This window comes from Harpegnathos saltator, unplaced genomic scaffold, assembly GCF_003227715.2.
Source record: "Harpegnathos saltator strain DR-91 unplaced genomic scaffold, Hsal_v8.6 scaffold74, whole genome shotgun sequence".
Classification (NCBI taxonomy): domain Eukaryota; kingdom Metazoa; phylum Arthropoda; class Insecta; order Hymenoptera; family Formicidae; genus Harpegnathos; species Harpegnathos saltator.
In genome coordinates, this window is record NW_020230582.1 from 446907 (window position 1) to 591085 (window position 144179).

The window sequence follows — 144179 nt, forward strand, 5'->3', positions numbered from 1 at the left end:
GGGCGATCATCGAACCGTCGGCACTACGTCCTACATCCAACCTTCCGATATCTATTTCCCCGAGGGGAATATTTTCCATCGCCCTCCTCAGGGCCTCCGCATAAGAGGATCCCTGTGCCAGGCGGAAGGTGACTGCCGCCGTCCTTGGCAGTCTTGGCCACTTCCCTTTGTCCCTGGGTGGGGGAGGGCCAGGAGGGGCCACCGGACCCTACGTTCTCTGACCTCCCACCCCCTTTACTCCTCCTTTTCCATCCCTAGATCCCATGGGTCGGTTGGAGTGGAGGGCCTCGCCCACCCCCACCCCCTCCCATCCGGATCTCCTTCTCTTTACCCTTCCCTCATTAGCGTCGGTAGGTGGATTGGAGGAGGCCTCGGCTGATCTCCCCTCCTCTCCCCTGCGCTTCCCCCCCTTTGAGCGAGGCAGATGTTGAGGCAGCGGGGCCCAACTGACGCCCGCTTCAATCGCCTCTCCTGCCTTCTTCTTTTTTGCCTTCCTATGATCCACAGTGACCCACCTCTCAGTTTCCCGGGAGGGGGCCACTGTGGTCATCCTTTCTTCTCTCTCAGACGGAGAGATAAACCTCTCCGTCTGTATCCCCATCTCCTTTGTCCTCCCTCCCATCCCGAAGAATTCCCCCTCGGTTTGGGACCTCGAGGAGGGAGACCTCTTACTCTCCGTCGTCTGCATGAACGCAGTCCTCACGGAGGGTCTCTTCTCCTCCTTTTTCTTGCTCTCATCCAATTGGATGAGAGCAAGTCGTAACTTCTCCCTAATCCCTTTTAAGGTAGCCTGCCTTATCTCCTTATCCTTCCGGAGCTTGGCAATCTCCAGGGTATTCTCATCCACCTTTTTAGCCAATCCTTTGCTCCATTCCTGGCTGACCTTTAGCTATCTTTGGATCAGCCGTAGTTCCTCCCTGGAGGCTTTATTTGAAGCCACCGCCTCTTCCTTCTCCTTTATGCACTTATTCCGATTCTCTCGGAGTGCTTTCATCTCCTCTCTAAGCTTAACGTCGTCGTCCTGGCACATATTGCCCTTTCTAAGTAGCGACCATACTTCCTGGTGTACTTCTTATAGCTTCTCCACCCTTCTGCGATATCACGCCAGTGCTCGCCGTATTCCGGCGGTAACTTCTCCACCTTGTCCTTGAGGTCATCGAGTTGTTCGATCAATGCCTCCCAGTCCCTTTCCCATAGGAGCCCCTTCTCCTCCGAGAAGGTTGAGGCTGACATCAGCTCCTTCTCTTCCTCCTCTGCGACTGCTGAGGACGTTGACTCGTCTGCGTCCAAATTGGACGCAGCCGACGACGACGGTCCCTCTACGGGTCCTTCCTTCCCCTTCCTCCTCTTCTTGCCTTTATTTTTATCTGCCATTTTGGTTTGTTCCCCACCACTCCTGGCGGCTCGACCGGCCGGGCATGTCCGCACTGCGGAGAAACTCCGTGGTGTCCTCGAGTTCCCCCGGGGAACCGGTCTATTTCACTGGCCCGGGGAGAGGCATCCCGGGTACTGGACTCCAGCCCCCTACTCCCGCCCCACCCCCTATTACTGGTAGGTGAGCCGGTTTCGGGGGTTCTCCTCGTCTCTGACTCCGAGGGAACCGCCAGGAGCGCCGCCACGAGGGGGGCGGCGCTCCGTGGAAGGAGTAAGGTCACCGACGTCGCGACCCGACGGGACCCCGCCCCCACGGCAGCCAGCAATAGTCCTCCGCACGAGGGATGGGTTTAGGGATGACGCGATCCCCATCCCCGGGCTTTCCCCGGGGAGCCCCGGGCCCGATCTCGGAATACGTCCGAGCGGCCCGGAGCCTCCCCGCCACCCCGGGTACCGTGAGGGTCCCAAACCTCACGGTGTGCAGACCCGAGTGTGGCACGTCTCTGAGAGGTGCCGGAGCACCGCCGTGCAATGCCCTGAGAGACCTCCCACTGGGTGGAGTCCTGACCCTCCGACTGCCGGAGCACCGGCGTGCAATGTCGGAGGGTCGGTGTCCCCACCCATCTTCTCCTAAAAATGGTCGAGTGTGGTCAACTGACCACCCCGCCATATCTACCCTGGGTGCTCTTAGTCCAGTCCCTCAGTGCAGACCACTCCGGCATGGTAGAACCTGCCAGGGGCCGAAACCCCCGCCGCTTTTTTTTTGATAACGCAGGGGAAACCCGTCATGAGTACCCTCCACCTCCTGGGAGGGGCGGAGGGTTATGTGAGACTCTTACTCACTAAAACCCCTATGGGGTGTCTACCAGTCGGACCGTGATGGGAGGAGTCAGGGGAACTACGCCAGTATTCCCTCCCCGACACCCCGGCTCCAGGGCTCGTTGTCGAGCCCCACGCCCAGATGCCGCGCCCTGCTTCCCCTTGAGGGGAAGGTTCGAAGCGCGGCTCCCCAGTCGGCAGAGCCGACCGGGTTGGCCTTGCGGTGATCATTCGGGAAGGGGGGACACCCCCACCTCCCCGCCCCACCCCCCTTGAGTTCTCACTCTGGAGGGGAAGCGGGGGAGCGAGGCCCTTTCCCAGAAGGCCTCGCTCCCCCTGTCCTTACTTAACCGACGCGCGGGGGAGTGCGGGAGGAGATCATTCACCTACCTCTCCGCGTCCCTCCCCCGCGCGTCCGAAGTCGACCCCGAGACGGCCGGAACACCGGCGTGCAATGCCTTGGAGAGAGAGGTCCCCTTCCTGGAGTGAATACTGAGGAGGACATCCCTGTCGGCTGCTGGAACCGGCGTGCAGTGCCTTCATGGATGGTGGTCTCCTCCCACCAACTCTGTGACTGGTCTAGACCAGGATGGTCACTCAGCCCAGTCGGGTGCTCTTGGTCCAGTCCCTCAGTACAGACCACTCCGGCATGGTAGAACCTGTCAGGGGCCGAAACCTCCGCCGGCACAGCTCTGTACATCACTGAGACCTTCAAGCCTCCCCACCACGTCAAGGTGGCACCCACGGGGAGGGTGCGGTGGGATACCCTGGGGCATTTTTTTTTTTACGAGGAGGAAATCCATCATGGATACCCTGACCCTCGGGGAAGGGCCAGGGTTATGCCGGACTCCTACCGGCTAAAACCTCCCCGGGTGGCGCTGCGAAGGGACTTGGATCGGGGCCCCGGTGCCGCGTAACTGCTAATCGAGGCCACGAGTCCAGGCTTATGCCTTCTGTCCCTGAGGAGCAGATGGGGGAGGGGGTAAGCCGACCCTAGGGTCCGCTTCGACCGCCGCTCCCCCAGGGGGGGAGGGAAAAGCCAGCCCGAAGGCTCGCTTCAACCACCGCTCCCCTTTCCTGCCTCTCACGCCTCGTCTCGGTCAGAAAGGGGGAAGCTGGCCGAAGCCCGCTTCGACCACCATTCCTGACCAGACGAGGCGCCGCCAATGCACGTTGCGTGGCCGACTGACCCACCGTATCAGCCAGGCACCCTACGTTGGGAGGGCTGGTTGGGGCATCGGGAGTCCCCGCCCTCCCGCCCGGCGGTTACGGGGAGATATACTCCCCTAGCCGCCGGGCTCTCCCCACCTCCGCAGAGGAATGGGGTGGGGAGTCCTAATGACCCCCCTTCCGCATATCCGACTAAAATGTCGGATCTACGGTTAGGGGGGAGAGGTGTTTTGTTTTGTTCGATGATAAATCATCATCGACACCCTCTCCCCCCCTTATTCCTAACCGACTCCCTTTTTTGGGAGAGTCGGTGGTTTATGGGTGTAGGGCCTCGGCCTGAGCCGCGCTTCCCACCCGCCTCCATCTCCTGTTGCTGCTGCCGTAGGAAGGGCATCAGGGAGTGGCGGTGGCGGCGTCACCGCTATCGCTACCGCGGAGAAGGCGGTCAGCAGCGCCGCCGCCACTATCATGGGAGTCAGCCGCTGTAACACCACCACCGGCACCCCCTATTTCTACCCATCCTTTGTCCTCCTTGAACTCTATTGGGGGCATTGTGACCCCCATGAGTCCTCCTTGTTAATAGGGAGTAGGAGGGGGAGGGGGAGGTGGAGGTGGTGGCGGACCCACCATCCTTCTTAACCCATCCTCCTCGGAGGAATCTGCGTCCCCCTTCCTACTCCTGCTCCTCCCTCCTCTCCATTGGCGATGCCTCTCTCTTCGCCTCCGTTTCCTTCCCCGACCCTCAGCCTTTCTACGCATCTCTTCTGCCTCCTCCTTCTGCTTCATTACTGATTCGCAGAAGGAGGAGAATGCATCCCACTTCTTTCCGTTCCCTAGGATCGCCCCAACTATCCCAGGGAGCGAAAGGTCCTGACCCAGAGCCCTGACCATGACTCCGCGCTCAGCACTCCAGGCGGGGCATTCCTGAAGTGTATGCTGCGCGGAGTCATGGTCATGTCCGCAATGGTGACACGACGTCGTGTGCTCCTTACCTATACGGCACAGGGACTCACCGAAGCATCCATGCGAGCACCTGTGCCATCCTGGAGGTCAGGTTCCCATGGGCCCTTCCTACCCATTCTGGCAGGAAGGGCCAGACGGCCTCGACAGTCCTCCTTCCATACCTGGCATTAGCCAGGAATTCCTGCCATCTCTGAAGGAGGACCTGTCGAGTCTGGTGCTTCATACTTCTTATTGCCCTGGCGAGCGGTTCTTCCGCCTCGCCTGTACGCAGGAGCTCCCGCTTCCTGTCGTACATTCTCTTGTACGACAGGGCCATGAGCTTCAAGGGGGGCATGCTCGCCAGGACCGCCGCCGCCACGTGGGACACAGTACGGTAGCAGCGGGCTACCCTGACCGCCAGCGCCCTTTGCACCCTGCGCAGGGTTGCAGTCTGGTCTTGACCAGACTGGTCAGAGTTTTTTTTTTTTTGTTATAACGCAGGGGAAACCCGTCATGGGTACCTTCCACCCCCTGGGAGGGGCCTGTGATACCCGGAGGAGCGTGAAAGCCAGTCCTTCACGCCTCCTCCGGGCGATCCTCTTCGGCACCCCTCAGAGAGACTTCGGGTGGCGGTGACGCCGTCCGTGTCTCCTCCGAGGGGTCCTTGGCCATGGTGGTGTCTTCTTCTTCGGGTGTCTCAGTGATGTCACCCACTTCCTCCATTAGTGCATCGGAGGTCCCTTCCTGGGGGTTCCTGCCTCCACCTCCCCCGCCTCTCGGGAGTATGAGGGGGCGGAGGCTGTCAGGGAGAGTCGGGGATGGCGCGTCCTCCGACTCTCCATCTAAAGTTGTTGGGGGTGGAGTCTTGACGACCTCCACCCTCTTCACCTTATCGGTCCTCTCCGGTGACGCAGTCCTCTCATACCCCTTCTCTGGTTCCTGCTCCACCAGTGACGCCGCCGGGGGGACCGCCTCCATGGCGGTCCTCCTCCTCTTCCCCCTCTCCGGTTGCGGCTCCTCCTCCATCGAGGTGGTGGGGTCCAGGGTGCGGCTGGAAGCCGCCTCCACCATCATATCCTCCCGCGTAGGGGAGGAAGCCGATCTAGCCGCCTCCTTATCCTCGCCCCCAGTTCCGTCCGGAGTGGGGGGGGGGTGTTCTTGGGTCCGGGCTGCCGCTTCCTTTGAGCCTCCCTCTTCCTTTTTTGTTTGCCGGTCAGCGGCTTACACGCCGGACTGCCGGCCTTGTGGCCGGCAGGTTTCCCTACTTCTGCGCACACTGGGCAGTGTGCCGCGGTCGCCCTACAATATTTGGCGCGGTGGCCGGGGGTACCGCAGCGATAACACTTATCGCTGCGGTCGACAGCGCTTTTGCACTGCTCGCGCATATGGCCCTGTTCCATACATCTGAAACAGAGCGTCACGCGAGCAGGCAGCGCCGTTACCCCAACTCGGGTCCATCCCACCAGGACCCGTCCCGTGGCGGCGACCTTGGAGGCCGCCGCCAACGGGCACCGCACCACAGCCGAGGCTGTTCCTCGCTGGGTGAACTGCAACTCACCCCTGGACACGTCTGTGCGTGGGCAGCCCCCAGCGAGAGCCACAGCGGCTGTCACGTCCTCGGCCCCGACCGTTGCGTCCAGGCCGGTGAGCCGCAGTGCTGCGGTCTTCACCGGCCTTTGTACGCTGCAGCTGGGGCCCTTCTCCGCCGCCAGCATGCCGAGTTCCTCAGCAAGCCGGTCGGCGGAGGGCCCTGCATTGAGACCAGGCACCTCAATAAGTAAGGCCCTAGTACGGGCCGTTGTAATTTTCAGGGCACCCGGTATGCCAACTTCTTTAGGCTTTATCCGGCGCCTGGCCTGAACCATGAATTCTTTATACGAATCCTTAGGGCAGGTGACTGTGACAAAAGGTGTGTGGGGATCCCAATGGGACCCCTCACATCCCCCTCACGGTGAGGAACCGAGAGGGAACCTACAGCACCCGCCCCCCGGGGGCGGTTCTTCCCCCCCAGGGCTCCCTCCTCCTCCGTACCAAAACCGGATTCGGGGGTCTCACCCTGGGGGGAGGCTATCGCTTCTAGCGCGGTCAGGGGTGTTCCCTCAAGGGGTCGGCCCACCCCCGACCGCTCCTACCTGGCCCATGGGTCCCGGTGCGGGGGCCTCTAACACCTCGAGGCCACTACCGCACCGGCAAATCCCATGGGCCTGGGGTGAGGGAGTGTATGGGGAGAGCTACTCCTGCTCATTAACCTCCACTCCTCCCACCCCGCCTCCGCTAGGAGGGGGACTGAGGCCTCAACCTCCATTGATAATACCGCCTCGGAGATCCCCTCTGGCCTAACCGCCGGAGGAGGGTCCGGCGCATGCGGAACAGCCACTGCTCCCGCTGATTCCGGCCCTGCTTGATCTGTGGGAGGAGGAGGCTGGAACATTCCAGCCTCCACCTCCCCCTTCTCTACCTCTATGGGCCTTATTGGGGCCGCCACAGGGACCGTTGTCCCGGGTTTAACTTTGACGGCGGCACTATGAGAGGGCCGAGGATGCGCGGACTCAACGCCCTTACTCGCAACCCCCGCCCCCCCCTATGCGCCGCCTTCTTCCTCTTTCGCCTACGTCGGCTAGGAGGAGCACCCCCTCTGAAGGTAGTCCGTGGGACCGTCTTGCATGACCGACTCCCCATTCGGTGTCCCTCTCCTCTTTGTGGGGACAGGGGACAGTGCACCGCTGCAGTACACTTCTGCGCCACGTGTCCGGCCTCTCCGCACCTGAAGCAGCGACCAGCCAGACAATTATTGGGGGGAAGATACGCCCCCTCCCGCCGTGCCTCGGCTCCGAGTACCGGGGCATTTGTCTCCTTATGCGCCATATCTCCATAGAAGCCGGGGTTTTACATGCCCGCGCTACACGGGTGCAATTTCGGGGTTTTCCTTCCCCTAGACCGGTTGCCTGCCAAGGCTAACGAGCCCGCTCTGCCCGCGCTGTAGGGTCCTTTGGACCCCACGAATGAGACCCTCCAGACCCTGGTTAAAACCTGGAGGCAGCTGCCCATCCAGGAGTATTATGGACGTTCTTAGTCTGGCCCCTTTGTACAGACCACTCCGGCATGGTTGTACGTGCCAGGGGCCGAAGCCCTCGCCGGTACAGCCCTGTACATCATTGGGACACGCAAGCTCCCCCACTACGACAAGGTGGCGTCCACGGGGGGTGGTCATAGAGTGGGTGGGAGGAGAATATCATCCCTGAAGGCATTGCACGCCGGTGCTTCGGCAGCCAAAGGGAACGGACCCCTTCCTATCCACCTCGATTTTTTTGTTCACGCAGGGGAAATCTATCATGGATACCCCCGCCCCATTGGGGAGGGGCGGGGGTTATGTCGGACTCTTACCGACTAGAACCCTGCGGGATGTCTACCTGTCGGATCGTGAGGAGGGGAGTTAGGGGAACTGCTCCCGCATTCCCTCCCCAACCTCCCGGCCCCAGGGCTCTAATCCAAGAGCCCCTCGCCTTCTTGTACCGCGCCCCCTTCCCCTCTCGGGGAATTAGTGGGAGAAGTGCGATCCCCGGCAGGTATCCCCGCCGGATGGCCTTCTGGTGTCACCTTGGAGGAAGGGGACATCCACCCTTCCTCCTTATCCCCCCTTACTTAAGGGAGACGGAGGGATTTTGGGGAGGTGGGTCCGACCCCAATCAGGTTCCCACCTCCCCCTTTCCCCCCTTATCCACCTCGATCTGACCGTTATGGTTAGATCGGGGTGGAGGGACGCACCCGCACCCAGGGCTCCACGCCATGGGAATCCTCCCCTCATGGTGCCTGGGAAGCGGAAGGGTGCTCCGGTCCGCTCGGACGTATTCCGAGGTCGGGGTCGGGGCACCCTATCACGTCCTAAGATGACCCCACTCTCGGAGGTATTACACGCCGGGCAGCCAAAGAGAGTGGACCTCTTCCCTCATTCGTTCCGGCCATGACCGGACGGATGGAGGACCCCATACCTGGGTCTGCACATCATGGGGGATTACCCCATGATACCCGGGGGGTGGAGGGGTGTCTCGGGTCGCTTGGACTTGTTCCGAGGTCGGGGTCGAGGCACCCTAGGGCGAAGAGGGGAAAGTACCCCACCTTCGGAGGCATTGCACGCTGGTACTCCGGCAGCCATGAAGTGGACCCCCCCGCTTTCCCTCACCCGCTCGGCCGCGGCCGGGCGGAAGGAGGAACCCACACCCGGGTCTGCACACATGGGGGCTAGCCCCCATGGTACCCGGGGGGTGGAAGGGTGTCTTGGGCCGCTCGGTCGTACTCCGAGACGGGCTCGGGACACCCTCAAGCGCCAAATAGAAGATCCACTCTTGGAGGCATTGCATGCCGGTGCTCCGGCAGCCGAAAGTAGTGGACCTCTCCCTCATCCGTTCCGGCCAAGGCTGGGCGGAGGGAGGAACCCACACCCGGGTCTGCACACCATGAGGGCTTGGAACCCCTCATGGTACCCGGGAGGTGGAGGGGTGTTCCGGGGCGCTCGGACATATTCCGAGGCGGGTCTCGGAATACGTCCGAGCGGGGCCGGAATACGTCCGAGCGGGGCCGGAATCCCTGTGTGCTGTGCCCGAGGGAATGCGAGCGCATCGCCCTAAAGCGGATCCTCGGGCGGCATGTGCACGCTGGCTGCCATAGGGGAGGCGTTGCCGGTGAGGTGCGACACCGGTGAACTACCTCCTTCCATGGGGCCCCCCGCGTGGCGGCGCTCCGTACGGTGCCCGTATTGTCGGAGGTACGGGACCCACGAAAGCGGCCTGGTCGCCGGAAATGGTGGCTAGGGCGCGTGTAGGGGGCGGGAGGCCAGTGTCGGCGATGGTTATTCCGCCGACCCGAGCCATATGTTGTTCCTCTGGGGGAACCCGGCTGCTCCCCCTTCCCGGGGGGATGCGGGCACGCCCGGGCAGCGGAGCCGTACGGAGTTGAGGGTTACAAACCAGAATGAGCAACTCCTTTAATAACAAACCCAACACGGACCTGGAACAGATTATAACGACCACGGCAACGTCCAAGGATATGACTGAGCTGCACGCTCCCTGCAGCTTTAAGAATGGGAAGGCAGAGACTGCTTCAAGCATCCTGAAGCAGCAGGAACATGGCAAGGAGACGAGGTCTCCGCAACACTAGCACCAGGAGCAGTGCAAGTGCAAAGAGCGCCCCCAGATCCAGGTCGAGGTCGCCTATTACGGTAGCAGGGACCTCATCCGAATCAGCCTCGTCTGATGGAAGGGAGAAGGCGGTAGCCCCTAAGGAGCGGAAGTACGACATCCCTAGAAAATCAAATGGAGAAACGGACGAGGAGAGATTCGAGGAGAAGGCCACTCGACCAAGGGAAAGACAACGGGCGAGTATAGGAAAAAACTGGCCTTTTTGGTCAAGAAGTTGAGACTCATGGTCAGGAAAAAAGGGAACTTGATATGAGGGTTGGAGAGTCCGATCGAGGCATTCCAGGATTGCTCGGAAAATCGCAAATACAAAGCGGAGTTGAGGAGGCTGACCGACGAATTGGAAGAAGCTCCGTTCAGGGACCTGGCTGCTTCGGTCTTGAAAGCGGCCATGAAGATTCTGGGCTTCTCGGTCAAATCCAAAAAATTAAAATGGACGTACGTAAAAGTACTGAGGGATGTCTCGGCGGCAATCGCGGCTGAAACAACGCTCATGGTCAAAAGGATGGACACGAGCAAAAGTGGGGAGAGCATAGAGGTCGCGGAAGAGCTGCGCGAGGAGAATCAAAGACTCCGAGCGGAGCAGGAGGCGATGGGGAAGGAAATGGATGATCTAAGGCAGACAGTGCGGGCCATAAAAGAGGCGTCGCCACTACCGACGTCGTTTGCACCAATGAATCCCTTTCATCCGAAATATGTGAATGAGGAAGAGATGAGGATGCAGACCCGAGGGAGAGCGATCATGTCCCCAGACGCAGACACAGAAGGAAAATCCGATGGTTGTTCGATTGCCGACTGCAAGATACGCGATAGGGGGATGTACTGCGGGGTTCCACAAGGGTCCGCGCTGGGCCCACTCCTGTGAAACCTCGGATATGATAAGCTCTTCCGGACTGCCCTCCCTCCCGGCAGTAGCATGATTTGCTACGCGGACGACACACTAATACTGGCCGGGGGGAATGACTGGGGGGAAGCCGTGGGAGCGGCAAACTTCGCAGTGGCCTGCGCTGTGCGTACCATCCGCAGTCTGGGCCTGGTGGTGGCTGAAAGAAAAACAAGCAATATTCTTTCACGGCCGAGGAATGAAGCCACCCCAGGCACAACAGCTGCGGATAGAGAAGGTCAGGGTCCCCATAGAGGCCCAGATGAAGTATCTGGGCCTCACCTTAGACGGCACCTGGTGCTTTAAAGAGCATATAAGCCGCCTGGTCCCTCGATTGAGAATAGTGTTCACCAACCTGTCAAGGTTGATGCTGAACATCGGGGGACCAGACAGGAAGGCGCGTCGCCTCCACGCTGGGATACTTAATTCGATAGCCCTCTATGGGGCGCCAGTGTGGGCAGAGGCCCTGGCTGTCAGCCGTCCACTTCAAACGCTCTTGCGCAGAGCGCACAGGACGGTGGCAGTCAGGGTCATCCGTGCCTATAGAACGGTGTCCCACGTGGCGGCGACGGCCCTGGCGGGCATGTCCCCCTTGAGCTCCTTGCCCTGATGCACAGTACGGTGTATAGAAAAAGGGAGAGCTCAGAAGAAGGGGGCGGCAGGTAAGAAGCTCGCCGGGGGTATGTGATGAATAAGGCACCAGGAACGGCAGAACCTCCTCCAAAGATGGCAGAGGAATCTGGCACATGCCAAATATGGGAGGAAGTCTGTCGAGGCCGTCCAGCCCTGTCTCCCAGAATGGGTAGACAGGGCATCGGGGGCCCTGACATTTAGAATGACGCAGGTACTCACCGGACATGGCTGTTTCGGTGAGTACGACCACGACTCCGCGCAACACGCGCTGCAGGACTGCCCAGCGTGGGCAGCAGAGCGCGGAGTTGTGGTCGGGGAAATGGGCCAAGATCTCTCACTCCCCAGAGTGGTCACCACTATTCTGGGAAGTGAGAAAAAATGGGATGTGTTCGCCCCCTTTTGCGAAAGCGTAATGGCGCAGAAGGAGGCAGCGGAAGAGATCCGTCGTCAGGCGGAGGGAAGGGGGCGGGCCCAAAGGAGGCGACAGCGCCGTCGAGCCGAGCGCCGCTCCCCCAGCCGGGAGGGAGATGCGGATTCTTCGGAAGAAGAGGCGATTAGGGGCTTGATGAGACTTCCCCCACCACCTCCTCCCCTATCACCCCTTCCCCCCATCCCTACCTCCACCCCAACATCCCGTTCCTCCTCACCTCCTATTGCATCTCCCCTCCTTACCCTGTCCCCCCATCATTATCTTAGGGAGGCCCCTCCCCACCCGAGTGATGCCCCCGCGCAGGGCAAAACTCGGGAGGGGAGGGACCCAACCAGGAAGGGTGACGGCGGCCAGTGCTTTGGCACAAACCACCGCCACCGTCACGGTAACGGTAGGAAGTCAAAGGCCGGGGGGGGAAGGTGGACAGTCACCTCCCAGTCGGCCAACGGTCCCCAAGATCGGGGATCGGGGGATCGGATGGCGACGAGGGGGGAAGGTAAGACAACACAGTTGTCTATCCACCCTCCTCCTCGCCTCAATTGGCCCGCACTCATGGGAATGTGGGTAGGAGGGGAGGGATTAAACCCTTCCCCTGCCTATATAAATGGGCACACATATGCCCGGTGGCTAGGGGACAAGATCATTCCCTCTGTAACCGCCGGGCAGGAGGGTGGGGCACTGGGCGGTGACTCCCAGTGACCCAACCAGCCCTCCAAACGCAGGGTAACTAGCTGAGATGGTGGATCGATCGGCTAGTCACACACCAGTATCTTGGCGGCGCCCTGTCTGGTTGGGAATGGCGGTCGAAGCGCAGGCCCTTTGGCCGGCTTCCCCCTTCCCAGCCACAGAGACAGGGCGTGAGGGATGAAAGGGGAGCGGTGGTTGAAGAGGAGCTTCGGCTCGCTTCCTCCCTCCCCTTCACCCTTCGAGGGAATGACGATGGTCGTACGTCCGGACTCGGAGCCCCGATAGCAGTTACGTAGGTTCCGGGGCCCTGAGGCAAGTCCCTTCGCAGCGCCACCTGGGGAGGTTTTAGCCGGTAGGAGTCCGGCATAACCCTGGCCCTTCCCCGAGGGTCAGGGTATCCATGATGGATTTCCTCCTCGTAAAAGAAATATGAAGGTCAACTTCCCCCCGTGGGCGCCACCTTGTCGTGGTGGGGAGGCTTGAAGGTCCCATTGATGTACAGAGCTGTACCGGGTTTCGGCCCCTGGCAGGTTCTACCACGCCGGAGTGATCTGTACGGAGGGACTGGACCAAGACGCCGACCAGGCTGGCTGATCAGCCTGGTCTTGACCAGACTGGTCGCAGAGCGAGTGGGAGGAGAACATCACCCCTGGGCATTGCACGCCGGTGCTCCGGCAGCCAAAGAGAACGGACCTCTTCCTCACCCGTCCCGATCTGACCGTTATGGTGCCTGGGATGTGGAAGGGTGCTCCGGGCCGCTCGGACGTATTCCGAGGTCAGGGTTGGAGCACCCTCGAACGTCCTATAAGTGGACCCCACTCTCAGAGGTATTGCACGCCGGTACTTCAGCATCCAAAAGAGTGGACCTCTTTCCCTCATCCGTCCCGGTCACAGCCGGGCGGAGGGAGAATCCCACATCCGAGTCTGCACACCATGGGGGCTAACCTCCCCATGGTACCCGGGAGGTGGAGGTGTGTCTTAGGCCGCTCGGATTTATTCCGAAGCCGGGGTCGAGACACCCTTGGGCGAACAGGGGAAAGGGCTCCACCTTCGGAGGCATTGCACGCCGGTGCTCCGGCAGCAGAAGAAAGTGGATCTCCCCGCTTTCTCACATCCGTTCGGCTCGGCCGGACGGAAGGAGAAACCCACACCCGGTTCTGCACACCATGGGGGTTAACCCCCTCATAGTACCTGAAGGGTGGAGGGGTGTTTCGTGCCGCTCGGACGTATTCCGAGATCGGGGTCGGAACACCTTCTAGCGCCATCATAGAAGGTTCCATCCCTGGAGGCATTGCACGCTGGTGCTCCGGCAGTCAAAAGGGGTGGACCTCTCCATCATCGGTTCCGTCTACGGCCGGGTGACGGGAGAAACACACCCGGGTCTGCACACCATGAAGGTTTGGAACTCCTCATGATACCCGGGGGTGGAGGGGTGTTCCGGGCCGCTCGGATATATTCCGAGGTCGGGACCGGAAGCCCTGTGCTGTGCCCGATGAACGGCGATTGTATTGTCCTAAAGCCGGGTTCTCGGGCGGCGCGAGCGCGCTGGCTGCCATGGGGGAGGCGTTTTCAGTGGAGTACGACACCGATGAATTACCTCCTTCCATGGGGCCCCCCGCGTAGCGGCGCCTCGTACGGTGCCCACATGGTCGGACGTGTGGAACTTCCGAAAACAGTCTGGCAATAGAGATGGTGGTCAGGGCGCATGTAGGGGGCTGTAGGCCAGTGCCGATGATAATCCATTCCATCCGCCAGCGCCATATGTTGCTTCCCTGGGGAAACTCAGGGACCCCCCCCTTATGGGGAGATGCGGGCATGCCTGAGCGACGGAGCTGTACGAGGTTGTGGGTTACAAACCAAATATGACTTCTATTAATTCACATACGGATCTGGACAATGGTATGACGAACCTGGCTAATCAAATGGATAAGAGCGAGCTGGAGGTCTTCCTCAGCTCTTACACGGAGGAAGCGGCAAGATCAAATGCTGCTGTGAGCCAACCCGGCACCAGTCGGAGGGCTCATAGAGATGGGCTTCGCACTTCATCTCTTGAAACACCAAAAGAAAGGAGGAACACGCAGAACATCAGACAACGCGTTGCTGAGGGAACTGATAATACTCCCCCTAGATCCAGATCGAGGACGCCCAATAAGATAGTAGAGTTCCCCTCCACGCCAACATCATCTGAAAAGCTGATGCATTTTGAAAAGCCCTCGAAATGAGACATCTTCTTGAATACCGACGGCGAAACTGACGAGGAGAGATTCGCCGAGATGGCCCTTCGCAAAAGGGGAGAGCCGAAGACTACGGGTGAATACGAAAAATAGAAGGTATTCATGGCGAAAAGGGAAACTGTTCTCATAAAGAAAAAGGAGGAGAACTTACTCCAGGCAATGGAGAAACCGTCCATATCACTTGCGGACTTATGCAGTAATCGAAAGTATGTGGCGGAACTCAGAAAGCAGACGGAGCACATGGAGGTAGCCCCGTCTAATGACTTGGCCGCATCGGTACTAGATACGGCCAAACAAATGCTGGGCATCGCAATTCGATTTGGGAATCTCAAGGGGACATATGAAAGTTCTCAAAGATGCTGCAGCCGTCATTATAGCAGGTGCTACCTTAATGGGAAAAGAATCTCTGAAGGAGAAGGAGGAGAGAACGCAGAGATCTTGGAGGAGGTGCAGGAATAGAATAAGAGGCTCCGCACCTCATACGAAGAAGTCAGGAAGGAGGTAGAAGGGTTGGACTCCCTCTGCCGTCTGAAGGAGTCCACCACCACCACCAGTGCCTACGAACCCTCTCCCACCTCCTCCTCCAACTCCAATTTACGTGAGAGAGGAGGAAATGAGGATGCCTCCACCTGAGAGGAGTATAATGCCCCCCATCCATGACACCGAAACAGTAGAGGTGCAGAATGTAGGGGTAATAGAAATACAACGGGGACTCATTAAAGCGAGCTCGAAGAAAATCCACCCTAAAAAGAAAAACGAAGAAGTCGTTCAGGCCGGGGAAAATAGCAAGCGGACCGAAGATAAGGGAGAATATCTCAATCAACAAGAGAATAAGGATCGAAAGACGGAAAAGGCCAGGTGAGTCGGAAGCAGAGGCTTTAGAAAGAAAGTTGACGTCCATTGCATTTTACGTGATGAACCAATGGGCGTCATAGAACAATGGCGGTCAAAAGGGATCTTCAACCATCCCCAAAGAAAAGCATCTGCCGCAGAGAGTAAGGAGGGAAAGGGGGAAGAAGGGGGCGAAGTTGGATGCTGCAAAACCACCTAAAAAAAAACAAGCGCCTCCCCTTCTCCTCAGATCGCAAAAGGAATTCCCACCTCTTGCCACACAAGCACCAAGAAGCACGGACACCACCACCCCCAAAGTGGGCACCCCATCACTGTACCCCAAAATGGGTACAGTGATGGGGCGCAAGGAGAAAAGGAAGGTAAAGAGGGAGATTGAGAGGAAAGCCCAAACCCAAACCTTGAAGCCCAATAATATAACGGGTAAAAAGGCAGAAACGGGAACGAAGAAGGAAAAGCAGAAATGGAAAGTCCCGGTGGTTGTTCCTATAACAACCGATAAAGAAAGATATAGAGAGCTGTTAGTAGAGGCGAAAGCCAAAATTAACATCGACAACCTAGGGATTTCCAATCTTAGGACAAGGATGGGAGTCATTGGAGCTTTGATTCTGGAGATCCCTGGGGAAAACGGCCGGGCACAAGCGGACTTCCTGGCAGGTAAAAGGTCTGCGAGAGGTCCTAGCAGATAGGGCGAAAATCAGCCGCCCTTAAAAAATAGGTGAACTGAGGTCGAGAGGCCACGAATTAGCTACCACAGAGGAAGAGGTAATGGAGCGGGTGGTTAAGGTAGGAGGGTGTGAGGTCAAAGAGATGAAAACCGGAAGAATAAGATCCACACCTGCTGGGTCCAGATCCCTGTGGGTCCAGTGTCCCCTGATTACCGCGAAAAAGACGGCAGAAAGAGGGACAGGCCATAGGGTGGACCCAGGTAAAGGTGGAGCTATTGGAGGCGAGGCCCTTCCAAGGTTTTCGTTGTTTGGAGAGGGGCCAGTTTCCTCCCTCAACCCAGTTGGGTAAGGGGAGAGGATTTGTCGTGGCCAAGTAGGGGGCCCTAGTAGTGGTCGGGGTCTACCTCCCCCCGAGTAGGAGCCTGGATCTCTCAGGTTATAGGTCCAGGCTCCAAAATATCGGGAGAGCTGTTAGACAGTACCTCCCGGGACCTGTCATCATCGCTGGGGGTTTCAACGCTAAATCGTTGTTATGGAACTCCCAGCATGGTGACAGGCGGGGGGAGGAGGTAGAGGAATAGGCCGCAGAGCTGGGCCTGCACCTGTTGAACGAGAGTAACAAATCCATCTTTATAGCGTCGCAGGGGGAGTCGATCATCGACCTCACTTGGGCAACCCCTGCGGCCCATGGAAGGGTGCGAGCTTGGAGGGTGGCGGAGGAGCTGGAGACCCTGTCGGACCACCTGCTTATAGAAATGGAGCTCTCCGTCACCCCCAACGGTCTGCGGCCCAGGCAAAAAGAAAGTCCCCGACCAGCTCATTGAGCCCTAAGCCAGTTGAACAGGGAGATGTTGGACGTCTCCCTGGAGGCTGCTACCTGGTCACAGTTGATGGAGGAGTAGGACCTAAACTCTGCGGTGGCAGAGCTTATGGATCTGATCGCATACGCATGCGATCAGGCCATGCCCAAAGTTAGGTCCTGCCCCAGAAGATCCGCCTGGTGGTGGACCGAGGAAATCGCGGAGTTAAGGCAAAAATCGATCCACCTCAGGCGGATCTTCAGAGAGCCCGCAACAATCGGAACTCGGACCCCGAAGCAATCCTGGCCGCCCGTGCAGAGTTTTGCATAGCAGCGCAGGCTCTGCGCAGGGCCATAGGGGCGGCCAAGGTAAAGGGGTGGGACAACTTCCTCCTAACGTTGGATGCGGATCCATGGGAATGTCCATACAAGTTGGCCATGCAGAAACTATGGCCATGGGCGCCCCCGCTAACGGAGACGCTTGACCCCCGGTTCCTAAAGCGGGTCATGGGGACCCTCTTCCCAGTCAGGAAGGGGAACTCCATAGGCCCGAATAGAATTTCCCCCCCTCGAACATTAAAGGGAGGTACCATGGGTCACAGAGGAGGAGGTGGCCGGGGCCATAAAACGGGTCAAAAGCCAAAAGGCTCCAGGACCTGACAGCATCCGCGGCCGAGTGCCCACCCTAACATCGCGGGAAGAATGGCCGATATATTTACATCGGCCTTTAAGGAAAGAAGGTTCCCCCAGTCTGGAGGACTGGGACCTCCTCCAACCAGAACTAAAGTGGTCCTCCTCCAAAAAGAGGATAAACTGGAGGACTCCCCCTCCGCGTACCGGCCCCTGTCTTTTTTTTTAACGCAGGGAAAATCCTCATAGCATACCCCCGACCCTTAAGGGGGATCAGGGGTTATGTCAGACTTTTATTGACTAAACCCCTGCGAGATGACTACCAATCGGACCGGTGTGCGGGGAGTCAGGGGAACTATTCCCTACTTGACACCCCGGCCCAAGGACTCAAACGGAGAACCCCTCGCCTTGAGTACCGCGGCCTGTCCCACAAAAGGAGTCCAGGGCGCGGTTCTCCGGTCGGTTGCCCGACCGGGTTGACCTTCTGGTTTCACTCCTGGAGGGAAGGGACATCCACCCTTCCTCCACGCCCTCCTTATTCAACAAGGGGACGGGGGAGTGGAGCTCAGCCCCAACCGGGCTTCCACTCCCCCTTTACCAGCCCATACCGACGCTCGGGGGAAGGCGGCTGAGTACTGCACACTCGTCACCCCCTCCCCCCGCGTGTCCGAACGCGGGCCCGAAGCGGCCGAGGAGGTGGCCTCCGACAAGCCGGTAGCCTATCCTCCTCCTCGGCCAGCACCCCCTCGTGCCCGCTGCCCATACCGGGGGAGCGCCGCCTCCTGCGCCGCTCTCTGCGACGGTTTCCGGGGCGACGCTGCCAGTCGGTGGCCTCTTTCCGCGACATCACATCGCGGCAGAAAGAGACCGCCGCTTCCCATACCCCTCGCTCCCGCACATGGCTTGCACCATGCGCGGGAGCGAGAATATCCGGCCCATATGTCTCCTCGATGAGGCGGGCAAAGTGTTCGAGCGCGTTATAGCTATCCGCCTCACGGAGCATATGTCCCAGGAAGATCCAGGCCTCGATGATGTCCAATATGGCTTCCGGGAAGGAAGATCTACGGTGGACGCGATTTCGTGCCTAAGATCCCTTTCGAGGGCTATAGTGCAGGAGGGCAGGGTAGCAGTGGCTGTATCAATCGATATAGCAAATGCAATCAACATCCTGCCCTAGAGTAGGGTGGTGGAGGCGATCACTTTCGCTTCCCAACCTACCTCACGACCATCATAGAGGACTACTTCCGGGGTCGGCGTCTCAGCTGGACGGACGCCGACGGCAAGGTACGCGAAAGGGGGATGAGCTGCGGGGTTTCGCAGAGGTCAGTATTGGGCCCACTGCTGCGGAACCACGCCTACGAATTAATTCTCCGGGTAGCCCTCTCCCCTGGCTGCAGTATCATCTGCGTAGCCAGACCCCCCGGCTACCATCATCCTCGTCGCCTCCAACTTCACCACAACTATTACCCCCTAGGAGAGCCCCTCCCAACCGCAACATGCCTCGCAGGGCAAAACGTTGGAGAGGGGCACCGCGAAGGACGGGAACAGCAACCACCCCGTTGCAAGTTGCACCAGCATCGGGAGACCAAGGACGGGGGGTCGTCCATCCGCCCTCCGGACACCTGCCGACCCTTAGAAAGGGGGTCGGGTGAAGGTAAGGAGGGAAGTGAGGTGACAATGTCATCAGTAAAACACCTCCCCCTTACCCCTACCCACACTAAGGTGGGTATGAAAAGGAGGTGTCGTTTAACCCTCCTCGCCTTTTCATAGGCAAACGTGCCCGGCAGCTAGGGGATGTGATTTTTTCCCCCGTAACTGCCGGGCAGGAGGGTGGGGTTCCGGGCGGGGAATCCTGGAACCCCAGCCAGCCCTCTGAACGAAGGAGTGACTAGCAGTGACCTACCTAGTCGCATAACACCAAGGCGGCGCCTTGTCTGGTTGGGAACGGCGGTTGAAGTAAGCCCTTTGGCCGGCTCTCCCCTTTCCAATCATACAGACAGGGCGTGAGGGGTAGAGAGGGAGCAGTGGTTGAAGAGAAGCTTCGACTCGCTTCCCCACTCCCTCCATCTCTCGGGGAAAAACGACGGTTCAACCGTCAGGACTCGGGGCCCCGATCGCAGTTACACGGCTCCGAGACCCCGAGATTAGTCCCTTCGCAGTGCCACCCGGGGAAGTTTTAGCTGGTAGGAGTCCGGCATAACCCCAGACCCTTCCCCGAAGGTTTGGGGTATCTATGATGGATTTCCTCCTCGTAAAAAAAAAAATATGAAGGTCAACTTTGTTTTTTTAAATGGAACCTCTTATTATTATTGGATATTCTTGTAGGTTATTTCGAGAGCTTTCCAAAACACTATAATGAAGTCATTTTATATTAAGTTCTTTCCGAGTTATGACGCTTGAAAGTTACGGTACCGCCGGCATTGGCATTACTCAAAGTGTACCGCGCGGAGGTGCGATCAAAGATGCTTCTCGGTCCACATATTCTAAAAACGATTTACGCTCGTTCTTTGTCTCTTTTGTTTCTTTTTCCGATTATAATATCACATTTTTCTCTGAAAAATGTTGACCGAAAGAGAAAGAATATTGCTACTTATTTATCGAGGATTTGGTAACTGTATTATATCATATCAAGAAGTAGCTGATCTATTCAATGTTACACATCCTGATCTCGATCCTATTTCTAAATCCACCGTTTGCTGGACAGTGACTCGTTTTTTTGAAACGGGAACAGTTAAGGACCGATCTCGTAGCGAAAGGCCAAAATCCGCAACTAATGATGATAAGACTTTGGATGCTCTCCAATCATTTCAGGAAAATCCTCATTTGTCCGTATCAGAAACAGCACAAGCGCATGATATCAATGAAAACAGCGTTTCTAACATTTTAAAAAAGCATAAATATTATCCGTATAAAATTGTTATCGCTCAAGAACTTATAGAAGATGATTTTGATAGAAAAATTCAGTTTTGTGAAGAACTGATGCATCGGTGTGATGATAATGTTAACTTTTTGAATTTTATTATTTTTTCTGATGAAGCCACATTTCAAATAAATAGTGCTGTTAATCGCCACAATTGTAGATATTAAAGTAACGAAAATCCACGTTGGATGAGTGATCTTCGCATACAATATCCACAAAAATTGAATGTTTGGACAGGGATCTATAATCGCGGTATTAAAGGCCCATTTTTCATACATGATGATTTAAATGCCGAAAAATATGAAAATTTATTGCGAGGTCATATCATTCCTGAAATTGAAAACTTATTTGACGTAAACCTGCAAAACGTTTGGTTCTGCCAAGATGGAGCAGGACCTCATTTTGCGGTACGAGTTCGAGAATTTTTAAACCGTTCTTTTCCTAATCGATAGATAGGTAAAAAAGGTGCCATTGAATGGCCTGCTAGATCACCTGATCTACCTCCTCTTGACTTCTTTTTTTGGGGACACATCAAAAATAAGGTTTCTGCGACGAAACAATATAATTTGAAAGACCTAAGGAATCGAATAATGCAGGAAGCATCTTGGATTACTTTAAAACAAATAAGCCATGTTAAAAGTTTATATGAACGTTTAGCTCATTGCCAAAGAGTAAAAGGAAAGTATTTTGAACAATTGACTAATTGAAAAAGTAACAAACAATAGCTTGAAAAATGTTACGTACATGTACGCACGCTCGCACGCACGCACGCACGCGCGCACGCACGCATGCACGCGCGCACGCATGCATGCACACACGCACGCACGCACGCTCGCGCGAGATGTAAATCCGACCTTGTAACCTCCGCACGGTACACTTTGGGTAATGCTAATGCCAGCGGTAATATAACTTTCAAGCGTCATAACTCGGAAAGAACTTAACAAAAAATGACTTCATTATAGTGTTTTGGAAAGCTTTCGAGATAAGATACAAGTATTTCCAATAAAAAATAGGGTGTTCCATTAAAAAAAAACAAAATTGAACTTCATATGACCTTAGCAACGCCACCTATGTCAAATTGATGTGATTACTAAATAGATCTTTTTAAGCCTTACAACTTTTGTATCAAATATTTTTAATACATTTCTTATTTTTCGAAATATTTTAGCGTTCCTGTACTTTTTGAGGATTCTGTATATCGAAATTTATGTAAAGCTTTTAGACAAAATGTGATTACCATCGGGTTATGTCAATTTCGGTTTGAAAAATTTTGAAATGATGATTTTAACCAGGAGAACGAGCCCAAGTTCGGAAAGCCATCGACAAAGGATGCTTGCGAAGCAAAATCAAAGAAACTCCAGATGTTATTACTCGGGAGCTTGAGGCAAAATTCAGGTTAGTTCACGGAACTAACGTCAATAGCCTCAACTTAGTTTTATATCAAAATTAAATAAGTGCCGTATGCATTGAGCGAGAGGAACAAGCTTGATTGCATCTTCAAGTGCTCAACTGTCATTACGCTGCTCAACCGACATTGCAACGAACCTTTCCTTAATTGATTGATTACGTGCAACGAAAAATGGATATTTCATGATAATGTAGTACGAAAACGAAGTTGGCGTGAGCCTAGAAGTTCAAACCAGAGAACTCCAAAGTAGAGCATCCATGGGCAGAAAATCATGCGTGGTGGAATCATGCTTGGTGGAATTTACGTGAATTGTTCACTATGAACTCTTACTAAGAAACCAAACGATCAATACGAACCTCTAGTATCGGTAGTTGGAAAGAATTCGGACAAAATTCAAGGAGCCTCAACTGTAAAGATATCTTTTTCCACTAAAACAACACATTCATATTAGCGCACTCACGTTGAGAAAAATCAGAGAGTTTAATTATAAAAGCAAACGAACTCACCGAGTGAAGTTCGCTTGGAATTATGCTTGTGGTCTCGTCCGGATGGATATGTAGTAGTGTCTTCTGTATACGCACTTCCCAACAATTCACATCCCTGTCAAGAAGGAATAAGGGGGCGCGCGCGTCACCGTTTTCCCGCGCACTCGCGCGCGCCACCGTTCTCCAGCGCGCTCGTGCAGGATCTCATTTTTCAGAACGAAAACAGCAAATCGCTCAATGTGGAAACCGCGGCACAATGGGCCAGAAGTCCACTGTGGTTGGCCAAAATGCAATTTTTTGAACTTACATGAAATGAAGCATTTGTGATATTATTTATTTATATACACTTTCCTACAGTAAATGTTGAAATATTGTTGCTTTATGTTAATTGGTATTGCTTGTGGAAAGATTTGAATGTAAGAAACTGTGTTTGCAGATCTAAACGTTCTATGACTTTCGTACACCTTTTGGTATGAATCTTTTCTTATCAGATATTATATCAGTACATTCCTATTATTAAATTGAACAAATAAAGTTATTTTTATCAATATATGAAGTTCTTCATGGTACATTGACTTTGTTTCGTCTGATAAAACTAATAATTTCAAATCTTATAGTACACTTGTTCAATTTCAAATGAAACTTTCTCTGAGCTTCCACTCTAAAATCAATCATATGATACGTCAAATTGCTCGTAAGGATATGCACTACAACTTGAATAGGCGCCTTTTTGTCGATTTTTGATTACAACGCCAGAGAAAAATCATATTTGATACCGTAAGTCGCACTTACTTGAATACATGGTAAGCTAGAAGATCCTAAGAACTATCGAGAATTCGAGATTTTGTCAAATTTGCTTCCAAACTGATAAGAATAGTGTTTCAAAGTTGCCGATTTTGAATTCATTCATCGCGATGCGATGTTACGTCTCCAGATATCTTAACTCCTTCGCTGTGGACACCTAAATTGCACAAGTGGGCCCAAATTGCTCAGCATTAAGTAATAAGTCAAATGTGACAAATAAATACGTACAAACGGTTTTCGAGATCGCTGAATAAGAATCTGTTGTTAAAATTTCAAAATTCAAAATGGCTGATCCAATATGGCGGCCAAAAAAATTAAAATCTATCTGATTGCTATGAAACTCGGTATCTAGGCATTTTTCGGATCGCTGAATACGAATCTATGGTCAAAATTTCAAAATTCAAAATGGCGATTCCAATATGGTAGCCAAAATTGAAGATCTATGTGATTGTTATGAAACTCGGTATCTAGGGGTTTCTCGTGTCGATGAGTATGAATTCAGTGTCAAACTTTCAAAATACAAAGTAACGGATCCAATATGGCGGCCTAAAAAATTAAATCTATCTGATTGTTATGAAACTCAGTATCTAGGCATTTTTCGGATCGCTGAATACGAATCTGTGGTCAAAATTTCAAAATTCAAAATGGCGGTTCCAATACGGCGGCCAAAATAATAATAATAATAATAATAAATCTTCAATGTTGAATTAAAAATTTTTTACTTCAGCAAAGTCGAAGTAATCGTCCGCCATATTGAATCCACCATTTTGAATTTATGATTTTTGAATACGGATTTGAAATTAGCGACCCTGAAAACCTATTAATACTAAGTTTCAGCACATTCGGCACATACTAAGTTTCAGCACATTTTTAGTATTTTCATCCGCCATATTGGATCCGCCATTTTGAATTTCGAAATTTGGACATCAGAAATGGAATCAGCAATGCCGAGAACCTTATATAATCATGTAATTGCTAGATATTTACATGTGTTTAACAAGATATGAATTTTGGCCAGTGTCACCGGTCTCCTGGTCCACTCTGCGCAGGTGGGAGAAAATGCGGATGCTGTGGGAGAGAAAGTCCATTCGGACGAGACCACAAGCATAATTCCAAGCGAACTTCACTCGGTGAGTTCGTTTGCTTTTATAATTATGCTCTGTGGTCTCGTCCGAATGGATATTGTAGATGTTCAGAAAGCGATTTGCAGAAGAGGGAGGTGAAAAGAAAATAAAATTAGCGTAACTGGCCTAAAGGGGTGTATTAAACTGCAAGGAGGCAGTCGCAGAATAACAACAATAGAAAAAAAACAACATGAGCCTTAAGCGCGAAGAACGAAGTTTGTAAAAATCTCCGAGTGGAGGATAGGACGATAAAAACGTGCGAAAACTTGGGAGGAGCCTGACCAACCGGCCGTACATTTGATTATATCTAAAGCTACTCCCTTCTGCGCTGCCAACGAGGTGGATGCATGATGGGTACTATGCGGTGTAAACAGTATCAGTTTGGACGCCGCATTCGCTAAGGCCCGCTCGCAGCCAGCGACTGATCGTTTGGGTGTCAACGGCACGATGCGGGCGTACATAAGAAATAAAGAAGGAATCGCCCGAGGAAACATGCAGGTCCTGAGTAATTTGTAAATAATACTTGACTAAGGAGTAAATACACAAACTCGCGTTATCCGGGAACGGAGAAAAAGAAAAGAAGGGCTGAGAACGTCCAGGCGCAGAAGTGTTTAGACGATCCGGGACTTTTATAATAAGCTTTTCTGACAGGATTATCTGCGAAAGGCGAAATGAGGCGAGCGTTTGCGCACGCTCACCTGTGCCAAGCGCTAGGAGCAAGGCCAACTTCCTAGTAGCGAGGTGAGCAATGACCGGTGCTGGATCCCAGATAAAACCATAGCGGGAGGCGGGGAGGCTTAAGCACCCCTGCTCCTTTACAAAAAACAACAAGAGAGTTTAACAAGAGCACGGTTACCAATTTCGCTATGTGTGATAAGAGAGATGACACTACGGGCCATATTGAGTGTCGAATACGAACGGAAACGCGTGAACTCGCAAGCGAGGAAGTTTAGAAATTGCTCCGAAGTTGGTGAGAACAGAGCGACACCTGAGGAGTGACAATAAAGCCACCAGTCAAGAAGGGGGCGAGAATACTGACGAATCGTAGAGTCCGTTAACGAAGCGACAGTAGTCTCCACTGCACTGAGTGGTACCCGGCGGTCAAGAAAAGCTAGCCGGATAAGCGCCCGATCACCAGGGAACGCGTCTGCCAGGCCGGATGACGATCCCTGAAAGGAGGAGACAGCAAATTAGGAGCTGTAAGGATGAGCTGTAAGGATGAGCGGCGTTCCGACGAGAAGACGATTGAATAGAGAGGACCACGCTTGAGATGGCCACGAAGGAACGACTATGATCCCTTCTGCGCGGACATTAATAATTTTACGAAGGACGCACGGTAAAAGAATGAATGGGGCAAAAGCGAAGAATTTTATATCTGCTCAGGAGAGTGTAAATGCGTCTACCGCCACAGAGCCTGGGTTGAGAAACCAAGAGACGTAGGAGGAACATTTTATATTAATAACGAAAGCAAACAGGTCCACCTCAAAAGGTCCAAATGCAGTCAAGATCTTCGAAAAGGCGGCGGGCGACAATGACCATTCCGTGTCCACGCTGACGGCTCTTGATTCGCTATCAGCGATGGTATTATGAATAGAAGCAATGTAAGAGGCAAAAATGAAGATGTTACAGTCTTCGCACCAGGCCCAGATTTGCCGCGCCAACAATGTAAGGTGCGGATATTGCACTGAACCGAAGCGATTGATATAGGCAATGGCCGTAGTATTGTCGACGCGAAGAAGAATGTCGCAGTTTCGAAGATCTGCTGCAAAGCACTGCAAAGCATAAAACAGCTTTGAGTTCAAGAAAATTTATATGACAGGACCGTTCAGACGCCGACCACCAACCACGGGTATAACGTAATCCACACGATGCACCCCAGCCCGAGAGAGAGGCACCCGAAAAGATTTCATGGGTAGCGACTCCGGAACGTATAGTCTTAGCCTGATGGGGGTTAGAAAAAATGGAAAACCACCATCGGAAGTCACGTTCAAGATGAGAAGGAAGACGTATTGCAGCTGCATAACTGCCACCAGAACATGTTAATGTGAGAAACTTTTCACGCTCAAAATCCTTGATGTGTAAGAGGCCATATTTTACCGCGGGACAGACGGATACGAAGGAGCCGATCATGCTTGCGAAGTCTTGTATGCAACAGTGGGACCTCGTAGAAAATCGAGAGATCATATGAAGTAGCGCATCTCGGCGTGTCGGAGGGATCGCGATAGATTGCGATACTGAGTCGAAAATAAAACCGAGATAGTGGCAATGTTGTGCAGGTACAAGCTGGGATTTTTCATAATTAAAGAGAAAACTGAGCGACGTAAGCAAAGACAGAGATGTAGTCAGGTTACGAAAGCAGTCGACTCTCGAGGAGCCCAAAAAGAGGAAATCATTCAGATGAACAACCGAACAAAACCCTTGGTCACGTAAATGGGCTATGATGACGGGTCGTAAGAGCTTGGTGAAAATATATGGCGCCGGAGAAAGTCCAAAAAGTAATGCGGTAAATTCGTAAGTAACTGAACGCCATTGGAAGCGTAGAAAACGGCGACAGTGAGTCGCAATGGACACTAAGAGATATGCATCTTCTAAATCGAGGGTCGACAGCCACGAGTCCTGAGTCATCAACTGCACAACTGTACGCCAGTCTTCTAACTGAAAATGCGGCGGCGACAGGTAAGTATTCAATTGTTTGAGGTTTAGTATAAAGCGCATACCTCCCGACGCTTTTTTGACGAGGAAAAAACTCGACAAGAATTGGTCGGGGGAAGAAAAGGTAATAACTACAGCTCCTTTGGAGAGCAGACGCAAAATTTCGGCATCGCAAGCCGCCGCAACTGTCTGAGAGAAAACGGGTTCTGATAATGATACCCGAGGTGGCGGTCGGGACACGAACGGGATATTCCACTCACGGCATCCAGGACTTCCAGGTGGCTGGTCAGCTTTTTCCACATAGACCGAAAAACTGTCAATCGGCCCCCCCCCCCAGTTCTTACTTCTGTCAACGTTGAGTCCGGGAGCGGGAGCGAGGGCGATAACCCCGGAGGCGGTTCAGCTTCGACACGGCCCCTGACCTGCGAACCGCAGTCATTACCCGTGGTTGACGGCGCCTTGTCCGGTCAGGAACGGTGGTTGAAGCGGGCTTTGGCCGGCTTCCTCCTTCCTGACCAAAGAGACGAGGCGTGAGAGGTGGGAAAGGGGAGCGGTGGTCGAAACGAGCCTTCGGGCTGGCTTCCCCCTTCCCCTGGGGGAGCGGTGGTTGAAGCGAGCCCTCGGGCTGGCTTCCCCCCTCCCCCACCCCACCCCTCAGGGACAGAAGGTGTCACACCTGGACTCGGGGCCTCGACAAGCAATTACGCGGCTCCGGAGCCCCGATGCCAGTCCATTCGCAGCGCCACCCGGGGAGGTTTTAGCCGGTAGGAGTCCGGCATAACCCTGGCCCTTCCCCGAGGGTCAGGGTATCCATGATGGATTTCCTCCTCGTCAAAAAAAAGTCATTACCCGTGGAGCAGGGGCCCGCAAGTTTCCCCGACGCACTGGAGGCGGCTGAGGATGATGGTGAGCTACCGTCGTCGAGGGGGTCATCTGCGATTTCGAGAGGTCTCGTCCTGCCTTCTCACAGGCTTGCGCAGATCTGAGATGTTCGGCGAGTGACGAGCCAAATAGCCATTCGTCAATAACCGAGTGGTCCACGGCTTATTTACTGACAAAAGTGAGGCACGGCTTGATGAAAACTTGTCTGACTAATGAGAGATGGAATTGGTGGTCCGCCAACAGATAAATCGCCTCCGCCATTTTTGCGAGGGCATCCTTCACAGGGGCATCTAGCGATAGACCGTGAAAATGGCGTAAAGGATCCGAAAACCCTGAGCCAATTGCGTTAAGGCAAGCGCCAACTTGCTGTTGATCCCGCGCCTAATGCTCATCTCGTTTTAGAACGCTTAAGCGTTTTCCGAGTGCTGAAACAAGCTCTTGGTTAAGTTTGGGAGGTCCTAGCTGCAGGAGATCTCCCTGAAGCTGGTACTTGGACAGCAGAGCCGCGCGAGTGTCCTCCTTCAGGCCGGAGTGAACCTCACTGCAAGTAGAGGCGAGGATAAGTGGATCCCATGAAGGTTCAGACGCAGCAGGAGGGGGGCCGAAGAGTTCATTCGCCAACGACGACGTATTCTTCTTCTCGGAGTCGAGAGCTCCAAAGGGAGCTCCAAAGGGAGAAAACCCGGCGAAGGAGACAGTGGCTGGCGGAGGCTGGCCCGCTGAGAAAGAAGCATGGTCAGATAGAGCAATCGGATACGTGCCTTCGGATAGCGAAGACAACGCACCTGGTACGCGCCCCGGTTCTCAAGAACCGGATGCTCATCTGCCTGCGAGTCCTTTGGAACGTCGATGAGAATATCGTCTAGCTCCAGAGGGAGTGGAGAAAACTCGGCGAAGGTGACAGTGATTGACTGAGGCTGGCCCGCTGAGAAAGAAGCATAGTCAGATAGAGCAATCGGATACGTGCCTTCGGATAGCGAAGGCAACGCACCTGGTACGCCGCCCCGGTTCTCGGGAACCGGATGCTCATCTGCCTGCGACTCCTCTGGAACGGCAATGAGAGCATCGTCCGCCAGGGTTGGGCTAGCCACCTGCACCGCGGCGACGGGAACAGACCGGACGTCGTCGGCAGGCAGAAATGCGGAAGTCCGTTGGGTCTTCCTGAAGGTCAAAATATCGTGCAAGTTAGTGGCGAGATCCACCCCCGACGAGAGGGAAGCATCGCGTGAGGAAGCTCGCGGCCTAACCTCCAAATCGCGTTCGCGCGAGCAACTTCCGAGGTCTTGTTCGCACGATCTATCGCGAGAATTACGCCGACGCTTCCGATGACTCTTATGTTTAGGCATCTTGGAGCCCCACCAGGAACAAAGCAGACGAAGAATAAACACAGCACGCACCGCACACAAAAACAACGAACTGTAGGTTGCGCGCAACAGAAACACAATGAGATGATCCTGCGCGAGCGCGCGGGAGAACGGTGACGCGCGCGAGTGCGCGGGAAAGCGGTGACGCGCGCGCCCCCTTTTTCTTTCTTGACAGGGATGTGAACTGTTGGGAAGTGCGTATACAGAAGACACTACTACAATATCCATCCGGACGAGACCACAGAGCATAATTGAGAACACCTCCAGCACCTACCGCATATTCTCCTAACCTCATGTCATCCGACTATCATCTTTTCAGACCCCTGTTTTTCTAACGGAAAATTTTCTAACGGAAGAAAATTCAATTCGACAGACGAAGTCCGAAGAGAGTTGAATATTTCTATGACAGGGTAATTCCAGGACTAGTGCTTTTTTTCAAGGATGGAATTTTCAAGCTTGTAGATGGATGGGAGGAGGTCATTAGACGAATTATTACCGGAGACCATATTGATGATTAAAATAAAAATACTTTTTGTGAAAAACAATTTTTTTCCGTTTTACATAAAATATGGAAGGACTTTCTACCAACCAACTTGATATATCTCACACATGTTAAATTCGTATTAAAAATTAATTTATGGATAAAGAAAGATCTCTTTGAGTTGCAAGACGTAAGATATGTTATACTTTAGAAATTATTATATCGTTATCTTATTTGTATGGCTTTTTTCTTTGCTTTAATTAGGCGTCTATTAAGCGTCTTTATGACCACTGCAACGTCGTACTTGATTTCTTTTAACGAGCACAATCTTGAATATCTGTTATATTCGTAATATATAAGGTAACGTGTAATATATAAGGTAAATTGTAATATATAAGGTAACGTGTAATATATAACGTGCAATATATAAGGTAAATTGTTTTTTTTGAGTCACTATATGCGACAAGCAAGTGACAATTTACTACGCGACCTCGTGCGTCTACTCTCGGGAGAGTACATTTCCTACTTTCTCCGCGATTCGTTCGTTGCAGATTGTGTGAGTATTTACTAGTCTACTTACAAGTGCCCCGCGTAGCACGCGTGCAGATCTCTCACTCTCTCTCTCTCTTTCTCTCTCTCTCTCTCCCTCTCCCCCTCCCCTCCCTCCCTCTCTCTCTCTCTCTCTCTCTCTCTCTTTCTATGGTATACATAACACCCGCTTACGGGATAAATCGAAGAGGATTTATTTGCGGGAACGTTGATTTGTTTATGTAATCGAGATGCTGCCTTGGTGCAGCTTGATGTTGTCGCAGCATGCATCATGCAATTTTCGAAGAACATTATAGTTCATGGCAAATATTCCCAGAGAATATAATATTTCTTTTCATTTTTACTTTATAATTAATATATCTCTCAGTTCAGTATTCTATAAAAAGAAAAAATCCATAGTATTTGGTCTGAAATTCTTTAAATATGCAAGCGCGCAATTTTTTAGTAGCCCCGTGTAGATAGTTATTATTGTTAATACAATTTTTATCTTTATAGATAATTTGTTTTTTTTTTCGTATTAAAGTATTATTTTTCACAAAAAGAGGAAAAGGAAACGCAGGTATGTTCGTTTTTTACAAAACATTTGTTTGCACAGTATTAGATTAGATGGCATTAGATTGAATTATCAGCAAACGAAGAAGTTTTAGAGCTTTCTCGGTGTCATTTCTCTTGCCAGCTCCCCGCTCGCCGCTCGCGCAGTGATAGACATGGTTTATCATATTCCGCCATCGGCAACCGTTGTAACATGAACTTCCTCACCTTCTCTAGTCGCCGTACTTCCTGCACACCGACCGGTAATGTTGCTTTTACAGCTCCTCGTGATCATTATCTTGCAACGGCGACGAAAAAACGTTCACCGCGAGATTTTTCGTGTATGTTGTAGATCGTAACATTTATGTTATTACTAGCATATGAAACAATGTATTAGAGGTACCGGAAAGTCTTTTCATGTTACCATGTTCTTCATTTGGTTCAAACGCTGCCATTTTCCAAGAATAAGTTCGGTCTTAATGAAAGTTGATATACACAATAAAGAAATGTTGTTAACTAACTCGGAATTTGAATTAATTCCGGATTTTTTCCCGATTAATTCCGGAAATTAAGAATTCATACTATAACCACGGAAATTGAAGACTTTAAAGTACGAAAAGATTTTCTGGTAGCCCTAATAATTAGTATCTTTGAATATTCGTAATTCGTACCAATTTTTCTTTCATAAAATTGATTACATTTTATAATATATAAATACCTTGGCCTATGAAATGTGTTAACGATACTAAAAATCGATATAGAGCAAATTTCTGTTAATGTAATTAAATTTTCCATTGATTGAGAAGAAAGGATCAAGTAGAAAATAGAAACACAAAGATTTCTATAGAAGATTAATTAATTGTTTTTAAGTTACCTTATAATCGAGTTTTAATTATGGATTTATATATTATATATACACTGTAAGAAATGATGTGTTAAATTTAATATATTTCATGTGTCTCAAATCATCCACTTTCGTTTATGTATTAATTAAACATACAACAAATATGTTGAAATGTAACACGCATAATATATAAGAACTTAACACAAAAATTCAACATTTGAATGCCATTAAGAATCACAGTTTGTGTTAAATTGACATAAGATAAATGTTATTTCAATATTTGGGAAATATAATAATCTATGATTTGATGAAATGAAAATGTTAGATTGACATAATCTATGTGTTAAAAATCCAATCTTTATATAATATAACACTTTATATATATATATATATATATGGTAACTGTCATAATGAAGAAAGTAACACATTTTAGGTATTGACTTTAACATGTCATAAAATATGTCAGAGCAAGAATTCATGCATTTACATATAAATTGTGTTATTTTAACAGTTGAAAATGTTATTTTAACACTTGAAAATAGTTAATTTTAATTTAATACAAGAAAGTCTGAGTAACACAACAACGATATGTTAACCCATTAACGCTCAAAAGTCCTAAAATATTAGCCTTACTTTGCAACTGTATTTTATGTAAAAAATATATTATATAAGATTGGAATAGCATTTCCTTATGTTTTCGGGGTCGTTCTACATTCCGGCATCAAAATTCATTTAGATTCACAATAAAATCCAATATGGCGGAATTTTGGAAAACAGTTGTGAAAAGTCGACAATTTTATTTTTTATTAGCTTGATTTCGTAATCAAAAACGTTACTTTGATACAGATACAAGTGTCACATCTTGTCTAAAAAATGTTGAACTTTCAAGGCATGCATTAGTGAAAATGTGAATTCAAGATGGTTGCCTCAAAATGGCGGTTTGAGCGAAAAAGACTTAAAAAATAATGTATTTTTAGAATAACTTCGCAAAATCCTAATATTTAGCATCAATTTAGTATCCAGGATACTGATTTTAGGATATTTGCTGACAATTAATTCATATTAGAGAATTTCAAAATGGCGGATCCAAGATGGCGACTAAAAGGCACGAATAATCGAGAAAATTTCCAGATTTTCATGAATTTCCTTCTATTATTTTCATATTCATGAATTATTTTCGAGACGTACACACGCACATATATAGGGTGGGTGATTATAAACTTACAAACTTTATAAAAAACAAAAAACATCGAGATAAGTACAATGGACGGGAAAAAATTGGAATCGACTACGTAAAGTTTTGAGAAAAATTGCTAAATAAACGAGCGAATAAACGCTCAGTGGGCATGCGTTCTGGGCATCGTAAGCATGCTACTCTCCATGGGCTGGGCCGGATTGGCAGGCAATAACAGTGGACCTGGACCGGCGCGCGCCGTTGTTACCTGTCAATCCGCTCCAAGCTATGTAGAGTAGCAGGCCTGCGATGTCCGACCATTGCGCATTTATTCGTTCATTTATTTAATAATTTTTTTCAAAACTTTACGTAGTCGATTCCAATTTTTTTCCTGTCCGTTGTACTTATCTCAATGTTCTTTTTGTTTTTTTATAAAGTTTGTAAGTTTATAATCACCCACCCTATATATGTGCGTGTGTACGTCTCGAAAATAATTCATGAATATGAAAATAATAGAAGAAAATTCATGAAAATCTGGAAATTTTCACGATTATTCGTGCCTTTTAATCGCCATCTTGGATCCGCTATTTTGAAATTTTCTAATATGAATTAATTGTCAGCAAATTTCTTAAAATCAGTACCATGGATACTAAATTGATGCTAAATACTAGGATTTTGCAAAGTTATTCTAAAAATACATTATTTTTTAAATCTTTTCGCTCAAACCGCCATTTTGAGGCAGCCATCTTAAATTTACATTTTCACCAATGCATACCTTGAAAGTTCAACATTTTTGAGACAAAATGTGACACTTGTATCTGTATCAAAGTAACGTTTTTGATACGAAATCAAGCTAATAAAAAATAAAATTGTCGATTTTTCACGACTGTTTTCCAAAAATTCCGCCATATTTGATTTTACTGTGAATCTAAACGAATTCTGATGCCGGAATCTTATAGAATGACTCCAAAAACATAAGGAAATGCTATTCCAACCTTATATAATATATTTCTCTATATAAAATGCAGTTGTAAAGTAAAGCTAATATATTAGGACTTTTGGGCATTAATGGGTTAAATTAACACACGACTGTGTAACAAATTTAATACAAAACTTTCCACATACACAAAATTCTAACAAAAGTATGTAACGTTTTTAACTGTTTTAACTGTGAGGCTGCAAAGACTATATCTGAAGAAGATGTTTGTGCCATAAGTATCCGATCTTAGTCTTTACATATTTATTTACACGTTATCGTTTCTACACATAATGACAACAAAAACGTGACATTCCGAAATCGCGAAAGCTCTCTGTGGCGCCTTTTTCTGCCACTCGATGAGCCGTTTGTTCGCGATTTTCCTGAACTCCGAGAGAGAGTGGGGCAGAAGAAAAGGAAAAAAATGGCGAAAAAATTACTGTCGATCACGGGCTGCCCACATGCAGCCGAGCGCTCAGCCGCGATACATGTGCGCGCTGGTGTGCGACGGTATGTCGGTGAGTCCACGCGCGTACGCGTGGGAACACCCAGGTACACAGAAACGAACCTCTCACATTCACTCACACGTGCCCCCGCTCACGTTCACGCGTGATGTTTAGAAAGTCAACGGCAGCGAGAACACCGTCACCATCGTCATCATCGTCATCGTTATCATCATCGTTGTCATCGGAGGAGGTACACCTTGGTACCAGAAGGTGGTAAGCAACCAAGGAAGGTATACGCCGGGCTTAGGTGGGGGCATCTCTAAGCTAGCGGTGCCAGCGCTTCTTTGACGCTCATTACGCGCCGACCCGTCGAGCTATCGACACCGGGTGTACCGGAGCAGCGAGAGGGTTTTGAGATCGTCCATTGGGAGCCGACTCAGGAAGAGAAGCAGGATCAGGAGAGAAAGGTGGGAGAAAGAAACGAGACAACGACGTTTCCAAGCACGACCAGTCACTTTTGTGCTACGTGGATCTGGTTGGAAGTACCGTACACGTAGAAGACGAAGAAAAGATGGAGAAGGAACAGCCGGACTCCCTGGCGACGGTCGCCGTCGTTTCGGAAAAGATACCTCAGGCTCACAGCCACTATGCGCCCAGTGAGGTCTATTCCACCACCGAGCCGCCACCGGTAAGTCATTTTTAAAAGATGTACATTAGGGAAGATATATATAGAATATATACCCTTTACGAATTTTATGACTTATTCTTCGTCCATATCATGTAAAGAAAGATCCACAATGACTTTCATCAAATTCTGATTAAACCATTCAACGATTAATTCTGCTACCAGAGTTGCCAACATGGAAATTAAGAGAAAGTCTTTTTTTATTAAAACAAGTATAAAGTTTTCGTATTCTTTTTAATTTTTTTTATGTTTTTCTATAACTTGTATCAAAATTTAGTCAAATTTAGACAAATTAGTTAAGTATCAACTGCTTTATTCTGCTAACATATATAGAATAATTAATTTTTTTAAATTATTGTCTCAGGTGACAAATTAAATAGTTAAAAATTGCTGCTGGCAATTCTGTCAGTTAATCATTAATTAGACTAATCAGAATTTGAGAGAAAGTTACTTAACGAGCCAAAGAAGCTACACAAGTAGTGCGATTAAAGTCAACACGTTTCCACATAAAACAGCACCGCCTTAAAAAAAAATAAAATGAATATCCCCGTCAATGATCAAATAACTTTATTGTTAAAATAAATTAATGATATACATCTTAATATTAAATATATATATACGTTTTAAATGTATGCGTGTGTGTATAGTATGTTAAGTACATAAAATTAATTTCATTGGAAATCTTGAACATTTGGAATTTAGTTGTGTTACATTTTTTTCTAGTTTATGGAAAGATTTTAATTTATTTGAAACATTTTATCGGAAATAACTAAAGTATCATTTTGTGACATGATAATTTAGGTTTTTTTTTTATTGACAGTTTAGATTTGAAGAAGTTAAAGAGTAGCTGCATAGATCCAATAAATTTGACATTTGATATTAACTGTTAAATCCTCTACGAAGTCGATGAGATTTATTTGAATTATTCGAACTATCGTCATGACTAATACGCTCGTAATTATGATGTTCCAGCATTTGCTGCAGATTTTAATTTTACCCGAAACTTGTTATAATCGGTAATATATAAAATTTAAAGGGAAAACACACACAATACACATGTTTTGAATAAATATGGGTCCACATATTAGCTGATTTATTTAAAAAAAGAATGGCAAAATATAATTATCATCAATTAGGTCATTATCAATAATTGAAATATTCACTTTAAAGGTGAGCATGAAAATGTACATGGACATGAACGATGGAAACTTTATCGTTTCGGGTTGCACGTTGTTGTTTTTTTAAGATTCCCTGCGACAAATGAATCACGGAAAATCTGCGCGCGCGATTCAGAAATGTAATTCTTCCGCTTGAATATGATAGATGACAGGTGAAATTTCTCTTTAAGGGACATCTTCTATCTCTATCGGAATTCCGTATATGTGTCGCTGTAATTAAGAGAAAATAACTTCCTTATAGCTGGTATATATAAGTGTAAGATCACACATACAATACAAGCGAAATACGACGTCGGCCTTGGTGAAATTGTGTCGCGGTAACCGAATCATCGGATAATTTCGAACACGTGCGGTTAATTTAGCATGGAAAGACGGTATAATAACGGGTGATGTGGAAATAATTACAATTGCAATTCGTCAATTGACGTCCTATCATGATTGAACTTCGTTCAATAAAGTCACAACAAGGAAGTCACTAGTGAATTTCTCAAGGCGCTCTTTATTTGGTCGGAATGATCCATATAAACTCTGTCTCGTGCTTATGTAACAGCATCTTCGCCACTACTGACGCTAATGTCAATTGATTAGTTTTTCGATTAACTGTCGCTGTATATATGCTCTCATATACGTTAATTCGTGCGATTAGCTTCTTAGCATTTGAACGGACGATCTTGAGAAAGTCGAGATAGAGTTGACGGTTTAGTATAAAACGAAAGTAGGTCGTAGTGAACAACAATGAAGTATCCGTGGAAGTATACATTCGTCTGCGAAATAGTGTGAACACTTCTGTTTCGATCAAGTTAGAAGCTTATCGGATGATCATGATCGCGAGCCACACGAAGAGAAAAATCGCTGTTTGTATAATTGAATGAGGACGAAAACTTGCGGATGGAAAATGGTATATTTGTCACTGCAATCAGAAATATTTATCTGAATGTTCAGTTATATTATAACTCGGTTGTAATAAGTGGAGAGCAAGTGACTGAGTAGAAGCCTCCTATAGGAATCTTTCTGTTCCTATAATAAAATTTTCGTCTAGTCTCTGAACAATAGAAAATTATTATGAACAATAGAAAATTATATTAACAAGGTAGTCTGTTATATCGAGAGCGATAACATATGAGATATTTGACGTTAAAACTGCAACGGAATATTCAAGGATAACACAAACATCTTTATCTTTATCTGTCAGATAATATCAAATACTTGCAAAAGTTTGTCGGATTGCAAATAAATAGAAGTTACTGCAAGTTGACAGTTTTGTTCTTTTACAGAGCTTCATAAATAAAAAAAGTGCTTATTCACGACCTTAAAATTTATCTATGGCATTTTAAGTAATAATGCAACCTCATTTTTATTATAGGTAGAAATGGAAGGAATAAAGTACATCTACCCAACATTATTATATTTAACTAAATATTGTTAATTGGAAAAAAATTGCTGTGGAAACAAATACTTATTTGCCAGACATTTGCTACGTTCAGCGGAGAAAGCTGCTTTACAACTGTTGTAAAATTCGTGAATCTGATTGGTGCATGCTCTTAGATTTAAGTAAATATAAGAGCATCGCCAATTAAAATTACGAAGTTTACAACAGTTGTAAAGCAGCTTTTCCTGCTGAACGCAGCCATTGCCCCATCTGATTTTCACTTATTCAAGTCGATGCAATTCGATTTGTCCGGTACGATTTGCTAATGCCGAAGAAATCCAAAAATGAATCGATAATTTCATTGTCTCAGCAAATGCATTGTTTTTTTAGAAAGGGATTGGACAATTATCTGGCAGTGACAGCAAATATTTTGATTAAAATAAATATATATGGTTTTTTACCGTTAATTAAATAAATATATTTAAAAATCCGACGAACTTTTGCAAGCATCTAACAGAATAATAAGGAACACTTTATCGTTTATTATTACTCTGGTTTCTATCATAACCGATTACCACGCAAGCCTATAAACAATAGTTCGCAAATGCGATTATTTGATTCATGAGAGAAAAAAATATAAACCATTTCGCAAACGAGTGCACATTTTTCACCGTCGGAATTTGTATGTAAATTCGTCACATTGGCGCCGTGTTAAAACGCATCGTGTCGCGTTTGTGAAGAGCCTGGAACGAGCATACACGTACAAATATACTCGAACCTAACATCTCAAGTAAATATTTATGGTGGGGTATTCATTATTATCCTGATCGCGAATATTGTTCTTTTGAAAGTGAACGCGCACGAGCGCAAATACGCGTGAACCTCGCGTCATTAATACGAAATACCACAGCCACATAAGATAATATTACATGATATGCATAATCTTGTGATTGTTATTTCGTGATTCGAATCAACCGTGAATTATATATAAGTTGCAATTAGAATGTACCGCGTTTTATCGATTGATATTACCGGTATATATAGTATATATGTATATGTTATTACTTTTTTGTGAAGTCTTTTTATTCGTGCGAGAAACCGACAAGTAAATAATTTTTTATTTGATAAATATAGAATCAGTATCGAATAATATGATTAAAGATGTATCATTGCAAGAAGATGCAGCTTGTGAACGGTTTATTGCGTCTTATATAGATCTGTAAAGATAAAGTATGCAGAATACGATTGAATGGTGGATTACTCGAGAAGTAAAGGATCTTCGAAGAAGTGCGAGAAATTGATTGAGCGGCGAAAGAACATTCAGGATGCAGTAATGCCATTTTCTTAGAAAACGCGCTAACGATCCATGGAATCTGTCGAGATAGAAGATATAGTTTAATACAGCGTAAAACGCCGTAAACAGCTCGTAACTTTAGAAATCGTCATTATTGTCGTCGGCAACACGACGATGTTTGCGACGGTAACGATGTATAGAGAAATTATTTGTCGCTATCCTTCTCTTGGAAAGTTTATCTGATACGGCACAGTTTAATGCGCTTTAGTGATCTTAGATTTGCTCAAAGAGAAACATTAAATTCTTTAATTACAAAATTACCTTCATAAAAAGCGCGCAGAGATGAACCGTACACTTCTGTGAAAGTTCTTTTACAACATAATTGCGCAAACTCGCAATCACGTTTGATCGGCGATTTTCTACTCGCGCTCGCGATTGTCTACTTATTATCGATTATTTCTTAGGAAGCAAATCCAGATTACTCGCTGACATTTAATAACGGAATGGAACCAATGGACGATAATCCAAAAAATTAAGCATACATTGCAGTTAGCAACTATCGAATAAATGCGATCATTGGTAGCAGCAATTTTTATTTACTGGCAACGAAGAAAAGTTTCTTGCGTCGCACACACGGGCTTGTTTACCTTCAGAGGTGCATTTTTCTCAAGCAAAATGCAGAAAATTGCAGATAACACGCTATACAATGTAGAGAAGAAGGGGGAGAGAGAGGGGAAGATGACACGTGAAATTCGTGGGTGTTCGGTTACACTGGAAAAACACAGAGAATTTAATTACGGAGATTAAACTTCTTAATTCGTATTTATGATGAAAAGGATAGCCCGAGATGTATGCACTTCCGTCGTGGAAATCACGAGACTTGTCGCCATTAAAGATGAACATTTAATTGGATAACGAGACAGTTTGGGAAGAAACGTCGTCGAAATAAAAAGAGAAGAAAAACCAGAGGGACACTGCTATATAAACGCGGTATATACATCCTTTCTGAGAACATTCGACTTCCTGTCTATCGTACCGTCTTGAACGTGCGCGATGTTTCTGTGTATCAATAAGCGAGTGAGTATTCACATTAGGGTCGGACGGATATTGCGAGTTTTTGAAGAACCAATTTTAGCAGCTTTGAGTTGAGACTGTTATGCAATTTAAATATGGAGAAGTAAAGCCTGATTCTTATTAATTTTAACACTATACTATATCACGATATTTTACGATTATGGGAAGGAATCTCGTAATATCAAAATTTAATATCTTTCAATATAAGACATTTTTTGTAAAACTGATTTCTTCACTCCTCCGTCAATCTTCTGTCAATTTTTTTTATTTTTTGTTTTTTATTGGAACGTCGAGATGTGGCAGTTATGAATACTGAGGTTATTTCAATACGAAAGCAACGATGGTTGTTTCGACGGAACATCGATAGACTTCTGTCTGCTATCGTCTAAACGGATAGTGCAAAAGCCGAAATATCTTACGTTGTAAAATATTAATTTTTGCGTTAAGATTACGGGGCAAAATAATCTACGAGGAGATCAAGGCTGAATAACCTTCGTGTCTTTTATTAACTTCTTCATCGGATAGGCAGGATCGCCGTTTCCGTTCGAATTCGCTACATTCGTAGCAATAAAAAAACAAGAAGCACTAATTTATCGCGTGAAACACCGTTTGAATATATAAAGAGAGGAAAGATCGAGTCTATGAGCCGAGGAAGTGAGCGAAACGAAGCTTTCGAAACTTGTTCCGTCTTTGCGATGACACACGTACCATTCACGCCACGTTTATAAACTCGCGATGGCCTTGAACGTCGCAGTTGACATCGTTGACCATACCGTTCCACCCTTTTTCAGTTTTTCCCCGGCATATGTTTGATTCTCCGTCACAGCGGAGAAGTTAACAAATGTAGGATTTTATAAACGTAAAGCACAATCGACTGGAAGAAAAAGACATTTTAGGTTTTAGTTACTGATAGAGTACCAATAACGTAATTTCACTACAAAAAGATTTCTCGCGATGTTTTCTGAGAATCAACACACACAACAATTAGCTTGCTATTTAACGGTAAGTAAGGGAGAACGAAACGTTCATTCTTCGATCGAGTCACACGTCGCGCATTGAACTCTCCAGAGACTTCAACGCGCATATCGGTTTACCTGTGTAGAATACTTCCTGGGATTTAATTGGAATTTTTAGTTCGATTTTCTGAGTTTTATATGTTGTGTCTAAGTATGTTGCTTGAACTGCAGCTCCTTTAATATAGCATTTTTCTTGCCGTTTTAATCACGTTATTTAAAATATGATAACTTAGTATAGATAACGTCATTTTTAACACACATACACGTACACACGTTTAAAAATATCAAATTATAATTTACTCATCTAAGCGTGTTAAATGGCTTGACTTAAAATGTCAAGGAACATCAAAACGTACTTCAGCGAATTACATGCTTATGCGTATAAAAATAACATACTTAAAGATTTGCAGATCCAAAAATAAGCAGATTTAAATCAGAAGTGTTACGCGATTCTAAATGAGAAACTCAAAGTTTTTTAAATATTTCTTTTTAATATTTATTTTATATTAGCATCTTCATTTTATTTTATTCTATCTAATACAATAGTTTGTATAAAATCAAATAATTTTCTATCATAAAAACTTACGTTATCGACTGAAAAAAGAAAGGGCGAGTTCTTATAGAAAATTTCTGTTTCGCTTCTAAACACAGAAACTGTGTATGAAATAAGAATAAAATACTAATTGATATCATAGTTGGACAACTAATTCTATGATAAGTTTGGGCATTCTCTAATTAGAATCTATGCTGTACCTGGGAAAATTTTTAGAAATTTCTACACGATATATTAACACACACACGGACAGCACATAATATATTAACGCAGGTAATTCGATTCAGCATCACCCGTGTCGTTGGACACATATTGCGAGAAGATTTTTTATTCCATTCTATTTTTGTATGAGTTCGACCCCTTCTCCGCAAACCGAAAAGCCACTTCCGCCCGCGTGGTCGCAACAATGATTGCTGTGTCATGCATGTCGCCGGATTGGATTACGTTTTCATTAAATAATATTATTCATCGGAATGACCCAACCGTCGCCGTCGGGCGACGAGGTCATTGATTTTTCCCTTGTTTTTTCATAGCACAGTATATTTAAACGCTTCAGCCATATGATTTCACATCTTTGAATCGCACATATTAGTTCGTACGAACATGACGCAATATTAGATTATACAATATTTACAACGCGGTGCACAAAGTTTAACAAAATGCGCAACAATTTCTCAACGAAGTTATTGCCTCACATACGCAAAGCCATAAATTTGCACGCGTTTGCGAATGCAGTAAAAGAAAAACGGGATATAACTGAATCAATCGATAAACTCTCATTCATGTAAGAAAATAATTTTTATTTTGTGAACAGCATGATATATATTTACAAAAGTCGGAATTAAATTTATACTATGTATCAATAAGGTCAAGTAAGTGAAAACAATTTATATAAATTTAGGTTCGAAAATGCTTTATTAAGAGGTTATAAACATTCAAAGATTTATTAAGAGAGAAAGATTTAAGAATAGAATTGTTTTCTATAATTTGCTATACGGAATAGTTAACTCAGAACAGTTCATACGTTTTGATCTGTATACGGATTTTACTAATTGTTACAATAGTTACAATAAATATTCGAAAATTTTATTGGGTTAATAACGCTGTCGAACTCTTTCGAACGTTCCTACTATATTAGAAATAACAATAAATGCATTTTGAATATACTTTAAAAACTGGTCTTCTGTTTCTACCAAATTCTCATGAATCAACTGTTTTATGTAACCCCATAAATAGTAGTTGAAAAGTGTTAAATCTGGTAAAGAACAATTTTACTTATCCTTGAATGTTTATAACTTCTTAACGAAATATTTTTGAACGTAAGGTTGTATGATCTTTTTTATTTACTTGACCTTATTAACATATTATTATATTAAAATTTGGTTGAGATAACTGAAAGTGATTATCGGATTAGAAACCTTTCATAGGAATCTTTCTATTCCTGTAACTAAGTTTATCATTTGGTCCTTATTCTTCCCAGGCAGTGGAAAGTGCAATTGCACTGACAGATTGTTTTTTCGTCTACTAGTGAAGATTTTCCAAGTCCTAAGCTTAACTTATAAAAACTTGTAAAAACTTATAAAAAGACTTACAAAAAGAGCTTGGAGGAGCTCCCGAAGGTGATTGACCAAACATAATACCGATTATCTTTAATTATCCGATGTAAATATTTAGATTTTTACAACAAAATAAATATCAGTTTTATGACTTACGATTTTCTCGATGATTTATCAATATCTATACGTAGACGTACAGAAAATATATTGAATATTTTTATGAAACTGCATTTTTGCAGTTATCACCTATGACGATTTAATACAAAATTTATCGATAGCAAGTATTAAATAGTGAAATTTTTTATATACACCAAATCCCATAAGACTAAGGATATTCTTATTTTGTCGACGTTTGCTTGCGTGTCATGCGTAGACCATCTCATGACACTTTCCATATATTTGAAACGCCTTCTCTAGTTACCGGCGCAGAGTTTCGTACTACGCTCACTTTCGTCCATTTGACTTGCAAAATAAAACGTTCCGTGCGACGGACCATTCGTCGTTGTGACACCTTCGAGTTTTCGCTTATCCTCGCGCATTATTAGCATTTATTTGTTCGCGTACGCGAATATACATATGACAAGCGCGACGTAGTTCGCGCTTACATACATCAAAACAAACGCTGACATTGGTCGAACAAATTCGAGATTCTGAGCGCGGAATATATTTTTTTCGTATTCAAGTTTAATTATATTTTCTGATAAAAGTTCATCTTCACATATACGCTCATGGTAACCGTCATAATTGTATTTTTTTTTAATCGAAAAATGCAAGACGCGTACGAGACACCGTATTTTTTACATAATTATTGCACTTACATAATTGTTGCATTTATACTATGTAGTTCTCTTTTAAAGATGATAAGGGTAATTTTACTTGAGAAATTATTGCACATATTCTATGAATAAATAGAAAAGATATCGAGATTGGAAGAAAAGTTTAACTTTATCTTAAAGAAAGACAGACATTAAAATATAATCAAATGATCAAAATCAAATCAAAATATCAAAATGTATATAATGGCTGAATAATACATGAAAATATTATGGAAATATTTAAGTATCAATAAATAGGCCGTAATGTATAAGTTTCGTTATACTGATGTGTTGTTTGAATAAATGTAACGTGAAACAAAAGAAAACTTTTGCAAACATTTAATGGTATAAGGAGGTTAATAATAACTTGGAACATTGCTTTCGTTCGTTAATTTTAAATGTGCAGCCTCCAAGCCGTGCATCGGCATATATATTAGAGAGAAAGTGCAAAATGTTATCGACGTCTCAGATCACATGTCGACCACATGGCGTGGGAATTACAGTCCTTGGAAATAATTGTCACCTTCGAGCGTGTATTCTGATTGTCGAGAGCACTGAGAGTTAATTATTAAAAAAGGCGAACAATAATACTTAATAAGCTTTTTATAAAGAAATCATCAGTTATAACTCATTGATTTTTATGAGCTTTGGATATGCTGTAAAACATCAAAAATTACGAAACATATATCTTTTCTTATGTACTTTTAGGAATATTTAGGAGTTAAAATAATCCTTCGAAGAATATTCAATATATTATACTTATATATTTTTATGATTGTCAGCAAATATCTTTGAAACCGTGATGCAGGAAAAAAATGCTTTAAATTTATCAAAGTTGTATGATATTAAAAATTTTTTATAAAATGCATCGTATTTTTCAATATATCTTCTACTTTTAATCTTATTTTCGCAAATCTTAAAATTTTTATAAGAAATATTATAAAATTATAGAAAATGTTCCACTACTATCTTATTGTATATAATAAATTTGATTTTAAAAATTGTATTTTTGAAGACCGAGATAATAATTGTAATGCACAATATATATCGCGCCATAAGGATTTATAAAGTTTAGAATCCATTATTATCTTATTTATCAGAACGGACCTATACGCTTCTAATGATATGTGTTATAATTTCTTGCAAGAATCATCACAACTTATGCATGTCTATATAACGTTGTAGATTTTTACAATTTTCTGTTTTAACCCATAGCTGTTTTATTGAAACACGATGTAACTTTACAAATCAAACGATTACTTTCCTCACATTTCCATTGACAAATATTTATCCGAGTCCCATTTCCTTTTGGCCAATAAGATAATATTCTCGATCATATGTTCCTATGAAACAGAAATCGATCCGTGAAGCTTCAATTCAGTTTGCTAATTCGGTCTGCCATTTCAGTTTGTTACTTCAATATTTCACTTCTCTTATTTCAATTATATCATAGACACAAAGGCATCAGTCTGAATTCTATTTATACTAGTAGTGATAGAAAGTTCTTAGCATTTTTTGGCAAAATTTAATTTTTATTTTAAAATAAACAGGAAACAGGTCAATCTTCAAAATATTCGTCGTTATTATTGATAATCTTCTGTTGTCTTTCTGGCAGCTTGCGAATTCCTAAGTAATGAAAGCTCACCGACTTTGAAATGATAAAGTCATCGAAACTTTTTCGGACTTATTCTTTTATTTTGAAATGTATATCAACCAAGTGATATTGCATCGCTCGAAATAAGTGGTCGGAATGAGCCACGTGTCTAGTAAATATACCGCATGTGAGAGAAATTCCTAAATCAAACGTGAAAATAATCTGTTGCGGCCGTGTGTTGTAGGATGATTTTGCGGTTTCCCTTTCAGTAAGCAGGCTCTTTTCCTCCAATGCACCGTTCAAATTGATGAGTTGCGGTTTGTAGCCGTGATTGTTTTATCAGGTTTCAGCAGCTCATAATAGAGCATATCTTTTCAGTCCCACCAAATGGTAGAACAAAACTGTCTTAGCGTGAATATTGGGTTTTGCAATGGATATCATCGATTGGTCAAGATCTACCCATGATTTTTTGCGATTGGATATATCATATAGGATCTATTTTTTATTACCCATGATAATATGGTGCAAAAGTCTTTCTGTTTGAACCAACTTAGCAATTTATTTTCCTCATTTCGACATTCATTTTCCTTCTTTTCAAATCTCTTTCATTTGATGCAAACGATCGGAAACGGCTCTTTAGCTGACTCTTAGCTATTCTGCAAATCCTTTTACGCTGTATTTTAATTTAATTAATGCTTGTAGTTTGATTCAAATTTAATAATTCGTTGATGACTTGATCGATTTTCGATCAAAATCTTTGTCACGAAATTTTTTATACCAATTTTATATGTTGCGTGATTTCCAGCATTATCATTATACGTAGCATTATCATATATCATAATATCATAATATATGATACATCATTTGGACAGCTTCAGTAGCGTTTTTCTTGAATTGAAATACTAGATGAATAGAACATTGAAAGTGCTCATTGGTTACGATCATCATGAACAATATTAACTTTTAAGATAATTTTTGCTTGTTTCGTCATATCATAGTGTTTTATAATTATTTCTAATTTCGAAGTAAAAACCAAGATATTTGATGTATGTAATCCTTATTTTCTTTTTCATTTTAGAATTCTAATATTTCTTCCTTCTCTACAATGTAATAAGCGTCTGAAGAAGTCCAGAGATTTTTTTTCCTCATTTCATATAATTCTTCATTATGAATTTCTTGTAATATACTTTCTGTTTGACGTGTCGTTCTTAGTTGAGTTGAAGTAATTAGATTTTAGAGAATGTTTAAAGTAGTGAATATAACATATAGCGATATATTATTATGTAATATTATTACAATATTATTACATTATTGTTATTATCTAAAAAAATATTGATATTAGATCGTTTTTTCTAAACTTTTATTATAGAAAAAAAAATTAATACATATTTCGTAACCAATCAGATTGATATTTTGAAACAATTCTCAATTGAATTAGCAAATCTCGATTTTTTTATTAATCCTGATATTAGTAACAGTAGAAAGTTTTTAGTTTTAAATTTTGTACCGACCTGAACAACATTACAAATTGAAGTTCTTTCCGTACTTCTGCGATTTTGATTTGATGTAAAATTCTCTATAATTTTAGATTTTATTAGAATTTCAAGTTTGCAAAAATCACATCAAAAGTTAAATATTGCAGAAGGATATATTTTTTAAAAACAAATATATAGTCACAGCGTTCGTTTAATATTATGAAACTTTGATTTAAAATATTTTTTTGTACATTTTATAGTTTCAGAAATATTTGTTGACGATCACACATATCGAATTTTCTTTAAAGGATTATTTCAAGCCCTAAAAATTCAAGAAAGCGTATAAGATACAACTTCGACTTTTTCCTTGTTAAATCTCTTTTCCAATCGTTACTTAAATCGTTGTCTCAAGTCTCAAGTGAAATATATAATTTTGAATTTTCTGTTAGATGGAACTTATTTTTTTAGTAGTGTCGCTATTATAGGTATTAATTAAGCGCAACAGTTCTGATGAATTTTGTCAATATTAATTCTTAATTTTACTTCCAGACAACTAAATTGATCCAAATCAAACCAATATTCCTGTTTATAATAACAACTTAGCAAAAAATATAACTTTTCCAATGGTATATTATATGTCTACATATTTGTAAGTGTTGCCATGAAGCCTGATTGGTTATAATTTTGAGAAACCCACCAGAACTTTTGCACACACTTCATACAATGTCATATGCATTACATAACTTAACTGAGAGAGAGAAAGAGAAAGAGATTTGTCTAAATTCTCTAAATTCAGGTCTAAATGTATTGTGTGAGACAAGTTTCAAATAACGATCATTAACGCAAACCTTATTGCAGGCCTTTACGTGTTGATTTCAGAAATTATCAAATTGAAATTATAATTGTGAATCAAAATTTTAAAACTAGATTATATTGAAACTACAAACTTTAACTCAATTAAACTTTTATTAAAAGTTTAATCTTTTATTTTTAGTTGAAGATAACAAAATTTAATAAAGTTTAAACTTTTGAGTTCAATTTTATGAAGTTTGAAATGTTATGGTACATTCAATAAAGTTTAAATTTGTATAAATTAAGTTTAATACAATTTAAACTTTATATTAAACTTATTAATTTAAACTTTTAATTTCTCATCGACTATTATGGATACTGAGAAGAAAAGTTTCTATCTGTCATTGATGTGGAAACTACTTAGCAATTTCGATAGCTAGAGCAAAATAAACTTTTTGGGTGACAGTCGTTTTCTCTTTGAGGTTCTTCAATCAGTTCGTGATCAGTCATTGTTCCGGAACGTTCTCTATGGACCGTTGTGAGTGTCAATGACTTATAAAGCGGAGGGCAGTCTGAGAAATTCGTGGTGTCGTGAGATAAATAATAATTTTCTCGTCTTGAGCACCTGGCAACAGAGCCTGTTTACTTTTGTCAGGCAGATCGGCAGAGCGGCACAAAGCCAGCCTCGAATGGCCTACTATCTCTTGGAAGCCTCTCACCCGAGTCGTCCATCCACATCGAGGTCATTACGAATTGTATGTACAAGTACAGTCTGTGTTGCAAGTCTCATCTCTCACAACAGAGGGAAATTTATATTCTCTGAAGAGTATATCCGAAAATATACCGAAATATAACCTGACTTCGACGGAGGACTAAATAACTTTTTTAGCTAACAAACAAATCTTACGTATTAACGTATCGATAACTAATGATAACGATGAGAAGGAAACACGAAAATCATCGAACATCCCGAATAATAAATCTGAAGTCGAAATAATAACTTGTTTTATTTGCCTCATTTATACGAAATTTTTAAAAGGTTCTACAATTTCTTTTCAACGAAAAGATCAATCTGTCTAAAGATATTTTTGGGGCTATTTGTTGGAGCGTCTAACTTAGAGATGCGTTTCCTCTAACGAGATCAATATACAGCGTTCGTTCATCTCGAGATGTCTTGTTATTCGAATGCATGATAGTGCAATTAGACGATACCGGAAACCCGGTGATGACTTGCGCGCGGCAGAAATAACGATAAGCGTCTATGGTCTACAAAGACTTCGGGCGTCGGAACAGGTTCGAACAGCGCTATAATAATGTCAAGGTACAGTTAGTATGCGTCATATGTATTTTATCATGCTTATTTCCGAAGCTCTCAAAAGAGTTCAATGCGGCTCGCGTTATATGAATATAAGGCATTTCTCACTCAATACGGTAAATTTGTTTATTTTTAACTCATGCGTTAACTCATGCGATTGCGACAGTTTTGTCATTCTGGTATCAACATAACGATCACCGTCGCCGTCGCAGCCGTAACTACACGTTACTCGAATAACATATCGTTACTGCTTGTACGAGTATTATGATTTTATTCTCGAAATTGTTTCGAGCGATTCGTTTACTCACTGATACTCACTTGATCGGAACATCGCAAAAAACAATTGTTTCACATTATTCTTATGGGGCGACAATTATTCATTATGCACACAGCAGACCGGCAATTTGTAACAATAAAGAAAACGTGAAGAGAGACTGCGAATGAAATACGGAAGTCATCGGGCTCTTACGTACTTATTGATCATTCGCTTCGCGTCATAGGCTTCTCGCTTTTAATATTAACTAGTTTTAAAAGTGACGAGGTGAACGCCAAAGGAGAACGTACGAGAACGTACGTAGAACGACAAAAGGCCTCGACTTGGTTGGTTAACCAGCGTGAAGTCCTGCGTATCATTGTATATGTATTATATGTATGTATATATTGGGAAGAGAGTACCAGTACCATTCTATAAAAAATACAGAGCACATATGTATTGCACATATACAGGATCTGCTAAAAGTTCCGGAACGGTTAATTATTTCAAAAAATAATTATTGTTTAAAACAATATTTGAAACAAAAGTTGTAGGGCTTAAAAAAAGCTATCAGATATTAATAATTGTTTAACCTTGGAATGACCTTGAGAAATATTATCAAGGTCGACATAAAAATTTTAAATGGAAACTCGAATTTTTTATTACATTGTCTTTTTCCACCAATTAATTTGAACAACTTTTGTCTGAAATATTTTTTTATTTGTCTAATATTTTTTGAGATATTTAAGAATAACTTGGTAATTTTTTCAATATTTAACTTACGATATCTCGCTAACTGTTTGTCAGGATAAAAAAATGGTACTAGACTTTTCTATTCTATTTGATTTCAAGAATATATTGGTACAATCAATTGGTCATTCCAAGGTCAAACAATTATCAATACTTGATAGCTTTTTTTAAACCCTATAACTTTCGTTTCAAACATTGTTTTAAACAATCATTATTTTTTGAAATAATTAGCCGTTCCGGAACTTTTGGCAGACCCTGTATATATATACATATATGTATGTTTACATTTATATATATATATAGTGTTTATATACATCGAACATCGTTTATAGATTTCAAAAACGAAGCATTTTAGAGAAAAATGTATGAGACAAAAATTGTATGGTTTCAAGGGGGACATAAAACAAAACTGTATCAGTTCGTTTACAGATGGCGCCACTTTGGAAATATTCATTAATTATTACTTTTCTAAATGTAATCCCAATTTTTTATTATATTATCTTTTTTTACTAATTAATTTGAATGACTTTTAATATTTTTTTATTTGCTTAATATTTTTTGAGATATTTAAAGAAAACTTGATAACGTTTTCAATATTCAACTTACGATATCGAAACGATACGAAAATATTCGGCAAATAAAAAAATGTTTCAGACAAAAATTATTCAAATTAATTGATAGAAAAAGATGATATAATAAAAAATTGTGATTTTTGTTTAAGAAAAACAATGATCAGTGAATATCTCGAAAGTGACGTCACTTGTAAGCAAACTGATAGTTGTTTTATGTCTTTCTTGAAACCATACAAATTTTGTCTGAAACATTTGTTTCTACAATCAGAAATTAAAAAGTTATCGGGATGAGTAACTTGACATGACTCACCCTGTATATCCATGAACGTGCGTTTATATGTGCGAATAAATAGCGCTTTACCATGACAATTACACTGATAAGAAATACAGAGAACAGAGTGTGGAAGAGGGAGGTACGGATTATATAAAATCACAAGTGTGCTAAATACACTCCGTCGACTCAGAGGAATTTTTACTGGATATTGTGAAAATAAAATTTGCGGTTTTCCTTGACGATTACAATAAATTAATATTTGCCAGATGTAAAACGAATTTCATATCAAAAATACGCTGTGTATGTTAAGATAAAACTGTAGAACCTAGTGGATTATGGATTCTTCCTCTTCATCGTGCAAATTCTTGATTTTTCTTACAACGATCTGTACATTGGATTTCGAAACAGTTTTTTAAACTTTATTCGAATATATAATAGATGTCCTATGAGAAAACTTAAATTCTAAGAATTTTTCAGAAACAGATTTTCTTATTGGATTACCTACTGTGCATTCTGAACTGTATTCAAAAAAGTATCAAATCTTTTTAAACCTTCTTTAAAACTCAATCTAAATCTTTAAAATTTAATATATGTATAAAACTTAATGTATGAATGAACTTTTCGTTACTTGTTGATATATAAAGGTTGTGTTGTTCATATATTTGTATTTAATATATAGAAAATTTATTAAATAGAAATAAAAATACGCGAAAGAATTAGTAGAATTTACTTGAAACAATATGTTACGAGGGTCGTTCAATAAGTCCTTAGAAAAAGATAGAAAAACAAATTATTTTGGGTAGATTTTTTTTTATTTTTCAACATAATCTCCTTTTAGCTCTATACACTTTTCCAAGCGTTTTTCCAACTTTTTTAAGCCGTCCAAAAAATAAGATTTCGGAAGGTCCTCAAAATAGGCATCTGTTTGGGCGATGACCTCCTCGTTCGACGTAAACCGTTGTCCGCCGAGCCATTTTTTCAAGTTTGAAAATAAAAAAAGTCACTGGGGGCCAAATCCGGTGAATACGGTGGATGTTGTAATAATTCGAACTTTAATTCCATAATTTTGGCCATCGAAACTGCGCAGATGTGCACCCGTGCATTGTCTTGATGGGAGAGGATCTTTTTCTTTTTCAAATGAGGACGTTTTTTCTTGATTTCTTCGCTCAACCGGTGCAATAACGACGCATAATACTCTCCAGTTATTGTTTGTCCTTTTTCCAAGTAATCGGTGTGGATGATTCGGCGTGCATCCCAAAAAACCGTGGCCATCACCTTGCCGGCTGATTTCATCGTCTTCGCCTTCTTCGGAGCCCGTTCGTCTTCAAAAACCCACTGTTTTGACTGTTCCTTTGTCTCTGGAGTGTAATGGTGTATCCATGTTTCGTCCACAGTTATGTATCGACGCAGAAACTCGTCAGGATTGCGACGGAAAAACGCCAAAACAGCTTCAGAGTCGACCACACAATTGCGTTTATTCTCCACTGAGAGCAAACACGGCACCCATCTTGCCGAGATTTTTTTCACACCCAATTTTTCGTGCAAAATTGAAAACACTGTACCTTGCGATATGCCTGTAGCCTCAACTATTTCGCGCACTTTGATTCGTCGATCACTTAAAACCATATCGTGGATTTTGTCAATCATTTCGGGGGTAGTCACTTCCACTAGACGTCCCGAACGATGTTCATCTTTTGTGGATATACACCCACGGTAATCGATTCTGTCCCTTAGAAATTTTCACAAACTGAGTAGTGACTACGTTTCTACACTACTCACAGTCCATGCACGATTAATAAAATAACTAAAACTTACACTCGCTTATGGAAGATTGAGGCCTGGTCTATAATAGATGTTATAAGCTATAAGCCGTAAGAACTGGCTAATTATAGCCGATTATTTTTATAGTAATTGACTGTGATTCGCCAATTCTTATGGCTTACAACTTACGACACGTATTGTAGATCAGGCCTCAATCCTCCATAAGCGAGCGTAAGTTTTAGTTATTTTATTAATCGTGCATGGACTGTGAGTAGTGTAGAAACGTAGTCACTACTCAGTTTGTGAAAATTTCCAAGGGACAGAATCGATTACCGTGGGTGTACGGCTACGTTTAAACTCATTTACCCAATTGTAAACAGTTGCAAACACAGGAGCAGATGTGCCATGAACTTCATCTAACTCAGCTTTAATCTCTTTCGGTGTTAAGCCTTTTAAATATAAGTGTTTAATCACCACTCGAAACTCACTTTTTTCCATTTTTCTAATAAAGAGAAGTTTGTTGCTTCAATCGACAATAAAAATTAAACCATGTGATGGATATAACTGAAACTTTAACAGCTGTCTAGTGAGTAATGATGCTTACTAAAAACAAACCATTTTCGATACTACGAGCGCCATCTCTTGGATTTTCTAAGGACTTATTGAACGACTCTCGTACATAAAATGTAATACAAAAATCTGAGAGTATCTTTTTTTGTCCATCATCGATCGTCTCATATCATGAGAATTATGAGAATTATGACATTTACCTATGTAGGAGGAAAAAAGTGAGAGCTCCTGCAATGTTGATTTCATTTAATTTATTACATGTGGTTTCATCTCCGTAACTTAAATTTATACTGTTCTTTCTTTCCAGTGAAATGATGAATTATTATGTGTTAATTTTTCTATGTTAGTCGAATGTGTTAATCGAATTATTATGTGTTAATTTTCCTCTTCAGGCGTACATGAGGCCTCCGATAAAAAGCACGGCGGTTCAAATTGCGAGGATCGCCGCTATTACTCTGATCACGATGTCCGTAGTCCTCGGCAGCTTCATCTTGGCGGCGTCCTGGGTCCAGGCTAGAGCTTCCTGCACACCGGAATCGATCGCGGCAATGCAACGTGAACTGAAACTGCAACAACAGCAACAACAACAAATTCCTGGGACTTACCAGTCGCAGGGTGAATTCCTGAAGCATCTGCAGCCCGAAGCGCTTGTGCAGGTAAGAATATCTAGAGTGCATCCAAGCAAAGCAGATGTCATTTCGAAACAGCTGCCGACCGTGAGAGAGCAAATGAGTCAAAATTGAAGAGTGAATTTTCTATTCGAGATATTCGAAGTTTCTCGTCGCGGTAAATATATGAAAATGAGCGGATCTCGTTATCATGGTGGACATATATGATTTTGAAAAATTAACATTTTGAAATTTAAAAAGTGGATCTATTTCTCGAAAAGTTATAATAATGAGATTAGAACAATAATATATCAGAAATAATATATCAGAAAATACAACTATTCTAGAATATAATAATTTAACAATAATATAATAATAATGTTATGAAAATATAATAATAATATTATGAAGATACGGTAATAGTATAATAACAATTGTTATTATATTATTATTGTATTTTCATAATATTATTATCATATATTACATTATATTATGTATTATATTATTATGTATATAATAATATAACGAAAAATTTATACGTTATTTTTTTTCTATATTGATTTTGGTATCACAACTTTTCAAGACAATGCATGCTCATCGTCTTGAATTATCGTCAGATTATCATCGGGATCGTAACATATAGTTACAATAGTGTTCGTGGTAAGCAGATGACTAAAGCAGGAGAAAAAAAATTAGCAGCATCAAAATTCACCGTAACGCACTCTTAGCAATATCGTTAAATAAATACTGCCTTCTAAAAACACGACTACGAATTATCCAGATAACAATCGCTTTGTGTGCACTCTGTACACTAGTTACAGAGAAATCGCAGGCGGCGCGACGGTCCTACACGTTTTCATGGCAGGGAAAGTGACTGCGTCCGCATATTATGTTCAACCGTAGATTTCTCGTTTAATTGTTAAGAGGATCAAACACTATCGCTCGGTGCAAAAACGGTAGCGCAGCGGCTTTCAGCTCGTTTACGTTCACGTCGACGACTGCGCGAGGGATTTCTAAATTTTCACGTTCGTACTTTGGCCACTTGCCGTCAGCGAGTGGCCGTCGTAAAAGGAAAAATCGATCGAACAGCAAGTCGCCGCTGCGTTACGAAGAGTTTTATTTGCGAGCGAGGAGAGGATCCCCGCTCTCAGGCATATAGCAAGCCCGCCTTCAATTTTTACGATTGAAAGTGAGAAAGGGGGACGTTAGTACGATATCGGTAATAAAATTAACGCCCGGTCTTCGCGCTCGGCAAAAATGCAAATTTGCTTTCGCGTTGCTCGTGTAGCTTGGAATCCGCGCATGTGCGAGTGATGTACAGTCTGTAAAGTAAGAGCGTGTACGGGTTAATGTGTAGAAAAATTTATTTTTAATGATTTTTAAGTACATGGATTTGTTGTACTCTATGAGAAGAAAAATGCTATACCATTAATAATGAGTCCAGTCACCACCGGCATTGATAATTTCCTGGCATCTCCGAGGCATACTTTCCACTAAGTTGACTGCGTATTCGTTCGGTAAAGACCTCCAAATGAGACGAATTTGTCGTGTCAGCTGCTTCAAAGTGCACACTCTTTTTCCTCGAAGCTTGTGCTTGAGATATGCCCACACATTTTCAATGGGATTTGCATCTGACGACTGCGATGGCCAATCAAGTGTGACGATGCCAGACTGCTCTTTCCACTCGGTGCAAAGCTTGCTCCGGTGTTTTGGGTCGTTGTCTTCTTGTAAGATCCAGTCCTCGTTTTTTTGAAGCATCGTTCAGCAGTCAGCAACAAACACTTCTCATAAATTTTAAGCATTTTCGGAGCATTTAAATTATATGTAAACAGATGTAATGCTCCAAAACCCTGTTTCGAAAAGCAGCCCCAAAGATGAACTTTTGCAGGATGTTTAACAGTCCGTTGTATTAATCTATTGGTCAAGCTTGACCAGGAACGTCGGATGGCAGTATATCCCCAAACAGAAGCTTCATCCGTAAAGATCACGTTGCTCCAATCTCGGTCTAAATTCTCCTTTGCCCAAGCGAGTCTTTTCGTTACATGTTTTTCGCCTAACAGTAGTTTCTTTATTGTGCTTCGATATTTGAGGTTATGCGCAAGGAGATGGGTTCGAATAGTTGTATGTGATACTTCTATACCCTTCTGTTTTAATTTTGCTGCTGCTTGTCGCAATGTTAAGGTCGGGTTCCGCTTAAACAAATTCACAATTTTTTTTTCCATATTCGGCGTCACTTTGCCTATCGAGCCACGTTCTGGCAAGTCATCGACATTTTTGATCTTATATTGCTGAACCCACTTAGCGACGAACGATTTTGACTTTCCCATGTATTTAGCAGCCGCTGCATATGATATTTTTGGTCCTCTGGGGGGGGGGGGACAAAGGAACACAGCCTCGTAGCGCGATGCGTATGCGGCACTCATGGCGGTTAACGTGTTTCTCAAGTTCGACGCCAACTGAATCTTTTGCGACAAAGCATTCACGACAAAGATTTCATCTATCGGCTCACAAAAAAACTAGGACGATATTTGAAGCCAACTGCCATTTATGCTGTACACGCTCTCACTTTACAAACTGTATATGTGACTAATACCAGAAAGGTCTATAATACAGTGGAATGAGCCTTCAAAGAGACAGATAAATATTGGATGGATTATCTATCCTTGTTAGTAATATTCTCAGCGCTCGAAATGAGTATATAGGAAATAATGTATAGGATAGCCCGCGTAAGATTCAACAATTAGATTATCAGAGAATTCTGTTACAAGTTTTGCTTAACATATATGATAATATGTTTTACACAGGCGAATTTTATGAATTATGAAGTAAGTATATGTGCGTTCTTATTCCAAAAGTGACATGAAAAAAGTTAGATAGCGGTGTTTTATATTTATTAAAATTTATCTCTTTGAAATTTTTAAATTCCCCCTGCACTATTCTTTAAGAAAGATGAATAAATGCAAATCTTAACACAGATGTAAAGGTCCCTGAGATCGATGAAACTTGTGACCGAAATGATTAAAGTTGATCATACTTCTTGAGGTCTATGTTATTAAGTTTTGGGTCACCTTATCAGGTGTTAAATCAGGTGTTAAACTGAGAAAAGGAGAAGTGCGTGTAAAAGAGAAGTGTAATTAAAACAAATAAACTTAATATTTTGCTATAGTCTGATATTTCTAAGTTCACTGCAGTATATTGCAAAGCTCATTGCACGATATGACGATAAAAAGAAAGAAATCACGACATGATGTTCGGCGTTTGGTACGAACGTCGTGAATTCGTGCAGTACCGAGGTACGGAGAGCGGAATCGTGTCTCACGACATTCGTTGGGAAGAAGGGTTGTGTCGGATTTATATGGTCACGCCCATCTTCATGGTGTACTGTCTTGATATTACTACAGAAGTAACGACTATCGGGCTTCACCGCGATTTGTCGATGATATTTACAGCCGTGTTCAGACCGCGAATGCGATTTACAGTTTTATAAGCGTTTATTGTTGATTGTAACGCCCACGGATCGATTATTGCAATAAGAATCTTCAGTATAATTTTATCAGTTAATAAAAAAATAACATTAATCTTGCCGATGGAAATGGCGTTTAAGTCAAAAGTTAATAAAACGAATCGATAATTATTGTACCATAATGAGTAATAATAAAAAAAATTTAATAAAATTAACAAATTCAACATTTAACAAATGACCGCACATAACGAACTGTTTATCGGGGAATTATTACAAAGCTATATGTCGCTTCATAATCGCAAATCTAGGTCAAACGAAAGAATAATAATCGTTTTTTCAGTATAATGTATTTATCGATGTAATCGTCAGATTTTGCAATACTGTGTAATTAAACAATAATCCTGTATTAAATAGAGTCTTGTATTTTAATTTATTAAATTAACATCACAGTTCCTTTCTCCCCTATCAAGTATTTTCCGAAGTCAATTGAACTAAATTTATAATTTAGTCAATTGAACTAAATTTATAATTTAGTCAATTGAACTAAATTTATAATTATTATTTTTAGTTGCATTATAAAAAATTCTACATCAACTAATATTGAAATCGAACTTCTAATAGGAGAATTTGATCTTAAGTACGTTAAGTAAGTAAAACGATCTTAAGTAAGTAAATTTGGTTATGAAAAGATAGATTGCATATAATGAAATAAAGTATACCAAGTTTTCACGATTAAGGGTCACGTTGTTTGTACAGTAATTAGTTATGACAGGAGTTGAAATAATACATAGTATAAATATCAACCTTTTGTTATATTCTTATTTTTTATAGATAGGAGTATAATAAAAAACAAAAATATGTTTTTCTAGAAATTGTATTTGTGACGTTTTATATACTATTACTTTTTGGTTCTTATCGCAATCGATTATTGCGTACATTTAGCTTTGTCAATAGTAGCTTTCAGTTGTGATAGCTTGATGAGTATCTTATTTCATTGTATCTAAACAGTTTTGTAATCACGTAGTTGAGGAGAAAAAATTACATATAATTGTATATGAATCTCGTCTTTATGTAATCGTATATAATTATTTATATGTACATATTTATACGAACAAAAAGATGTTATACAATAATATTATAATAAAATGTGCAAATACAGTCAAAGCAATATGCTTATATTTGCACCAGTCCGTGATGTCGATGTTTAATTGATGTTTAATTGAATAGAAGCATTTTCTTTCCATCTATCAATAGCATTTTTTCTATATGGATATATGATTACATATGATTATACAAGGTGTCTAATTTTAATCTATCATCCCTCATAATTTTGCAGAGAGCGGTCGTAGAGGAAAATATTTCAGACAAAAGTTATTAAAGTTATTAATTGGTAGAAAAAGATAATAAAAAATTGAAGTTTCCATTTAAGAAAAGTAATAATCAATGAATATCTCGAAAGTGGCGCCGTCTGTGATCAAAATGATATATTTGTTACATATCCCTTTTGAGACCATACAACTTTTATCTGAAATATTTTTCTCTACGACCACTCTGTGCAAAGTTACAAGAAATGATAGGTATAAAATACGCAACATGTACACTTCAATGTACGAAGTTAATTTTCTAGCAGAAGAGCCGCGTTTCTCTTTTTTTCTCTTCTCCTCTCTTTTTCCCTTTCCCTCTTTCTCTTTCTCTCTCTCTTTCTCTCTCTCTCTCTCTTTCCTCTTTTTCTTTCTCCTCCGACAGTTGCATAACCGCAAAATATATTTCTTAGAAAATTACCCGATATATGGTTCTTTTTCATGACATCATATCGTGCATTTCTCAATATGCTGCGCGGTGATTTCTCCTGATTAATCCTTCGTATGCTTATGTGTAGCACCAGGAAGCAAAAAGAAAATGGAACAAAGGAAAAGAGGGGAAAAATGTATCGCGAACCTTAATTCCATATGTTCATTAATCGACGCATGCAACGTAGTAAGTTCTCGCTATTATTATTCGCGCCTTACCCAGTGGAAATTACAATGCCGATTGCTAATGAGTGAATAAGCATAAAATGTCAGAAATTTAGAAAGCGTGGAGCTATTTATTCACATTTTTACGGAGCTCGTCGAAAGGAAAAAGAAAGAAAGAGAGAGGGAGAGAAAAATATGCGCGCTTGAATTGGCACAGGAATTGCAATCACTGACGGATCGCTGGCCATAAAGATAATGTTTTCAGCGTGAAATTTGTGGGAAAGTATCGAGGCTGCGTCGCGTGGTGTACCACGAATGCATTTTTCAATAGCCGTTAGACGATAATATCATGAACGTTGGGTGTTTCTATCGTGGTAGAAATAGTCGGTTTCGATCGAAAACACTATCCGCCCATTGCATTATTATCGTCGGGCTTTTATTATATCGCGTGATTTTTATTGTACCGCACGCATGACAACAATAAGAAATTGAAACTTCGAACGAGAGTCTTATGTACGAAGGTTACAAGTTTGCACATTTGAGGTCGCAAAATAAAAAACTAAACTTCTGTTGATAGAAAATAAAAAAAAGAAATACAACATTTTTAAAGAAACGCAAGTGATTTACCTATTTCCTCGGTACTTGTACACTAAGCTTCAATAAAGCATTAATATTTACTAGGCTAAAACTCGTTATAATCGTTTCTTTAATTATTTTCATCGCGTGTCTGAATATAATATGATATATGTCAAGTTGTTGAAATAGTGGGTTTCGATGATTAAAATGACCAATTAACAGTTACAATATATAAATCCAGACATGATGCGAACGCTTAAAAGTATTAATGAGTTTTAGCTTAGTAAATGTTAATCAACTCTCTGGTTATTATGCGTCACTATAGCGGCTCCCGATTAAATGATTTTTTAGGACAAAATACCACTCTAGTTTTATTTCTAGTTAGTTTAGGCTTTCTAAAATTTGCATTGAGACTTGGCAGATAGTTTGTTTCTGCTAAGTAGTAATTTGCTCATTCTTTTTTAACACTATGTGTATAAATTTCATTTATTTATTAGATATTACTACATAATAAATAGTTATGTAACACAAATTTTTATTAAAACAGATATAATAATTACATGGTATGATTCAATGAATACCGATTACATTATTATCTATTATACGTTCAGTGTCAGAGTTGTGCGTACAACATGAATTCCACATTCAATTTCAATATTAATCAAATTCCACGTTAATTTCAATCCATTAGACGTAATTAACAGGTTAAAATTAATTAATTAATCACTTAGATACTTTAGATCTAATTTGGAGGAATTTTATATTTTGATTTAATTTACTTTATTAGTAGGCATGCATAAATATTTATTCTAGTATTCATTCTTCGGTCAAATATTTTATTTTTGGAACATTTTCATTTCTCAAATAAAATCATCCTTCTGATAATGATTTATTAAAAAGTTTCATCGTTGCTTAACAAATGTTTTATATATTTAAGAGCTTTTGGAATTATGTCACTATCATTGTCAGTTTTAATTTCATTTTCTTAATTTTTCCTTAAAAGATTAATATCCAATTCTTGATTCAATTGTGTAAATTTATTTTTATCAAGATTCACTCTTATCAAAGTTTCTGTTACCAGTTTAAAATATTTCCTGCTATTTTCATTATTATAGCACTGTTTAACAAACAACATATAGCAAAATATTGTCATCATTTACTGTGTGTCGAAGCTAATATTAACCATATCTTTAAATATTTTAGAATAATCAAATTTGTTTCAAACAAACAAATTTGTTCAAGTTTAAATTTGCTAAATAATATACAAGCCAGGTTTATTATTATATATTTTGACATAAAAAACGTATGGTGAGTTTGATTCATGAAAAATATCCAACTAGCTAAATGTAAATATAAATGTCAATATTAACGCTTTGACGGCCGTTGTTACATATATAAAACTTTATTCTACTAGCGGTTATCTCTTTATAAAGAAATATTTATCCATACCAATAATCCATAATTGTTATGTTGCGGACGATATATAAATCTAAAATTACAGATTTATGCACAAGTTGTTCGTCCCATTAGATGTGACCTAAGCAAGTTTACAGGATTTACCGATAATAAACAAAACATTTTCCACGTTAGAACGAAATCATCAGATTGGTGATTAAAGCAAATCATATAAAATAGCTTTACTGAAGTTTGGTATTGTACACATTTTGAATTGTATTTGTTACACGAAAAAATGTTGATTGAATTAACACGATAATAAACGAATCAAAAGTTTTGGTTTTCATTGAAAGAAATAAGCTTCTTGGTTCTCTTATGAATAAAATTGTTTATAAGAACCAAGAATCTAGTTTTCTTCAACCAAAACCAAAGTTTAACTCGTTTTTTATGTGATTAATTTAGTCAATCTTTTTTCTCCTACAACTGTGAACAGGAAGGTTATTCACTATATTTTGTATGAATTTCGGAACGTCGCATATATCTCGCCCAATAGAAAAATTATTCCATTGCAAAATTCTGCCACTGGACAAGACAAACGTGTCCTAAAGTTCATATTAAAAATAGCCAATAACTTTTCTGTCCGCAATCCTATGTCCTTCTCAAAATCTTTCTGTATTTTCCGGTTTTTTGGTACTTTTGCTTGTAAATTTATCGCGATAATAACTAGCCTGCGATCGTTATAAATGTTTTCGAAATCAAGTTATCCAGATCAGTGATATCCAACGTTCGTTAGCTCACCCGCCCATTTGCCCGTTCAGCTGACTGACGAGAAACGCGCATGACGCGCGTAAAAAGCGGATATTTTCATGCATCATAAATCTTCGTGCCATGACGCGATATCGTGCCGCACTATGGCGCGAGCAAAAAAGAAAAAAATAACGTAATAAGAATGTGCCAGCGTGGTGGACAACGGCGATTAATTCCGGGCTTTGAAGTAAAACTCGCATCAGGAGGCATGGACTTTCGAAGAAGCGCGTGCCGCGCTGCCTGTCTCCGTGCCTGCGAGAGTGTAATTACCTTTACCTTTCTGTGCAACGCAGAAAACGAAACGCAAGGAAACCGGCGCGAAGCGGTACCAGGAGCTATGTGTTCAAGGAGAACCGCAACGGAGAATTACGTAATTTGGATTGCGTTCTTTGTGTATGAACGTTGTATGCGCATGCGCGCGAGCGCAGAGTGAGTACTATGCCGGTAAATTTGTAAAGCGATTACCACGACTGTTGAACGTTAATTACGATTGATGAGATGTCAATAATTTCCTTATGACAATTAGTTGAAGGAAAGGAATGTTAATAATTAGTAAGTTATTTCGTAGAACATTCGCGCTGATATTTTATCTACGTATCTGTACAATTTAATTTTCTCGTTACGTCGTGTGCTTCCTATTTTAATTATGAATTCTTTACGCTTGTGTGTGTGTTATTCGGTGTTATTCGCGTCGCTTGATTCGCTAATGCGCTTCGCCTAACATTTGATTTCCGTTAGATGCACGCAAGCCTCGAGTACTACTCACCGAATAATCGCGCCACATCGCGGAAGCGCCGCGCTCGATCACGCAACGTGTTTTCTCTTCTGTCAGTAATAAATTTCTCTTGTTCATGAGAGAGGCTGGCTCTCTCGGGGTTGTATTGTTTTCGCGAGTTTCGCGGTATCTTAACCAATTGACGTTTTCGCGGTAACGTCACGTCTAGCTTACTTACGGAAACACGATTTTCCATAATAAACAATTGCTGAGGTATCATTTTATTTAAGATAGTTGGTTTGCGCGGGACTATTTTCTTAGAAACTTTTCCAAGTTTTAACAGCATTTTAATGGAAACTTGATCTAGACAGATGTACAATTAAAAAAAAGATTTATCCCATTAAAGCTGAGATGATTAATTGTAATAATCAAACTAATTTAACTACTCTTATATTTTTAGTTAAAAGAAGCAAACGATTAAAGAGACTTGTAGAAATATTCAAATAAAATTATAAAATTGCTAACCGTCTGGTTCTCGAGAACTTGATATATAAAGTACACAATTTCTGCAGTTGAAGTATATGATGCAATATACAGTTATTTTCCTTCGTGACTCTCTGTTAGATATCTTTTCTAAATATAGAATATTTAGGTGACCTTAAGGATTTATAATCAATATGTAAAAATATAAAATATTCAGAAAAATGTGGAAAAATCTAATGTCATAATAATTTCTCGTGCGTCAGTCGTGCATGCATCGTCCAGTTTTATCGTCCACATTTATCGGTACTTGTGATATATTTATAAATATTTACAAGCACTTGAAACAATTATTTCTTTATAAATTTTTAAACATTAAATAAATTTGATTGACGCTTTTTATGATATAACCTCACATAGCAGAAATATTACTGATATATTATGTTTATATATAATGTTGAAATATTACAGTAATAATACTAATATATTACGTTTATATATAACATTAAAATATTACAGCAATATTCTATTGTAATATATCTCATCTCAATTAGCAAGACGACGTAAAATGACGTTTTTATTATGTCTTATAGACGTTAGAAATGTCATTTAATGTCACTTGCTACTTTAAATATTATACATCATATTAGACTATGAATAAAATATTTCGAGGATAATATATTATTTTGTAATAAGACAAATATATTTTTCATTAATATATAAATACTTTGCACTACACTATGATATACGTTTGAGTATTATTAATGAAAAATATATTTGTAACATCACAAAATCATATATAAATACATACACATATAATTAACTTTCACGGAGTAAAATATGATCAAAGTAAATTTGTTATGCATATAGTTCTTGAATAAATACAATTGTATGCAATATTGACAAGATAATAAATTTATCGTGGTATGGAATTTTATAACCTTTTGCACTAATGTTTTGACAAAGCAATGATTCTATAGATCTGTTTTACTTTGCTATAACTATTCCAAAATATTGTGATTCATACGGGGTGTTTCTTGTAAAATAATATTAACAATAAAGATAATATTTCAACGATAACATTTCAAATTTAATATTAGACTTAACTAATATTAGATTTAACTAATATTAGATTTAACTAATATTAGACTTAAACTAATATTAGATTTAACTAATATTAGACTTAACTAATATTAGACTTAAACTAATATTAGACTTAACTAATATTAGAGTTAATTAAAATTAACTCTTATAGTAAAAACATTTTTATGGAACTCTTATGTACTCAAATATTGCGTATTTATACTCAATTGTTCGAATTTACTCTCAAATACGTGGTATATACACAAATTTGAGTATATATACCCACATTTGAAAGTAAATTCGGACGATTGAGTGTAAACGTTCAATATTTGAGTGTTTTTTTCCGTAAAAATATTCTACAACTTTACAATATTATAATAATATTGTTGTGACATATCACAATATTACTGTGATATATCATGGCTTTATCAAAACATTAAAGCAAAAGTTTATAAAATTCCATACCACGATAAAGGGCCTAGCGGAATAAGCATGTAAAATTTGCCCCCGCAGATATCGGGTTCAAATTCATGCCATAAATTCACGTCAATGTGATATAAAATTTCCCTAAATAATAACTTGATATCTCCATTTTTTTAGAATATATGGAAGGGAAAAGAAAAATAAGAAAAGTCAATTTTCTTGAAAATAGTTCGACCGATTTCGATTAAAGAAATATATGTTATGAATATCAATGAGACAATTTTCTAAAAAAAATTAAGAAATTTTTTAAATAAAAATAAGGATAAAGAAATTTTTCTAATTTTCAAAAATTTTTTTGAAGTTATGTTTTTTAGTTACACCAACCATATTGAACATAAATATTCCCTAGAATATCTTCTATAACATATATTTTTGTTCAATTTTTTCAAGTGGTGCAACGTAATGAAAAGAAATGAAAATCTCTGGTGACGCTTTGGTAACGCTCTGGTGACGCTGCGCAATGGTGCACTACTTTGGTCGGTTGATGCTTTCAGACAATATTCTATCACATTTTTTCAGTGTCAGAAAAGTTTTTGATAGAATTAATATTGCATCTTTTATAAGTGATGTATTTCAGTAAATTATAAGCTCTATATTATTCTAAGATGTCTGCAGTTAGCCTACAAAACTTATAGTTTCCAAAGCTTACTACGAGGACTTTAGAATATGATTTTAAACACCTTATTTTAACGTGAGTCGTTCTTCCTCTCATGAATCAGGGTGCTTTATTATCGTGAGTCCCCTTGCCTCTCATGAATCGGAGTGCTTTATTACCGTGAGTCCCCTCGCCTCTCATGAATCGGGGTGCTTTATTACCGTTGGGCCCCTCGCCTCTCACGAATCGGTGTGCTTTATTATCGTGAATCCTCTCGCCTCTCACGAATCGTGCAGTGTGCAGTACGAATGAGAATCACTATCAAAAAACAAGTGAAAACCACAGGAGATTATGACGAAACAATATTTTGATCAGACCCTCAAAACTATTTTTACAGCAAAGTAAAACAACGTATAAATGAAAATTAGAAATAAAAACGAATGAAGGGTGCAAGGTGAAGTTATGTTCGAAAGCATCCGCCGACCAAAGTAGTGCACCATGGCGCAGCGTCACCAGAGCGATTTTCATTTTTTTCACTATGTCGCACCATTTGAAAAAATTGAGCAAAAATATATGTTATAGAGGATATTCTAGGGAATATTTATGTTCAATATGGTTGGTGTAAATAAAAAACATAACCTCAAAAAAGTTTTTGAAAATAAAAAAAAATTTTTTTATCCTTATTTTTATTAAAAAAATTTCTTAATTTTTTTAGAAAATTGTCTCATTGATATTCATAACATATTTTTTTAAAGCAAAATCGGTCGAGCCGTTTTCAAGAAAATTAACTTTTTTTATTTTTCTTTCCCCTTCCATCTTCTAAAAAAATGGAGATATCAAGTTATTATTTAGGGAAATTTTATATTACATTGACATGAATTTATGGCATGAATTTGAACCCGATATCTGCGGAGGCAGATTTTATGTGCTTATTCCGCTAGGCCTTTTATTACAATATTATCACAATATTACTGTAGTATATCACTATAATATTATTATGAAGTATTTCGACAGACATTTTAATATTACTGTAATATCACTGTAATAGTGTAGTAATATTTTTACTATATTACGTTATATTCTATTATATACGTAATATTGCAATGGGGAAGTAATATTATTGTGATATTGCTGTAATGTTATATATGAGATATTAAAGTAGTATGTCATAAATTACTTTATTTCACCTTCTCCCTCCTTCCCATACATAGATTTATCAGATTTATTCGTGTTACTAATCATGACCTTTCCGACATTATTGTCACTGATTAATTACTTTATATAAATATTTTACATTAATTACCACCGTGTCGATCACAATTCCATTGTGATCTTCAATTTCCAAACATACCATACATATTCTTCTGTTGCTTTGTTACTTTTGCTGTCAACGGTGCGATTGTGAAATCGCTCACAGGAGGAAATTGCCTCGAACAGGAAAAAATTGCCAAGGCAGAACGTACTTTTTCCTCACAACAGTGAAACCCGGTAAATCGATTATTTAGCGACTGCGAGTCAACGCGGACATCGTCGCATTTGATCGCTTCACGAATATAACGCGACCATAGCGGCTGTTTCCGGTCCGCTTATGGCGAACGATAGAAAGTAAGATCGGCTGGATACGCTACGAGAATACTAAACTAAAAGTGCGCGGTTCATGTAACGGTCGTGTAAAGGTGAAAATCGGTCATTGTGGGGTCAATGAAATCCTATACGAGATTGAGCCACGGACTCGATATTTATTGTCAAATCCCTATTAACATGCGAAAGCGAGGGACATGTGTGTACACGACAGAAAAAATTGATTGATTGGAATGAAATGGATTGGTTGATTCAGCAAATTTATTTATTTCTACACAAAAATTGAATTATGTACATTAGGAGAAAAAATATCTAAAATAATAAAAACTTACGCGGGTACTAATAACATATTTGTTTAAACCTAAATTTCTTTCATTTTCATTAAGCAGAAATTCGAAGATAAACCATTGCTTAAGAATAGATATATCTTATTATTTGAAAAATGTTTCTTCTCAGTGTAAAAATGTGTATATTAATTTAAATCAATTTGTTCTTAATATCCATTGATAATAAATATTCTTTAATTTTTTAAATATTTTTTCTCCCAGTCTAATTAAGCGGATTTGTCTTTGCGCATCAAAAAAATTATATATAGAAACGGTTGTCAATACATTCATAAAATAAATTCGTTTCTTTATAGGTATTATCTCAGTCATTACATAGATGATTTCGTTCCTTGAGTTAATTTAGATTTGTGGCGTAAACTTATTAAATTTGAAATAAAACCTATATCCTAAACCTATGCTATATCAGCTCAATAAACGATAAAATATTTTTATTTGATTTTATGAGGAAAGTAATTTAGTTTAATTGTATTTATATTAATATACTTATATCAGTCAAGTTTGACACATAAGACAAATTTATATTATTAGGTTGGTGCAAAAATAATTGCGGTTTTTATTATTTTAAGTTTGGCGCTGATTTTCTAGTTACCGTCATCTTTTCCAGAATTCTATCTTGTAGAAATAAACAAACTTGTTTCCCGTTGGGAGATATGTGTGCAGGCTAGTGGTCTTTATTTTGATTAATAAATATAATTTTTAAGTGACATGCATCTTTATACTCGATACGTAAGAAACACAAACATTATTTTTGTACCAATCTAATATTCTGGGCATGTTAATTTAATTAACTCTTATTGTTATAAAACAAAACAGTTTATGCTTTGTTGAATATCAATCGACAAAGACGATCAATAAATCTACCGTGTTCTGATGCGATGATTTATAAATTACAATTGCTAATCATATAATTCTGCAAAAGTTAGTTACTGTAACATAAAAAACTGTTCATGCATAATAGGCAGCTAGTTTATAAATATTGTCTATTACCGTTCGTATATTCCTTAAGTTGGAAGGTTTCTAGTTACAGCAACAGAACTTTGCTTCCGCGTCATAATTATAGATTTCCCTTGTTTGCTCATTATACTACGTATGAACAAGATGAAGGATACATTGGATCTCAAGCACGCGTAATTTACGCACGTGTTAATGTCCGTTGAGTATTTTTTTCTTTTTCGACTCTCAGTCCCAAGGAAAACGTTCTCTTATCGTGAGCATGATCGTCTACCGTCTCGTTGGCGTGTATTTAAAGAACACAATCGTTCTCCCTTCCGCGGTTTTAATTGCTTTGACATTAATCGCCAACGATTTCGTAACGTAGTGGCGAAAAAGACTCACTCGGTGCTTCATGATTTCGAATGGACGGTTCGCTCGTTCACTTGCTTGCTTGCTTGCCTGCTTGCTTGCTTGCTTTTCGAATTCGCGTCATTTCAAGGATCATCCGTATCATTTACGTGCGGCTGGATAATTGCATGCGCATCTTTCTCCGCGCGTATTATTCCTTGATGTCGTAATCGCGCTTCAGCCTTTCGTTAATTCGCTACGAAGCGGATCGAAGTAATTTCGGGTCTTCTTGAAGTGCGATATACGATATACGTGATCCTTGTTAGCTTCTTTGCTAAATTCTTGAAAGAAATTAAATCTCACGAGCGTCTAGTTATGAAGTAACGAATTTATATCGACATTGCTCTTATCGACAGTGCTCTTAGCTAATAATGTAACACGCTCATTTCTCTTAATAGCTAGATAAATAAGTTAGCTGATTAATTAAGTTAAACAAAATAACAATTGTAAAATAACAATTGTAAAAATAATTACAATTGAAAAATGAAGAATTATAATTAATTAGCCACAGTAATGTAACGTTCGTTCCAATTTTTTAAAACATTTTAACGAGAAAACGTAACCTCCATTTTTATTCACTGCCTAATTTAAAAGTTGCTACTAGTGGGTAGCTATAGCAATACAATAGCAGTAGCAGGTAATATAGTGACTATATTTAGAATAAGCAGCGCCATCTACTCTTCTATATTTGATATGTAATGGCTGGCAATGGCCAGATCATTGAATCGATTCTAACTTGCAATGAATAATCAATAACAAGACAGTAACGAGCTGCAAAATTTAATCCAGTTGGTCTCTACTTTTCCATTCAGATTGGTTAGTTACATTTTTATATTAGATGTTGCAGTTTTCGCTCTAGAGTAACGAAGCGCGCTTGGAACACATAGCATACAATGAAAGTGGGTTGCCGGCTGTGCGCGCTCGGCAACGCGAGAGGTGAACGTTCTCTAAAAAGATTTTCTCTCGGCAGGCTAACTGTATTGTTGTACACCTTCTCGTTCGACCAACACGAACTGTCGACTTAAAATACACACATACACGCAAAATCACGTACACATATTCGTGTACATATACGTTGCACGTTCACACGTTCTGTCATCGTCGCTTGTAGAAAATAGTTCTGACTCACTCGTCCATATGTAATTGTTGTAGCCGAGTCTACCTTTTTTGTATGTGAGAACTGCGTTGATCGCCGACGTTAATGAATGTATTCAGACGAGGTTCTCCTCTCTGTCGATTAAATCTCCGTTCCGCGCGCGTGAGATGGAGCGCGACATACATACGATTATGATTCAAAATGGAAATAACGTACGCTCTGCCCACTCCGTGTATATTTAGCTTGCGCATAAAGTGCGTTATTCACGCGAGATGTCTCGCGTCCTCCTTGATACAGGTAGCGGAGGACAAACTGCGAGAAGTGACGGCTGTCTCAGTGTCGAAGAGTTAAGATGATTGTAGAGCTACGTAACTTCCATGAACTCCAAGCTTTCATAGCGGATGATTTCCAAACTGCAAATAGACGATAGAAGTGGACTTTTCGATTCGATCTCAGTTTCAATATGTTGATTACGTTAGTAATTACTAGTGACCGGTGCTATAATATTGCTACTCTCACTAATTTATGTATAAAACATGATCAACTGGATAAAGTAAATTGGTGACTATCTGTGATGACTATGGTGGTAAATATCTTAATTTGTACAATTATACTCGTCTTCCTTGATAAATCAAATAACGAGTCTATATTTATCCTAAACATGTGTCTTCTAAATTTTATGTATTATTGATTGTAATACATTTTAAATAAAATTAACAGCCATAGTAAATACTGGGACATTATAATTATAATTATAATTACACATTATATTTTTTTGTTATTCGGAAAATAATTTCGGTTTGTTGTATGAAAATGAAAGACAATATTTTTAATAGAAAGAAAAGTTTTATTCTGTTAAGCGTTAAGCATTTTGTTCAAACATCTTTTGCCATCTTTGAAATAATAACATGATTCCACGTTCGTAGAACTTCTGGTCGTTATTGGCAAAAAACTGAATTAAGTAGTTTTTGACACCTTCATTTAAATCGAAATTTTTACCACTCAAAGAATTTTGCAGTGACCGAAACAAGTGGTAATTGAATGATGCCAGATCAGGTGAATATAGTGGATGCGGTAGCAAATCCCATTCAAGTGCTAATAGCTTCTGGCGAGTCATTAAACTTGTGTGAGGTCTGGCGCTGTCATGAGACATACCACCTTTTCTGTTCGCCAATTCTGATCTCTTCTGCTTGATGGAATCATTCAATTTGTCCAATTAATGACAGTACACATTCGAATCAATCGTTCAGTAGTAGCTCAAAAGAAACTATTTCTTTCCAATCCCACCAAACAGAGAACATCATCTTCTTTTGATGGATATCAGCTTTCGATGTGCTTTGGGCTGGATCATCACGTCTGCTCCATGACTTTTTGCATTTAATATTGTGGTACACAATCCGTTTTTCATCTCCAGTTATGAGTCGTTTCAGAAATGGATCGTTTTCCTCACGTTTCAACAACAAATCGTAGATGGTAATGCGACGACTCAAATTTCTTTCTTTGGGAATGTGTAGAACCCAAATATCGAGTTTTGAAACAAAACCAAGTTGATTTAAATGCTCATGCACGATTGAATTCGATAAATTCAATTTCTTAGCAATTTCTCGTGTTATTAAATGACGATTTGACTAATGCTTTTATTTGGTCTTCATCAGCCTCAACTGGCCTTCCAGAACGTGGTGCATCTTTGAGGCCGAAATTTCCAGAATGAAAATTCGAAAATCAGTTCTGACACTTGCGTTCAGTCAACATATCCTCTCCATAAACGGCACACAATTTTTTTCTTACTTGCGCTGCATTTTTGCCTTTACGGTAATAAAAAAGCAAAATGTGACGAAAATGCTCATATTGGTTTTCCATTTTTGATACGACGTTAAACAAAAACAACTTGACAGATTCCAAAACAACTTTTTTTTCAAATGAAGCTTGAAATGTGCATTGTAATATAAAATGATTTTTTAGTTTAGAATGAGAGTAATTGCTTAAAAAAGCAATTAACACCATCTATTTGAAAAAAAACCGAAATTACTTTCCGAACAACCCAATATATTATAGTTACACAAAGCGAATTGTAACGTTGACGATCACAATTCTTACTCGTCGACACTTTAGAAGCTGATTAAATCTGTGTAGTTATTCCTTAATTTCTTCGAAACTAAACTCTTTCTCTCTCTCTCTCTCTCTCTTTCGGTCTTAGTTCTAGGTGTCGAGTGAAACGAATTCCTCAATATATTGTTCGACGAATATAATTATAAATAGATTTTAGTCGAGTATCATTGTCCGGTTCATCGATTAACCGACCGACGATTTTCGCGTTTGATTTACGCGCTTCTTTGTAACGTCGTAAATTGGACGGAATTGAAATTGCGATGAACCGTGTTGCGCAGTTCTGCGACCGATGCTGCTATACGACTCAGAAATAATAGTCACAACCGCAATGGCCGTAATATTTCGCTAATTGATAGGCTGAAGGGGGTTGCCACGTTTTCTAAAGAAAGCCATCCGTCGTGGTCGGCGGAGTCGTCGCTGCGGCAAATTGCAATGGCGATTTCTTCTCCATCGCACGCTCAGTGAATCTCCCTCGTTCTCTCTCCTTCCATAGGTAGGTGGATAAAAACGTTGTTTCTGATTTTATTTTTCCTTTCCCCTTTCCCTCTCTCTCTCTCTCTCTCTCTCTCTCTCTCTCTCTCCTTCTCTGCGGTTATATTTCGCGCCGCTATAAATGCACATTGCGAATCTCATGAATTACGCGAATAATTTGTAAATAATTGGTCTCTATAATATGGTGATCCAACGAAGAATAACGTGCATGCGATATATCGTGTAATGCGTTGCATCTTACATATACGTGTATATACATCTGTGCGTATCACCATGGAAGGGGAAAAAGATATGAAGAAATTCAGCGTGTTCTATAGCAGTTCTACCGAATAATAATCGTGATTGCACGTTTAATTGGCTATTCGCTGATACATTATCGCTCATATTGTAGATATTCACTGAAGCGAGAAGCACAACAAGCAATGAAGATACGTTATCGTACTTCGCTCGTGGTGAAAGTTCACGATCAGAATTTCTTTAAAATGACCACGCAATGTCTCGGATCGAATGTGAAATTTTACTATAAATAAATTTATTATATTATCTTGAACGCTGTCTCGATTGCCCGCCATTTCGTTTTCTCAGGTACGACGATGATAGAATATCATAATGAAATTCACGATCACGACTGTCCAGTTAGGTCCAGTTATGAAATCTTCTTACGTCATAAAATAATATATTAGTATGCTCCTTGCGGTCGGTCTCAACTTGGCAACCCTACAATACGAGCCAGAAAGTAATAGGACGAATGTGGCTGAAATGCTTCGCGTATTCTCTTTATTTGTGTTTTCTTGCGATTTCTATTTTTACAAGCAAGATATTGATGTTCGGAATAAAATTTGAGCGTGTGATATAAAGAATCTAAGAAACATTTCGTTCTCAGAAAATTACAAATTTCTCAAATGCTTCGGAGACGTCTTTTCAATTTTCAGGTTATATTGAGTCAACATATAGTCCGCCATATAGTCTACCGTGTCATGGAAGATCTTTTAGAAAACGTTCTATTTTCAGGAAATTTTACAAATTTCGTGAGTGTGAAAGGAGACATCCTTTCGATTTTTATGTTATATTTAATGGAGCGGGAGAATTGCTCTCCGGGAAAACATAATGCACGCTTGCAGACGATATATTTTCTAACATCTGTGTGTGTTTCATTTAAAATTTAATTATCAAGATATTTAATATTAATTTATTTAACGTAAAGAATGAAAGATTCGAGCACGCGAAGACCGCGATATTATGAAAGATCTTTTAGAAAGCGCGTCCTATTTTCAGGAAATTATAAATTTCTTAGATATCTCGAAGATGTTCTTTCGATTTTCACGTTTCACGTTATATTGAATCGAGCGGTAAGGACGTTCATTAGAACATTGACTCGCCATGGATGATACGTTTTCTAATAACGCCACGATGAGCGGTTTGTCACGCTAGTCTCATTTGCCGTTCTCCGTAAATGTACGTGAACGCATTGCAATTTATTTTACAGGACATGCACATACACGCACGAACACTGCCCCCTCCTGTAGACGTATCCACTTTTGTACCGCGTTCCCGCGGTTTACCATGTTTCGTCGTATCGCTCCGTTCCGTTTTAGCTTGGCGATCATGCAGGCTGTCTGTCGCGCTCGTCCGGCCTGTAGTGAAATCCTTTCTACATCCTGAGTAATTTCCCTGAGTGGAAAGTGCAACTCAGGCAGCGCGGCGTTCCTGTTCGCATTTCCTCGTGCCTTGCCGAGGCTGCCACGATCCTCGACTCCGTTCGACTTCCGAGTTAATTCTAAATGCGTTGCCGCGCACTTTCGTAACATTTATAAATATTAATAACCCAATGCAGAGTAGATACACAAGGTATCCCATTTTAAATGCCCCAGGCAAATGTTTCAGATAAAAGTTATACCGTTTCAAAGAGAACATATAACAACTATATCATTTTGTTTACAAATGGCATCGCTTTCGAGATATCACTGATTGTTATTTTTCTTAAATGGAAACCCCAATTTTTTATTATATCATCTTTTTCTACCAATTAATTTAAACAACTTTTGTCTGAAATATTTTTTTATTTGCTTAATATTTTTAAGATATTTAAGGGAAATTTAAGGAAGGAATTTTTTCAATATTCAACTTACTATCTTACTATATCTCGATGTTTGTCAGAAGAAAAAGTGGTACTAGACTTTTTTACTCTACTTGATTTCAAGAATATATTATTACAATATATTATTACAATAATATCCTGATTTTTGTTAATTTGATGATTTTGAAATTTCCAAAAGTCGATAAGTTAACAAAAGTTAGGGCACTATTGTAATAATATATTCTTGAGATCAAATAGAGTAAAAAAGTCTAGTATTATTTTTTTTCCGACAAAGAGAGATATCGTAAATTAAATATTGAAAAAGTTACCAAGTTTTCCTTAAATATAAAAAATATTAGGTAAATAAAAATATTAGGTAAATAAAAAAATGTTTCAGACAAAAATTGTTCAAATTAATTGATAGAAAACGATGGTGTAATAAGAAATTGAAGTTTCCATTTAAGAAAAGTAATGATCAGTGAATATCTCGAAAATAGTGCCATCTATAAACAAACTGATATAATTGTTTTATGTTTCCCTTGAAACCATACAACTTTTGTCTAAAACATTTTTCCGTATCTTCCATATTTTTTGAAATATCTGCCTGGGGCATTTAAAATGGGACATCCCATATATAGGCAATATACATCCTAATCTTCATACCACATATAAAAGTTGATACACGTGTGAGAGAATATTCTTCAAAAACATCTTTCACATAGCGCATATTCTACTTTCTATAAATTTTCCCGTCGAGCTTCTATGTTTTCTATAAATAGAATGTTATATCGCGACGACTGGGGGAAGAGGACAGTTGTGACAATACGCGATACATTGTGTTTATTGTAGAATGTTGTCACCGCGCGCGCAGTACAGCTGCGTGCGCAATACATTAATAATTGTCATCCGCGATGCTCTTGTGACGCGTGTTTCTCTAATATAACTGCCATCGTTCGTCGCTGATCAACGATATGTTAGAAAAAATGGGAAAGAAAAAAGAACCCAGCCAACCGCATCGATATTCGTTGAGGGACAGAAAGTTTCGACATGTCCGCGCCGCGTTTGTGGTAATCTCTAATTTAATGGCTACTGCAGACATGGCAGGATATGGGAAGTATGAGACGGACGGTGCGGTGCGCTCAAATCGGAGAAGGCTCTTGCACAAAAGAGTAATTACGTGAGACCGAGAAACGCAACCGACGAGAAGAATGCGCCTTCTCCAGGCTCGAGCTTTCGAAGTTGCTTTCTGCGTCGCTTTCTTGTATTGAGTTGGACGACGTACAGCAAAACGAAGGCTATCGACATTTTACCGAACGGTATTGTGTGTTATTAATTGATCGTACCTGGTTTTGCTATAATGGACTTTATTAAGTCGCAATTATAAAGCGGTTGTTAAAAAATAATTAATAAAAATTATTCGCTGCGCGAATAAAGCACGCGTGTGGCAAATTAGGACTATTTTATTGGACAAAAACGACAATAATAACAATAACACCGATAATTGAAACTTTTTATGGCTTTTTTGACGTCTAATTGCTTCAAATTAATTATTTGCCTAATAAAAAGCCAAGTGCAAGGATGTTGAATAATTTAAAAAATGAAACAAATATTTTCTTGTGGAGGAATATCTCGTCTAATAGAAAATTCTTCTATTGCAAAATTAATTATCCCAATGAACAAGAAGAATGCATTCCAGAACTCATATAAAAAATAGCAGACAAACTTCCTGTCCACGATTGTACATTTAAACTGAAATATGCATCTCGATGTGCACGATATATCGTCAATATTACTATCCTCCTGCAAGAAATTATTTGTTACCAATATTCTTGTGTGGCATTTGTCAATTAAGAAATTATTTAATTGTTGATGATAATATTAATAATTTATTGCGGTTGCTTAGATCACAAATGACGTGCAAAATATGAGTAACATAAGATCAATTCAGTTGAAAAGCTAAAAAGCATTTTAATAAGTTTATAATCGATATGTTATTGTTATTTCTGGAATATTATAAATTGATAATATTATGTCTTATTTAATTTAATATTGATTTATTTAAATTGTGCGCGGGCAGGCAGAATTATGCTAATCGAACCGCTCAAGCACCATCTTATTCGCGTACGATTTCTACCGTACTAGGAGGTTATAGTGCGATAATGTAAAGCGAGTTCACTTTCACTTGTGACCCGATGTCGCGACCAGGAAGACGAGTTGCATCAACGAACGATGATTGCCGCGGCGATATTTGTCCAGCTTTCGAAGCCTCGAGGGGACTACTTATCTTCTTTTTCGCCGACATTTCCCAAGTTTCTCTCGCAGATCAGTCTATTACGACTACTAATTTACTTTACTAGTTCCAATAATAATATATTTGGGACATTCCACGTCAAGTGGGATAAGTGTCTGGGCAAAATTCATGGAATCAAAATAAGACTCTTGAAGGCTTAAACTTTTCGTTTTTATGTGTAGTTCAAGAAAAAACGTGGCCTTTTGAAAAATTAAAAACGGCCGCACCAATATGACGACTTGAGTAGATGAAAAACTTATTGAAAATATTTAATTCATTGATCAAGTGGTTCACAATTCATTCAACTTCCATGAAAATCAATATCTGGGGGCTTTTCGGATCACTCATGAACATTCCGTAGTCAGGTGTCTGAAATTGAAAATGCGGATCCAATATGACGATTGTAGTGGATGAAGAATTGACTGTAACGCTTAGATTCTTAATCGTGTGATCCGAAATTAATTTCTTTTTCCATGGAAATAAGTATGTGGGGGTTTTCCAGGGTGCATTTTTCGGCAAGATTCTGAAATAAATGTACGAACAATTGGAAAATACATTCTTTCCGAGATCATGAATTGTTACGAATCTTTATTCCAAAAAATATGAGTTTTCGTAAAAATAATGATAGAAGAACAGTCTGTTATTGTCTGATATTGTTGAAAAATCATCTTGCACCCAACTTTTCGACTTTAACATTTTGCGAATTAATATTCTCCTTATTCTTGACTCTTTGTTCTTATAATATCGTTTAACGTTATCTTTTACATTCCGTTTGAATATTACATGCAGTACAATTTAATCCACTTCTCGTTTGTTGAGGTAGAAAGCTTTCTGCGTTTTGAAGGGTTGAGACTGTCTTCGAGATTAGCTTATGATTTTTCAACAATATCAGACAATAACAGATGTTCTTCTATCATTATTTTTTGCCGAAAATTCATATTTTTCGGAATAAAGATTCGTGAAAATTTATGATCTCGGAAAGAATGTATTTTCCAATTGCTCGTACATTTTTTTCAGAATTTTGACGAAAAATGCATCCTGGAAAACTCCCACATACCTATTTTCATGGGAAAAGAAATTAATTTCGGATCACACGATTAAGAATCTAAGCGTTGCAGTCAATTCTTCATCCACTACAACCGCCATATTGGATCCGCCATTTTCAATTTCGGACATCTGACTACGGAATGTTCATGAGTAACCCGAAAACCCCCCAGATACCGATTTTCAAATCGAATGAATTTTGAACCACCTGATCAATGAATTAAATATTTTCAATAAGTTTTTCATCTACTCAAGCCGCCATATTGATGCGGCCGTTTTTAATTTTTCAAAAGGCCACGTTTTTTCTTAAACTATACATAAAAACGAAAAGTTTAAGCCCTCAAGCGTCTTATTTTGGCTTCATGAATTTTGCCCAAACACTTGTCCCACTTGACGTGGAATGTCCTATTTCTATATTGCTCCAAAATTATCTTTTCTATCGTCAATCAGGATAGTACTCGTTACTTTGTTAGTAAAAAAACAATTGATAAAAATTATACCACATCTAAAAATCAACTGCTTATGAAGGCTTCAGGATGTAAAAGAAATTTTCCTTTCGCTCGTAGGAATCTGTCGAATCGAAGGATTCCCTGCAGAACCTCGCTGCGCCGACGAAGAAGGAGGTCAATCCAAATATGGATATTAAGGATATGAAAGTTCAAGGAGAAGGAGAGAACAGCTCGAAACCTGACAGCGAGAGCGGCGACCGCGACGATGACGATGACGATTATGATGACGATGAGTTCCCTCCTGTGCACATTAAGCTTCCTCTTCAATTAGACCTCGACGACATCGCAGGTGTAAGTATATCCTATTTTATGAGATCCTATATTCTTCGTGAAACAATATGTTCTCGATAATAATTATTCGGCGCTAAGAAGGATCGAGTACGTGAATTTCGTTTTTTGCATTTCACTACAATTCCGTTCGTCCACTTACGCAATAATCGCTCCTCAGACGCTGATTCAGCAGGCTCGTAGCAGAGTTTCCTGCGTGGTTGAACGACGACGGGCCGACGAAGTGATGGACGGAACCGCTGACAACGGTCTGGATAACAGTACTGATCCGCAACGTTTCCAGAGATTGAGCGGCGAGCGAGTTGCTATTCTTTGTGAGTCGGGCAATCCAAGCCAGGAGTAAGTTTACTGCTACAAAAAAGCCTGCAAATTAGCGTCATATTAATGTCAAGTGAAATCATCTGTGAGCTGAATTACTTTTGTTTTGTCTAATGCTATCGTCCCGGTCTCTGACAGGCAACAGGAGCAGGAAATACTCACCCCGATCATCGTGCCTCTCGGCACTGTTCAAATTCCCCTGCAGTCCCAGGAACCCAACCCAGGCTACCATCAGTATCAGATACACACTCAATATCAGGTTCCCGATATGCAGCAACTGCCGCTTAGCGACCCACGAGGATTGAATCATATTCCTCCGGGTTTACTTCCACCTGAGCTCCGTAACTTGCCTCAGTTAACTATGGAGATGAGGCCACCTCGAATGGGGCCGCAAGCACCTATGATGAGTCCTCAGAATAACCCGATGGGATCTCAAGTAAGGACTTGATTTATTAACACCGCTAACAGTATCATACATGTGTGATAATTTTTCTTTTTATACTCACTTATAATTAAATTAAGGCTCTTTTATATAATTATGTGACAAAAATACAAGGTAGAACGTAAAACAATCTATCCGAGTAAACAGTAGTAATAAAGGCATTGAACGATAGAACAAACTGTGTACGTTGTCATGAACAGTTTTTGTTTTACGTAACGGACTATCACTCGACAATCTTCTTTATTAAGGTCGAGATGCGCCAGATCCCCATCGAGCTGCGTCATTTCCCGATAGATCCTATGAGAGGCATGCGGCCGATAGCTCAGGAGCCTCGCCAGGAGCCGCAGTCGCATGTCTCAATAGTGTACCAACAAGGCGAGCAAGTTCCTAACACCTACAACCAGGAGCAACAAGGTCCTGCCATGCTGCTACCACCACCTCCTCCTCCTCCTTCGCAAGCTGAGGCACAGATCCAAGATCAGAGAATGCATCAACCGGTGATGATTCCGCAGGCCGAACAGAGACCATCGGTCGCACCTCAAGTCACGCAAGAGAAAGCGCGCTCTCCTTTCCAAGGCATTCCAATTGAAATCAGAAGAATCATTCAGCAAGTACCGCTGGAGATCAAAAACATTATTCAGCACATCACTGGCGAAGCCAGACCGTTCCCGGTACAGGTACCGGAGGGAGCACGTCGTGAAGTAAGTGTTTCAAGCCGTAAAGTAGTTTTCAGAGTGGGAGGGGCAGATTTTTATGAAATTATAGAATGAACAATCACATTATGAATAATACGAACTCTCGTAGTTGTAACCGTATGCCGTTAAAAACAGGAATTCAAGCCGTTCCCAGAAGGCGCGCGACCAATACCGTTAGGGCCATTCCCACTTCCGGTGGAAGTGAGGAATTTGATTGAACATGGAAATATCGAAGGCCGTCAACGTCCGGATGGCAGCGACGAACAGCAGGAAGCAAAACCTTTCCCAAATCCGGAAGATGAAAGCGATGAAGTTGAGAGAAACTTTCCAGTGCCGATGGAAATTCGTGATATAATTCATCAGGTAAAATGACGAAAAAGAAACGAGAGATATTGCGCGAGCTCTACGTTACTGAAGTTTTGAGCGTTTTCGTAGTAAAAATTTCAGATTCGAAATTTAAATGAACTTTCTCTACTTCTTAATTTTTAGACAATGTATCATGTAATGCCAGATTTCTTCATACTGTTCCATTTGATACTGTTCTTTGAACCCAGTCAATTTGAACCCAGTCAATATCTTATTTGCCACGCTGCTTTTCATCGACTATACAAAAATTTACCGAAAAGAACCGATGATTGAATTATTAACAATACGACACAAAAATGTAATTTGAAATATGTATCTTTAACTCAACTTTATTGGCTTTGAATATGAAGAGTATATTATGTAAGGTAAACATATTGAATTACGCCGCGTTAAGCAAAGATTAATTTTTGAGGGTCTATTTTTAAAAAAGTAAAATGGTGTTAGATAAAACTATGAATCTTATTAAAAGTTATTATTGTAAATTAGCAAAAACATACATCGAAATTACATACAATCGAAGTAAACAAGATTATTTATTTATATAAAAGAATTAAGTATGAATTGCAAATGTCCCGAATTATGCCCATTGAAATTATAGGTTCCAATTTACGCCACTGATTATGAAGCCACTCTATATATTACATTATATTATATTATATAAAAACCATATAACTTTATATCTTCTATTATATAACTTTATTATACCTTTCTATTATTTTTTATTATATCTTAATTGTACAAAGCTAAAACACTTTATATTATTACCCAAAAATATCTCACTTTTCATATTATAAAGTACAATGTTACTTCATAAGTTAGTAGTCATTTAGAAGCAAATTCAGTCGAAAATAGTCGAAAGTGACAAATCTTTGATATAAGCTTTTGAAATTGGTTTTCACAGAAAATCACATTATGTTTTTGTATATTTATTTTAGCGGAGCCATTTGACACACTATGACTTCTTTCTGGTAATTTTTAGACATTTTTACTCAGCTATGTTTTATTACATGCATAGAACAAACTAAGGTGACGTAATTCGAGTCAGTGGCGTAATTCGAGACAGTGGCAGAATTCAGTACATTTACTTAGCTTGTGTTAGTATAAATTCTTTTCAATTTTATCTTGCTTTTTAATATATAATATATAATTTATTGAAATAAACTATCACACATACACACACACGCACACATACACACACACACACACGCGCGCGCACGCTCGCACGCACACGCACACGCACACACACACGCACACGCACACACATAGTAGAGTTATTTTTTATTTTATTTTATTTCATTTTATTTTATTTATTATATTCTAAGAAATATAATAAGCTTTGCCAAGAAACTTAAATATTAAACTTCTAAATAATAAATTTTAGTTACTTAAGATATAAATGGTACATATGAAATTAAAGGTTAATAAATGAATGTATGTCGATATACAGGGTGCATCTAAAAGTATGTTACAAATTTTAAGGGCGTATTCTCAAGGAGTCAAAATAAGAAAAGAAGTGTTCCTATAAATATGAGTCTAAAAATACTTTCCTTCCGAAAAATGAATGAAACCATTTGATTTAGGAGAAAAAAACGTTCAAAAAGCTATTCCTAAAATTTTTCGAAAAATAAAAGAATATGGCCATTTGAAAATTAGCACCTCCCTCCATATCTCCTTTCAAAATAGGACTAAATTGTCAAAATCACAAATAAAGGTCACAAATAAAAATAAAGGTCAGTATCGAGATCACTATTAATTATTACGCTGTGCAAAATTTCGGCGATCTTTTTCCCCCCAACTTTAGGGGGCTATAACTCGGAGGGAAAACATTTTTGGACTTATGTTTATAGGAACTTCTTTTCTTATTTTGACCTTTAGAATACGCCCTTACAATTTGTAACATACTTTTAGATACATCCTGTATATTTCGGTTATAAACTTTTATAGTAATCTCTCTCTTTACTAATAAATTTACACATTATGGCTAATATCTATTTTCATATATTAATCTCACAATAAATTTTTATGGATTAATTATATTTTATATATTATTTTAACTTATAACAAGATATATTAATAGCCTAATATCGGTCATCGGTGGTTACCATAGTATTTAATGTGTTAATTATATAATAATACAATTAATATATAATATTATATTAATAACAATACCGACATTTGTCTTAATAATTGAATTCACTAGGTATCACAGTGCCCAGGGAATAATATATGGTAGCGTGGCCGAGCGGTCTAAGGCGCTGGTTTAAGGCACCAGTCTCTTCGGAGGCGTGGGTTCGAATCCCATCGCTGCCAATTTTTTTGAAACCGACTCTTATTTTTGGAAACTGCATATAAAATTTTTTTAATTATTAATAATATATTTTTTTATTACAATTATATCATTATAAATATAGTTGCATTAATTAAATATTTAAATATTGAAATAAATATAAATATGCAATATTGCTGTAAAGTAAATAAATTCTTACAGATTGGTTGAGAGAAAAATTTAAAACTATTGGTTCGTAAAAAATCAACCTTAATCAAATGTTCTCACGTAATATCTTTCGGTAAATATTTTTATAATACGACAAAACAATAGGGGCGGCAATACGGAAAAGTATAAATACCATAGAGTAAGATAAATTAAATTTAACTGATAAAAGTTGTTTTTGAAATTTTAGGTCGTGGAAGGTCGCGCTTTCCCAGTTCCGAGATTTGCTCTAAGACCGGTCGAATCTTTGGAAGTACCAGTAGAAGCTCGTGCTGAAGTGACTGACGGTCAGTCTACAGAGCAACAAGCTGAGCCACGACAGCAGGTCGATCAACATCAGGCAGCGCACATGATGATTCAGCAACAGCAGCAGCAACAACAGCAGCAACAACAACCTGTGCATGAAACACGCCCACACTGTAAATAAAACTTTATTTCTTTCGTTTTTCCAAGATTTTACTTTATATAGAATAACTAAAGATTAAAATATACGAAGTGTTTTGTACTAGGTGCGCAACTAAGTTTCCGGGTTTTTTTGATCAATGAAAAATGGAAAATTTCAAGAAAAATATAAAAAATGGTTTACTCAAAATATCGTCCCTCGCTAGTTACACATTTTTGCCATCTCTCTGGCAATACATGAATACCGCGACGATAAAACGACGCGTCTTTGGACCGAAACCATTCATCCAACCAATTTTGCACTTCTTCGAAATTGACCAAGTGTTGCCCAGCCAAGCCATGCGCCATCGATCGGAACAAGTGATAATCGGAAGGGGCTAGGTCTGGCGAATACGGCGGGTGCGGTAGCAGATCCCATTTCAGCGTTTTGATGGTGTCCTGGACGATGGAAGTGCGACGGCATGGAGCGTTGTCGTGCTGCAATATCATTCGTTCGTGTCTCCTGTCCCATTCTGGCCGTTTTTCCAGCAATGCATGGTTCAAATTGATCAGTTGTTGTCGGCAGCGATGCCCATTGACAGTTTCGCCCAGTTTCAGCAGCTCATAGTACACGATTCCTTTTTGGTCCCACCAAACGCAAAGCATTGTCTTCTTTCCGAAGCGATTTGGCCATGCCGTCAATGTTGATGCTTCGCCAGGTGAAAACCACGATTTTTTGCGTTTGGGATTCTCGAAATATATCCACTTCTCATCGCCAGTAACAATTCGATGTAGGAAACTCTTTCTTTCATGCCGCAAAAGCAAAATTTCGGAAATGGCTCTTCGATTTTCCATCTGTCTCTCAATCAACTCATGCGGCATCCATTTTCCTTCCTTTTGAATTTTTTCCATGGCATGTAAACGTTTGGAAATACCTTGGCGAGTCATGTTTAATGTCTCCGCAAATTGATCTTGTGTTTGCGTATTATCTTCATCCAATAACGCTTGCAGATCGGCGTCCTCAATTGTTTTTGGTCTTCCGGAGTGCTCCTTGTCCTCAGTGTCGAAATCGCCACTTCTGAAGCGTTTAAACCAATCTTCACAGATAGTTTTCGATGGTGCATGTTCGTCGTAGGCCTCCTCAAGCAAACGACGTGCTTCAGCTGCACTTTTTTTCAAGTTAAAGCAGAAAAGCAAAGCTTCCCGCAAATGCTGTTTATTTGGCACAAAACTCGACATCTTTGTTATTAGACAAAATATTTTTGCGTTGCAATATGTGTTGGTATTACGACTGGTTATTGTTAACAGATCCAAGCTATAAAAACAACTTCAGACATGTATATCGACTACATGTGTCGTTAGTGTTATCCATATATGAAATCCGGAAACTTAGTTGCGCACCTAGTAATTCTCGTTCGCTTACACAGCACTGTACATGACAATTTTTGACAGCTTTTTTTTTAATGAAAACGTCAGGGAAGGTTATTATTTATAGTGACTTCCTAATTCTTAATATATTATATTATAACTTACTTTTGAAACAAATATTTTAATGAAAATTCTGTTGAAATAAAGTCCTCTTGAAATTATTCGATGAAAATCATTTAGTACTCGAAGTTTAGTTCATGAGAAGATTCGCTCTTTTATACATTATCAATGCTTTGACATGTTTGCTAAAAAAAGAATAAATTTTCTTTAAAAAATGGCGCTATGGACATTGAATATAAATTATGAAGCACACTGTACACGACATATATAGTTATTAAGTTGTGAGTAAATAATAATAATTAAATATTTGATTATTCTTTTTTTTCATAGTTGTACAACCACGTTCTGTGCGCTCTGTACCCGACGACGTCTTCCTTCATCACCGTGAGAAACGCGTACGTCGTTGTGCTTGCGACTGCGCATGTTAAATAACGCAGCTAACAACCGCACTGGAAGACCAGATCATCGAGTCCGTGCGGGATTTTACAATTAAGAAGGAGTGAGCCTGGAAAGTTTATCACTAACGTACACTACGATCAGACCTTTGGGATTGTCGCGGTTTTGGCGAAAAAAATTGTTGCGTATATTTCTTGTCGATGTTGCAACCATTGCGATCGCACCTAATTTTCACGAACCGAAATAGATTATTATAACAGGCTACGACGTCGAGTAATTTTCCTTCAAGTTCTTCTAGATTCTGAAGCTCTTGATAAAAATTAAAAAATTCTTAATTTCTACTCGTCAATAAAAAAAAAATGCGATAAGAAGAAAAAAGAGAAATGATAAAGCGTTATACAAAATTAATAATATATTTATGTTCTATGCGGCAGGTGAGTGTGCCTGCTAATTGAAGCGTATAGTTGACGATTACAATTGAATCTCGTCGCAAAATAATTTTTACCAATGATTGGTTCCAGAAAAATTTGTTTTAGAATATTTTTAACCTTTAACACGTCAATGGGGATTAAAAGAATTATTTAGTAAACTGTGTAAAATGTTGTACACATTTTACGTACATTTTATTCTCATAAGCTACAGATCGTCAATGAGATTAGATACAAGTGATATTTTTCAAACTAATTCGTCGATTGTACTTCTTCGTATGGAAAAAATGGAAAGCTTAGTTTAGAAATCTGTGATTCTTTTCTATACCGGAAAAGTGCTTTTGGAAATGCAGCAAACGAACATGGTTTCATTTTAAAAGGTAATTAATTATTATGTACTATTAGGCGTTTCTGTACAATAATCGTCTCTTTATATCCCGTTAATAATTATGCATTTTTGTTTATTTACTTCTTATAAGCTCCTGTTCCCCTCATAACGATAGAGAGGATCGACCTATGTAAAAACTGATCCAAGCTTCTTTAAAATACAATGTATTTTTACTTTAGTTTGATTGATTATTTACTTGATTCACTTCTGTACATTGTTTATATTTATTGGAAAAATTAGTTTAAGCTTTGATTATTTTATTGACTTATATGTTCCCTATATATCCTACATGTTTCTCTTTTTTCATGACAAATAATAAAGTGATACAATATTGGTCAGATTCAAATCTGCCATATCTGCTAATCAATCTAGATACATGTAATTCTTCGTCTCTTTAAGTCAATAGGTCCGAAGACATAAAACACAAGGAGCTACAGGAAGAAAAGTTTATCACAAGCGAAAAATAGTAATTGATTAATTTATGTTTGCTCATTTCTATTTCTCAAGGTCTGCCTCTCGAAGTTTATTCACATCTATACATGTCATCGATTTATTGCTATCTTTCGATTATTTATAGATATTTAATTTAATAAATTATATACAAAATCTTTTAAAACAAAAAATAAAATTTTGAATAATATTCTTTAAATTACACATATATCAAATTTCTTTTAAATTTTAAAAGTTTTCCTTTATATAAATATTCATTATTGTATTAGATTGATCCATAAGTTTGTGCGGATTTTAAACAAGATTGAAATGATTTTTATTCTTATTAAAAATAACATAGATCTACAAGGTTTTGTTGTTGGGCAGCTGGGGGTCGTTTCCTAAGTAATTTTCTGTGTAGAATCCGAATCCGAGGTCAGAATTGGCCCATCACGTCAGGATTTTGAGATATTTGAGGTTATATACTCGAAAAATGGCTTTTTGGGCTACTTTTGAGGTTATGTATAGGACGCACAAAATTTATTAGCTCTTTTCTTCTAATTGCATCATTTAGTACTAGTCTTTCCCTTCAAAATGAGCTGTCAAATGGTCATCTACGATTTTTCCTTGCAAAGTTACGGCCATTTTAAGATAACATGATGAATTCCAAACCCTGCGCCGTTATAGCCCAACAACCTCATGAGCATTCATATTAAACCTGTAAACTTTTAACTATAAACCCGAAAACCTGGACTGAAAACTGTATATATGGGTTTTTGGGGTCGCTGATTACGAATCTGATCTCGGATCAACCCCAAACCTATTATAATATGTTTCCCTATTATAATAGGTTTGGGGTCGATCTGAGTAGATGACCATTCGACAGCTCATTTTGAAGGGAAAGAGTAGTACTAAATGATGTAATTAGAAGAAAAGAGCTAAAAAATTTTGTGCGTCCTATACATAACCTCAAAAGTAGCCCAAAAAGCCATTTCTCGAGTATATATCTTCAAATATTTCAAAATCCTGACGTGATGGGTCAATTCTGACCTCGGATTCGGATTCTACGCAGAAAATTACTTGGGAAACGACCCCCAGCTGCCCAACAACAATCATGATCCCATTTTTTGTAGATCTGTGTAATTTTATTCAATGATATATGTGTCATTTTATTCGATAATTTTTTGTTATTTTTTTATGTAATTTCATAATTCTTTCAAAAAACATTTTTCTAACAAAGAGATATTGCGAGTAATTTTTCACTTCTTCTGAAGAAGCGAAGTTTATACCTTCAAGGACATAATAAGATTAATAATTCTATAATGAGCGAAAAAGGTAATTATCGAAAAAGGCAATGTCGGATGAATATGATGGGTGAGACAAAATATTCCACCCAAATTCTAACAATTTTTTTTGGGTCTGTAATGACAGTTTTTGGCAATTTCTGTATTCAGCATATTCAGTTGAACGCAATACTTGTCCAATGATTTAGTTGTTGGACAGCAGCTCATAAGACAATTCTCTTTTAATTCCATCAGGTAAAAGACAATTTTTTTTTATGTAAACCAGCTTTAAAAGCAGATAACAGAAGTTTGCTTCATTTATTCCACGATCGCTTTTGTTATTGTTCAAAGAATTCATTTCTTAAATTTCTTGTTTTTTGTCACCATTTGTATTCAAAACAATCCATTCAGTTTCATTGCGCCTGTAAAGCGAATCGCAGATGAATATGCGATTCATTAAACTATCCTCTGTGGTCTCGTCCGGATGGATATTAGAGTAGTGTCTTCTGTACATGCACTCTCCAACAGTTCATATTCCAGCCAGAGCGAAAAGCGAGCGCGCGCGCCACCTCTCTCCCGCGCGCTCGCGCAGGACTATCTCGTTGGCTGCATTCAACAGACTCAACAGTTGGACAATATTACTAGATTTTCCACTGAATCTCGCTCCTGATTGGTAAATACTTCTAGGTCTATGAAGAATCTAAAAGAATGCTCCAATCACAGACAATAATCACTAAGCGCTCTCTGATCACTTTGTTCTACTGAACGCGGCCATTATGTTTCTGTTGCGCGCAACTCACAGTTCGTCGTTTTATGTGTGCTGTGTTTTTTCATTATCCTGTAAGAAACTTTATTGTCATGCGGTAGAGGCATAACAAAAACAATATCGTAATCATGACACACGGTTGACCTAATCGGCGGATGTAGAAAACAAGTAAACAAAGAGGGAAAAGAAAGAACAGACAACAAAGGATTGAACGGAGAAGAATCGCGAATAAAAGAGGCAAAGACAAAAGGATCGGGGCTTTTTGGCCGTTAGCTTCCGACACCATTGCGAGACGTGGGCTAGATTAGATTGAGGAGCAAGTAACAAACAATTCGTCAGTGCGTTTGAGTCGCTACGTTTTGTTCCGCAGGCATACTTCCTTTTGTTATAGATATTTCAATGTATTTTGTATTTCGCAATTTGCGTCGGTCGTTTATTTCCTTTAGTTTGTACATGCGGTTACTTCACACAACTGTAGCGTAATTGAAGTATTAGATGATAATTGAGTATCAGTTGAAGTTTGTAGTGAGTATCCTGACAAACCGATCTCATCATATTTCCTATCGTTTTTCGGAACATCACACGAAGGGGTGGTAGGTTAAATTTCCGAATAGATTTTAATAAATATATTACATAATTAAGTCAGAAGTGGGATAGAAGAATCACGCGGTGAGGGATTAGAAGCTCGCGTTAGGCGATTAGAATCTCGGGTTGAACCGAATTTACGTGCGACCTAAAGAGAGCGACAGCTAGAAACTCACGAGCGGAAGCACGGATGTATGTGATAACGAGGAGTCGCAGACTCAACTCCGAGGAGATTGGTGAGATGGACCGTATTAGATTAGAGGTGATGACAATGAAGCAGTTAAGAGCGGAGGCAGCGAAGCTGCACCTACAAGGGACCAACGATAGAGAGGATCTCATGGACGCAATCCTTTCGCATTGGGAAAGGAGTGCAATGATCGACGCAATGGAGCGATCGTCAACGATGGGACCGCTAGCGACAACGTCATCCGGGGTACACCCGCTCGCAGATGGACCAGATTAGGCCGTGACAGCGGACGTACTGACACAGGTGATGAACACGGTTCAAGCGTGCATGCAACAACAGCAGCAGTTGGCGCAGCAAATGCTGTTGTTAGCCAACCGCAACGCACCACCAGTCGTGGAGCAGGCCCGTTCGAATGAGGCGGCGGGCGGCTCTAGGCCGTTGTCAGAGGAAGCGTCCGGGTCGAGGATGATTTCGGAAAATATAGCGAGCGAAGAGAATCTTGTTCCAGGTCTAAGGTCAGTTTTTCCTGCCAACGCGATAGCGACAATGAGCACGCAAATACCGAGGTTCGGAGCGACGGAAGATGAATGCGTGCGTATATGGGTGCAACGAGTCGAGCAAGTCGCGAGAATACATCGCGCGACAGACGAGATAATTTTGTTAGCGTCATCTAGTAAGTTGATCAAGGAGGCTAGAAATTGGTACAACGTGCAGACCAGACGAGCGTTAGAGACGTGAACGGGATCGAAAGAAGAGATTACCGCAATGTTCGACCGAGCAATTCCTTTCTTCGCGGCTATGAAGAAAAGAGAAGCGCGCAGCTGGAATACAACCAAAGAAACGTTCAACCAGCGGCAGATAAACTGCGCCTAATGCATCGGCTTAATTTGCCCGATGCAGATAAGATTAATTTGATAATCGGCGGAATACTATAAAGTCCGATCCGAGCAGCAGCATTGTCGTTACCGTCTATGCCGTTAGATCAATTTTTCGATCGGATGACGCAGATTTCCGAAGGAATATTGCAACTAGAGAGGCGACCGCTAACTCAGGTTCGTCCGTGGACGGAGATAGAAAAATGCCGTAACTGCGGCAGAAAGGGACATACGCATTGAAACTGCAAGGATACAAGGATCATTTGTTTTTACTGCAAGAAGCCTGGTCGTCGACGTCCAGAGTGTCCGCAACTAAAGGACAGAGAGAACCCAAAATATCCGAGGGCTACAACAGTGGAGTTTACAACACAGAGGCCGAGGTCTCAGGTAGCGCCGATCAGAATGTCGGGATCAGAGGAAACAAGGTTAGAAATAACAGAACCATTTATTTCAATTTGTAAAGTTAACAACAGTTATACAAAGTTAATGGCGTTACTCGATACAGGCAGTCCTGTGTCCTTTGTTAAAACTAACATATTACAAAGGCTTCGCAAACAATGCGTTATAACGAGACCCGACTCGCAAAAAAGTTATCAAACATTAAACAATCACACAGTAGAAATATTAGGACAAAGCAAGGTAAAACTCCAAATAGAAAAAATACCGGGAAAATCGTATAAAAGTATCAATGTTAATATAATAGCGGAAAAAGCGTTTGAAGGTGACGTGATTTTAGGCCGAGATTTCTTGCTTGATAACAATGTGACGCTGATCTGTCGAGCGAATAAAGCACAAGCATCACCAAGGTTAGAGAGGTTCGCAAGCATGTTGTTACAGATCGATACGTACGAAGATCGATCGATCGTGGGGAAAATGTTAGAAGTGATCGAGGAGAGTCAAGTAGATTACGGAAACAAAGCCAAGCAAGAGTTAAAAGAATTGATTATAGATATTAATGAGAGAAAGGTGCAATTGGTCGAAGATAATTATACGGTTTCTATTCATTTGAAGGATGAAACGCCTATGCGCCGCGTCGCTTAGCGCTCGCGGAACGTAAACAGATACGGGATTTAACCGACTTGTTAAAGCGAGACATAATCCAGCCGAGCGTTTCTTCATTCTGCGCTCGTATTGTAGCTGTAAGAAAGAGAACTGGTGAAATGAGACTCTGCGTAGATCTCCGGCCGTTAAACGCGAAAGTCAATAAACAAAAATATCCGTTTTCGCGCATAGAAGATTGCCTAATACAATTAAGTAATAAATCAGTATTTACTTTGCTCGATTTGAAGGATGGCCACCAAATTAAAGTCCATCCAGATCATACGAAATTTTTTGCGTTTTCGACACCAGATGGTCAGTTTGAGTTCAAACGACTTCCATTTGGTTTCTCAGAATCGCCCGCTGAATTCCAAAGGAGAATAGCACAAATTTTGCAGCCGTTGATTAGAACTGAGAAGATCATTGTATATATAGGCGACATTCTGATACCTTCAGAATTGGTCGACGATAATTTGTAAACTCTAAGCGAGGTTTTGATTACTCTAAGATACGGGTTTGAAGTAAATTATAAAAAATGCCAGTTCTTTAAAAGCAGTATCGAATACTTAGGATACGTGATTAATAGAACGAGAATTACCTTGAGTCAGCGACATGTCGAAGCAGTTGAAAAGTTTCCCCAGCCCAAAACCGTACACGAGGTTCAACAATTTTTGGGGCTAGCGAGTTACTTTCGCCGGTTCATCCAAAATTTTGCGCTGAAAGCAAGACTACTATATAATTTGTTGAAAAAAAACAGTGGAATTTGGATTTGATCAAAATTGTCTTAGCGCATTTTAGGGATTAAAAAAGAACTTACTGCATATCCAGTCCTTCGGTTGTACAATCCAAAAGCGGAAACACAATTGCACACTGATGCCAGCGCCCAGGGCTTGGGAGCCATTCTGCTCCAGAAGCAGTCATCCGGGGCATGGCTACCGATCGCGTACTTTAGTAATGCGACGAACCAAGCACAGTCCAATTATTGTAGTTTTGAGCTCGAGATGTTGGTGATAGTCAAAGCCATCGAAAGATTTCACATATATGTGTACGGGATGGAATTCACTATTGTCACTGATTGTAATGTACTTGTTCATGAGGTAAACAAGGCAAACTTAAATCCACGTATTGCACGATGGATCTTGTTATTACAAAATTATAAATTCAACATTGTACATAGAGCAAGCAGGAACATAGGACATGTGGATGCCTTGAGTCGTAGAATTTTATATGTAAACTCTCTTCCTCTTGAAAGAACTCTTGAGTTCAGACAATTGCAGGATGCGCGATTTAAAGATATTGCCAGGGAGTTGGAATACAAAGATAATGATAAATTCATGTTGATCGACGGATTGGTGTACCGCAAGGGGACAGAACGGTCAAGGTTCGTGATACCAGAAGCGATGGTGACCAACATTATTAGAGTATATCACGACGAAATGGCTCACTGCGGAGCCGAAAAAACTATACGGGGTATTACCTATTGGTTCCCCTCGTTGCGTAAACGCGTTTTCTCCTACATTTCGAACTGTTTGACATGCTTGACGGCGAACTCATCTACAAATGTAAAGGAAGGAGCAATGCAGGTCGGGCCCAGTGCTAAACGACCGTTAGATCAATTTTGTGTAGATCACTTTGGGCCTCTTCAAAAGACTGAAGACAATTTTTAATATGTAGCCGTGGTCGTGGACGTCTTTACGAAATACACATGGCTTTTCCCATCCCAATCCACAGGCACGAAAGAAATCGAAGATCAACTGAGTATGTTGTTTACCGTGCTTGGCAAGCCCAAAGAATTAATTTCCGATAAGGGAGTTGCGTTTACGTCGAAAGAATTCGCTTTCTTTCTTGAACAAAATAAAATAACACACCGGAAAATCGCCGTCGCGTCACCGTGGGCGAACGGCATGGTAGAGCGCGTAAATAGATTTCTAAAGAGCTCTCTAACCAAAGCGGCAGGTGATGCGGGTAAATGGAAGGAAGTACTTCCATTAGTACACTATGTTATTAATAACACTGTACAATCCACGGTCGAGTCAACACCCAGTAAATTATTGTTAGGACTAGATCAACGAGAATCTTGATGAACGCCTACGAGATTTTGTAAAAGCGTGGATAGGTTTCGAAAACGATTTTGATGCAGATCGAGCATTTGCACGAGACTTAGCAGTCCAAGCGGCGGAAAAAGTTAAAAATTATAATAAAAATTATTACAACAGCCGACACAAGAAGCCGATTAAGTATAATAAAGGTGCCTATGTATTGATACGCAATTTGCAGATAAAGCCAGGAGTGAACCGAAAATTGAAGCCGGGTTACCGGGGCCCATACATGGTGGCGAAGGTTTTAGACCGCAATCGATACGTCATACAGGACATTCCCGGTTTTAACATCAAGCCCAGACCACTCAATACAATAATGTCACCCGACAAATTGAAGTTTTGGATCAAGCCCATCACGCCGGACTAAAGCGTTTCCTTGTTGCGCAGCGGCGAATAGAGGATAGTCTCTTACTTTTATTATTTTTGTATATAACTAGCGCTATTGTATCATTTATTGAAAGCAATCAAAGGTATGAGTTCCTTTTAGTATAGTTTAGATTAAGTCGTGCGAGGAGCGTATTTTTGTATCGGGTTGAGATTAATTTGGGCGGCGAAAATGATTTTTATTTTTATTGTTGTGGAAATATTGTCCGAATACGGATGTAAGGAAATTCGGGGACGAATTGAGTTGCAGGCTTTTTTTTTTTTGACGAGGAAGAAATCCATCATGGATGCCCTGACTCTCGGGGAAGGGGCAGGGTTATGCCGAACTCCTATCGGCTAAAACCTCCCCGGGTGGCGCTGCGAAAGGACTTGGATCGGGGCCCCGGTGCCTACGTAACTGCAATCGGGGCCTCGAATCCAGATGCACGATTTTCGTCATTTCCCCGAGGGGTGCTGGGACATGGGGGAGCGAGCCGAGGCTCATCCTCAACCACCGCTCCCCCTGCACCCCTCACGTCCCGCCTCTGTGGCTGGGAAGGGGGAAGCCGGCCAAATAGCCTGCGCTTCAAACCGCCGTTCCCAGCCAGACGGGACGCCGCCAATACATTGATGTGCGACCGGTCGATCCACCTTCTCGACCAGTCGCCCTATGTCTGGAGGAGTTAATTGGGGTACTGGGAATCCCCGCCCAGTACCCAACCCTCCTGCCCGGCGGTTACGGGGAATAATTTGGTCCTCTGGCCGTCGGGCACTCCCATTTCCCTGTAAGGGAGAAATAGGGAGGAGTTTTTTGTAAACCGCTCCCTATATGCCCATATGTATAATGGGTCTTGACTAGGAGGAAAGGTGCTTTTGATGGTAGTAACGCCACCATCACACTCTCTCCCTCCTTACTATCATCCTACTCCGGCACGAGGGGTCGGTGGACGTCGGAGAGAAGGAGGAGAAGGAGAACACTTCCTGTTCTCCCTCCTCTCCATGTTCCTTCTACCGCCGTGGGTGAGGCAGTTGGCGGTGATGTTGCCACCATTGCTGGCGTCACCACTCCTCTCCTGGACAACCTTCTTGCTCCGGTATCCCTTGATGCCCTATGGTGGACAACTCGGGGCGTCCCTGGAGCCCTTCCTCGTGGTGATGGTGGCACCCTTGGAGGGGGAGGAGCAGGTTGAGGGGGTGGGGATGGTGGATTTACCATTCTTCTTAAAGGCTCCTCGGAGGAGGAGTCCATGTCCCCCTCCCTGCTCCTACTCCTCCCCGTCCTCTAGCGGCTGTGACGCTTCCTCCTCCTCTGCCGTCAGCCGCGCCCCTCCGCCTGTCGGCGGATTTCCTCCGCAGCCTCCTTCTGTGAGACAACCGCTTCACAGAAGGAGGCGAATGCATCCCATTTCTTCTCTCTCCCCACTATGTTCCTCAGAACTGCGGGGAGCGAGAGATCGTACTCCACTTCCCTGACCACGACTCCGTGCTCTGCCACCCAGGCTGGGCAGTCCTGTAGGGTGTGTTACGCGGAGTCGTGGTCGTTCTCGCAGTGGTGACAGTGCGTTGTATGCTCCTTTCCAATCCTGCACAGGTACTCAACGAAACACCCATGTCCGGTGAGCACCTGTGCCATTCTAAAGATCAGGGTCCCGTGTGCCCTGCCTACTCACTCTTGCAGGCAGGGCTGGACGGCCTCGACAGTCCTCCCATACCTGGCGTTTGCCATAAACTCCTGCCATCTCTGGAGGAGGAGCTGTAGAGCCTGGTGCTTCATTCTTCGTAACGCCCCGGCGAGCGCTACGTCAACCCCCCTATCCTTACAAGCTCCCGCTTTCTGTAGTACATATTGCGGTATATCAGGGCTAAGAATTCGAGAGGGGGCATGCTCGCTAGGGCTGTCGCCGCCACGTGGGATACCGTCCGGTAACAATGGGCGACCCTGACCGCCAATGCCCTGTTCGCCTTTCGCAAAAGCACTTGTAACGGACGGCCAGATCCTCGGCCCAGATCGGTGCTTCATACAGAGCCACCGAGTTTAGTACCCCAGCGTGGAGGCGACGGGCCTTCCAGTCCGGTCCCCCGACGTGGGGCATTATCCTGCCCAAGTTGACTGAGATTACTCCCAGCCGGGGGACCAGACGACTCACATGTTTCTTAAAGCACCGTGCCGTCCAAGATGAGGCCCAGATACTTCATCTGGGCCTCTGTCGGGACCCTGACTCTTCCCACGCGGATCTGGGCCTGGGGCGGCTTTCTTCCCTTTTTTGAGTTGCAGGCTTTTTTCTTTTACGAGGAAATCCATCATGGATACCCTGACCCTCGGGGAAGGGCCAGGGTTATGCTGGACTCCTACCGGCTAAAACCTCCCCGGGTGGCACTGCGAAGGGACTAACCACAGGGCCCCGGTGCCTACGTGACTGCTATCGGGGCCCCGAGTCCAGGCATGCTGCCATCTTTCCCTGAGGAGTGGAGGGAGGGGGGAAGTGGAGCCTAAGCTCCTCTTCGACCGCTGCTACCCCTCCACCCCTCACGCCCCGTCCGTATGGCTGGGAAGGGGGAAGCTGGCCCTTAGACCCGCTTCTACCTCCGTTTCCGGCCGGACAGGGCGCCGCCATATTGTCGTTGTGCAACTGATTGACCCACCGTACCTACCAGCCGCCCTACGTTTGGAGGGTTTGGCTGGGACACTGGGAACCCCCGCCCAGTGCCCCACCCTTCTGCCCGGCGGTTATGAGGGGAATTATCTTATCCTCTAGCCGCCAGGCCCATCTGCCTATGTGAGGCGAGGGGAATCTACTACCCCCTCCTCTTCCAACCCACCTATAGTGGGTTTTAAAAACTAGGGGGGAGAGAGAGATGTCTCAGAGGTGATTCATCACCCTCTTCTCTGCCCCCTTATTATCATCCGACCCCCATTCTTGGGACTGGCGGATATCTGGGGGCTGAGAAACAGCCCTCCTTCCTTTTCCTCTCCTCGCCGGAGCGCGGGGCATCATTACCGGTGCCCCTCTTCCTGCCAGTCGTGGTGCCCCCCCTGCATTGTTGTTTTCCGGTGGGGGGGCATCCCGACGTTATACGGGTATCCTTCTCCGAGGTAACGGAGGTGGGGCGGGTGGTGCAATCATCCTCCTAACTGTATCTTCTTCTGAGGAGTCAGCGTCCTCCTCCCTGCTCCTACTCCTCGAGCCGCGTCTCAGCCGGCGTTGCGCTCTTCCTCTCTGTCGCTGGCCCCGACCCTCCGCCTGTCTGCAGATTTCCTCCGTAGCCTCCTTCTGCGAGATGACTACCTCACAAAAGGAGGCGAATATTCCCCATTTCCTTTCACACCCTACTATAGCGTTAACTATCGCAGGGAGTGAGAGGTTATTCCCTATTTCCCGGGTCAAGACTCCGCGCTCCTCCGCCCATGCCGGACAATCCTGGAGGGTGTGCTGCGTGGAGACGTGACCATGATCGCAATGGTGGCAGTGCGCTGTGCGTTACTTACCGATCCTGCACAGGTTTTCACCGAAACATCCGTGTCCGGTGAGTACCTGCGTCATCCTGAATGTCAAAATCCCATGTGCCCTGTCCACCCAATCGGGTAGACAGAGGTGGACGGCCTGGACAATCCTCCTCCCGTATCTGGCATTCGCCAGAAATCTCTGCCATCTTTGGAGAAGAACCTGCCGAGCCTGGTGCTTCATGCGTCGCATGGCTTCGGCGAGCGCCTCGCCTGCATCCTCTGTTCGTAGGAGCTCCCCCCTCCTCACGTACATAGAACAGTACATGAGGGCGAGGAGCTCCAGGGGAGGCATGCCTGTCAGAGCCGTCTCCGCCACGTGGGATACTGTTCAATACCCTGACCAGGATGATCCTGACCGCCACCGTCCTGTGCGCCTTGCGCAATAGCGCTTGCACTGGACGGCTGACGGCCAAGACCTCCACCCATATCGGAGCTCCATAAAGAGCCACCGAATTTAGTATCCCAGCGTGGAGGCGACGAGCCTTCCATTCTGGTCCCCCGATATTGGGCATTAATCTGCCCAAATTGGCAGAAACCACTTTTAATCGGGGGACCAGACGGCCAAAATGCTCCTTGAAGCACCAGGTGCCGTCCAAGGTGAGGCCCAGATACTTTATCTGGGCCTCTATTGGGGCCCTGATCTTTCCCACCCGTAGCTGGGCCTGGGGTGGCTTCATCCCTTTTCTGTGAAAGAAAATTGCCTCAGTTTTTCTTTCAGCCACCGTCAAGCCCAGTCTACGGATGGCACGTACAGCGCCTGCCACCGCGATATTCGCCATCCTTATGTCGTTCCCGCAGTCATCCCCCCCGGCCAGTATCAGCGTGTCGTCCGCCTAACATATCATGCTGCAACCGGGAGGAGGACAGTTCGGAGGACTGAGTTGTACCCGAGGTTCCAGAGTAGGGGGTCCAAAACAGACCCCTGAGGAACCCCGCAACTCATCCCCCTCTCACGTACTTTGCCGTCGGCGTCCTTTCAACTTAGACGCCGACCCCGGAAGTAATCCTCGATAACGGCCATGAGGTAGAGTGGGAAGCGGAAAAAGATCCTCATCGCCTCCACCACCTTACCCCAGGGCAGGGTGTTGAATGCATTGGCTATATCTAATGAGACAGCCACTGCCACCTCGCCCTCCTGCACGATGGCCTCCGAGAGGGTCCGTAAGCGCAGAATTGTGTCCACAATGGACCTTCCCTCCCAGAAGCCATATTGGCCGCTATCGAGGTCTGGAACTTCCCGGGATATATGCTCCATGAGGCGGGCAGCTATGACACGCTTAAAAGCTTGCCCGCCTCATCGAGGAGACATATGAGCCGGTACACAGAGGGGGAGTCCTCTGGTTTGCCCTCTTTTCGGAGGAGGACCACATTGGCCCTCCCCCAGACTGGGGGGAACCTACCTTCCCTAAGGGCTTCGGAGAAAAACCTCAAGCCTACCATTTATATACCCCGAGGCCAGGGTAAGGACTCTGCTGGGGATATCGTCTGGTCCAGGGGTCTTACGGCTTTTGACCCTTTTCATAACCCCGGCCACCTCCTCCTCAGTGACCCCGGAATCTCCCCCTGTTGTTCGGGGGTAGGTGCTCTATACGGGCTAATGGAACTCCCCTCCCTAACTAGGAAGAGGGTCCCCATGACCCGCTCAAAGAACCGGGGATCAAGCGTCTCCGTTAGCGGGGGCGCCCATGGCTTTAGTTTCTTCATGACCATTTTATACGGGCGCCCCCACGAATCCGCATCCAACGACTGGAGGAGGGTGTCCCACCCTTTTCCCTGGCCGCCCCTATGGCATCACTCAGTGCCGCAGCAGCCTTACAAAAATCAAACCGGGCGGCCAGGACGGCCTCGGGGTCTGAGTCCGGATCATTCCGGACTCTCCTAAATACCCGTCTGAGGTGGATTGACTTCTGCTTGAGGTCGGCGATGTTGTCAGTCCACCACCAGATGGATTTTTTGGGGCAGGACCTAACTCTGGGCCTCCCCCGTGGGTGCCACCTTGTCGTGGTGGGGGAGCTTGCGTGTCCCGATGATGTACAGGGCTGTACCGGCGGGGGTTTCTACCCCTGGCAGGTTCTATCATGACGGGGTGGCCTGTACAGAGGTACCAGACTAAGAGCGTCCATAACACTCCTGGATGGGCAGCTGCCTCCAGGTTTTAACAGAGTCTGGAGAGTCCCATTCGTGGGGCCCAAAGGACCTTACTACGCGGGCAGAACGGGCTCGTGAGCCGGGTGAAGGCAACCGTTCTAGGGGAAGGAAAACCCTGATTGCAAACCCGTACTTGTCAGGACGTATAACCTGACACAATTGCGAGGGGTCAGGGTGCTTTGGCACTCTGGTACAGGGGACTCAGGCAACCCCGGCAGACCTTAGCCTATCACCCGTAGCCTACCACCGTAACCCTAGGTCATGTCTCTGGGGCCGGGGGTCTTGCCTTAATTGGCCGGACCGCGAGGCGGGTCCTCTATAAAACACCACGTAATCCTACGGTTGAGGCATGCCACGCTTATGGGATGAATGGCAGGTGCGTGACCTGTCGCTAGTGGTTCCTCACCTTGGGCACCTGGCGAACGCAAGGGACACGCTAGCCTTACCCCGGGTAATGCGGGGGCTCTACCTGGGGTCGACGCCCACTTCCCGCCATACTCGTGGGACTTAATATGAGATCTCCAATAAACAAAAAACCAATCTTCTCCGAGTATTCGGACTCAGAGTCCCGAAAAGGCGGGTGTAGCAACCCGTCTAAGGGTCCACCACCTGTTTCGGCGGGTGATTTTTCGACAGAGGAACAGAGAGGAGCGAGGATGGGCAGAGATCTGCCGCCGGGTGCCATCTTCCCTCCCCCCGGGGAGAGAGAGCATATGGATCCCGGAGGAATAGCCTCCGCGAGGCCATCTACCGAGGGTTATAGTCCATCCCCCTCAACGGCTACCGAGGATAGTAGCCGGGACTACCGTCCTCACCGGAGGGTTGGTAGGGTGAGCTCTCCGCGTAGGATAACGAGAGCGGCCACCCAACGTGGGACAGGCATGTCCCTGGGGTCCGGGGTCCCCGCTGGCCAGGAGAAGCCGGTACCAGAGGCCAACAAGCCCGGCCCCACGAAGAAGCAGAAAGAGTCTGCCCCCAATGAAAACGGGGAGCCACAAGGGGCCAACAGGGGGAAGGAAGGTCTGGGGGCCGGGGAGAGAGAGGGGATGTCGGGGGCGAGAATCGCAGGGCCGGTTGTCGTCACCGACGTACTCCTCTCCCAGGGATCCAGATATCAGGTCCGGAGGGCAGGGGAAAAGACAACGCTGCTACCAACGGGTGCCAACCAGAGGAACAGCGGCGCTGTCACAGGAACGAAGAGAATGAGGCCCCCAACTAGTGGAGGATCCACGTCGGCGGCCGAAATCATGGAGGGCCCGGTCCCAGCCCTTATACCATCCGTAAGTGGTAGGGGAAGACCGGCCATGACCAGCAAAGGGGTTGGCCTGAAGGAGAGGAGAGAGAAGGAGGCGATGGAAAAGAGAGAGGAGCGCCTCAAGATGCTAGAGAAGGAGGCGTGGAGCCTCCTCGAAAGGGGGCTCCTACACACGCTGACGGACAAGCGCCCGGCGGAACTAATGTTCAGAGACGCCTCCTCTCTGAATCTTATCAGGGGGGCGGGTGCAGCGGATCTGGTCGATGAGGTGGGACGGGCCTTGGAGGCGGTAAAATTGGTGGCGGTTCGCTCAAACAACTTGAAGGGGACATTCATCGACCTGTTTAACCGGGCTGCTGCCACTATCCGGGCAACAATGACGACACTGATCGCCAGAACCAGGCTGCTGTCCTTGTGGCCACCTGGCACATAGAGCCAGGTGAGTGGGACCCCGACCTCCTAGATGGGGTCGGGGAGATAACGGGGATAGAAGCGTCGGCATGCGACGCCGTGATGCCCCGTTCCCAACCCCGTCGGCGCCGGGCGGCGTATTGGTGGTCGGAGGACATTGCAGTACTCCGCAGTGCCTCCGACCGCGCCAGAAGGGCGTACACGCGCGCCCGGCGACAAGATGGGGATGCCACAAGGGCAAAGGAGGACTACCTTGCCGCCAGGGTAGTCCTCAAAAAAACCATAAAAAAGGCCAAGCGGGAAGCCTGGGAGCAATTGGTGAGCTCCCTGGATGATGATCCGTGGGGGCGCCCATACAAGAGGACGATGGAGAAGATCCGTCTTTGGACGCCCCCACAAACGGGGACGTTGGACCCCCAGGCCCTTGATAGGCTCCTGGACGCCCTCTTTCCGAGGGCGGAAGGGGGCCCTCCAGTGATCCCTTCCCCAGAGATGGGGGAGGGAGACTGGGACGAGGGCCTGGAGATCACTACAGAGGAACTCGCCAAGGCCTGGAGAAAGCTCGGTGGTAAGGGCAAATCCCCTGGCCCCGATGCGATTCCGGGCCGCACCTGGGCTCTCGCGTTGGCCGAAGGGGACCTGTCCGCAGCCACCTGCAGGGTAGTGACAGGATGCCTCAGCGAGGGGGTCTTCCCCCCAGAGTGGAGGGGGGCCAAGTTGGCCCTCCTCCCGAAGGAGGGCAAGGAGCCCGGTAGTGCGTCAGCCTACAGGCCGATCTGCCTGCTGGACGAGGCGGGCAAGATGCTGGAGCGCATCATCGCGGACCGCCTCGTCCAGCACATGTCCTCGAGTGGGCTGAACTTCCACGACCGCCAATACGGGTTCAGGCCCGGACGATCCACGCTGGATGCTATCCAGTGGGTCCGGGACCTGAGGGGCGGGGTGTTGTTGGCGGTGTCGTTAGACATTAAAAATGCCTTCAACACCCTGCCCTGGCGATAGATAGGACGGGCCCTCGAGCACTTCGAGGTGCCCGCCTATCTCCAGCGGATAATGTCCGCCTACTTCGGGGACAGAGACCTCGCCTTCACCAAGGAAGGCGGGGTTCAAGGCTGGCGCACTATGGAGCGCGGTGTCCCGCAGGGGTCGGTGCTCGGCTTCCTGCTATGGGACATCGGCTTCGACCGGGTTCTTCGCACCCCGCTCCCCGACGGCTGCCACGTCATCTGCTACGCAGACGACACGTTAAGGGTGGCCGAAGGGGAGAACTGGGCGGAGGCCCGCTTCCGCGCGGAGGTGGCAGTGGCATCGGTGGTGGGAACCACCGGAGACCTGGGTCTCAATGTGGCGGCCCTCAAGACTGAGCCGTGTTTTTTCACGACGGCAGTCGAGGGGCGCCGCCGGAGACCCAGGTCCAAGTCGATGGCGTCCACGTCCGCGTCGGGCCGACGATGAAATATCTCGGCCTGACGTTGGACAGCCGGTGATCATTCGGGCCACACTTCAGGCAGCTGGCTCCCAGGGTGCGCAAAGCCGGGCTAGCTGTGACCAGGCTGTTGCGCGCCCAGGGGGGCCCAGGATGGCAGGCTCGCCGCCTGTATGTCGGTGCGGTTCTCTCGATCGCCCTGTACGTGGCGCCTATCTGGGCTCCTCAGCTGCTGGCCGCGATGACCAAGCGGCAGATGAGGCAGGCCCTAGGTCCCTTATGATCAGGGCGATTCGGGGGTTCCGCACCGTATCATACATGGCGGCGACCACCCTGACCGGCTCCCCCTGTGGAGCTCCTAGCCGGGGAGAGGAGGATCCTCTACTGGCGGGTAGAGGAGCTCCGCGAGGGGGGAGAGCTAACGGCTAGGGGCCTGAAGGCCCTGATAACCTAGGCCAGAGATCAGACCTTGGAGCGGTGGGAAGGCTTGCTAGCCGACCCCCGAGGGTCCGGTCTCGCTACGGCCGAGGCTGTCCGCCCCTGTCTGTCAGAAATGACAGACAGGAGGGGGCGTGGAATGTCCTTCCACCTGGTGCAGGTATTGACCGGGCATGGATGCTTCGGGAGATACCTGCACCGGATAAGGAAGGAGCCCACCGCTCGGTGCCACTACTGCCCCGAGCAAGAGGACACGGTGCTGCATACCCTAGCTGTCTGCGCAGCATGGGGGGGCAGCGCCGGGGGGGGTCCTGCTCGGGGCGGTGGATTGTCGCGACGGGGAGCTCTCGCTCCCGCACCTGGTGCGAGCCATGTGCGGGAGCGAGAAAACGTGGGACACGGCGGCCTCCTGCGGGGAGGTAATCTCCCAGAAGGAGGCTGCCGAGTAGAGGCGCCGGCCTGGCAAACGCCGTCGGGGAGGACGGCCGAGCCGGCGCTCCCCTGGGGGGGGGGGATTAACAGCGGGCCCGAGGTGGCATCGGACGAGGAGAGGCCGCTGGCCTACACGGGCCGACGGCTCCCCGGCACCTCGGGCCAGGCTCCGCCACTCAGGGGGGAGTGAGGACACTACCCGCTTCCCCGAGTGATCGGATAGGGAGGAGAAGGGGAGGTGGGGAACTCGATTGGGGTCGGGCCCACCTCCCCAAAAATTCCCCCTCTCCCTTTAGGAAGGTGGGGATAAGGAGGAAGGGTGGATGTCCCCTTCCTCTAAGGTGAGACCAGAAGGCCAACCGGCTGGAATACCCGCCGGGGACTGCACCTCTCCCACTAATTCCCCGAAAGGGGAGGGGGTGCGGTACAAGGAGGCGAGGGGCTCTTGGATTAGAGCCCTGGGGCCGTGGGGTTGGGGAGGGAATGCGGGAGCAGTTCCTCTAACTCCCCTCCTCATGATCCGACAGGTAGACATCCCGCAGGGGTTTTAGTCGGCAAGAGTCCGACATAACCCCCGCCCTTCCCCAAGGGGGGGTATCCATGATGGATTTCCCCTGCGTGAACAAAAAAGAAGGACCTAACTCTGGGCATGGCTCGGTCACACGCATGTGCGATGACATCCATTATTTCCATAACCGCAGAGTTTAGGTCCTGCCCTTCCATTCGTTGTGGCCAGATGGTAGCCTCTAAGGATATTTCCAGGGCCTCCTTATCCAATTAGCTCAGGTCCCACCGCCCGTCGCGGTTCGTCTTTTCGCTGGGGCCGCAGGCTATTGGGGGTGACGGAGAGCTCCATTTCTATTAGCAAATGGTCCGATAGAACTTCCAATTCCTCCGCCACCCTCCAGATCCGCACCCGCCCCTGGGCCGCAGGGGTTGCCCATGTCAAGTCAATAATTGACTCGCTCTGCGACCCGACGAAAGTTGACTTTTCGCCCTCGTTCAACAGGTGCAGACCTAGCTCTGCGGCTCAGTTTTCAACCTCCTCTCCCCGCCTGTCACCTCGCCGGGAACCCCACAGCTCCGATTTCGCATTTAAGTCCCCGGCGATAATGACAGGCCCCGGGAGGTATCGCCTAACGGCCCTCCCTATATCTTGGAGCCTGGACCTAAAGTCTGGTAGATCCAGGCTCTTTGTTGGGGGGTAAACCCCGACCATGATCAGGGCCCCCCACCTGGCCACAACGAACCTACTCCCTTTACCTAATTGGGTTGCAGGAAGGGAGTTCTTGTTCGCCCTCCATGTGATAGCGACGGAGCCCAGTTCATCCCCGAACCATCTGGGATGGTTTTCTGGAACATAGTGGGGCTCCGCCGCTATCCCCAATTCTGCACCGCGCTCCACCATTGTATACTCAAAGAGCGGTATGGCTTGACGAGCGCGGTGCAGATTGGCTTGAAGGAGTCTGGTTGCCATTATGATTCTACGTCAACGTGTACGTCTACGTCTACTATCACTAGCTTTTCTCCAGGCTCCTCCATTCCATCGCTGTCGCTGTCTCCCGTTGGGCGAGTTCGTTTTTCTCCTCTCCTTTCGATGTCCATTCCCTCCTCTCCCTCTGATTGGGCGTTAGCGGAGGGGGGATGGGGGTCTGCTCATGTGGAAGGAGAGAAGGCTCTACTGCCATCTCTGCCTCTACTTCCTTACTTGGAGGGACAATGGGTGCGGATGGCGCTGGTGCGATCGCCTCAACGCCCCTCTGTCCTTTCTTTTGTTTCTTCTTTGGGGGATGGCAGGCAGGTCCCCCCATCCTGTGCCCCGCTGGTTGATTAGCATCAGCACATATATGACATCTAGCCTGTGCAGTGCAGTCTCTAGCCGTATGTCCTGCTACCCCGCATCTATAGCAGTTATGCCTCCTATCTACATTGTTACCACAGTTACTTTGAACGTGGCCTCTTTCAAGGTACTTATAACATTGTAGCGGCCTCGTATCTAGCAGCTCCACTCTCACTTGAGTACATCCTATGATGAGCGTTCCCTTCTCAGCGGCCTTTTTCGCTGTTACCAATGGGCATTGTATCCACAGCGATCTGAACCCGGCTGGGGTGGTCCTTATTTTCCCGGTCTTTACCTTCGTTATTCCACATCCTCCTTCTCTGGAGGCATTCAGCTACCTCGCTTTCTGTCGTCGAAATTTCAAGACCTCTCAGTCTAATCTCTCCTAACTTTTGAGGACGGTTCACCTTTGCCTTATCGGCCAATACCTCTCTCAGTTTGCCGGCGAGAAGATCCGCCTGAGCATTTCTGTTCTCCCCGGGAATCTCCAAGATCAGTGCTCCCGTGGCCCCCTGCCTGGTCCTGATCTTGGAGATTCCCAAATTGTTGATATCGATTTTCCTTTTCGCTTCAATCAACAATTCTTTATACATTCCTTTTTCGGCAGTTATGGAAATAGCTGCCATGTTCGGGACCTTCCTTCTCGGTTTCTTGCTTTCTTTCCTCTTATCACTCCCCTTCCTTACCGACTACTGAGCCTGTCTTCTTTCTTCTTTCTTTCTTTCTTTTCTTTCCTCCTTCCGCCCTACTGCTTTTACCCATTCTCCTTGTGATGCAGGGTTCTCGGTTTCTGGTCCCTGCTGTGGTAGTGCTGGGTACTCCTCCTTTGCTGGGGGCAGCGTCGGAGGTTGAGATTGAGGCTTACATCCATACTTCTTTCCCTTTGGTAGTTTGGCTGGTGGATTGCTCAACCTATCTTTGTTTCCCTTTCTCACTCTCTTTTCCCTTTGAGGCAAGGGTTTATCCACAGTTGTCTTTGCAGGTGGTCCAGCCTGTTTCTCCTTGTTCTGAAACGCTGACCATCTATTCATTGCCTCATACACCATAAAAGAGACCCTATCCTCTAAGGATCTTTCCTCTACTTGCCCTGGCATACCCTACTTTTCCAATCTGACCTTTTTGGTCAGAGAGACCTCCTCCCTTATCCTAGGGTCAGGCTTCCCAGTTGCCGTGGCCTTAGTTTCTTCCCTCGTGTCTATGGGGTGACGTATCCTGGATTTATTGCCCCATGATGCACATCAATGACACCGATGTCTTGAATTACATCCTCATCAGTATCCGCAGTAGAGGGCATTATCCTCTTTCTCATCCCCTTTCTTTATCTCCTCTTCCTTGACATACACCGGAAGTGGAGGGGGTGTTAGTGTTGATGGTGGTACATCCTTCAGTCTCCGGAGTGACTCCTTTAGTTCCTCCATTTCCTTCTTCATTTCATCCTGTAATGCACGGAGCTTCTGGTTTTCCTCGCGCAGTTCTTCGAGGATCTCCAGATTTTCACCACCCTCACCCATTGCCATTCTTTTCGACATTAATGTCGCTCCCGCTGCAATGGAGGCAGATGCCTTTCTCAACACCTTGACATACGTCTCTTTTAAGTTCTTTGATCGAAGTGCGATGCCCAGTACTTGTGTGGCCGCTTCTAGGACCGACGCAGTCACATCGTTCAAGGGAGCTTCCATAAGGTGCACAATCATATCCTTTACATCCTTTTTGTATTTGCGGTTGTCATGAAGATCCGCAAGTGTCTCCATGGGGTTCTCCATGGCCAGCAGCAGGTCTTCTTCCTCTTTCGTTTTGAGGAAATCCTCCTTTTTTGCGATGAAAATCTTTTTCTTCACGTATTCGCCAGTGGTTGTGGGCCTTCCTCTTTGGCGTAGGGCCTTCTCTGCAAAGGCCTTTACGTCCGTATTCCCATCAGAATTTACGGGGATATCCCATATTTTTTGTCATCTTCTCTCTCCTCCCTAGTGATGGTTCGGAGGAGGAGGATTCCTCAATCCTAATTGGCGTCCTAGATCTGGACCACGGAGGGTTCACCGCTTCCGCCGCGCTGCGGGTGTTATAGCGCCTTTCGAACGACGTTTCGAGAGACGTACTACGTTTCCCGTCTCTTCTAGACATCCGGCTATTGCCGGGTTGACTTCTAGCAGCTTTCTTCGCTGCCTTCTCCCTACGAGAGCCGTCGGGATCCTCCAGCTCACTGGGGGAGGATCCCCATGGTGCCTGGGAAGCCCTGGGTGCGGGCACGTCCCGCCACCCCGATCTAACCATAACGGTCGGATCGAGGAGGATAGGGAGGGGTCCGTTCCTTTTGACTGCCGGAGCACCGGCGTGCAATGCCTCCAGGAATGGTACTCACCTCCCACCCGCTCTATGACCAGTCTGGTTAGGACCAGGCTGGTCAACCAACTTGGTCGGGCGCTCCTTGGTGCAGTCCCTCAGTACAGACTACTCCAGCATAGTAGGACCTGCCAGGGGCCGAAACCCCCGCCGGTACAGCTCTGTATGTCATTGGGAACTTCAAGCCCCCCCCCCCCCGCCACGACAAGGTGGCGCCCACGGGGAGGGTTTGAGTTGCAGGCTTTTTTTTTTGGACGAGGAGGAAATCCATCATGGATACCTTGACCCTCGGGGAAGGGCCAGGGTTATGCCGGACTCCTACTGGCTAAAACATCCCCAGGTGGTGCTGCGAAGGGACTTGCCTCGGGGCCCCGGAGCCTACGTAGCTGCAATCGAGGCCCCGAGTCCAAACAGTAAGCTGTTATCTTCCCCGAGGGATGCTGAGGGAGGGGGGAAGCTCGAGCCTAAGCTCGTCTTCTACCACCGCTCCCTCAGGGGAGGGGGAAGCGAGCCAAGGGCTCAGCTTCGACCACCGCTCTCCCTTGCACCCCTCACGCCCTGTCTCTGTGGCTGGGAAAGGGGAAGCCGGCCAAAGCGCCTGCGCTTCGACCACCATTCCCAGCCAGACAGGGCGCCGCCAGGATATTGTTGTGTGACTAGCCGATCCACCTTCTCAGCTAGTCAACCTGCGTTTGGAGGGCTGGTTGGGATACTGAAAGTCCCCGCCCAGTGCCTCACCCTCCTGCCCGGCGGTTACGGGGGAATAATATTGTCCCCTAGCCGCCGGGCATATGTGTGCCTATTTATACAGGGTGCACGATTTATCTGACGACATTGAAATATCTCGAGAACTATGTATTGGATAAAAAAGAGTGGTTAATGAAAGTTGTTAGTCTCGAAGGGGGACATCCAATGATACCAAACTCGACCTCCCACCCTACCCCCTGGGGGTGGGGGTTGGGGGCAACTTTGAAATCTTAAATGAAAACCCCCATTTTTTATTGCAGATATGGATTCTACGCCACAAAATACGTAAATTTTGTCCGAAACTTTTTTTTTGATTCGTGATAGATGGCGCTGTAATCGCAAAAAATTATATTTTCCGCAATTCTGCAGAAATGATCATTGGATTGAGAAATAAAAATACCTGTTCAATATTTTTAAAGTACATAATAAAAGTTATTCCCCCCCATCCTCTCGGGGTAGGGTGGGTGATAACGATCTCAATTGCACTGCCTTTTATAAGCCGTAGGCATTGCACTGCCTTTTATAATAAGCCGTAGTTCGCCATACACCCACAGTGGCGCGTCGAGCAGTTCCCTCTTCGATTCGGGTTCCCATTTGAGATTTGAACGTTATCACCCACCCTACTCCGAGAGGATGGGGGGGAATAACTTTTATTATGTTCTTTAAAAATATTGAACAGGTATTTTTTATTTCTCAATCCAATGATCATTTCTGGAGAATTGCGGAAAATATAATTTTTTCCGATTACAGCGCCATCTATCACGAATAAAAAAAAGTTTTTGACAAAATTTACATATTTTGTGACGTAGAATCCGTATCTGCAATAAAAAATGGGGGTTTCCATTTAAGATTTCAAAGTTGCCCCTAACCCCCACCCCCAGGGGGTAGGGTGGGAGGTCGAGTTTGGTATCATTGGATGTCTCCCTTCGAGACTAACAACTTTCATTAACCACTTTTTTTATCCAATGCATAGTTCTCGAGATATTTCAATGTCTTCAGATAAATCGTGCACCCTGTATAAGCAGGGGAGAGAGGGCTAGTCCTTCCTTCCCCTCCTACCCACATTCCCATAAATGTGGGCCAATTGAGGCGAGGGGGGAGGGTGGATAGACAACTGTGTTGTCGTCTTACTCCCTCCCCCCTCGTCCTCATCTGATCCCGTCTTGGGGACCGGCGACCGACTGGGGGGTGACTGTCCACCTCCCCCCGGCCTTTGACTTCCTACCATTACCGTGGCTATGGCGGCGGTTTGTGCCAAAGCACTGGCCGCCGCCACCCTTCCTGGTTGGGTCCCTCCCCTGCTGAGTTTTGCCCTGCGTGGGGGCATCACTCGGGTGGGGAGGGCCATCCCTAAGATATTGATGGGGGTACAGGGTAAGGAAATGGGATAGGTAGGGAGGAGGAGGAGTAAGAGGATGTGGGGGTGGGGGGTAGGGGTAAAAGTGGTGTTGGTGGTGGGGGAAACCCCATCATACCCCTAATCGCCTCTTCTTCCGAAGAGTTGGCATCTCCCTCCCGGCTGGGGGAGCGGCACTCGGCTCGACGGCGCTATCATCTCCTTTGGGCCCGCCCCCTTCCTTCCGCCTGACGGCGGATCTCTTCCGCTGCCTCCTTCTGCGCCATTACGCTTTCGCAGAAGGAGGCGAATACTTCCCATTTTTTCTCACTCCCCAGGATAGCGGTGATCACTCTGGGGAGTGAGAGATCTTGGCTTATTTTCCTGACCACGACTCCGCGCTCCGCTGCCCACGTTGGGCAGTCCTGCAGTGTGTGTTGCGCGGAATCGTGGTCGTACTTACAGTGGTGGCACTGCACTGTGCGTTCCTTTCCAATTATCTGCAGGTACTCACCGAAACAGCCATGTACGGTGGGTACCTGCGTCATTCTAAACAGGGCGGTGCCCTGTCTACCCATTCCGGGAGACAGGGCTGGACAGACCTCCTCCCATATCTGGCATTAGCCAGATTCCTCTGCCACTTTGGAGGAGGTTCTGTCGTTCCTGGTGCCTTATTCGCCGCATAGCCCTGGCGAACGTCTCATCTGCCTCCCCCTTCTTCTGAGCTCCCCCCTTTTCCTATACACTGAACTGCATCAGGGCAACGAGCTCAAGGGGGGCATGCCCGCCAGGGCTGTCGCCGCCATGTGGGATACCGTTCTATAGGCACGGATGACCTTGACTGCACCGTCCTATGCGCTCTGCGCAGGAGCGCTTGAAGCGGACGGCTGACAGCCAGGGCCTCCGCCCATACAGGCCCCTCATAGAGGGCTTTCAAATTAAGTATCCCAGCGTGGAGGCGACGCGCCTTCTTGTCTGGTCCCCCGATGTTCGGCATCAACCTTGACAGGTTGGCCGACACTACTCTCAATCGGGGGACCAGGCGGCTTATATGCTCTTTAAAGCACCAGGTGCCGTCCAAGGTGAGGCCCAGATATTTCATCTGGGCCTCTATAGGGACCCTGACCTTCCCTATCCGCAGCTGTTGTGACTGGAGTGGCTTCATTCCTCGGTTGTGAAAGAACATTGCTTCTGTTCTTCTTTCAGCCACCACCAGGCCCAGACTGCGGATGACACGCACACCGCAGGCCACTGTGAAGTTTGCCGCTTCCACGGCTTCCCCCCAGTCATTCCCTCGGCCAGTATTAGCGTGTCGTCCGCGTAGCAAATCATGCTACTGCCGGAGGGGAGGACAGATCGGAGGACCTTATCATATCCGAGGTTCCACAGGAGTGGGCCCAGTACGGACCACTGTGGAACCCCACAATACATCCCCCTCTCGCGTATCTTGCTGTCGGCGTCCCTCCAGCTCAGACGCCGACCCCAGAAATAATCCCGGATGACGGCCGTGAGGTAGGGCGGGAAGCCGGTGTCCTTCCATGGACTCCAACACCCTACCCCAGGGCAGGGTGTTAAACGCGTTGGCTAGGTCTAGTGACACAGCCACCGCCATCCTGCCCTCCTGCACGATGGCCTCCGTGAGGGTCTGTAGGTGTAGGGTCGCGTCCACTGTTGACCTGCCCTCACGGAAGCCGTATTGGCCATCATCCAGGTTTGGGCCTGTCCGGGCCATATGCTCCGTGAGGCGGGCCGCTAGCACTCTTTCGAAGACTTTGCCCGCCTCATCCAGGAGACATATGGAGCGGTACGCGGAGGGGGAGTCCTCCGGCTTGCCCTCTTTACGGAAGAGGACCATACTGGCCCTCCCCCAGACTGGGGAGAATTTCCGTTCCCTCAGGGCCTGTGTAAACAGGCTTGCCATCCTTGCGTTTAAGTACCCCGAGGCCAGGGTCAGGACTCGGCCGGGAACGCCATCTGGACCAGGTGCTTTCTGGCTCATGATCTTCTTGATGGCCCCGGCCACCTCCTCCTCAGTGACCCCCGGCACCTCCCTCTGCTGTTCGGGGGTAGAGATTTGATAAGGGCCCAATGGATCGCCCTCCCTGACTGGGAAGAGGGTTTCCATGACCCTTTCTAGGAACCAGGGGTCCATCGTTTCCGTAAGCGGAGGCGTCCACGGTTTTAACTTCTGCATAACCATCTTGTATGGACGCCCCCATTGACTCGCAACCAGCGTGAGGAGGAGGGTGTCCCACCCTATTCCTCTGGCCGCCCCAATTGCATCACGCAGTTTCTTCGCTGTTCTGCATAACTCCTTGCAGGCGGCCAGAACGGCCTCGGAACTGCCTCCGGGATTCTTTGGTTCCGGAGCCTCCTAAAATCCCGCCTGAGGTGAACTGATTCTCGCCGAAGTTCGGTGATGTTTTCCGTCCACCACCAGGCGGTCCTCTTAGGGCAGGATCTGACCATGGGCATGGCCTGGTCGCACGCTCGTGTGACCATCTCCATGAAGTGTGCCACTCCAGAATATAAATCCTGCCTTTTCATCCTTTGTGGCCAGGTGGCTGCTTCAAGGAATATTTCCAGTTTTTCCTTGTCCAATCGGCTTAGGGCCCACCGTTCCGGTCGGGGTTCCTTCTTTTGTCTGGGCCGCAGCTCATCGGGGGTGACGGAGAGCTCCATTTCGATGATTAGATGGTCCGAAAGGGACTCAAGCTCCTCCGCCACCTCCTAGGCCCGCACCCGCCTCAGAGCCGCAGGGGTTGCCCATGAAAGTTTCATAATGTACTCACCCTGCGAACCCACAAACGTTGTATTGTTTCCTCCATTTAGCAAGTGCAGGCCTAGCTCCGCAGCCTAGCCTTCCACTTTCTTCCCCCGCCTGTCACCATCCCGGGATCCCCATAACTGGGATTTGGCGTTGAAATCACCGGCGATGATGACAGGCCCCGGGAGGTACCGTCTAACGGCCCTCCCGATTTCTTAGAGCCTGCACCCGTTGCTCGGTAGGCTTTTAGTTGGGGGGAGGTATACCCCGACCACTATCAGGGCCCCCCACCTGGCCACGAAAAATCCCCTCCCTTTGCATAACGAGGCTGCGGGGGGGGGATTTTGTTGGCCCTCCATACTATCGCGATGGAGCCCAGTTCGTCCCCGAACCACCTAGGGTTCCTGGGGGCATGATGGAGCTCCGCCACGATACCCAGTCTTGCACCGCGCTCCGTCATTGTGTGCTCGAAGAGCGGTAATACTTGACGGGCGCGGTGTAGGTTGGATTGTAGGAGCTTGGTGGCCATTATGACGATATTTCCTTTTCAACTACCACCATTTTTCCTCCAAGCTCCCCCTCCCTGTCGCTATCGCTCCCATCCTTTGGGCGGACGCGCTTCTCTCCCCTCCTCTCTATATCCATCTCCTCTTCCTTCTGCTTTTCTTGGGAAGTGGGAGCCTGGATGACTGGAGGAGGGGGCAAGGGTTCAGCTGTCCCCTCATTCTCTCTTTCCTCAGTAGGAGTGGCAGTGTGTAAGGATGACACCAGTGCAGGTGTCTCAACGACTACCCTCTGCCCCTTCCTTACTTTCTTCTTGCTTGGGTGGCAGGCCGGTCCTCCCATCCTGTGTCCCGACGCCTGTCCCCTTTCTTTGCAAATTTGAAACATGGCCTTTGCTTCACAGCCACTGGCAAGGTGTCCTTTCTCTCCGCATCTGTAACAATTACGCCTTCTATCGATGCTGTTGTTACAGTTACTCTGGGTGTGCCCTTTCTCGAGATACCTGTAGCATTGTAACGGCTTCGCCTCTAGTAGGTCTATTCTGACCTACGCCTACCCTATGCTTATTTTTCCCCCCTCCGCGGCCTTTTTTGCTGCCGCCAGGGGGCATTGTAGCCACAGGGTTCCAAGGCCAGCCAGTATGGTCCTTATCTTCCCAGTTTTAATTTCTTTTACCCCTCAGCCTCCTTTCTTCCCCACACATTCGGCTGCTTCTGTAGTCAAGATTTCTAGACCTCTCAACCATCTCTCTCTCAACTGATCTCTCCCATCTTTTGGAGGCGGTTCACATTGGCCCTTTCTGCCAGAACCTCCCTTAGTCGTTCTGCAAGCTTGTCCGCTTGCTCGCTCCTTTTTTCCCCGGGGATCTCCAGAACAAGAGCGCCGATGGCACCTTGCCTTGTTCTTATTCTAGATATCCCCATACTGTCTACATCGATCTTCCTCTTCGCCTCTGCCAATAACTCCTTATATTTGCCCTCTTCTGCCGTGATTGTTATCGCCGCGGTGTTCGGTATCTTCCGTTTCGTTTTCTTCTTTTCTCCTCCTCCGGCCGGTCCTTTTTCACCTACCCTAGCGGGTTGCTTTACTTGTTGCAGTCTTCTCTCCGCCTCCTTTCTTTCTTTCCGCTTCTCCTTCCTTCCCACTTTCTTCGTCCATTGCTCCTGGATTTGGGTAGTGGGATTCTCCTGTCCGCGGTAGCCGGAGGTATTTCTTCTCCCCCAGGGGTGGCGGAGTAAAGGGTTTTGGTGGGGTTCCCCTCCCTTCCTGTCCCTGCTTTTCAGCCGTGTTACCCGCTTTCATCTCCGTTTCCTTCTTTTTCTTTTTCTTCCTCTCCTCTCTTTGGGAAAGGGGTCTGTCCACGGGGTTACCCCTTGCCTCGAGTCGCTTCTCTTCCTTCTTTTGACTCGTCGCGACTGTTCCTTTTCCTTCCCTTTCTCTAACGGCCCCCACTCATTCATTGCCTTGAATAGCTTGGCCATTATTCTTTCCTCCATGGATTCCTCTTTTTCCCTTGCCATGGTCTGGTCTTCGATCCTTATCCTTGTGTTCAGCAGGATATTCTCCCTTATTTTAAGGCAAGGTTTGTTTTTCTCCTGCGCCCTTGTCTCTTCTTTTATGAGGTGTACCTTTCCCCGCTTTAGCTCTCCGGGCTGGACCTCGATGGCCCCAACAACCATCGGATTTTCCTCCTCTGTGTCGGCATCCGGGGGCATGATTGGTCTCCCTCGGGTCTGCGTGCTCATCTCTTCCTCTTTCACATACTTCGGATGAAAGGTATTCGTCGGTGCAAACGACGTTGGTGTTGGCGACGCCCCCTTTATGGCCCGCACTGTCTCCCTTAAATCCTCCATCTCCTTCCTCATCGCTTCCTGTTCCGTTCGGAGTTTTTTATTCTCCTCGCGTAGCTCTTCCGCGATCTCAATGCCACTTTGGCCCGTGTCCATTCTTTTGACCATGAGCGTTGTTCTAGCCGTAATTGCCGTCGAGGCATCACTCAGTACCTTCACGTACGTCCCTTTTATGTTTTTGGACTTGACCGAGAAGCCCAGAATCTTCATGGCCGCTTCCAAGACCGAAGCAGTCAGGTCCTTAAACGGGGCCTCTTCCAGTTCGTCGGTCAACCTCCTCAACTTTGCCTTGTATTTGCGGTTATCCGAGCAGTCCCGGAATGCCTCGGCCGGACCCTCCAGCCCTCGTATCAGTTTTTCCTCTCCTTTCCTGCCCATGAGCCCCTCTTCTTGGCCAAGAAGGCTATTTTTTCCTGTACTCGCCCGTTGTGGTTGGTTTTCCCCTTGGTCGAGTGGCCTTCTCCTCGAATTTCTCCTCGTCCGTTTCCCCATTCGATTTTCTGGGGATGTCATATTTCCCCTCCTTAGGGTCTACCACCTTCTCCCATCAGACGAGGCTGATTCGGATGAGATCCCTGCTATCCTGACAGGCGACCTCTACCTGGATCTGGAGACGCTCTTTGCCTTCGCACTTCTCCTGTTGCTGGTGTTGCGGAGACCCCTTCTCCTTGCCACGTTCCTAATGATCGGGATGCTAGAAGAAGCCTCCGCCTTCCCTTTTTTAGAGCTGCAGGGAGCATGCAACTTAGTCATGTCCTTGGACGTTGCGGTGGTCGTCATAGTCTGTTCCAGGTCCGAGTTGTGTGTGTTATTGTAAGGATCGTTCATTTTGGTCTAAACCCCACAACTCCGTACGGTTCTGCTGCCCGGACGTGCTCGCATCCCCCTGGAAAGGGGGAGCCTCCGATTTCCCCCAGAGGAGCAGCATATGGCTCGGGTCGGCGGAATGATCATCGCCGACACTGGCCTCCCGCCCCCTACACGCGCCCTAGCCACCATTTCTGATGGCCAGGCCGCTTTCGGGGGTCCCGTACCTCCGAGAATACAGGCATCGTACGGAGCGCCGCCACGCGGGAGGCCTCATGAAAGGAGGTAATTCACCGGTGTCGCACCCCACCGGGAACGCCTCCCCCATGGCAGTCAGCGTGCTCGCGCCGCCCGAGGGTCCGCTTTAGGGCGATGCGATCGCATTCCTTCGGGCACAGCACATAAGGGTTCCGGCCCCGGCCTCGGAATACGTCCGAGCGGCCCGGAACACCCCTCCACCCCCGGGTACCACGAGGGGTTCCAAACCCTCATGGTGTGTAGACCCGGGTGTGGGTTCCTCCCTCCGCCCAGTCGTGACCGGGACGAATGAGGGAAAGGTTCACTCCCTTCAGCTGCTGGAGCACCGGCGTGCAATACCTCCAGGAGTGTTCCTTTAGAAGGCGCTTGAGGGTGTCCCGACCTAGACCGCGGAATACGTCCGAGCGTCCCGGGACACCCCTCCACCTCCCGGGTACCGTGGGGGGGGTAGCTCCTACAGTGTGCAGACCCGGGTGTGGGTTCCTCCTTCCACCTGACCGAGGTCAGACGGATGAGGGAAAGCGGGGAGGTTCACCTTCTTTGGTTGCCGGAGCACCGGCGTGCAATGCCTCCGAAGGTGGAGTCCTTTCCCCTCTTCGCCCTAGGGTGACACGACCCCGACCTCGGAATAAGTCCGAGCGGTCCGAGTCATCCCTCCACCCCCCAGGTACCATGAGGTTCTACCCCATGGTATGCAGACCCGGGTATGGGTTCCTCTATCCGCCCGGCCGTGGCCATGACGGATGAGGGAAAGAGGTTCACTCACTTTGGCTGCCGGAGCACCGACGTGCAATGCCTCCATTGGGGGAGCATCCCCATGGGGTGGAGCCCTGGGTTCGGGTATGTCCCTCCACCCCAGTCTAACCGTAACGGTCAGATCGAAGTGAGAAAGGGAGGGGTCTGTTCCCTTTGGCTGCCGGAGCACCGGCGTGCAATGCCTCAGAGAACGGGGTCTCCTTTCTGGAGCGGGTGTTGAGGAGGTCATCCCTTCTGGTTGCCGGAGCACCGGCGTTCAATGCTTCCAGGGATGATATTCTCCTCCCACCCGCTTTATGACCAGTCTGGTCAAGGCCAGGCCGGTCTTCCAGCCTGGTCGGGCGCTCATGGTCCAGTCCCTCAGTACAGACTGCTCCGGCATGGTAGAACCTGCCAGGGGCCGAAACCCCCGCCGGTACAGCTCTGTACGTCACTGGGACCTTCAAACCCCCCACCACGACAAGGTGGCGCCCACGAAGGGGGTTTGAGGTGCAGGCTGGCTGAACTGTAAGAAACTTTATTGTCATGCGGTACAGGCGTGACAAAAACAATATCGTAATTATGACACACGGTTGACCTTTTTGGTCACGCAGGGGAAATCCTCATGGATACCCTCGCCTCTTGGGGAGGGCGGGGGTTATGTCGGACTTCTACCGACTAAAACCCCTGCGGGGTGCCTACCGCTCGGACTGTGGTGGGAGGAGTCAGAGAAACTACGTCTGCACACCCTCCCCGACAGTACGACCCCAGGGGTCTCATGGAGCTCCACGTCTAAGTACCGCGCCCCTCCCAGACTGGGAGTCAAGGGCGTGGTGCTCCGGCCGGTTGTCCGGCCGGGTTGGCCTCTCGGTGCTAATTAGGAGAGAGAGGACACCCGCCTTCTCTCCTCGCCTCCGCTTTTCCCCTTCCCTACTGGGTGGGTAGGAGGGCAGGGGTGCGAGCCCCGGCCCCATCGGCCGATCCTCGCTCCCCTTCTCCCTGCCATCACCGATGCCTGGGGTGGGCGAGAGGGCTTACCCCCTCTCCCACCCAGCCCCATCGGTACATCGAAGGCGTGCCCGAGGCGGCCGAAGAGGCGACCTCCGACTAGCCGGTGGCCTCTCCTCCTCGGCCGGCGCCACCTCGGGTCCGCTTCCCACCCCTGGGGAGCGCCGCCCCCACCGTCGCAGGGAGCGACGGACTCCTGGGCGGCGCTCCCGCTCGGCGGCCTCCTTGTGGGACGTCCCGGCAAAAAGAGGCCACCGCTCCTTAAACATCCTCGCTCCCGCACATTGCTTTGAGCAAGTGCGGGAGCGAGAGGGCCCCCTCTTGACGCCCCACTGCCCGTGCGAGGACACGGCGTTGTGGAGCCCAAGCCTGGCACACAGCCAAGGTGTGTGCCGCCGTGTTCTGCAGCTCCGGGCAGTGGTGACAGCCCGTGGTGGGCTCCCTTCCAATCAGGTGCAGGTACCGACCGAAGCACCCGTGCCCGGTCAGCACCTGCACCATATGGAAGGTGAGCCCGCGTCCTCGTCTGTTCGCCAATTCTGGCAGACAGGGGCGGGCGGTCTCGGCCGTTCGGATCCCGAATCCTTTGGGGTCAGCCAATATGGCTGACCACCGTTCCAGGACTCAGGATCTGGCCTGGGATTCCAAGGCCCTCAGGTCCCCGGCCGATGGACCTTCGCCCCCCTCGCGGAGCTCATTCACCCTCCAATAGAGGGTGTGCCTTGATTCGGCAAGGAGCTCCACGGGGGGGGGGAGCCGGCCAGGACCGTCGCCGCTCTATACGAGATGGTGCGGTACCCCCGAATCGCCCTCACGACCACCGACCGCATCGCCTGTTGCAGGCGACTCTTGTTGCGGCCGGTGGCCATAAGTCGGGGCGCCTATATGGGCGCTCCGTAGAGGACAATCGAGAGCACCACACCGATATAGAGGCGGCAAGCGTGCCATCCAGGGCCCCCTGGGTCCTCATCAGGCCGGCCAAAGCCAGGCCTGCTTTACAGACCAGGGGGGGCAGGCTCCTGAAATGGGCCTCGAAATTCCAGCGGCCGTCCAACGTCAGGTCCAGATACTTGATCGTGGGCCCGATGCGGACGCGGACTCCGTCCACCATGACCCGGGACTCCGGTGGCGCTCTTCGACGGGGACCATGAAAATACGTGGCCTCCGTCTTTTGGGGCGCCACTTTCAGTCCCAAGCCTTTAATGGTGCCCACCACGGACTCCAGCGCCGCCTCTGCTCGGAGGCAAGCTTCCCCCCAACCTCTCCCCCGGCTACCACTAACGTATCATCTGCATAGCAGATAACGTGGCAGCCAAGGGGGAGGGGAGAGCGAAGCACCCAGTCGAATGTGATGTTCCATAGCAGGGGGCCGAGAACCGACCCCTGCGGGACACCACGCTCCATGGCGCGACGACCTTGAACCCCGTCTCTCTCCGAGTAGGCGAGGTCCCTGCCCCCAAAGCAGGCCGATAGGGCCGATAGCGCCGAAGATAGACGAGCACCCTATGATACTCGAGCGCCCGTCCAATCTCCGACCAGGGCAGGGTGTTGAATGCGTTGGTGATGTCCAATGACACCGCCATCAACACCCCGCCCTCCTCCTCCACGATCCTCCGGGTCAGGATCCCGACGTGCTGGATGGCATCCAGCGTGGATCGTCCGGGCCTGAACCCGTATTGATGGTCGTGGAGGTTCGGCCCCTCCGAGGATAGATGCTGGATGAGAAGGTCGGCAATGATGCGCTCGAGCATCTTGCCTGCCTCATCCAGCAGGCATATCGGCCTAAAGGACGGCGCAACACCGGGCGCTTTGCCCTCCTTCGAGAGGCGGACCTACCCTGGTCCTCTTCCACTCTGGGGGGAATGCCCCCTCCCTGAGGCACCTGTTCATGAAAACCCGCATGACCTCGGACAGGCTTCCCTCACCGAGGGCAAGAGCCCAGGCGCGGCCAGGAATGCCATCGGGGCCAAGGGCTTTCCCCTTCTCTTCCCCGAGTCTCTTCCTGATCCCGGCGAGCTCCTCTGGACCGACCTCCAGGCTCTCGTCCAGTTCCCGTCCCGTAATTCGGGAACGGGGATCTGGGGGCCCCCCTCTCACCCTCGAAAAGAGGGTGTCCAGGAGCCCCTCGAGAGCCTGGTGGTCTAGAGTCTCCGTAGGCGGGGGTGCCCACGGACGGAGTTTACCCACCGTCCGCTTGTAGGGGCGCCCCTACAGACCTTCATCCAGGGAGCTCACCAGTTGCTCCCAGGCTCTTCGCTTTGCCTCAGCGATGGTGGCTTCGAGGGCTTTCATCGCGACGAGGTGTGCCTCCCACGCCCTCGCGGCATCCCCGCCTCGTCGCCAGACCCGAGCATACATCCTTCTGGCTTGGACGGAGGCCTCGCAAAGATCCGCGATTGCTTCCGTCCACCAGTAAGTGGCTCGGCTCCGGCGGGGGTGGACCGTGGCATCGCGACGTCACACGCCGACGCCACGATGCCCACTAATTACCTAGCCTCCATCTGGGGGCTAGGGTCCTACTCACCTGGTCCTTCCTTCAGGTGCCAGGTGGCCACGAGGACGGCCGCCCGAAACCTGTCCGCATCTAGTCGACTAAAAGAGCCCATCTCTTGGGGAGAGGGGAATCCCTTTCCCCTGGGCGGCGGTCCAGCACCCGCGTGGGAGTGGGGAGACGGAGGGCCCACACTATATATCGATGATCCGACAGTGTTTCGCCCTCCGCCTCCACCGCCCACTCCTGGAACATCTGTGTTCAGGAGCTCCCACTCCTGTACATCATCGGGACACGCAAGCTCCCCTACCATGGCAAGGTGGCGTCCACGGGGGAGCACACGGTTGACCTAATCGGCGGATGTAGGAAACAGGTAAACAAAGAGGGAAAAAAAGAACAGACAACAAAGGATCAAACGGAGAAGGATCACGAATAAAAGAGGCAAAGACAAAAGGATCGAAGCTTTTTGACCGTTAGCTTCCGACATCATTGCGAGACGTGGGCTAGATTAGATTGAGGAGCAAGTAATAAACAATTCGTCAGTGCGTTTGAGTCGCTACGTTTTGTTCCGCAGGCATACTTCCTTTTGTTATAGATATTTCAATGTGTTTTGTATTTTGCAATTTGCGCCGGTCTTTTATTTCCTTTAGTTTGTACATGCGGTTACTTTTTTTTTTGGTGACGCAGGGGAAATCCATCATGGATACTCCCGACCCTTGGGGGGCTCGGGGGTTATGTCGGACTCCTACCGACTAAAACCCCTGCAAGATGCCTACCTGTCGGACCGGTAATGTGGGGAGTCAGGGGAACTGCTCCCGCATTCCCTCCCAGACACTCCGGCCCCAGGACTCCCTTTCGGGAGCCCCATGCCTCCTGTTACCGCGAAGGGAATCCAGGGCGCAGTCCCGGTCGGTCTAAGACCGACCGGTTGGCCTTCTGGTCTCACCTATAGCGGGAGGGGGCATCCGCCCTCACTCTTTACCCCCCTCCCCGTTAGTAGGGGGGAGGGTTTCTGGGGGAGAGGGCCCGTCCCCTAACGGGGCACCACTCCCCCCTATCCCTGCATGTCCGCGGCAGTAGGGGATCCATCTTCTATGAAGAAGAAGAGCCGGATTCCCCCTGCCGACGGAGGAGGGCCCGAGGCGGCCGAGGAGGGCATGGAGCCCTGCTACTCAGGGGTCCTTCCTCTTCCTCAGCCTGTGTCTCCTCAGGCCCGCTACCATGCGGTTACTTCATACAACTGTAGCGTAATTGGATTATTAGATGATAATTGAGTATCAGTGGAAGTTTGTATTGAGTATCCTGACAAACCGATCTCATCATATTTCCTATCATTTTCCGGAACATCACACGAAGGGATGGTAGGTTAAATTTCCGAATAGATTTTAATAAATATATTACAATCCGCTCTTTTCCAGGTTGGTCTCCAGGATGTCTAAGCATTGGAGCCATCGTTCCCGAAAGTGTCGGCATAGTTCTCAAGATAGATCATATGAATGAGACTTCGGCAGGCAGTCACTTGCGCGAGTGCGATTTGGAGGTTAGGTCGCGTACTTCCTCGCGCGATGCTCCTCAATCGTCGCGGGCTGGCCTCACTACTATCCTGCAGGATATTTTTGGCTTTTATGAAGGCCCAACGGGCTTCCACTTCTCTGCCTGCCGACGACGTCCAGTCTGTTCCCGTCTCTGCGGTGTAAGATGCTGGCCCAACCCTGGAGGACGATATTCTTATCGCCGTTCCAGAGGATTAACAGGTAGATGAGCATCCGGTTCTTGAGAACCAGGGCGACGTACTAAGTGCGTTGCCTTCGTTATCCGAAGGCACGTATCCGATTGCTCTATCTGACTATGCTTCTTCGCGGGCCAGCCTCCGCTAGCCACCGTCTCCTTCGCCGAGTTTTCTCCACTCTCTTTGGAGCTAAATGACTCTGAGAAGGGGAATACGTCGTAGTTGGTGAATTAGCTCTTCGGCTCTCCTCCTGCCGTAGCTGAATTTTCGTGGGATTCACTCATCCTCGCCTCTACTTGCAGTGAAGTTCACTCCGGCCTGAAGGAGGACACTCGCGCGGCTTTACTGTCCAAGTACCAGCTTCAGGGCGAACTCCTGCAGCTAGATCGCCCCAAGCTCAACCAGGAGTTTGTTTCAGCACTTGGAAAATGCTTAAGCGTTCTGAAACGAGACGAGCATCAGGTGCGGGAACAATAGAAGGTTGGCGCTTGTCCTAACGCGATTGGCTCAGGGTTTCCTGATTTACGTCATTTTCACGGCATCGCTAGATGCTTTTGTAAAGGACGCCCTCGCAAAATGGTAGAGGTGACTCATCTTTGGGCGGATCATCGATTCCACCTCTCATTAGTCAGGCAAGTTTTTTTTATCAAACCGTGCCTCACTTTTGTTGGCAAATCAGCTATTGACTACGCGATTATTGACGAATGGCTATTTGGCTCGTCACTCGCCGAACACCTCAGGTCTACGCAAGCCTGTGAAAAAGCGGAACGGGATCTCTCGAAGCCGCCGATGATCCCCTCGACGGTGGCTGCTTACCATCCTCCTCAGCCGCCTCCAGCATGTGAGAGAAACTTGTGGGCCCCTGCTCCATAGGTAACGATTGCGGTTCGCAGATTAGGGGCCATGCTGAAGCTGAAGCGCTTCCGGGGTTTTCGCCCTTGCGCCCGCTCCCGGTCTCGCCGTTGATCGATGTAAGAACTGCGAGCCGATTGGCCGTTTTTCAGTCTACATGGTGGAAGGAGTGACCAACAACTCGGAAGTCCTGGGTGTCGTGTAAACGGGATACGATATCCCGTTCATGTTTCCATCGCCACCTCGAGTATCATTATCGGAACCCGTTTTTTCTCCAACTATTGCGACGGCTTGTGATGCCAAAATTTCGCATCTACTCTCCAAGGGAGCTGTAGTTATCACTTCTCTTTCCCCCGACCAATTCTTGTGGAGTTTTTCCTCGTCAAGAAAGCGTCGGGAGGCATGAGTTTTATACTAAACCTCAAACAATTAAATACTTACTTGTCGCCGCCACATTTTCAGTTAGAAGACTGGCGTACCGTTGTGCAGTTGATGACACAGGACTCGTGGCTGTCGACTTTCGATTTAGAAGATGCATATTTCTTAGTGCCCATTACGGCTCACTGTTGCCGTTTTCTGCGCTTCCAGTGGCGTTCAGTTACTTACGAATTTATCGCATTGCCTTTTGGACATGGCGCCATATGTTTTCAGCAAGCTCTTACGCCTCGTCATGGCCCTTTTACGCGATTAGGGTTTTTTGCTCGGTTGTTTATCTTGATGATTTCCTCTTTTTCGGCGCTTCGAGAGTCGACTACCTTCGTAACCTGACTGCATTCCTGTCTTTACTTACGTCGCTCGGTTTTTCTCTTTAACTATAAGAAATCTCAATTAGTATCTGCACAACGTTGCCACTATCTTTCGATTTTTCCACGAAATCCCGTTGTCGTATATGTGACTTCGCGAGCATGATAGGCTCTCTTGTATCCGTCTATCCTGCGGTGGAATATGGCCTCTTACATATCAAATATTTCGAGCGTGAAAAGTTTCTAGCCTTATCGCGTTCTGGTGGCAGTTATGTAGCTAAAACGCGACTTCTGATGGTGGTTTTCTATTCTTTCTAACTCCCGTCAGGCTAAGACCATACGTTCCAGGGTCGCTGCCTGTGAGATTTTTTCGGACGCCTCTCTCTCTCTCTCTCTGGTTGGGGGATATCGTATGGATCGCGTCATACCCATGATTGGTGGTAGGCGTCTGAACGGTCCCGGTCATATAAATTTTCTTGAACTCAAAACTGTTTTTATGCTTTGCAGTGTTTTGCTACATATCTTCGAAACTGCGACATTCTCCTCCACGTCGACAATACTACGGCCATTGCCTATATTAACTGTTTCGGTTCGATGCAATATCCTCACCTTACATCATTAGCGTGGGAAATCTGGGCCTGGTGCGAAGACTGTAATGTTTTCGTCTTTGCTTCTTCTATTGCCTCTATTCACAATACCATCACTGATAGCGAATCACGAGCCGTCAGCTTAGACACTGAATGTCCATTGTCGCACGCCGCTTTTTCGGAGATATTGACTACATTTGGACCATTTGACGTAGACCTGTTTACATCTATTATCAATGCAAAATGTTCCGCCTCTTACGTCTCTTGGTCTCCCGACCTTAGCTCTGTGGCGGTGGACGCGTTTACACTCTCCGGGGCAGATATAAAATTTTTTCGCTTTCCTCCATTCATTCTTTTATCACGCATTTTTCGTAAAATTACACAGGTCTGCATGATTTTGCGTTTTGAATTTCAATGGTCATTTCCTACTTAATTTTGTCCGCTGAATACGAATCCGGCCTTTGAATTTCTCTATCACGTCAGGTTTTCGAAATAATTAGGTTTAAATAGCCAAAAAATATCGTTTTCACTAGGCTACCCAGCCACTGAAGACAAGGCTAGATGATCCAGCCACTGAAGACAATATTAAAAGGCTGCCCAGCCAATGAAGGCAAGATTGAAAGTCTGCCCAGCCACTGAAGGCAAGACTAGATAATCCAGCCACTGAAGGCAAAATTGAAAGGCTGCCCAGCCACTGAAGGCAAGGCTAGATGATCTAGCCACTGAAGGCAAGATTAAAAGGCTGCCCAGCCACTGAAGGCAAGATTGAATGTCTGCCCAGCCACTGAAGGCAAGACTAGATGATCCAGCCACTGAAGGCAAGATTGAAAGGCTGCCCAGCCACTGAAGGCAAGGCTAGATGATCCAGCCACTGAAGGCAAGATTGAAAGACTGCCCAGCCACTGAAGGCAACACTAGATGATCCAGCCATTGAAGGCAAGATTGAAAGGCTACCCAGCCACTGAAGGCAAGGCTAGATGATCCAGCCACTGAAGGCAAGATTGAAAGAGGAGTGTTACGAGTGGAAAAGTGAAACTATCCCATACCAAAACTTTCATCCGTGTTGGGATTGCCTTCGTCCCTTAAGATTGAAAGGCTGCTCAGCCACTGAAGGCAAGGTTAGATGATTCAGCCATTGAAGGCAAGATTAAAAGGCTACCCAGCCATTGAAGGTATGACCACATGATCCAATTACTGAAGACAAAAGCGAAAATGTTAATAAAAAAATATTTTTTTATCCAGAAATAGAGTCGAAAAAGCGTTTCTTGGACTTTTTACTATGAACCACTTCAGGAATGTCTCGCTTAATACGCCAACAGTAATCTGTTAACATCTGTTAATATGAATATCCTATCGACTCTAATATCTTTTTCCCATCTCTTTAATATCCTGATAAAATTTTAATAAATCAGTTTGATACGCGCTTCAATGATTTCGAAATGCTAAGAAAAGATTTAATACTCTTTGAGAATCCTTTTACCGTGCAAATCGAGGAACAACGTTTACATCTTCAGGCAGAATTGTGCGATTTGCAATATGATCTTTTATTAAAAACACGGCAGGAAAAGAATGTCAAATTCTTCAAAATTTTAGACGCATCGTGTTATCCACATCTTAGAAATTTCGGTGTTCAAATTTTCTCTATGTTTGGGTCCACATATTTATGCGAATGTTCTTTTTCCAAAATGAAAATAAAAAAATAGACAAACGTTCATCTTCGAGCGATGCATCACTATCTTCGTTGATGCGTACTACCTGTTCCAAAATCTGTGGATATAATATCCCTAGTAGAATCGACATGTAAACGAGCAAGAAAATCCAATTCATATTTCTATAAAAATTAGCCATTTATTGCTTTGTACTTATTCTTCCTCTTCCGTTCTTATATTTCTCATGATGTAGCATTTCGCATTCCTGTTGAGCCATATATTTAATTTTCAATAATTTTTAGTGGAGTAGGCCTACTGGGGAAACCACTTGAAAAATACGCATCAACAATAGTACCTTATGGGTGATGTGGAAATCTATTGGCAAAACTTTAATAATTATATTCTTAATTATTGTTATCACTATATTGTTAGTAACCCTTATGTAACACACCCGGGTACTCGGGTGCCCACCTCGTCATAGTTTTCCTTATAACTTGAACAAAAATTGAAATCTCGACCTCAGTCTTCAAATCCCCATTATTTAACTCATTTAGAAGCTAAAAACACACTGGTAAATTTTTTTCAAATTTTTTGAACCTAAATTAAATAATGTTAAAGTACATGTGCTTAGTGAGCACACCCGGATGCCCAGGTACCCACTAGATGAAAATGATGTTTCGACTCAGGAATTAATTAATATCATTGATAAATATTTCATTGAAGTAACAAAGGTTAATAAATAAACAATTACAATAATTTTCAAGGTAAATTAGAATATATTTACATTTATTTAGCGCAATCAATACATTTAAGATGTTTTCCTCTTTCGCTTTATTCTCTCACATATCTAACATTTGTTTTGATATCCGCGTTTTGATATCTGCTCATACAAGTATTTGTTACAAAGCGATAAATTATAAATAGAAAAGAGGCGACGCTCTAAACCAACGCGCTGCTGTTGCGCTCAACACATAGTCCCGGTTTTCTTCGCAGTACACGTCTGTCCTCCTCAATAGGACGATTCTGAATAATGCACAGCTGTGTAGCCCTTTGCATTGATGCTAGAGAGAAAGCCACGTCGCGCTACTATCCCTACTACTTAAATTTTGAACATCTGTCGGCCGCCGCAGGTCAAAACTAACCGCGCGCTATCTATGCAGCGCTCGGAGATCCTACTTCTATCTCTTTTCATGGAAGCTGTAGTGGGCTAGGGGACTTGGAAATGGCTTAGACAGTTTCTATTGATGTTTATTTAATAAAGTAAATTGATTTCAAACGATTCCGTTCATATGCAAACTCAGGAATTAAAAAAACTAGTGGTGGGCACCCGGGTACCCTGGGTGTGTAACAACGAGGTAAAAATTGGGTGTGTACATAAGGGTTAAATAGAATTTATCATATTAGAAATAAAAGCGTAATATTTCATCACCAATGAGAGTAAGAATTATTATTTAGGATATATAAATATTTTATTTTTGATTTGACGGAGGGTGCGATCCTATCTTATATCGTATATGAGACCGTTCCTGAGGCAGAGCGTCTTATGCGCCATCGGCCGCCGCGCTTCGAGAGGTAGTGGAGGAAGCGCGGGCGTTGCCTCTGAAATCGGCTCGCGTTGCTCACTTAATTCCCAGCACTGGTATACAGGGTGTTATAAAAGTCCCGGAAGAGCAGAATAACTCGAAAAATATGAGTCCTAGAAAAAATGCGAAGTACTGGGTTTTTATGATTTTTCCTGGCTATCTGACGGTGGCCTTGGATTTGACCTTGAAAATTATTGTAATTGTTTATTTATTAACCTTTATTACTTCAATGAAATATTTATCAATGATATTAATTAATTCCTGAGTCGAAACATCATTTTCATCTAGTGGGTACCCGGGCATCCGGGTGTGCTCACTAAGCACATGTACTTTAACATTATTTAGTTTAGGTTCAAAAAATTTGAAAAAAATTTACCAGTGTGTTTTTAGCTTCTAAATGAGTTAAATAATGGGGATTTGAAGACTAAGGTCGAGATTTCAATTTTTGTTCAAGTTATAAGGAAAAATATGACGAGGTGAGTACCCGAGTACCCGGGTGTGTACATAAGGGTTAACTTGTGAATGCTTTTAGATGCTATAATTATATCATCTACATAAATTACTGCAATGACTCTATCATTTTCATTAATACTCAGATAAACGCAAGGATCTATATCATTATTTATCATGTTTATACTTTTGAGGTAAGTATCTAGCTTTGCATACCAATCGATTCGCCTGTTTTTAACCATGTGACGTAGCAGCCGCAGGGCACCCGTTACTAAAATGCGAAAACTCGATCACGACGCGGGTAGGGGGGTGGCAATCATCGCGCGGTTAAAAGGAGAGTTCGAGACAACTCCCCGAAAAATCATAATGACTTGAGCGAACTCAATTAGTGTTAGGAGCGTGCAGGTGAGACGGTCTCGCGTCCCACAGTTTTGTGTCCTTGGATCTCCCGAGCCGATCATCCGGACAGAAGGAGCAGGAAGGATGAGGAGGATTTCGCTCACGGCCAGGCACGTGCCTCTCAGGTGATTGATCTTAATTCCTATCGCAGATTAGAAAATATGTATCGCTCCCAAAACAGACTACCGGCTGCCGTGATTGTTATTAGGTAAGCTTAGGAGACATTGCTGGAGGAGACCGAAAGAGCGAGGCGTGATACCATCAACCATGATCACGATGCGTGGCCCGCTCACCGAAAACAGCGTCTAGACGGACTCGGAACAAAGATCGCGGGACAAAGCGATCAAGAGAGAGAGAGAGAGAGAGAGAGAGAGAGAGAGAGAGAGAGAGAGAGAGAGAGAGAGAGAGAGAGAGAGAGAGAAGGAGCAAGACGCTAGAGCAAGAGATAGGAGCAAGACGCTAGAGCAAGAGATAGGAGCAAGACGCTAGAGCAAGAGATAGGAGCAAGACGCTAGAGCAAGAGATAGGAGCAAGACGCTAGAGCAAGAGCATTTGCGACGCAGATCAACAACACGGATCCGCGGAAGGATTCCCGTCCCGTCGGAAGAGAGAGGAACGGGGAGAGAGGAACCCCTCCCGAGACGGCAAGAAAAGGGAAGGAGGAAAGGAAAGAGAGAGATTCGTTTCTGTTCGTTACCGAAAAGAGATTCAGATTCCATTTTGGTGGCTAACAAGAGAGTAGCAGATTTGGCGGTTCGTGAGGAAACAAAAAAACGATTGGTTTTATGCTCTTCTCTCGGAAAAAGAAGCGAGTCTGCTTTTCGTTTCGCCGCTACCGGAAAGTGGAGGACTAATTGTCGATTTCGCTCTCGAGGAGCAGTGTTCCATATTTTTTCCGATCGTTACTGAGGCCCGGAGGGTGGAGTGCCGTGCGTGACCCGTCGAGAGGGCTAAAGGTTGGAGCGCCCGAGCGACGGAGCGACAAGCCCCGAGACGACCGCAGGTCTTGATCGACCCAGAGCGAGGAGCGACGACCACGCCGCTGAGAGGTTTCCGATTATGTAAGGCCGTCCACCTGCTTATTGTTCTTCGGTGTCCCCTTTGCGTGTCTTGTCGAAAAGTCAGTTTGTTGCGAAGGGCGGTACCGATCTCGCGAGTACGCGCGTGGGGAAAAGTTGTATCGTCCCGTTGAGATTCGGAGCATACCGTCTCCCGAGAAGGAATAAAGAAAATTATCGTAGAAGTCGCACTGCTCTATCTCTTCCCGGTCTTTACGCTTTCCCGATTTCCGGCCGAACTCATCCTGTCTACCGATTTAAAACCGATCCGAGCTACCGATCCCGTCGGAATCCCGCGTTGCACACTTTTTTTTTGTGATTAGCGTTGGTGAACGGTGCGGCTATTCGCACCTGGCGCCCTACTTGACGTTACTTCTTTGTATAAGAGACCGTGACGCGCGGACCGGCGGAAATTTGCCGGCGTAAGGAAATAGCGTCGCAACCATAAAGTTGTCTTCTCAGTAGACAAACTTCGTCTTTTTGTTCTTGAACTTCAAAAGTTTCCGGCTGCTCCATATAAATTTCGTCTGATAGGCCACCCTGTATGTAGACAGTCACGACGTCCATTTGATGTACATGCATCTCCTCTTGAACATCCGGCGAGGAAAGCACGTATCGTCTCATATCTTGCTGCAGGTGCGAATATTTCTTCGTAATCCATGGCTCGTCTTTCGCAGCCGCGCACTATCAAATGTGCTTTATATTTGTCCACTAAGTCATTTTGCTTCTTCTTTATCTTGAATTTCCAACTGTTGGATAATACTTTCTTAGCTTTAGGTCGTGGTACGAGCTCCCAAGTTCCGTACTTCATCAGAGAATTGTATTCAGACTGCATGTCGTTCAGTCATGTTTGTTTATCAGTTCTACGTTCTATTTCTTCTATACTTGATGGTTTAAATGATATTTCTTCTTGTTTTCTCACTTCATTGTATAATTTTCTTAGCCTACCTCTTTTTTCAGTTTTCAATAAGCTCGGTCGACCAGGGCTCCTTTTTGGAATTTTTGGAGTATCGATTTGTTCTGTTTCATTCTCCTCATTAATTTCGGCATCCAATTCTTGTTCAAAATCAACTTCTTTGTCCACTTCATGGGTAATTGTCGATTCTTCTGTTAATTCGCTCTAACCTGGATTTAATATAGCTTCAAAATTTTCAAATGTCTTGCTTCCTTCGTCTGTTAAATCTTCAATAAATCGCACGTCACGCCGTTTTAAAATCGTTTTCGTGCCGGGGATCCATAATCTATAGGCTTTGGATTCCTATGAATAACCAACTAACGCGTACTCCTTTCCTTTTGGTTCGAACTTATCTCTGGATCGTTTCTTCTCGAGGGTTATGATTTTGCTACCAAATATACGCATAAAACCGACGTATGGTTTTCCAGTTGACCAGGCTTCTATGGATGTTGAATTTTCTAATATCTTTGTGGGACGTCTGTTACGAATGTATGCCGCAATATTGATAGCCTCTGCCCATAGGCTATTAGGAACTCCAGATTGTAGTAACATACAGCGTGCCATTTCTACTAAAGTTCTGTTCGCACGCTCAGCGACGCCATTCTGCTGAGGACAGTATTTGACACTTAATTGTCTCTTGATTCCTTCTTCTTCAAGGAAATCGCTAAATTTCTTTAACAAATATTCCTTTGCATTATCGGTGCGAATCTTCTTTATATTGTTGCGCTCACTTTTTAATTAGCAATACTCACACCACACACTCGAGGAAATAAGAATACTTGTGTAAAAGAAAGGAAGCTTTACTATTTACAGCTTTGTACAGACTCTCGCATAAATAATTCTCCGAATAATAAATCTCTCGTCTGTCTATCTTGACAGCTTCCCAAGAACTCTCCGTCTGCTGTTGTTATTTTTCGTTGCTAGGGACTCTTGATCATAGCAATGTGAACACACCTCAATACTTCGCAAAAGCACGGGCGCAACACTGCCCCCCCTCTTTAAAATTATCGTCCCGACAATTAAGGGAAAGGCGGGAAGTCAGTACTTCAATATCTTCTAAAATGCTGTTCCAGAACACCAAGACGTTTTCTTGTCCTAGCCTTGGCTGCTGCTTCAGGCTCTACAGACACCGTCCTTCAAGGTTCCATCAATCATTTTCTTGAAGATCGAAGGATTGACGTTTTCTCCATGTTCACGATGCCTGTTGAACGCCGTTCGTCTTCGGACAAGGGGGGGTAGCATCCGTGGACCCGTCGTTCTCTTAAGAGAACACCCCAGGCCCCACCTCGGTATTTGCTTATTAGCTCACGGGAAAACCACGGTAAAAAACCGTGAGCGAGGTGGTCTTCTTTAATCATTCTATCTAGTCCTCTGCAACTAATTCGTCCAACAGTGACATCCTTTCCTAAAAAAAACGAAAGGAGAGTATGTATCTTTTCTAACATAAACTTATATTTATGAGTTTGGATGAAAATACAAAATTAGCTTTCTAATTCTCTATCTTGAAAAGACGCTAATCTATCTGCATGAATAATCTTTTTCTTATGCTTAGAAGACATCTGAATGCAATATACTACATCACTCAGCTTTTTAATAATTCTATAAGGACCTTCCCAACTTCTTTGAAGTTTAGGAGTCTTTCCCTTTGTACGACGGGGATTAAATAACCAAACTTTCCAATTGAAAAAACATCTCTAGCTTTTTTATCGTGTGATGATTTTACCTTTTCAGATTTAATAAACAAAGAATTACGAGCCGTTTCATGAATTGAATCTAACCTCTTTCTTAATTTAAAAATATAAGATTTTTCTGAAAAAGACTGTTCCTCATCTGGAGAATTTCCTCGTAAAAGATTTAGAGGAATACGAAGATTTCGAGCAAAATAGAGTTCTGCTGGAGTAAATTTCATAATTTCATGTTTCGAAGAACGATAAGCTAAAAGACACATTGGGATCCAACGATCCCAATCTTTCTGATGATTAGAGATAAATTTCGCCAAATAATCTAAAATTGTTCTGTGTTGTCGTTCTACTTGACCGTCCGACTGTGGATGTAAAGCGGTTGTTCTTGTCTTTTTCATTCCCAATAACAGAGCAAGCTCCTGAAAAAGCTTTGATTCAAAATATTTCCCTTGATCAGTATGAATTTCCAAGGGAACTCCATGTCGAGAAATTATCTGACTAACGAAAACTTCAGCTACTGAAGAGGCTCTAATATTTTTAAGTGGGAAAGCCTCTACCCACTTTGAAAAATAATCAACTATGACCAGAAGATACTTATTTCCTAAAAAGCTAATAGGAAAAGGACCTAATATATCCATTTGCAATCTATCAAACGGAGCACCAACATTGTAAATCTGTAGAGGAGATTTCCCTTTATCAGAAGGACCCGTTCTTTCAACACAAATTTTACAAGTTCTACACCAGTCTTCAACATCTCTTTTACAAGTGGCCCAATAAAAGCCTTGAACGAATTCTGGCTAACGTTCTATTTACACCAAAATGCCCTCCTGAAGGAGAATCGTGAGCCTCTTTTATTATAACATTAATCTCCTTTTGAGGAACGACAATTTGTAAAACATGTTTATTGCTTAATGACGGTGACTCCCATTTTTTAAAAAGAACTCCTTCTTGAATTAGTAAGGCATCCCAGTTACTCCAGTAAATTCTTGAAGGAGGACCCTTTGATATCACTTCCTGCCAAGTTGGACGTCGACCTTGTTCTTTTCCTAGAAGAAAAATAGAGACAATTCCATCCTCCAACTGAGCCTGCCTCCAGTTTACTTGTTTTTTTCCCAAAACAATTCGACCGATCGTTCCAGTTTTATTTTCCAACTCTTTATGTTCGACTTTCTTACAATAATTACAAGAAAGCAATTCACATGGTCGACGTGAGAGCCCATCAGCGTTTTGATGAGAACTACCTTTTCGATATCGAATCTCGAAATCATATTGTTGAAGTTTCTCTAACCATTGAGCTAACTGCCCTTCAAGATCCTTAAATGACATCAACCATCTTAAAGAAATATGATCCGTTCGGACAATAAACTTTCTACCATACAAATAATGGTGAAAAAATTTCATTGAATTTACCACAGCTAATAATTCTCGACACAATAATTTCTTTCAGTTTTACTCAAAACTTGACTGAAATAAGCAATTACTTTCTCAGATTTTCCCTGAATCTGAGACAAAACTGCTCCGATTCTACAATCCGAAGCGTCCTTATCTAAAATAAACATTCCTTGCTCCGAAGGAAAAATTAATACTGGAGAAGAAATTAAATTCCTCTTTAATCTCTCAAAGGACTTTTGACATTGTTCCGACCACAAGAATTTAGAAAGATTTTCTGTCAAAGAATAAAGAGGTTTCGCTATTAAAGAAAATCCCCTAACAAATTTTCGATAATATCGATAATATCGAGCAAACTCTTAAAAAACTGCGGAGCTGTTTCTTTGTTTGAGGAACTGGCCATTCTTTGACTGCAGCAATTTTTTCCGGATCAGTAGTCACTCCTTCCTCTGAGATGACATGACCCAAATATTTAACAGTCTTTCCCAAAAGAATACATTTCTTTGGATTCAAACTTAAACCAGCGTTCCGAAAACGTAAAAACACAGTTCTCAAATGTTGAATAATTTCTTCAAACGTTTCACCAAAAATAATTACATCATCTAAATATACCAAACAAATTTTAGATAATAACTCCTATAAAACTTGTTCCATTAATCGTTCAAAGGTTGCTGGTGCATTACAAAGCCCAAAAGGCATCACAGTGAACTGCCATAAACCTGTACCGATAGAAAACGCCGTTTTTTCTTTATCTTCCGAACGGATTTTCACCTGCCAATACCTGCTTCTCAAACCCAGCGTTGAAAACCAAACATTTCCCGCTAAACGATCTAAAGTATCATCAATGCGTGGTATCGGAAATGAATCCTTAATTGTCACAGCATTTAACTTCCTATAATCGATGCAAAATCGCAAAGATCCATTTTTTTTTACCATCACAGCAGGAGACATCCATGGACTCCGCGATTTCTCAATCACTCCTTTTTCCAACATTTCCTTAATAATTTCATCAACCTCTGAGCGATAATGGAGAGGAATACGACGAGGAAACTGCTTAATTGGGCGAGGATCTGACAATTCAATTTTATGCTTTACCATTTCACAATTTCCCGCAACAATATTTTCAGAAAATATATCCTGAAATTCGGTTAATAATTCAGCAAATTTTTCCTTTTGTTCGAAACTTAAATTCTTTGAATCTCGTTCGAGCAATTCAAAAAGGAAATCAGGAACTTGCACAGCAAGATTTACACGCGAACAATTAAATTTCCTTCTAGACCCATCCAATGTCTGAATTCCTAAAGCAGATCTCAGACTTGATTCGGCATCTGTTGCTGAAAGAAAATCTGTTCCAAGAATACATTCCTCATTAATGTCAGCAACAAACATTGGAAAGGTTGACACGAATTTTCCTAGGTAATTCCACGGTAACATCCACTTTACAGTGAATAGGTACTGTTTCCCCCGTCGGATAGGAAAAATAACTATTTTTTACTTTATTCACTTTCCTTGATTCACTAGACTCCTACTTATAATAGATACATCCGAACCCGTATCTACCTTAAATTTACAAGGCTTACCGTCTAATTTTCCCGAAAAACAAAAATTGTTTGTCACGCAACTTAATTTAGTCTTATTCCTAATCGGGGTCCTACTTGTTTTTGCCGAATCTCCCCCGAACCATTCGACAATTCCTATTTTGGGTGCTGATTAACAAAAGTTGGGCAATCTGCACGGAAATGCCCCACGCTTCCACATTGCCAACATTCTCTACCGAATCCCTTTTCTTTTTTAACATTTTCTTTTTCCTTTTTCGGAAAATTCTTGTCTTTCTTTGTACCTTCATACTGAAATTTTTGAATTTCTGGACGCACCTTCCAATTACAACGCTGCTTCTGCGAAAAATCCCCCTCTGAAATTGTTTGCACTATTTTTGCCCGCTCAATCACTGAATTTAAAGATACCATTCCTTCTAATTGTAAGGTGCGCTTCACAAATCCTTCAGGCATCCCAGCAATGAATTGCGCACAAGCAATCTTATCGCGCACTTCAAACGAACATTCAGGATAGGCTAAACGAGCTAATCTTTCTAACTCGTACCCGTATGTCGCATAATCTTCCCCAAATTTCATTTTTCTATTTGTTAATTGAAAATAATAATTTTGAAAACGAAACTGTTCCCCAAATCGTAATTCTAACTTCGATTTGATCTCCTTATAATTTAAATTCTCCCCCACACCATCAAGAACCGAACGCGCTTTTCCTCTAAGTTTTGCCGCAAAAACTAAAGCTTTTTCTCTTTCCGACCAAGTATTTGCTTACGTTATTAATTCAAATTGTGTGATGTATTCATAAAACGGCTCGGTTCCGTCAAAAATATCGGGTTTTAATTTTAAGGAAACGGAATTGAACTGGCCTGGATTTTCCTGCTCTCGCCTTCCGCCGGATTCTCCTTGTCCCTGCTCCTCTGTCCTTTGCCAACGCCGCAATTCAAGGAGTTCCTACCGTTCTTGTTTACGCTCTTCACCAAACTGCTGCATTTCCTGCCGAAGCCGCCGAACAGCCTCCGCATCCGTCTCAACTCTCTGATCCATTTCCGCCGTTCTCAAGCTTGACGCCGCCGTCGAAGCCTGGCTTCGGGTCACCCTCGGCGAATGCATCATCCTCTCCTTTCTCTCTTTTACGTCCGATGTTAAACGATTCGCTTTTATCCCGGACGAGCCCCCAAAATGTTGCGCTCACTCTTTAATTAGCAACACTCACACCACGCACTCGAGGAAATAAGAATATTTGTGTAAAAGAAAGGAAGCTTTACTATTTACAGCTTTGTACAGACTCTCGCATAAATAATTCTCCGAATAATAAATCTCGCGTCTGTCTATCTTGACAGCTTCCCAAGAACTCTCCGTCTGCTGTTGTTATTTTTCGTTGCTAGGGACTCTTGATCATAGCAATGTGAACACACCTCGATACTTCGCAAAAGCACGGGCGCAACAATATGGCAACCTGTTTCTTTTTCAACATACTTCTTGTAAATCTTGAAAGCTGTTATAACATCTGAACGCTTCTTTAACATTGCAACTTCTATGTGTCAAGACCTGTCATCAATAAAAGTAACAAAGTATTTTGCTCCGCCTAATGAGGAAATATTCATGGGACCACAAATATCAGAGTATATTAATCCGAGCCTTTCTTTTTCTCCCTTAGTCGAATTTTTATAAGAAAGCTGATGAATTTTACATTTGTTGCAGATTTCGCAATTGAGTTGTACAGAGTTACCTTTTAAATTCAATCCGATTACCATGTCTTGAGATTTCAGTTGCTTCAGATCTCTTAAGTTCAGGTGACCAAACTTTAATGCCAGCGTAGGAGATTATCATTTTTAATATCATGCACAGCAAGAGCTCGTGATTGTTCAGCTTCATCTACAGTACAGTTGATCTTTTATGTTTTTTGTTCACGCAGGGGAAATCATGGATACCCCCGACCCTCTTTGGGGGGCTCGGGGGTTATGTCAGACTCTTACTGACTAAAACCCCTGCGGGATGCCTACCTGTCGGACCGAAAGGAGGGGAGTTAGGGGAACTACTCCTGTATTCCCTCCTCAACCCTCCGGCTCCAGGGCTCGTTTGTCGAGCCCCCCGCCATCTTTTACCGCGCCCTGTTCTGCAAAGGGAATCCAGGGCGCGGTCCCGGTCGGTCTAAGACCAACCGGTTGGCCTTCTGGTGTCACCTATGGGGTGAGGGAGCATCCGCCCTCACCCCTTACCCCCCTCCCCTATAGTCGGGAAGGTGGGGTTTTTTGGGGGGAGTGGGCCCGCTCCCAAAACGGGCACCACTCCCCCCTACCCTTCCCTGTTCGTGACCAGGGGAGATCCATCTTCCTCTTACAAGGAAGAGCCGGATCCCCCTTGCCGATGGAGGCGGGCCCGAGGCGGCCGAGGAGGGCTTGGACTCCCGCTATTCGGGGGTCCTTCCTCCTCCTCGACCGGTGTCACCTCGGGCCCGCTGCCTAAGTTATCCCCCTCCCTGGGTTGCCGGCCACCCCGCGGTCGACGTCGACTACGGGTTGTGCGTGGCCGGCGCTCCCTCTCGGCGGCCTCCTTCCTGGACATTATGTCCTTGCAGAAGGAGGCCGCTGCTTTCCAATCTTCCTCACTCCCGCACATGAACGCGACCATGCGCGGGAACGATATTTCACCATCCCGCCACCCTATGGCCCCGGCCAGGATACGGCGCTCCTCTTCCCAAGCTGGGCAAGCAGCCAGGGTATGGAGCGCCGTGTCCATTAGCACGGAACTGTGGTGGCATCTGGTGGTGAGCTCCTTTCCTATCTGGTGCAGATACTTGCCAAAACACCCATGACCTGTCAGTATCTGCACCAGATGAAAGGACAATCCGCATCCCCTCCTGCCCGCTAGCTCTGGCAGGCAGGGGCGGACGGCCTCTGCCGTCTGTAGCCCGTACCCTCGTGGGTCGGACAGTATGTCCGCCCACATCTCGTGGGTACGGGCCACAGCTTGGGATTTCAAGGCCCGCTCATCCCTGGCCCTTAGGCCCCATTCCTCGCGGAGCTCTTTGATCCTCCAGTACAGGATTCTCCTCTCCTCAGCGATGAGCTCCACGGGAGGGAAGCCAGCCAGGGTGGTCGCCGCCATATACGCGACCGTACTGTACCCCCTAATTGCCCTGATAAAAAGAGGCGCCTTAGCGCCTGCCTCATGCTCCTCAGGCCCTCACGGCAGGCTCTGAGTTGGGGCGCCCAGATCGGCGCCCCATAGAGCGCGATCGACAGCACGGCCGTTGCGTATAGGCGGCGAGCCCTCCATCCTGGACCCCCAAGGTTGCGCAGCAGGCTGGCTACTGCCAGTCCCGCTTTGCGCAACCTGGGGGCCAGGTCCCTAAAATGCGGGCCGAAATCCCACCGGCCGTCCAGCGTCAGGCCGAGATACTTAATTGTCTGCCCGACGCGGATGCGGACGCCATCTACCAGGACCCGGGTCACGGGCGGCGTCCCTCGACTGCCGTCGTGAAAAAACACGGCTTCAGTCTTATGGGGCGCCACCTTCAGACACAGGTCCTCGATGGTTCCCACCACCGATGCCACTGCAGCCTCTGCGCAGAGGCGAGTTTTCCCCCAGATCTTCTCCCCGGCTGCCATTAAGGTGTCGTCCGCGTAGCAGACGACGTGACAGCCCGGGGGAAGCGGAGTACGCAGCACCCGGTTGAACGCGATGTTCCATGGCAGGGGGCCGAGAACCGACCCCTGCGGAACACCGCGTTCCATAGCGTGCCGACCTGGAACCCCACCTTCTTTATTGAAGGCGAGGTCTCTGCCCTCAAAATAGGCCGCCAATATGCGCCGGAGGTATACGGGCACCCCGTGATACTCGAGGGCCCGTCTCACCTCCGGCCAGGGCAGGGTGTTGAAGGCATTCTTGATGTCGAGTTACACCGCCAACAACACCCCGCCCCCTCTCTCCACGACCGTCGCCCCAGAGACATGACCTAGGGTTACGGTACAGTAGGCTAGGGTCTGCCGGGGTTGCTTGAGTATCAGAGTGCCGAAGCACCCTGGCCCCTCGCAATTGTGTCAGATTGTACGTCCTGACAAGTACGGATTTGCAATCAGGGTTATCCTTCCCCTAGAACGGTGGCCTTCACCCAGTTCACGAGCCAGTTCTGCCCGCGCTGTAAGGTCCTCTGGGCCCCACGAATGAGACCCTCCAGGTTTCCAGCCCATCCAGGAGTGTTATGGATGCTCTTAGTCTGGCCCCTCTGTACAGACCACTCCGGCATGGTAGAACCTGCCAGGGGCCAAAGTCCCCGCCGGCACAGCTCTGTACATCATCAGGGCACGCAAGCTCCCCCACCACGTCAAGGTGGCGCCCACGGGGAGGAAAAAGGGGACGCTTTTTTGTTCCCCTTCCCCATCCGATGACCAGCAGCCTGGCACAATCAACGGCTATTCCTTCCAAAAGGGTCCCAGTGCTCGACGACTTTTGCCTGACGGATCAGGTCGCCCGCCACCTGCGTGTTCCCCGTTGCCGACTATCTCCAGCCGCCGAACACCGAGGTACTCCCTCCTGGATGGATCACCCCGATTGTGTGCTCCAGGACACCAGGTGTTGTACCGTTGATTGAATGGTGGATGGTGGATAGTGGACCTCGTTTATCCCCCATGCAACCCCGACACCCTAAAATTTGTGCCATCAGGCACTTATACCAGCCGAACTCCTTCCGGGTGCGGTATCGTGTGTCGAAGTACACCCTTTACAGGACCGAGAACGGCGCAGGGGACGACCAGTTGCGGGAGGCCCCCAATGCTGCAGTAGTGCATCCGTGAGGCTTCATCACCGCCGCCAATTCCAATCTACCACACCCCCGGGGGCCGCCAGGCTGGACCAGCCCGCCGAGACCCGGGAGGATCAGCGGGCCGGCACCCTCCCGGCAGCCCCCCAGAGCGGCCGACCAGAATCGACTCCCAGCAGTGGCATGCCTCCACGACCCATACACCCTTAGCAGCTGGCTGGTATCATACGCAGGGTGAAACTAGGGCACCGATGAGTGCATCCCCCAAGTTTCCTCAAGGAATGCCCACCCGGCACCCAGAGACCTCTCCTTCGGAGGCGACCTAAGCTGGTTCATTCGACGCACGTATCCTCTCCGGCACTGGAGCGAGGACGGCTCCAGCCGCCACCGCCGCAGCCCCACCCTTCGAGGATCAGCGCCGTCTCCAGCCCCCTCCGGAACCCCTCCCCCTACACTCACATTTATTCTAGATGGCAGTACAATCCTACACCCTCGTAGACCCCGCACCGTCCCCCGGGAGCACCCCTGCTCCCACCGTCGAGCGAATCCCCTGGATGTCGCAGGACCTCGGCCTGACGGATCAGTGAGTGCACTACAGCGCTCGCCCACCGTTACCGACTATCCTCCGCCCCCCGGCATCCGAAGGTCCCCCCAGCCACCAAGAGCATTGGCCTAACGGATCAGGGGGTGCACGACAGCGCTCGCTCCCCGTTGCCGACTATCCGCCACTCCCAGAGACCAGAAGGCGTCCAACTCGACGACCAGGACTCACGGGGTCCGCCACGCGCTTCACCGGGTGTTGCCATTCGGCAGCGCTCATGTGGAGGAATTAAACCACATGAACATCCGCCTTGTGGACTTCATACGCTCGGCTGTCTCACTAGACTAACGAGGCCGCCTCCCCGGGTTTGTTCTTTGAGGTTCTTCCTTCCTCCTCGGTGGACTGGGAAACCAGTCTCACAAGTCCGAGTACCCGACCGGTTTGTTCACGAAGTTGCCTCTCCGGTTTGGTCGCCCCGAGGCTTGGCGAGTCCCAAGCACCGCCCCGGAACGAGTCCAAACACCCGACCGGTTTTAATCGGAGTTTTCCTCTCCGGTTTGGTCGCCATGCTGCTAACGAACCCAAACTCCCGGGTTTTTACTTTGGGTTTTCCTTCCCCTCGTTTGGTGTCTGTTCAACAAACTAACAGGCCCAATCGCCCGGGTTTATTATTCGGGATTCTTCCTCCCCTAGTATCGGCTGCCTGGACTGCCAGACTCACGAGTCCGAACGTCCGGTTATTGTCAGATTTGCTCTCTGTTGCGGTTGCCCGAAGGCTAACGAGCCCGCACGCCCCGGTTTTTACATTGGGTTTCCTTCCCCTGGTTCGGTTGGCTGACACCATGAGCCTAACGAGCCCAATCATCCGGATTTAGCATTGGGGTTCTTCCTCCCCTAATAATAGATTACTTGCCCACGAAGTTAAGCTCTGGAGCTCTCGCCCGAGTTTGATATCGGAGTTTCCAATCTCCGGAATAGGTTGCGCAAGGCTAACGAGCCCACTAACCCGGGTTTTTACAGTGGGTGTCCTTCCCCTCGTCGGGTTGTTTGGCAACCTCCCAAACTAACGAGTCCCGGGTTTTCGTGGGTTTCCCATCCTTCGGTTTTTACATTGGGTTTTCCTTCCCTTTGTTCGGGTGTCTTGGAAAATAGACTCACAGGCCCGATCGCCTGGGTTTATTAGTCAGGGTTCTTCCTTCCCTCTAGTTCAGGTGCCTGGACCGCCAGACTTGCGAGCCTGAACGCCCGAATAAGAATATGTAATAAAAAATTGGGGGTTCCATTTAAAAAATCCGAGGTGATCTTGTCCTGACCTTGATGACGTCATCCAAGGTCAAATTGTTAAGATCGGTAAATAGATCTTTTTCAACGCTACAACTTTTGTCTGAAATATTTTTAATAAAATGTATATTTTTCGAAATTTTCAAGGGTCCCGGGGTTTTTTCTTCACCCAGTATATACATATATTCAAATAAACTCGTTTCTCTATAAAAATTGTCTCTCCCCTATTCACGAAGAAATTATTATAATCATTACGTTTTGAACATAACGTCGAAACGTAACAACTGGTAGAGCGGTGGGATACTATTCATCCCTAAGAAGCAACTGAAAATAATAATGAGACACGTGAAGTGTTACGTCTTGCGAACTCCGGACAATTATTTAAAAATTCTTTTTTTCCTTTTCTCTCTCTCTCCTTTCGAACTTCTATTCTCCTAATATAACAACGGATATAAGAAACAGACCATCTGGCGAACAGCCGTCACGCCAAATGAAAGGCGATTCAGGAAAATTTCCTAACAGGAAACAGTGCCCAGTTGTAAAAATCTAGAGTTTATATCTGAGTAGTGTTCGCCAAGTGTGTCCGTCGGCCTAGTTATAAAATTTGAAACTCTACGCTAACAGAACTCCAGTAGAACAAAGCAACTCGAAACATTCCTGCTCTAAAACTTTGAAACCTACATCTCCCTAATCTAAAACCATATGTTGCCTAACAACAAAGCTTAGTCGTAAAATCTGATTTCAGCCTTTGATTTTCGACATTTTGACTTTTCCAGCCGGCCACTTGTATTGGGTCTGGGAAAAAGTTCGTGGCGTTTTTTTAATATAATTCAACTGATTTTCTTATAGTATGAACATTTATTTAAACCAAATATGCTGCATTATTATCGACAATATTTCGCCACTTTTCGGGTAGAGCCATGATGCCATCGGTGAAGAACTTCTGTGGTTTCTAGTTGAAAAACTGAATCAAGTGGTTTTCACAGGCTTCTTTTGAAACCAGCTTAATTCCATTGAGAGAGTTCTGCAGAGATCGGAACAAGTGATAGTCAGAGGGTGCTATGTCTGGACTATACGGTGGATGCATCAAAACTTCCCAACCAAGCTCTCGCAATTTTTGACGAGTCATCAAAGAAGTATGTGGTCGGGCGTTATCATGATGGAAGACCTTTCCTATTATTCAATTCGGGCCGTTTTCTTTCAATTGCCTAGCGTAATCTCTCTAGTTGTCCACAGTAGAGTTGAGAATCAATCGTCTGATCAACTGGAAGTAGCTCATGGTGGACGATTCCCTTCCAGTCCCACCACAAACACAGCATCACCTTTCTCGGCGTCAATACTGGCTTCGCGAACGCTTCTGACGGCTTACCATCCCTTGTCCACGATCTTTTACTCTTCCGATTGTCGTACGTGATCCATTTTTCATCACCGGTTATGACACGTTTCAGAAATGGCTCGATTTCATTGCGTTTCAGCAGCACATCGCAGATGTTAATTCGGTCTATCATATTTTTCGCGCTCAACTCATGAGGAACCCATACATCGAGCTTCTTTTTGTAGCCAGCTTTGTGTAAATGGTTCAAAACAGTTTTGTGGTCAATGCCTAGCTCCATACCAATATCGACACTGCTGATATGCTTATCTTGCTGGACTTTTTCAAGAATTTCATCAACTTTTTCAGTGATTGGACGACCAGAGCGTGATTCATCTTTCACATCAAAATTACCAGAACGAAAGCGAGCGAATCATTTCCGCGCAGCAGATTTTGATAAAATACCTTCACTGTACACAGCACAAATTTTTTCACAAGCCTACACAGCGTTCTTCCCTTTGTCGTAATAATATTGCAAAATATAGCGCAATTTTTCATTACTTTTCTCCATTTTCAAACGCAAACAACTTTCCAACCACTACACCAATTTCGATGTTTATGCACTCAAAGTAACGTTCGAAGTGTCACCTTTCCAACGAGCGTTTAATGGTGTCGCTGTGATCTGTATTTCCTGAGTTATTTGCAATTGACGTCATCTATCGGGAAAAACGTCACGAACTTTTTCCTTGACCCAATATTAATCACTCAAGACCAATTAACAAAATTTTGTATAGCTTATCTTTTATCTACAGCTAACAGTGTAGCTATTGCCGATGCGATAGTAAACAAAAATATTTTTATGTTTGGATCCCCTAAAGAACTGCTTCCCGATCAAGATAGCAATGTATCAGGAGAATTGATGAAGGAAATCGCAAGAATTTTCAAAATAAAACAAGTAAAAACTAGTATCTATCATCCACAATCAAATGGAGCACTAGAACGCTCACATAATGTTTTAGCCGAATATTTAAAATCTTATATTAACAAAAATCAGAACAACTAGAATTCGTAATTAGAAGCCGCAATGTTTGCTTATAATACATCATATCATGAGACCACTAAAATTTCACCTTACGAACTAATATTTGGTCGAAAACCGCGGTGGAACCATGTCAAGGAATCACACATCGAGAATTTCTCGTAGATTTAAATGATAGATTAGCGATACTTACGAAAAAAGGCGAATGAAAATTTAATTAAAGCAAAGGAAAACTTAAAAGAATACTATGACAGACGTTTAAAACCATTAATTTTGGATCCAGAATATGTCTACGTATTTCACGAGACAATCAGAACAGGTAGTAAAAAATTTGCCAACCAATATGAACGTCCTTTTAAGGTCTTACGAAAGATCAGCGACACGAACTACGAAATAAAAAGAGAAGGACGTAAACAAATTCTACATGTTAATCGTCTGAAGCACGCACATTTTATTTTACAGGACGATGTTGATGAAAGCGATGGCTAGAGCGGATACATTAGTAATATAGGGGTAGGTATGGCCAATCAAAACATTCTCCCTCTTCCATTCGACCTTCCGGCGTCACTGACCACGCTCACAGGTGCCGGAGGGTCGAGTGGAGGAGGAATGTTTTGAGTGGCCATACCTACCCCTAAGGTTGAAAATGGCGGAAATTTGAATCACTGGAATAAAAATTAGCATAATCTAAATATCAAATTTTTATTATTCATATTAGGCGTTGTTAGTGGATTCTAGCTCTTGGTCAGTTGGTTAATTTGCATATTACTTTTGGAAAAATCTCCTAGGCACTCTCTCTGCGAGGCTCGAACCCGGGACCTCAGGCTCTTAAATCAAACCGTCTTATCACTGTTCTACTGCTACTCTTTGGTAGAAACTGGTTTCACGACGTACACGTAGAACGGAGAGAGCTGTGTGTGTGGTTAGTGCGGCGAAGTTTTCTGGAAAAACCCTGTAGGACCTGGCCGGATTCGAACCTGAATCTGCTGGCTTTCGAGTCAAGCGTCATATGCACTACGCTACTACTATACCCTGATGGAAACTAGCTATATTATATACATACAAGAGTATCGACGACACATGTGAAAAATTTGGCAAATTCTAGAACCTACAGGACTCGAG

At 44.8% G+C, this 144179-nt stretch overlaps 4 protein-coding genes and 1 non-coding gene across 5 annotated transcripts; 3 read left to right on the forward strand and 2 right to left on the reverse strand.

Annotated features, from left to right (window-relative positions):
• Positions 1–34279: 34279 nt before the first annotated feature.
• LOC105183961 (putative uncharacterized protein DDB_G0271606) lies at positions 34280–85919 on the forward strand. The gene is made up of 9 exons (XM_011142474.3): positions 34280–34638; positions 53239–53502; positions 77950–78183; positions 78341–78519; positions 78637–78934; positions 79189–79641; positions 79771–79998; positions 82683–82911; positions 84692–85919. The coding sequence occupies exons 1-9, from the start codon at positions 34522–34524 to the stop codon at positions 84787–84789; spliced, it is 2100 nt and encodes a 699-aa protein (XP_011140776.1). The 5' UTR covers positions 34280–34521; the 3' UTR covers positions 84790–85919.
• Positions 82230–82311, forward strand: TRNAL-AAG (transfer RNA leucine (anticodon AAG)). Its single transcript has one exon. It is a non-coding gene; the product is annotated as a tRNA-Leu (tRNA).
• A 14700-nt stretch (positions 85920–100619) lies between the features above and the next one.
• Positions 100620–103834, forward strand: LOC112590166 (uncharacterized). Its single transcript, XM_025305963.1, has 2 exons — positions 100620–101177; positions 103823–103834. The coding sequence occupies exons 1-2, from the start codon at positions 100620–100622 to the stop codon at positions 103832–103834; spliced, it is 570 nt and encodes a 189-aa protein (XP_025161748.1).
• A 9-nt stretch (positions 103835–103843) lies between these two features.
• Positions 103844–104290, reverse strand: LOC105184110 (uncharacterized). Its single transcript, XM_011142702.1, has one exon. The coding sequence runs from the start codon at positions 104288–104290 to the stop codon at positions 103844–103846; it is 447 nt and encodes a 148-aa protein (XP_011141004.1).
• A 31886-nt stretch (positions 104291–136176) lies between these two features.
• LOC112590167 (uncharacterized) lies at positions 136177–137230 on the reverse strand. The gene is made up of 2 exons (XM_025305964.1): positions 136639–137230; positions 136177–136238 (listed from the first exon to the last, which is right to left on the reverse strand). Exons 1-2 carry the CDS (start codon positions 137228–137230, stop codon positions 136177–136179), a joined length of 654 nt encoding a protein of 217 aa, XP_025161749.1.
• Positions 137231–144179: the final 6949 nt, after the last annotated feature.

Bases quoted from the DNA above. Each gene is read 5' to 3' on its own strand.
- LOC105183961 (XM_011142474.3), top strand. From the start codon at position 34,522: ATGGAGAAGGAACAGCCGGACTCCCTGGCGACGGTCGCCGTCGTTTCG. The intron at 34,639-53,238 runs GTAAGTCATTTT...TTTCCTCTTCAG, and splicing joins CCACCACCGAGCCGCCACCG to GCGTACATGAGGCCTCCGAT. The intron at 78,184-78,340 runs GTAAGTATATCC...ATCGCTCCTCAG, and splicing joins ACCTCGACGACATCGCAGGT to ACGCTGATTCAGCAGGCTCG.
- LOC112590166 (XM_025305963.1), top strand. From the start codon at position 100,620: ATGCCCCGTTCCCAACCCCGTCGGCGCCGGGCGGCGTATTGGTGGTCG.
- LOC105184110 (XM_011142702.1), bottom strand. From the start codon at position 104,290: ATGGCAACCAGACTCCTTCAAGCCAATCTGCACCGCGCTCGTCAAGCC.
- LOC112590167 (XM_025305964.1), bottom strand. From the start codon at position 137,230: ATGGCGGCGACCACCCTGGCTGGCTTCCCTCCCGTGGAGCTCATCGCT. The intron at 136,239-136,638 runs GTAGTCGACGTC...TTCCCTTTGCAG, and splicing joins GCGCCGGCCACGCACAACCC to AACAGGGCGCGGTAAAAGAT.